Below are 121,896 nucleotides of genomic sequence, written 5' to 3' on the forward strand. Positions count from 1 at the left end.
CCTGTCTGCTGGCACATTGTCGGGACAGACACTAATTAGAACTGTAGCTCTGCCAGCTCCTTATAACTTACTATATGCTTTTTGTTCATGTTACACCCCAGGGCCAAGTTTTCCAGTGGCTTTTGAAGCACTTTGTCTGCCTGCATAGGACCTCACTCTGGCCCTTTAAGGATCCCACCTAGTTGCTTTTTTTTTTTTTTTTTTTTCAGTAAGCACCCATTGGGAGGAGGACAAATTCTTCCTTTGCCATTTGTGAGTTCTTACCCCAAGCCCCAAGTCCTCTGGAGTTTACTCCTTTACGTCAAGAGGGCAAATAAACGTTGCCCTCTTGAATCCAAGGGCTGCTGTTTTTGTGAGGATATGAAGGCTTTCCATGAGTATTCCTCTTGCTTCCTCCCACTTTCTCTAGTAGCTTCCATTTCTCTAATCACGTCCATGCCCTTCTTAACATACATCAAGACCTTCAAGGTCATATTTGCAGGGAGGGAAGTCTAGCCCCTTGGGGCAGTTAGCTGAAAAACAGGCTTCTCATCTACTTAAAGAACATGGAAATGGGAATATAAGAAAAGAGATACTCATTTTGTTGCCTAAAATGCTGAACTGAGGTCACTATAGGGTCATGGAGACAAGGCTACAGGCTGGCCCAAGGCGGCAGGTGCAAGAGACCCATTGGACAGAGATGAAGTTTGGCCCTAGTCTAACAGATTACCATTAGAACAGAGATGAAGGCAAGGTTAGGGGTACACAGTAAGACCAGTTCATTCCATAACCTCAGGGATGAACAGAGGGCCCACTCTTCACTCCAGTATCTCCTCTGTTTTCAAGTGGGTAATTGTGATGAGATGGACCAAGGGTACATGCTAAGACCGGTTTATTCTGGAACCCTAAGGACAATGGGGGATGCCTCATTCAGAATAATAGGAAAGTGAAGGAAAAACTTCCCCCCCCTTTTTCTCCTCTGTTTGCCCTTTGCAGATGGGTAATAGCATCTCCAAATTAAAGATCATGCCCCTTGGAGGCACCCCCTAAAACTGGGAAAAGTTTGATTCCCCCAAACCTTAAAACACAAAAACTAGTTTTCCTTTGTAATACTATTTGGCTTAAGAATGAACCAGGAGGAAATTGCAAAAGTCAGCCTTAGAACTCAGTACCCCTGTGTAGGAGGTCCTCAGATTAGCCTCCTCAGTCTTTTATAACTGAGAGCAGAATAAGGAGGACAAGGCTAAGAAAAAGGAGAAACACAGAGAAAGGAGGTGGGCTCAAGTACGGGCTGCTCTGCAAGCCCACCCACCCCCTCCAGGTTGCCCTAAGGGCACTCCCCTAGGTAACTGTCATTGGTGTGGGAAGCCAGGCCACTGGAAGGCAAAGTGCCCTAATGGGATAAATGGGAAAAAGCCTCTAATGGCTTGCTTCTCTGCCACAAGCTTGGCTACTGGAAATGAGACTGCCCTGACAGGCCAAAGGGCCCTTGGGACAGAATCCCAACCCCTGATAACCTTGAGCTGAAGGTGCTCTCTGCTCTAGTTGCCTTCCAAATCACACATCATCGTCAACAGGACAAAGCTGAGGGCAACTCTGCAGGTGGCAAGTAAAATTATAAATTTCCCTTTTGGGTTCAAGAGCTGCCTACTCTGTGCTAATATCTTTCTCTGAGAAACTCTCTTCCAAATCCTGTCAGGCAATGGGGGCAAATGGCACCCCCCTCTAAAAGAAAAGATTCACACCCTTTTATATTAGTTAAGTGACCAATTACTATTCTCCCACCAGTCCCTGGCAATGTCCTCTCACCTCTTTGGGGCAAAAATATACTCTCCAAAATGGGTGCTCACTCAATATTTACCCAGCCTCTGAATTCATCTTTCTCTCTGATAGCCCTATCTCTCCCTGCAAAATTACCTAATTCTTTAACCAATAACTTTAACCTGTACAGTCCTACCTCAGGGGTTTAGAAATAGCCCACATTTATTCAGAGAAGTTCTAGTGAAAATCTAACTGAACAAACTCTTGAGCAGGGGATAACTTCTGCAGTATGTAGATAACCCCCTTATCTGCTCCCCCTCCACAGGACTCACATAGCAACATGCAGTACAAACCTTAACTTTCTAACAGAAGGAAAATGACTTTTGTCTAATTCAAAGGTTATAAAGGTAAAGTGGTATTTCTGGTAAGGAAGGATATAAAGAAGAGATTTTGTAGAACAAAAAAAAATCTTGTATGGTAAATTCTCATCCTAAAGTAAAATGACTGGTGGTTTAAAAAGAGGGATGTCCAAAACAAGTAAAAAAGTCCAAGCATGTTGTAGGTGGTCTGTGTAAGTTGTTAAAAAAGATTTGTGAAAGGGAATTTATGAAAGAAATGCTATACAATTTTAAAGGTTACTATGCCTTCTAAATGCTTCACAAACTGCCACTATGGCTCTTAACTGTACAAATTCCCTGCTTTAAAGCTAGGCAAGGCCTGGGAACATACAGAGTTAGCCATGTCCCCTAGCTATGCTGAAAACAGTCAAACCTTATCTGGACTTCTGTATGTTGTCCTAGGCTCCAAACCTAGTACATAATTAAAATCACTTACTTACCAGGTTTTTCACCAAAAGTAAAAATTGCTAAGACTTAACAGTGTAACATGTACTTGAGGCTACTGGAAAAATAGTTTTACATGCAAGGTGTGTAAGGAAGGTAGAATGTGCTTTTGGGAAAAAGTTATAAGAACTCATGGGAATATGGATTTTTTTTGCCTACTAGAGGGTTAAAGGATTGTTTTAGAAGGCAGTTTATAATCAGCTATGGGAATCTAACAGGTGCTCTTAAATGCAGGTTTCTGATAACTTTGGATATTGTGACATTAGAATAGAGGAAAAAACTTTCAGGACTCTCATGGAGAGCTAAAATGTTCGTGAATATCAAGCAGAATAGGAGTTAACTACATGGACTGAACTAATAAAAGAATAAAACAATTCTCTTACTACTTTTTGCTTAAAACATGGCTAATCCTTTGTTTTTCAAAGCCTAGAAAGCTTTTCTTTTGAGCTATTTACAATTTTTAACAAATGAGTAAACAAATTTTGTCAACAAAATTTGCAGCCTATTTCTATCTTCCAGATTTCCCAGAATTTGGAAACTATTTGTGAGTATTCTTAACTTATGGTAAGATAGTAATTTGTATAAGTGCAATAAGAACCTGTTTTCTTTTGCAAGGACAAAATTGAAGCCACTGGTTATTTTACCAAGGCTTTAACTGTAATGGTGTGCTTTCCTTCAAGGAATCAAATTTGACTTATAGAGCCAATAAAAGCCCCCCTAGGAAAACACACCTTATCTACACAGTTCCTGTACAGGGTTCCTGACCTGTGGTAAGTAAAGAATACCAGTTTCTGACAGGCCCAGGAGCCCCAGGTTATCTGGGGACCTCAAGAGGAAAGGAATTTATTCAATTCATACAGGTATTTGATGGCACCAACCCATGGCTGGGCTTAAGGCTTTAAAAACGTCTTATCTGAGATTCCTTATGGAACAAAGTTCCATCAAAGCCAATTCAAAAATGAGCCTATATGGGAAATAATTATTCTTGCTGTGCTTTATGCAAATAATGAGGCTAAGTATAATAAGACTAAAGTTTATTTTGCAAACAAATCTGTCCTGTCATGATTTGTTTTTAATAAAAATGAGGACTGGAGAGAAAAATTCTATTTATTTCTTATTTCTTTTCTTTTTTCTTTTTTTTTTGAGATGGAGTCTCTCACTCTATTGCCCAGGCTGGAGTGCAGAAGCATGATCTCGACTCACTGCAACCTCCGCCACTTGGGTTCAAGCGATTCTCCCGCCATGGCCTTCTGAGTAGCTGAGATTACAGGCTCCCACCACCACACTCAGCTAATTTTTGTATTTTTAGTAGAGACAGGGTTTCACCATGTTGGCCAGGCTGGTCTCAAACTCCTGAACTCAAGTGATCTGCCCACCTTGGCCTCCCAAAGTGCTGGGATTACAGGCATGAGCCACCATGTCTGGAAAATTATGTTTCAAGAACTATGGTATACCTGATCTTAGATTCTAGTCTCATCAGCTGTTTTTGAGTTTTTCTCTGCAATTTAGACTAACCCTCATTCCTGTGAACCAGCTAGTGATCTCTGGCTGCAGCTCAGAAGAAACAAAAGGGATAGGTAATGTACAAATCTGGATAATATTCTAATTCTGGGCACACACTGGAATTGGCTAGCAACCCAATAAACCCAAGTCTTGACAAGCATGACTATGGCTACCAGTTACATGAGTATGCCGGCAGGCTTGGGATTTTTTGGAGCTGTCTTCACTTCCTTATTTCATTTTAACATTCTACTAAATCTAATAACCCAATTTGTCTATTTTATTCTTCGGGCCATCAAGCTCCAGATAATCCTCAGAAAGGGATACCATCCTCTCAATATTCAAGAGTCACCCTCTTACAGGGGACCCCTAGAAGTCCATCAAGGATACATGATGGAGATAAAATTCTGCCCCTGCCTCCCTTGGACCTGGCTGGATACTGCTTTCATCAACCCATGGAGCCACTCTCCTTCCCTGACAGCTAGCAACAGGCCAAGACCCACAGAACAACCACCACTGCCCCACTATCAGCAGGAGGGATTTATGGAAGACTGATCATCCATTTTTCCCAAAGAATTGGGGTCTTGGAATCTTGAGGGGAGAAATGCTACAGTGGGTAGCCAGTTGGTCATGGGCAGGGCAGGAGGGCGCTTGCCTAAACCCCTACAAGGAATGTCAGGTGACCATCAGGTGATGGTCAGGCAGCTGTTAACTGCCTCTCTAAAATAATAATTGGTTGCCGCCAGTGCCAGGGAAAGGCAGTCTCCCAACAGATAGAAAAAAACCTGAAACTGGTAATCAACACCTTCCCAATAAGATCTCAGGAGTTGCATGAGTGGGCTCAAGCACGTACATTAAGAGACAAAATGGCAGAGCTGAACTGGTATATGGCCTCCTAGGGACATTCAACTGGTAAGGGAAGAACGCCTCAAGTGAGCATGTGTACAACTCCAGTAAACACACCATGCATGCTCCCCTCGCAAGTGCTAGCAGGCAACTGCACATGCAGACAGCCCACCCCAAAGGAATTAGGGGAGAAATAAATGCAAGCCCTGGAAGTTTGTCAACATATAAAACCCTAAGTCAAAAGGTCAAACCACTCACTTGTCTTTCAAGTCACCTGGTTGGCCCTCTTCCAAGTGGACTTTCCTTCCTTTTGTTCTTTTTCCCTTTTAAACAAACTTTTATTCCTGTTCTAAAACTTGCATTGGTCTTTCCTATTGCCTAATGCCTCCTTGGTTGAATTCTTTCTTCTGAGGAGGCAAGAAGTGAGGTTGCTGCAGACCTGTATGGATTCGCTACTGCTAACAGAACCTCCCAAGTAATTCCACCTGAAGATTCTTTAAGGCAGTTTCTCAATGTCAGCACTATTGACACTTTGGTTGGGAAAATTCTTTGTGTATGTGGCTGTCTGTGCACTGAAGGATGTATAGCAGTATCCTTGGCCCTGACCTATTAGATGCCAGTAGCATTCTCCCAATTGTGACAATAAAAAATGTGTCCAGACATTGTCAAATATCCCCATGAGGAGAGAGGCAAAAATCACTCCAAGTTGACAATCACTGGTGTAAAGATATCAAAAGGCAGGTGATCCTTAAGCAAGGAATGGTTTTATACAGCAATAAGGGATTGTTCTATACCCATTTTTCTCAGGACCACATGGTGTTGGTCAACTAGCAGTAAGATTTGGTTTTGGTAAATGGACTGCACTATGCTGTTTTCCAGTGTTACATGCATAGCAAGGTAGTAACACTGATGTATTAACAATGACTTGTTTTGATCACTAGACCACTGTGAATAAGGTCCAATCCTCTTCCAAGGCCTTAGTCAAGATTGCTAATAGACGATAAACCTGCCCTTGTGAAAAGGGGATGGAGCAAGGCAGGCCAAAAGTTGAGGCTCCAAAGGGTCATCCTAATGGTGTGAGAGAGGAGGGTGTGAAGTTGGGTTGCTATGTCTAAATGAGTGAAGCTGTTGAATGAAAGTAGGGTGAGCCAAACTCTATTCTGAGATACATCTGAGCCAGCATCTTCAGTCTCTGGCAGGATCCTCAAATCCATTCCAACATCTAGTTTGTAGTTCTGTACAGTCTTTCATGGAAATCATCTTCAAAATGTACAAACTTTGAAGAAAATAAGAGTGAGAAAGGAGAGGAAATGGAAATGAGGAAGTGGAAAGCAAGAGTTTTACCTGCTTCACTGAAGCCTGGGCAGGCAAACAATGATGGCTATGTATCTTCCTGGTGGTGCCTACATCCCAGCTGATATGGTTTGCTCTGTGTCCCCACCCAAATCTCATCTTGTAGCTCCCATAATTCCCACATATTGTGGGAGGGACCTGGTGGGAGATAATTGAATTATGAGGGTGGGTATTTCCTGTGCTGTCCTTGTGATAGTAAGTCTCACGAGATCTGATGGCTTTAAAAATGGGAGTTTCCCTGCACAAGCTCTCTCTGCCTGCTGCCATTCATGTAAGATGTGACTTGCTTCTCCTTGTCTTCTGCCATGATTGTGAGGCTTCCCTAGCCATGTGGAACTGTAAGTCCATTAAAGCTCTTTCTTTTGTAAATTGCCAAATCTCAGGTATGTCTTTATCAGCAGCATGAAAACGGACTAATACACCAGCATTAAGTGAAGTGCCATGGTGCCCATTGCCTCTGTTTCCTCTCAGACTGGACCACACTGGGACTATCATGGGAGTGAATACTTAAAGCCCATGCAGGCGCAGGCCTTACCTCTTACCACTATAAATAGAGTAGAACAGTGGGTTCTGCCCTCTAGGATCCTTCATTCTGGCACTGATAACTCTTTCCTAGGAGTTCCTTGGAATCTCAGCCCAATTTCATTAGGTTTCTTGAAAGAGGAAAGAATAAACCCCATGTGGTTCTTTCTAGTGCAATCTAGTTAAAAAAAAAAACAAACACTTTTTAGTGCTCGCTTTGGCAGCACATATACTAAAACTGGCAAGACACAGAGATTAGTATGGCCCTTGTAATTAAAAAAAGGCTTTTTAGTGGGTTATTAAGTTATAAAGTAGATAAAGTAGATGTATCTTACTTTTATCAGACCCTGAATCTGGTCCATTATCCAAAACCTGTGCACTTCCCTTCATTTAGTACTTCCTCATTTATAGTTTTTTTCCCCTCTTAACCATTTTGTCTTAAGATTTACTGCTATTACTTGTGGCTTTAAAGAGAAAAGGCATTACCTGTGTGGTTTATACAAAGTTCATGGCTATATTGGGGGTGGGGTGGGGCAATTAATAAATCCCCACCTAGGTGATTCTATTAGGTCAGGGTTTGGTCCTAGAATCACTGAAGGTTCGTATCCCAGCTTCGCTTACAAGCAGTGTGGCCTTGAGTAAGTGAGGACTTTTTTTTTTAAGATGGAGTCGCACTCTGTCACCCAGGTTGGAGTGCAATGGCATGATCAAGGCTCACTGCAACCCCTGCCTCCTGGGTTTAACTGATTCTCCTGCCTCAGCCTCTCAAGTAGCTGGGATTACAGGCACCTGCCACCAAGCCCAGCTAGTTTTTGTATTTTCAGTAGAGACAGGGGTTTCACCATGTTGGCCAGGCTGGCCTTGAACTCCTGGCCTCGTGATCCACCTGCCTTGGCCTCCCAAAGTGAGGACTTCTTTTATGCCAATGAGGATAACAGTATCCACTTCTTTTTTTTTTTTTTTTTTTGGAGATAGAGTCTCACTATGTCTTGCCCAGGCTGACAGTGGTGCCATCTCAGTTCACTGCAGCCTCTACCTCCCAGGTTCAAGTGATTCTCCTGTCTCAGCCTCCTGAGTAGCTGGGACTACAGGTGTGTGCCACCACACCCGGCTAATTTTATATTTTTAGTAGAGACGGGGTTTCACCATGTTGGCCAGGCTAGTCTCCAACTCTTGACCTCAGGTGATCCACGTGCCTTGGCCTCCAAAAGTGCTAAGATTACAGGTGAGAGCCACTGTGCCCAGCCAGGAGTTAATGGTATCCACTTCTTGAAGTCAGGATTAAATGTGATAAAGTCTGCAAAGCACTTAGCATTGTACCTGGCACTATTATCAATAATTATGCAAATGGAGTGTCATCAGAATGCAATACTCATATTATTTCAAAGATCGGCACAATCTTCAGTCCTAAGAACCAGGATTTCAGAAGTCCGTGAGAATCACTAGGCATGGATAACAACCTTAGGAAAGGATTAAAAGGGGTGCAGAAATGGAAAGACGAGTACAACATGGAGAAAAGAGAGAAGGAAAGAGAACACAAAGAGGCACAGACAGACCTTGTCACCCCCAAACAGTAACTGAACAAGGCACTGTCCATGTTATGAGCAACAGTCTCTGCCATCAAGGGACATGTCTTTTGAGTGAGACAGTCAAATGAATAGAGCGAGATGGTTATGACAGAGAGGTTACAGGTGATTGGGAGCACTGAAGAGCAGCCAACTCAACTAAGAGTGGGGTTTAGAGTTGCAGAGTAACAAGTAACAGAATGAAGTCTTGAAGAATATCTGAGAGTTCGAAGGGTACAGAGTGTACAAAAACACGAAGTAAGAGCATGGACACAGGGACTAAAATTCTGTATGGCTGAAGGTGGAGTGTAGGGTTAAAGCATGACATCTATTTGTTATTTAAAATGTTTTAGATATTTGTTGAGGACCATCTACAGGTCAGGCAGTTTTAGGAATGGAGGATTTTTAGAAAGACACCAAAGTCCGTCTTCTCAGAATGTTCTTTTCTACAGAGGATATATGATAAACAAGTACAAGACGAAGGAAACGAATGATGGACGGAAGTTCTGTGATAGAAATACAACCATGCGCAAAGTGATAGAGGAGGGGTGGGTAGGAAACCCAATTTAGATGAGGTGGTCACTTACACTTCTTTGAGAAGGTGGTATTTCAGCTGAGTCAGAAGGGTAGATGGAGCAAGCAGTGCATAGATGGCCAGGCTGGCAGGTAGAGCATTTAAAATGGTTCAAAGGTCCTCAGGCCGGGGGTAATGAGGTAAAGCAGAGACTAGCTAATATTTGCTTCATGAATCTTTTGGTGTGGGTGCTGAGGAGCATGAACAAGGTGAAAGACTCCTCCTAAGGAGATACATTAAAGGTGACACATTTGCCTAGAGTAGCCTTCAACTTTGCAGACCAACAGTAGTGGGAGTTCAGACATATTGTTCTGCATGTTAGCCAGAACCTTCTGCTATGTTCTGAATTTGGCCTAAATTGAAGGATTCAAATATCATCTCAAACAACTTTTCCTCCTACAGACTAAGGTGAAGATTCAGGAGCTCACGGCCTCAGGGAGCAAAGCATAGTTAAGAAAATCTAGGTGATAAGCGGCAGTAACAGTGGCCCATACCAGTGACTTGCGCTCACGGAAGAGTTCTGAAGGCCTAGAATGCGTTTGAAGATGAGTTCATGAGCAGACAGAAAGGATTCCATTACAGCCGAGAAACACAAAGGTCATGTGTTTTTAGGGACCTTCAAGTGGTCGGTAAGGTTGGGGTCAGCATTAGTTTCTTTGCCTGTAAAATGGGGGCAATAAGAATTCCTCGTCACTTAACTATTCTCAACAGCAAGAAACCTTAAAGGCAGAGAAGAAAAGATAAATCGGTTTTCACAGAAAGTCCTTGTTAGTCACGAAGGATTGCAGGATCGCTGCACGGCACACTCATATGTGCAGAACTAGTCTCCAAATGGGCGGAGCAAGGTGCAGCTCCACCTGCTCCCCACTAGGTGCAGAAGAATGTCCATGGCAGGGGGTTCTCAACTTGTGACCTTGGGTCTGCGGGGGTCTAGATGGACTTCAGCTGGCGCCCGTGTCGCATGTGAGTTTCCTGGGCAGTAGTAACCCCAAAAGGGCCGCGTCGTCTACAGAAGTGCCACTACTTGGAATTCTCGTCCATGGCCACGTTCTCACTGCTGGGAGAAACAACAAGGGCAGGTCTAACACTCCTTTCTCGGATGCATGGGCGAACAGAAATATCCCTGGACTTCACCTAACGGTGGCCTAAGTACACTTCCCCCGGCTAAGGAGTCACCACACTGATATTCCCGCGACTAATGGTACTTCACAGTGCGAAGTGCCGGAGCGCATCCCGTCGCGGAGAGCATTATGGGGTTGGTAGTCCAGACTGAGGCGCTGATAGGGGGTCCTGGAAGCCAAAGAACTACATTTCCCAGCAAGGCCCGCGCAGCAGGGCACGCAGACTGTGTACGTAAGCGACCAGATTTCCGGGGGCGCCGGGGGCGGGACTTCAGCGGAGGCCGGAGCGAGGCGTCGGGATGCAGCGCCCCGGGCCCTTCAGCACCCTCTACGGGCGGGTCTTGGCCCCGCTGCCCGGGAGGGCCGGGGGCGCGGCCTCCGGCGGAGGAGGGAACAGCTGGGACCTCCCGGGTTCCCACGTGCGGCTGCCGGGGCGTGCACAGTCCGGGACCCGTGGCGGTGCTGGCAACGCAAGCACCAGCTGCGGGGACTCCAACAGCAGCTGCCCGGCCCCCTCCACGATGTCCAAGGCCGAGGAGGCCAAGAAGCTGGCGGGCCGCGCGGCTGTGGAGAACCACGTGAGGGTGAGCACCTCGGGACGTGGGGCGCGGGGCGCATGTCCTTGGCGTGATGGGCTCCTGTTGCGCGTTCTGGGTGCTGCCGGGGCGCGCCTAGCTCCTGGCAGGGCGGGGGCTGAGTGAGAGGGTAGAGGGTGTGCACTTTACCCGAGTTTAGACCCTTCTTCCCTGCTCCTTAAAGACCTTTTAGATGTGGAATCGGTTGGGGGCGAATCTTCTAATGCTTGAGCTTTCTAAAGGCTCCTTGTCCAGCTGGAACAGTTTGCAAAGTGGAGCCTGGTGCTGTCTGATGTTTGGAATGGGGGCTAGAGGCACTTGCCTTGTGGCCTCCTTATCAATAAGTGGAAAATGGTGGGCTTTGGGGCTGCGGAGAGGTTTTCATTTCTCTTTACTGACCCAGAAGCCGGCGGAGAGTTGGTTTGCTAGTGCTTTGAAATTTCAGTCGAAGGAGGTTCTGGGCTTGGTGCGCGCCGGCCCCTGAGGGTATTCTTGGAGGGAAGGGAAGTCCCGGGGCTTCAAACTTCCTTCTTTCCATAGGGCGGGGTGGATTAAGTCTGGAGGATGCTAGTTTATTTTTTAAGGCGGGGCTGCAGAGATGCTTAGCTGTTAGGTGGTGGTCCCTACTTGTTTGTTAAGTGGCAGGTGTGGTGCTGTTAGTGGAGTTTTTTTAATCCAAGTGGTTTTGCTGTCACCAATCAAGTATCTTAATTATAATAAGGAAGCCAAGTGGAGTATGTCTGCCCTGTGGTGTAGTTTCCTTGGTCTTATTGGCTTTTTATCTCTCATTTCTACTTATTAGAAAGTGGTATTAGAGTCCGTTTTTTTCTCCGATAATAGTTCGTTTACATTTGTTAATGCTTTACTCTACAAAATTATTTTGCTTAGATAATGTTGGATGAGCTTCACCACAGCCTGTTTGAGTGGGAGTGGACAATGTGGTAACCTGTGGCTCGGCCAGTTCTGTAGAAGGGACATTCCAGTGTGCCCTTCTACCCTTTGCACTGCTACCCCGTTCTGGTGTAGCTTGTTGTAAGTCTGATTGGCAAAAGGATTTTCTATGGGGATTAACAGAGATAATGTAAAATGTGTTAATTTGACCCTACCTTTGGGATTCAGTGCCTCAGTTGTAAAATTGAGACAATAAGCTGAAATTTCAAAATATCTGCATAAAGTGAATAGCTAATAGATAAATGTAATCCACATGAGAATGCAATTAGAAAAGCCCTATATCTAAGTTGTCCTGTTAATGAGTTTACATTAATATTTGGTGGCGCATCTCCCTGACCTTTGTGTTATAGTTATGTATTTGATTAAATAAAAATATGCAAGCCCTGACCTTAGGCTAGAGCCCCAAAACACTGGATTCTGACCACATCATTTCATGAAGTTAGGTGATTTTGGGGGGATCTACAGTGACCTTTTGGGGACATCTGTTAAAATCATGTATGCCCTTCAGGGTTTGGCTTAAAGGCCATTTCCTCCTTTCAGTTTTTCCTTAGCATCCTAAGGAGAGGAAGATTTCTTTTCCGTGATTCTGTAGCACTTCATGCCTCTTATGTGCTTTATGTTGTCTCTCATGTTTTGGTCATCTGTGTGTTCGTTTCTTCCAGCCCCTTAAAGGGTAAGCTCCTGGAGGGTAGTTAACCTTCATTTAGCATTGGTCACAGTGGGGCCTGCCCAGTACATGTTTGTCCAATTGTGTGTAATGTGGACACAAATATGAAAGTGTTGGGGTTATTGGAGGTTCTTTGTATAGAATCTCTGGGGAGTAGGGCTTCCTGTTCCCTAGTCCATTGGAGTTCCAATATGGTGACCACTTCCATGTCTGAGTGGATGGAAAACATGGAGTGTTCTCAGGTGAAGCCTTTGTATAGCCACCCTTGGCTCAGCTCTGTCTGTTTCTGTGGGTGTAGCCACCCAGGATGGGTCGCCATGCAGAACTAGGCTCTTCTGAACGTCTGTAGCCTCATCCGTTTGTTCTCTTTGGAGCCTGGGCTTTGTTTTTTGACTGGCTTGGTTGAGGAAGCTGATGGGCAGTGGTTCTAGTTGGTTAGCAGAAGTAGTATTTCCAAAGTTACTCCATTCAACAAGCTGAGTGAAGTTCTGATGTTGCACATACATGTGGTTTAATATTGCCCATTAGAATGGGGCCACTCCTCTAGCAGGGCCTGCTTGGCAGTCTTCTGCTGTTGGGCCACCTCATAGGCAGCCTTTATTCACCTCTGGTTGGCTTTGGCAAGGGCACTGATTCCTGGGCCAGTCATTTGATTCCAAGGCAGCAGGGATCACATAGGTGAAGAGCTTTAGGCCTGGCAGCGCCTTGCAATTCCTGGTCTCTTCCAAAAGGCAAAGAAGGAGCCTTATACAGAGCTTGTCTGATTCATCCGAATTCACCTCTGTGCCACCTGCCTGCTGGGGACTGTGAGTGACATGAATGTATGGCTAAGCTTGGTAACCAGGAGTTTGGTGATTGAATTACTGTAAAGCTAGAGTTCCTAGCTTCAGGTCATGTGTGAAGGTCAAGTTAAGTCTATCTAGTGTGATATTTTAAACACACACACACAATGTTTTTATCCATGGCTCTTGGTTCATAACACTCATAGCCCTTGCTACAGTCTTTTGTTATATTTGGGGTGCTTTAGGGCCCAAAGCAGGCCTCAGAAAACAGAATCTCCCTCTCTTACCTTCTCCTGCCCTCCTTCCACTTGCTCCTTTCTCTCCCCAATGCTTTTCTGTCTTGGAGCTGGCTGTAAAGAAATTCTGTGACCTATGTTGTCTGATTGTATGTCATAAGATCCCCATTTCAGAAGGGTTCCTGTTCCATATCCTGGAGGAAGGAATGCTGCAGGTGAAGAAGAATCTGAACAGGCAGCCCTTGCAGGGTTTCCCCAGTCAGTCTGCTGGTATTGTATCATGCGCTTTTTGTCCAGTCACATTTCTAGGCCCTTGCAATTCCTGGTCTTTTCCAAGAGCCAATCATACCTATTCGATAAAGTCTCAAAAAAAAAAAAAAAAGAAAAGAAAATTAAAAAAGGCTCAAGAGGACAGGGTTTGGAAGCTTCTGGAGAGCAGAACATGTAAAGGTCCCTAGAGGATGGTGTGCCTAGAGAGAGCATGGAAGCTCTGTGCTCCTTCTTACATGCCTTTACCTATGCATCTCTTCATCCATATCCTTCATCATAGGCTTTATAATAAACTGGTAAACATGTTTCCCTGAGTTCTGTGAGCCACTCTAGCAAGTTAATCAAACCCAAAGAGAGTGTTGTGGAAACTCCAACTTGAAGCTGTCAAGTCAGAAGTTCTGGAGGCCTGGACTTGCATTTGGTAGGAAGGAGGAGGCAATCTTGGGAGCTGAGCCCTCAACCGGTGGAACCTTATGGTATCTCCAGGTAGAGAGTGTTGAAATTGAATTGGAGGATACCCAGCTGGTGTCTGCTGCAGAGTAGATTGCTTGCTTGGGATATGGAGAGAAATCCCCATACATTTGGTCACAAAAGTCTTCTGTGTTGATGATTGTTGTGGTGTGAGAGCAGAGGAAAAAGTTTGAGTTTTTCCACACTCAGACATAGGCCTTGATAAGACATTTTCTCATTCCCTGAAGATTTTTGTATGTGAGATATTTAGCCATTTTGAATGTTTCTGTGCTGTGATATATCATTTACTTGTCTTGAAGTCCTTGCCTTTGGGGATTGTCCAGGTAGCTAAACAACTTTATTAGACACATTGCCTTCTTGAGAGCATTGGCACAGGTGGAATCCTGACCTAGTGCGAGCCCTGTTCTGACAGCCCAAGCCCCTGATGTATTCAGTGCCTTTGGAACTGTGAGCTAGTAAAAGCAGTTTCCACCAGGTCAGTAACGCAAAAGTTGTCGGATAAAGTCTTCTGTAGGTAGGAGAGGCTATAGAAGCATTTTTAGTATACATGTATGTGGTTGTGGGGACATTAGTATTTGATTTTTTTTTTTTTGGTAACTCTACTTGTTGGTCATTCTTTCTATTCTAGTTACAGATGTAGTCAAACTTTGAGAAGGACCATATCTAATGTAAGGCCTAGGGGCTGACTTTAAGTATTCCTATGGCCTTTGTCCTGTGGGGAATGAAGGATTTTAGTTGTGGCCCTGTTTGTCCTGAGGGCCCTTCAGGACTTGTCCTCTTCCTAAAAAGAAGGTTTTACTATGGGCTTTCCTTGGTCAAATAAATTAATTGTTAATCAGTTGTTGGAAATTTTAAGAAATTTGAAATAGATTGATGTTTCAGCAAATTGAACTTCCTGAAGTTGCTTATTCGATTGAAATGGCTCATCCCAGCACTTTGGGAGGCAGAGGTGAGAGGATCCCTTGAGGCCAGGAGTTCGAGACTAGCCTGGTTGACAGAGTGAGACTGTGTCTTTTAAAAGAATTAAAAAATTAGCTGGGCATGGTGGCATGTTCCTGTAGTACTAGCTATGTGGGAAGCTGAGGCAGTTGGATTGTATGAGCCCAGGAGTTTGAGGATGAGTTTGTGTGTCAGGGGCATTGATATTGTTTATATATGTTTTAAATATATATACAATATATAATATATCTTGTATATATATTTAAAACAGGTAAAATCACACATATATAAAATGAATATATGTCAAAGATTTTATTTAACTCACTAAATTAATGAGGGAACTGGAAAAGTTATTAGAACCTGTTCATAGGTGTCTTAGTCCACTTTGTGCTGCTATAATAGAATACCTGAGAATGAGTAATTTATAATGAACAGAAATGTTTTGGCTTACACTTCTGGAGGCTACGAAGTCCAGTATCAAGGTGCTGGCATCTGGTGAGAGAGACAGATGTTGAAGTGCTGTGGGTGGGCACCAATCCCACCCATGAGGGTGGAGCCCTCTGACCTAATCACCTCTTAAAGGTCCCACTTCTTAATATTGTTATAATGGCAGTTAAGTTTCAACATGAGTTTTGGTGGAGATGTTCAAAGCGTAACAGGAGAAGTCAACCATAAGCTCGTATGTAGTAAAAAAATCTTAAAATGAATTTAGAAGATCTGTTAATAATTGTATCTCACAGAACACTATTAATTTGCATTTCTATGAACAAAAATTACTTGCTTTGTTAACAGTTTTCTGCAAGTTAAAGTGTATCTCTATACAGTCGTCATATATCTTAGAGACAAAGGCACATACCTTCTTAGAGTCAGACAATACAAGCAGGTTCCAGCATCCCATTGGAAGGATATCCAGTAGTCTCTTTTGCTCATTTCAAAGTCTTAAGTTTTTCCTTACAATATTGAACTCATCTATAAAGTGGGAATAGTGAGTCTCTAGGTGATAAGTGATTGTTGTGAGATTTGGCTTTATATTAACATTTATAAGTCTTCTTGGTAGGTGCTTAATAAATGGTAGCTGCCGCTTTGGTGTTCACTTGGCTTTGCCTTGCAACGGCAGGAGATAGATGTCAGGAAGTTGCTTAGGCACTGAGCTCCATATTAGTTCCTGACTGTTAGTACCCTGACCTCATTTTGCTCTTTGTGGTCTAGTAGACTCAGCTGAGCTTTTACTCTGTCTTTGGTCTGCTTGTAGGTACCTTCTTTGTTTCTTAAGGTGGTAGGCTCAGTATTGCGATGTCTGCTTGTACTTTGTACTCAGGAAGTGCTCTGCATTTATTACAGTCCTTCCTATTGCAGATGAAGACTATTTTTCATGTTCTTAACTGAGCCTTTGCCCTCTTCCCATTTTCTCTGAGGCAGGCTCATGCAAAATGAGCACCCCTTGGCGTCACCTAGGCAGATGCTGACATGCTTTATTATTTTGAGGTTACTTGAGGCCCTCTCTTTATCTGCTGACTTTGGGAGAGCTCTAGATGGTGGGCCTGATGTGTCTTGTGGTGCTACCAACTTGAAGGTGCCTGTGGAAGACACTGAAGCCAGAAGCCTTAGCTTCCCTCCCTTACCCGGGCTCCAGGCTCTATTGTTTTTCTTAGGTGTTTTTCTAATTACCTCCCTGGGGTTGGCCAGAAATCTTTTTCTTTTCTTTCTTCTTCTTCTTCTTTCTTTCTTTCTTTCTTTCTTTTTTTTTTTTACACACTGTTGCTGGCTTGAAATGTCAGGAATCTTTTAAGTGTTTATATGCAGGCCATTTCTGTGAGGGTGATGCAAGTTGCTATTCAGTTGCAAGTAATTGCACCAATTATTTGGTAGAATGTAGGGAGGAAGTGGTGGTGTTGACAGTGTCAGAAATGAAGAGAGGAGGGCCTTGTTGAACATTTGTCCACCGTGCACTGGCTAAAGTACAGCATTGAGGTTCAGTGTTTATGTTCCTATAAAATAGGCACAGTACCTGTCTTGCACCTGTGTTGGTGAATTGCTGTTCATAATAATTTTATAGCTTTAGGAAGTGGGCTGACAGGAGTAAAATATGGTATTAATGTTCTGTTTCTTCTTCCCCCTTTTTGGCAGAATAACCAAGTGCTGGGAATTGGAAGTGGTTCTACAATTGTCCATGCTGTGCAGCGAATAGGTATGTTCTCTCACTGTCTACTGGATGCTTTGTGTGTGATGATGGGGTAGGGAGGTAGAGGAGAGGGAGGAAGTGGTGCACAGGTTTGGCATTGCCCTTTTGTCTTCAGCAGTACAGAGCTGGAAGGAGGGACTACCTGAGGTCAGTTGAGTGTTTCTGCTCTTTTGTAGAGAGAGGGAATCTTGGGCCTCGTCATCCAACTTTGAAGGACGCCCTTGCCTTTGTTTACTCTGCTCAGCTGGAGGGGAGGAGCGGACTTATCTTGAGGTCCCAATATAATTTTAATCATGTCGATGGCATCCTACCATTGAGTTCTTTGCATGATCTCAGACTTCCTCAGGCAGATAATTGAGGCCACAGTGGGTTTGCCCTGTCCATGACCCTGGAGTGGACGTGGGACTCCTGCCATTGATGGCTGGTTCCTGTAGGTGCTTATTTCACACTGGTTAGGGTGTCTCTATGCTTAGGAAAGACTCAGGAATTATCAGCCCCTATGCCTGCTCAACAGGTTTTACTGCCCTGCTCTTTGTTTGTAAGAACAAAGCCCAGAGGAGAGGCCTGCCTGAATGCTGAATTCTTCTAGGTGCCAAGGGGCAGAGCCCAGGAGGTAAAGTCCAGGAACACTTTGTTATCAAGGAGTGGTTTTAGTGCTGGTGTGATGGCTTCTGGAAGCCTTCTCATTGGCCAAATAGCAGCTTTTGTGTTATATACCTTTCAATCTTAACCAAGTATCTGGAGAGTACTTTCAGGGCACAGGAGTGACTATGGATTTTATAATAGTGGCACCCAAATCTCCCAAGATGCACTCAGTGATTAAAAAGACATGAAATTTTAATATGAGTTTTTTCCTGAAGTCTTTTTTTTTTTCTTTTTTAAAATCAAACTTTCCTGAAAGGTACAAATCCAAATTGAAAAAATAAATCTCCTTTAGCCACTCTCTGGGGCCTACAAATAAGTATATTTTTTACTAAAATGCAAAAGTAAAGTTCTGGCTTTTTCCTAGAAGAGGCAGTATAGGGGAGTTAAGACTGTGTGGCTACACAGCCTGGGATCATGTCCTAGCTGTGCTCCTTATTAGCGGTATAACTACCAAGTTATGTTACCTCTCTGAACCTCAGTTGCCTTATCTACAAAATGGGGAAAATAATTTAACTTACCTTTTGGGTTTTTAGGATTAAGAGTTCATATATACAAAGTTCTTAGAATGTTGTCAGGCACATAACAATGGCAAACACTGACACTGCTTTCTGTGGTTAGTACTTACCTCTCCATGCTTTCTTGTGTCCCTGTCTTCTGATGCGTGAAGTACAGTCACCAGCTTTCCCACCAAGGAGGGGGACACAGGATGAAAGGCAGCTGTCTTTGGGAGATAGACCTTCCCTTGTCTGTTGGATTTGAGCAAACACATATGACAAGAAAAATAAAGTAGGGAGAGTGAAAAACTGCCAATATGGCTTTTGTTTCCACAGCTGAAAGGGTGAAGCAAGAGAATCTGAACCTCGTCTGTATTCCCACTTCCTTCCAGGTATGTGCTGCTTTCCATCTGCATCGTGACAGCTTCTGCTGTATCTTCTGGTTCCCCGGGGTTGTGGACCCATGGCCTTGTCTTGTACCTCAAGGTTGTTCTAGGTCAGAGAGTCCAGGAATAGGAGAGTTTATTGATCAAGTATTCCTTCTTGGAATTGTAGTTTTAGGTGCATTTGTTTAATCACTCGGTGAATATTTCAGTGCATGTTGAGTTTAGGCACTACGGAGTATGCAGAGATGGCCAGGTAGTCTCTCTCCCCAAGGAATATTATTTCTATTTATAGGTGAAAAAAATCAGGCTAGGCCAGGTGTGGTGGCTCGTGCCTGTAATCCCAAGTACTTTGGGAGGCCAAGGTAGGCAGATCACTGGAGCCCAGGAATTCAAGACCAGCCTGGACAGTATGGTGAAAGCCTGCCTCTACAAAAAATACAAAAATTAGCTGGATGTAGTGGCTTGTACCTGTAGTTCCAACTATGTGGGAGGCTGAGGCGGGAGGATCTCCCTTGAGCCCAGGAGGTCCAGGCTGCATTGAGGTGTGATTGTGCCAGTGCACTCCAGCCTGGGCGACAGAGTGGGACTCTGTCTCAAGAAAAAAAAAATCAGGCTAAAAGGAATTAAGCAATGTGTTAGTAATGTAAGTACATCATAAAATAGTAGGAGCTGATGGAGGAAAGCAGTGGAGCCAGTTAAATATAGGGAGAGATAAGGAAAGAGAGGTTTTGGGAAGTGGAAGGGAAGACAGTTGCTCAGATGGAGCCAACTCTTATCCCTCATCTGGCCATTGCAGGGAGGAGTATGTGTATAATCTCTCATTGGATTAGTCAAGGTGATACTATGCACTGGGGTAGGAGATGAGATTTATGAGTGACTGATGCTCCTGGGACTTTATGGACTTAGACTTGGATAGCTGGGTTTCTTAGGAAACCCTCCCAATCCTGGAGGCACAGAATGCTGGCAGCCTGCAGCCAGCTCTGGTGAAGGGAAAGAGGTTAAGGTTCCCTCTAAACTAGACTGGCCTCAGCTTAACGGTAGGGAGTAAGGCAGAGATTCCAGGTAGACAGGTTAGGGAGTTGGATAGTGCATACTATTGGAGCTTCCTTCATGTTAAATCTCTCGGAGATCTTAAACAAGGTGGATGGCCACCCAGGGGACTGAAGGCAGTATCTTAAGTGTTGTATATTGCTTTTTTATTTTTATTTTTTATTGTTTTTTAATCCTGCTGTCTTGAGGAGACATTTTTAAAGCCTCAGTGGCTTGTGGTGGATTTTCTTAGTCTTTTGAAAAGCTGAGTATCTAATTTTTCCAACTGACTTGATCATCAAGTATTTTTATTTCTTAGTTAATAAATTACATTGGTGTTTATTTTTAAAGTTATATATGCACGTGGATTGAAGAAACAAATAATTCAAGTCTTTTTATTTAAAAGAAAAAAAAAAGCACAGTACCCTCACTTTCCCCGAGATGACCACTACCTAGAAAGCACACTCTTCTCACCTCCCACCCCTGACCTCCCGTATTTCTTGCTCTTTACATGGACATACTTTTAGCTCTTTTAGGTGATTGGATATTTGCTCCAGTATTTTGAAACTACATGCTTTTCTTGCTGTTTTTAAATTTTTCTCAACTAGGTTGACCCAAAAGGTTAAAATAACAGCCACTATAGATTTAAGTCAAAGTTAATTTTATTCTGAGCCAAGTTTGAGGACTATAGGCCAGGGACACAGACTCAGAGCAAACTGGGAGCGTGTCCCTTTCTGTTGTAATTCAGTAGATCAGAATTAGAGGAAAGAGTATGTTGGATAAAACAGACAATAGAAGACCACTCTTACATACGTTCTGTGGCCATAGTTCAAATTGATGAGCTAACATAATTTTAGCTGGAGTTTTATTCTTTTGGTAACATTTTTGCAGTATTTATAATATTTGTAACATAGGAATATTAGAAAGATAATCAACAATATTATGAGCAACTTAGAGGTCCACTGAGGTAAAGACAATGAAGTAAAGAAACAATTATCATAGAAAAGAATCTTGAACATAGATTTTGATAGTCTGTGACTAATTAAATTTCCTCCCTTTGTATTTGTACTTTATGATATCTTTGCATTTAGAACTGTAATTAGCTGATGATTTATAATGTCTAATTGCTTGTCCGTCTTCTGCTGGGAGTACAATTTGAGGAGGGTTGAGTTCCAATTTTCTAATTTTCGTTATAAGTATTATTTCATCATAAAAGTAACTTTCCTGTTAACCCAGTATTGTACCAAATGGTAGTATAATTTAAATCAAATGTTGTCTGGTTGCAAATAAGATCTAAAACAGCTACAGTCTCATTTATCCTCCCTTTCTAATGAAAGCATCCTTTTCCTATTGTATTAGTCCATTTTCATGCTGCTGATAAGGACATACCTGAGACTGGGCAATTTACAAAAGAATGAGGTTTAATTGGACTTACAGTTCCATGTGGCTGGGGAAGCCTCACAATCATGGCAGAAGGCAAGGAGGAACAAGTCTCGTTTTACGTGGATGGCAGCAGACAAAGAGAGAATGAGGAAGACACAAAAGCGGAAACCCCTGATAAAACCATCAGATCTCATGAGACTTACTCATTACTATGAGAACAGTATGGAGGAAACCACGCTCATGATTTAATTATCTCCAACCAGATCGCTCCCACAACACATGGGAATTATGGGAGTACAATTCAAGATGAGCTTTGGGTGGGGACACAGAGCCAAACCATATCATTCCACCCCTGGCTCCTGCCAAATCTCATGTCGTCACATTTTGAAACCAATCATGCCTTCCCAGTAGTCCCCAAAGTCTTAGCTCATTTCAGCATTAACTCAAAAGTCCACAGTCTGAAGTCTCATCTGAAACAAGGCAAGTCCCTTCTGCTTATAAGCCTATAAAATCAAAAGCAAGCTAGTTATTTCCCAGATACATTGGGGGTACAGGTATTGAGTGAATACACCCATTCCAAATGGGAGAAACTGGCCAAAACACAGGGGCTACAGGTCCCATGCAAGTCTGAAATCCAGGATGGGCAGTCAGATCTTAAAGCTCCAAAATGATCTCCCTTGTCTCCATGTCTCACATCCAGGTCATGCTGATGCTAGAGGTGGGTGCCCATGGTCTTGGGCAGCTCCCTTCCTGTGGCTTTGCAGGGCACAGCCTCCCTCCTGGCCGGCATTGAGTGTCTGCAGCTTTTCCAGGTGCATGGTGCAAGCTGTCAGTGGATCTACTATTCTGGGGTCTGGAGGACGGTAGCCCTTTTCTCACAGCTCCACTAGGCGGTGCCCCAGTAGAGACTCTGTATAGGGGCTCTAACCCCACATTTTCCATCCACACTGCCCTAGCAGAAGTTCTCCATGAGAGCCCCACCCCTGCAGCAAACTTCTGCCTGGGCATCCAGGTGTTTCCATACATCTCCTGAAACCTAGGCAGAGGTTCCCAAACCTCAGTTCTTGACTTCTGTGCTCCTGCAGGGTCAACACCACATGGAAGCTGCCAAGGCTTGGGGCTTGCACCATCTGAAGCTATGGCCCGAGCTCTACATTGGCCCCTTTCAGCCAGGGGTGGAGCGGCTAGGACGCAGGGCATCAAGTCTCTAGGCTGCACACAGCTCTGGGACCCTGGGCCTGGCCCACAAAACCACTTTTTTCTCTTAGGCCTCTGGGCCTGTGACGGGAGGGGCTTCTGTGAAGACCTCTGACATGCCCAGGTGACATTTTCCCCACTGTCTTGGGGATTAACATTTGGCTCCTCCTTACCTATTCAGATGTCTGCAGCCGGCTTGAATTTCTCCTCAGAAAAGGGGACTTTCTTTCCTATTGCATTCAGGCTGCAAATTTTTCAAACTTTTATACTCTGTTTCCCTTTTAAAACTGAATGCGTTTAACACCACCCAAGTCACCTCTCGAATGCTTTGCTGCTTAGAAATTTCTTCTGCCAGATACCTTAAATCATCTTTCTCAAGGTCAAAGTTCCACAAATCTCTAGGGCAGGGGCAAAATGCTGTCAGTCTCTTTGCTAAAACAACGAGTCACCTTTGCTTCAGTTCCCAACAAGTTTTTCATCTCCGTCTGGACCTTATTGTCCATATGGCAATCAGCATTTTGAGCAAGGCCATTCAACAAGTCTCCAGACTTTCCCACGTTTTTCTGTCTTCTGAACCTTCTGAACTGTTCCAACCTCTGCCTGTTACCCAGTTCCAAAGTCACTTTCATATTTTTGGATATCTTCTCAGCAGCGTCCCACTCTGCTGGTACCAATGTACTGTATTAGTCTGTTTTCACACAGCTGATAAAGACATACCTGAGACTGGGCAATTTATAAACGAAAGAGGTTTAACTGGACTTGCAGTTCCACGTGGCTGGGGAAGCCCACAATCATGGCAGAAGGCAGGAAGGAGCAAGTCCCATCTTACATGGATGGCAGCAAGCAGAGAATGAAGAAGATGCAAAAGCAGAAACCCCTGATAAAACCATCAGATCTCATGAGACTTATTCACTACCACGAGAAGAGTATGGAGGAAACTGCCCTTATGATTCAATTGTCTCCCACCAGGTTCCTCCCACAACACATGGCAATTATGGGAGTGCAATTCAAGATGAGATTTGGGTGGGGACACAGAGCTAAACCATATCACCTGTATACCATATATTATATTGAGCAGGGTATAGAAATTAAGGGTCATCTCTCTCACCACTCCCGTTCAACATAGTATTGGAAGTTCTGGCCGGGGCCATCAGGCAAGAGAAAGAAAGGGTATTCACACAGGAAGAGAGGAAGTCAAACTGTCTCTGTTTGCAGATGACATGATTCTGTATCTAGAAAACCCCATCATCTCAGCCCAAAAGCTCCTTAAGCTGATAAGCAACTTTAGCAAAGTCTCAGGATACAAAATCAATGTGCAAAAATCACAAGCATTCCTATACACCAACAATAGACAAGCAGAGAGCCAAATCATGAATGAACTCTCATTCACAATTGCTACAAAGATAATAAAATACCTAGGAATACAGCTAGCAAGGAAAGTGAAGGATCTCTTCAAGGAGGACTACAAACCACTGCTCAAGGAAATGAGAGGACACAAATGGGAAAACATTCCATGCCCATGGATAGGAAGAATCAATATCATGAAAATGGCCATACTGCCCAAAGTAACTTATAAATTCAATGCTGTTCCCATTAAACTACCATTGACATTCTTCACATAATTAGAAAAAACTACTCTAAAATTCAGATGGAACCAAGAAAGAGCCTGTATAGCCAAGACAGTCCTAAGCAAAAAGAACAAAGCTGGAGGCATCACGCAACTGGACTTCAAACTATAGTAACCAAAACAATAACCAAAACAGCATGGTACTGGTACAACAACAGACACACAGACCAATGGAACACAGTAGAGATCTCAGAAATAAGACTGCACATCTACAACCATCTGATCTTTGATAAACCTGATAAAAGCAATGGGGAAAGGATTCCCTATTTAATAAATGGTGCCGGGAGAACTGGCTAACCATATGCAGAAATTGAAACTGGACCTTTTCCTTACACCTTATATGAAAATTAACTCTAGATGGATTAAAGAACTTAAATGTAAAACCCTAGAAAATGAAAAACACTATAAAAACCCTAGAAGAAAATACCATTCAGGACATAGGCACGGGCAAAGATTTCATGACAAAAACATCAAAAACAATTGCAACAAAAGCCACTATTGACAAATGGGATCTAATTAAACTAAAGAGCTTCTGCACAGCAAAAGAAACTATCATCAGCATGAACATACAATCTATAGAATGGGAGAAAATTTTTGCAATCTATCCATCTGACAAAGTTCTAATATCTAGAATCTACATGGAACTTAAACAAATTTATAAGAAAAAAACAAACAGGGCTGGGTGCGGTGGCTCATGCCTGTAATCCCGGCACTTTGGGAGGCCGAGGCGGGCAGATCACGAGGTCAGGAGATCGAGACCAGCCTGGCTAACACGGTGAAACCCCGTCTCTACTAAAAATACAAAAAAATTAGCTGGGCGAGGTGGCGGGTGCCTGTAGTCCCAGCTACTCGGGAGGCTGAGGCCGGAGAATGGCATGAACCTGAGGGGCGGAGCCTGCAGTGAGCCGAGATCGCGCCCCTGCACTCCAGCCTGGGTGACAGAGCGAGACTCCGTTTCAAAAAAAAAAAAAAGAAAAAACAATCCTGTTAAAAAATGGGCAAAGGATGTGAACAGACACTTCTCAAAAGAAGACATTTATGTGGCCAGCAAACATATGAAAAAAAGCTCAACATCACTAATCATTGGAGAAATGCAAATCAAAAGCACAATGAGATACCATCTCACGCTGGTCAGAATGGCGATTATTAAAAAGTCAAGAAACAACAGATGTTGAGGAGGCTGTGGAGATAGGAATGCTTTTACATTGTTGGTAGGAATGTAAATTAGTTCAACCATTGTGGAAGATGGTGTGGTGATTCCTCAAAGACCTAGAGCCAGAAATATCGTTTGACTCAGCAATCCTATTACTGAGTATATACCCAAAAGAATATAAATCGTTCTGTTCTAAAGATACATGCACATGTATGTTCATTGCAGCACTATTCATAATATTGAAGACATGGAATCAACCCAAATGCCACCAATGATAGACTGGATAAAGAAAATATGGTACATATACACCATAGAATACTATGCAGCCATAAAAAGGAACGATATCATGTCCTTTGCAGGGACATGGATAGAGCTGGAAGCCATTATCCTCAGCAAACTAACACAGGAACGGAAAAGTAAACACTGCATGTTCTCACTTATAAGTTGGAGCTGAACAGTGAGAACGCATGGATGCAGGGAGGGGAACAACACATACTGGGGCCTGTCTGGGGGGTGTGGGGGGAGGGAGAGCATCAGGATAAATAGCTAATGCATGTGGGGCTTAATATCTAGGTGATGGATTGATAGATGCAGCAAACCGCCATGGCACACATTTACCTAGGTAACAAACCTGCACATCCTGCACATGTATCCTGAAATTTTAAATTAAATTAAGAAAAAAGAAATTAAGGGTCATATTTATATGATTTCAGGATTCCAAACATTTTGGGGACAGCACCAACTTCCTGAATTTGTTTACGATGTAGAACTGAAATTGGACTCCAAGTATTATTTAATATGGCCTTTCAATTCCCCACTGGGAAAATATGGGTATTATTAAAAAAAATCTCTATTCCTACTATCACTATGTTATATGTCTAGTTATTATCTATGTGGGGTGCTAATGCTGTAAGAGTACAGTGAATTAAGCTACATATTCTTGGTAGTAATTTTCCAGGAAGAAGAGGGTTCATATGTTTGTGCATAAATATATACCTTGTGTTTCTGCATCCAAAATGGTAGGGCACATTTTAGAGACCACTTCAGTTTCCATTTGGATTAGCATGGTCAGTAAACCTTGTTGAGTTTGGACGCATGCAATTTTCCATCACTGGGTTTTGGCATGGCTCCTTGTTAGTTGAGTAGTTGATTTACCTACTTAACAATAGTATCATTATCTTTTTGTGTAGCTTCCCAACCCATACGTTCCTTCTGAAAGAATATTTCTTTTAATCTATTTAGACTGTAAGTATTGATTTTTCTTGTGATTTTTTTTTTTTTTTTGGTCGTTGTTAAATACACTTTTAGCTTGTCCTAACATCTCAAGTCCTGCCTTTATTGGACCTAAGGTTCTTTTTGCTTTAGTTGGCGAGTGCTGTTTTATCCACCAAACATGTTGTTGCCATTGAGCGTTTATAATGGAAGTGCAATTTGAGTACCGGTTACAAACCCAATAATGTTGCGTGCTCCAAGTTAAGGTGAGAGGAGCAGCAGTTACCCCTAGATACAGTTTAGTTTGAGTACACTGTAAGGCTTCTCACATTCTCCCTGGTAACATTCCCAAGTATCCTCTGGTGGTACTCTCGTCCACCAAGTAGCTCTCATTATTTGATTTCCAGTTTCATTAGAATTGTGTAGACCAGTCACAAAAACAAGGTCCCTGACTTCTAGGACGAGATACTATGGCAAGGCACATAAGCTGCAGCTAAATGTCTTCCAGGAGTTTGTATAGTAAGTGTATAGTAAGTGATCATCTGTATTCACAGTAACATAGTGATCTATTTGTAAAGTGTTAAAAATTGCCAGACCAGGCATGGAATTGGGAAGAACTTCCTGGATATCTTTCCCTAAGTGGGGGCCTCTTGATAGTTTATTATGCCTGAAAAACTGGTGCCATGGGCTATAGGAACATTGGACTGATTCTAAGAAGTTGATGTCACGGTTCCAGTATCTTCTTGATATTGAAAAAATGTTTGTCCTACTTTCACATCAGTTAGATTAGCAATTTCCCTTAAGAGGAATGGGGATCAAACAAATGAGGGGGTGTTAGTAGAAATTCAGTCATCATGCAGGAAAATACAAACACAAAAGGTATATGCAGAAGAAATTCATTGTGAGTTCAGGCCTGGTCTGGTAATTTGGGCAATGTTATCTATCAGGTCTTGTCTGCTTCCCATCCTCAGAGGTGTCAGGAATCGTAGAGATCTTTAATTGGAGGTCTCCAGTGGACTTACAAGTTCATTTAGTTGTTGGAGCTTTCTTTAAATGAGAAATGTGAATCCAGGAGTCAACTCCTTCAAGTTTTGCTGCACAGCAATTAGTTAACAATACCTGATAGAGTCCTTTACAGTGAGGTTCAAGTGAGTCTTTTAGTTGATGTCGTTTCCAAAAAAAAGGTCCCTTGGCTAGACATTATGGTATTTAAGATCTTCTTCTCCCAGGAGTACACTGTAAAAAGAATATTAATTTATTTTGGGGAAAGAAGTTTAGTTAAGCCTTAACAATAACTGAGTATAGCACCTTTCAATAAAATTGGTTCATATAAATTGCTATCCTGTTTCATAGGTTGACTTGTAATTATCTTCTAAGTGGGTAATTGATGTTATCCAAGAGAAGTTGCTCTTGGGTTAAGCAAAACCAGTGGAAGAGCCTTTGGCCCAGTATGAAAAGCTTTTGTTAATTTTGCCAAATGGATTTTTTTTTTTTTTTTTTTTGAGAAGGAGTCCTGCTCTGTCGCCCAGGCTGGAGTGCATTGGCGTGATCTCGGCTCACTGCAAGCCCCACTGCCTCCTGGGTTTGTGCCATTCTCCTGCCTCAGCCTCCCGAATAGCTGGGACTACAGGTGCCCGCCACCACGCCTGGCTAATTTTTTGTATATTTAGTAGAGACGGGGTTTCACCATGTTGGCCAGGATGGTCTCGATCTCTTGACCTCGTGATCCACCTGCCTGGGCCTCCCAAAGTGCTGGGATTACAGGCGTGAGCCACCGCACCCAGCCAGCCAGCTGGAACTTTATTATTCGATTTATTTGTTCCACCAATCCAGAAGACTAAGGATGGTATACATAATGAAAATGTTGGAAAATGGGCCAGATTTTACAAGTTGAGTGGACTGTCTTTCTAGTAAAATGAGTTCTTCTATCACTATGTAATTTGGAAGGAATTCCCCAAGAGGGAATTATTTGCTTCAACGATATTTTCCTCCTGCGTGTGCTATGACTCTTCTACAAGGAAATGTTTCAACTCAGTGAGAGAACATGCAAATCATAACCAGTACCTATTTATAATCCTAGGCTGGAGGTAATTGGATAAAATCCACTTGCCAGATATCAAAAGGTCTGGTGGGCAAAGGAAAATGCCCTTGATATCCATGAAGAGGCTGTCCTGGATTATGTTTAGGACAAACTGCACATTTAGCATAAGTCTTATGAGCTGACTGTGGGTGACTGTTTCCAGTAATAATTGTTTTTCTTAGGCAGTCATTTTCTGAGGTCCCTAGTGAGTGAGCTGATAGAAATGTTGTAATACAGGAAATTGAAATACATTCCAAAGGCAAAACAAGTCTGTTGTTTAGTCCATACTATAATTTGCAAGTGGGGGAAAAGTGTGTCTCCTTTGTTAGCCATATCTGCTTTTCCTTCTCTGAACCCTTTTCTTGAGCCACTTGGAGTTCCTTTTCAATGGAGCTCATTTAAAAAATATATAGCCACATGTATAGTTTCATCTGATATTAGTGTTAGAGCAGCCTTTGGCTGCTGCATCAACAAAATACTTTTTCTCTGAAGGGCTGAGTTTGGAGTGTCCAAGGATCTTAATAATAGCCTCTTTTTTTTTTTTTCTGGAAATTCCTTAGTAGGGGCTCTAAGTTCTGTCTTGTCCTGGGGGTCTAAACTACTGAAGGTTCTCCCTTTGGGTCAGGATTTTCTCTAAAAGGTGCTATCAAAACTTCTGTGGGTAGAGGAGGGAGTAGGGAACATCTGATCTGGGCAAGGCAGTTCTTTTTTTTTTTTTTTTTTTTTGAGACAGGGTCTTGCTCTGTCACCCAGGCTGGAGTACAGTGGCATGATCACAGCTCACTGCAGCCTCGGCCTCCTGGGCTCAAGCGATCCTCCTGCCTCAGCCTCCTGAGTAGCTGGGACTACAGGCACATGCCACCATGCCTAGCTTTTTAAAAATTTTTTGTAGAGACGATGTCTCACTATGTTGTGCAGGCTGGTCTCGAACTCCTGGGCTCAAGTGATCCACCTACCTCAGCCTCCCAAGGTGCTGAGATGACAGATATGAGCCACTGCGCCTGGCCAAGGCAGTTCTGAAAGCAAAGAATAAGAGGGTTCTGAAGGAGCAGGCAGAGGGGAGGAGGTGAGACAGTGGAAACATGAGACAATTTTTTCAGTCAAGAAAGTTTCCAAGATCTTGTCGTTCACCTCCTGTATGGAAGCAATTTTATCATTATTTCTTTTAGAAGCTTTTAAAAACCATTGTAGTAACTATCCCGTTCTTTGTGTTTAATTTTAAAGTCACTCCTCCCAGTTGTGCACATAAATAATTCAATTTTGGGGTCTTGAATGAGCCCCATTTTGGCCAAGTTAAGCTAATTTAATTTTTAGTGATGTTGGTTCAATGAGTCAAAAAATTTATAAGATGAGATGCTATAATTTTTAGTCACAAGCCTAGATGGTATCTTGGAAGATGGTAACTCTCCTTCAATAGCTTCAACTTCAGATGTCTTGTTTTAAATGTCTCTCCTCCCTTCTCCCTTGTCTGCACCAGATTAAGAATGTGTTCAGGGTCAAAAATGTGTTGCTTATGAGCTTCCCTTCTCAGGCTTACCCCTGAGTTGGTCTGCTCTCTTACGTGTTTCAGGAGAAACTCGCCTGCTGAAGCAGTGAGGTGCCCCGAATGCTAGGTGACCAGCCTATTATGAAAGTTCCCTGGAGGAGCTATTACCACTTAAGTGTTTTTCTGTTGATGGTGAAGCCCGGAACCACTGCATGTCATGAGGAATCTTCTCTGACCTTCCACAAGATTCTTTGTCACCTAAAAATACCTGAGATTCGGGCTGGTGGGTGCAAGCACCCTTTATATTCGGAGCAATATTTATCTCTGTTGCTCTTATATAGAATGTAAAGGATTGATGCAGACAAAGGAGCTTTTGAAAAGAAAAACACTCAGCTAGTCAAAGAAACCACCACAAGGTGGTCAAGCTATAGCTTGGTTTTATACGTTTTAGGGAAACATAACACATCTATCCGTACATGTAACATGTACTTTGGATCAGTCTGGAAAGGTGGGACAACTTGAAGCTCAAGGGCAGAGTTGGGGCTTCCAGGTCATAGCTACATTCAAAGATTTTCTGACTGGCAATTGGTTGAAATAATTATTATCTAAAGACCTGGGATCAATAGAAGGCAATGTTTGGGTGAAGATAAGGGGTTATGGAGACCAAGGTTCTTATTTATGTAGATGAAGCTTTTAGGTAGCAGGTGTCAGAATAGATTGTAAATGTTTCTTACCAGACTTAGAAAGTGCCAGAGTCTTAATTAATATTCCCCTGGGTCAAGGAAAAGACCTGGAAAGGGAAGGGGATTCTTTACAGAACGTAGATTTTTTTTTTCCCTACAAGAGACAGCTTTACTGGGCTATTTCAAAATACGTCAAAGAAATACATTTTAGGGTAAAATACAGTTTCTTTCAGGACCTGCTGTCATGTGATTCTACACTAGAATCAGGATGGAATTTGGTGTCTTATTGCTACAAATAGTTAGTTTTGTTCATCTTAAGATCTGTTTTAGCTGGGAGTGGTGGCTCATGCTTGTAATCTTAATACTTTGGGAGGCTGAGGTGTGAGGATTGTTGGAGCTCAGTTTGAGACCAGCCTGGGCAACATAGTGAGACCCTATTTCTGAAAAAAGATTAAGAACAAAAATCTGTTTTAATGTTAATGCTCATCAGTTGTGCCTGAATTCTGAAGGGAAGATGGTATAATGAGGCATATCCAACTCCCCTTTCCCATCATGACCTGAACTTGATTTTCAGGTTTTCTTTGGAATGCCCCTGGCTGAGAGTAGGGGTCCATCAGTCAGTTGGGAGGCATAGAATTTTGTTTTTGGTTTACAATGTATATAGGGTAAAAAGTTAACCAGTATGCAGGTGTTTCAGGATCTGGAGAGAAATGATTGATTTTCTCCTGCATTTGTGCTTCATCTGATAGGCAAGACGGTTATAGTCAGCGCATGTTAGTGAAATGTTTGGCAAATTCCAGCCTTGCAAGTGAGAGTTCATCTTTAATTCATAGGCCTAGGTTCTTTTACCTGTGTGTTCAACCTGCAGCCATCTTGAGCTGCTTTTAAAATTCTTTCAGATTTTCTTTTTCTGACAACTTTAGGTAATTGTAATTCTAAATGGATAAATGGAAGATGAACATTTACTTATTCTTTACCTTGTCCTCACAGTTCATCATCCCTCTCCTCTCCTAATTGTCCCAGTTCAGTTACATTTTAGTTAGGTTTTACTTGGTTTTTACAGAATTGTAATTGTGCAAGAACCACACAGTGTGTTATGTATGATTACTTTTCCTTGCCTGCCCAATATTTTGTTTTCCCCAAAGTGGTGAAATCTGTTTTTTCGAGCACAGTGGGTATACCACTCCATCAATTTCATCTGCTTTGTGAAGGCTGTTTGGGTCGTCCGGGATGGTCAACTGTAAGCTGCTGTACTTGGCTGCACTCTTGGGGTCTCCCTTCACAGTCAGGAAATTTCTTTCTCTTTTCTCTTGTTTTGGGTTGCCCTTGCTGCTGCTGCTGCTGCTGCTTTATTTATTTTTTTTTTTTTTTAAGACGGTGTCTTGCTCTTGTCACCCAGGCTAGAGTGCAATGGCGTAATCTCAGCTCACTGCAACCTCCACCTCCCAGGTTCAAGCAATTCGCCTGCCTCAGCCTCCCAAGTAGCTGGGAGTACAGGTGCCCTCCACCACGCCCAGCTGATTTTTTTGTATTTTTAGTAGAGACGAGGTTTCACTATCTTGGCCATGACATTTTGGATGTCTGAATATATATATATATATAGATGTTTTTCAAGCTACGAGTAGGACTTTTTTTTTTTTTTTTTTGAGACAGTGTCTTCTCACTGTCACTGACACTGGAGTGCAGTGGTGCAATCTTGATTCACTGCAGCCTTCACCCCTTGGCCTCTAGCCATCAGCCTCCTGAGTAGCTGGAATACAAATGTGTGCCTCCACACCTGGCTAAGAAAATATCTTTATGCGACTTTTCCTCAGTCAGTCATTTGACTCTGTAGAGCACTATGTTAAATACTTTCTTAGGAATTATATAGGCATTTCTCCATTGTCTTCTGGTTTTTAATTTGCTGTTGAGGGGGTAGTACCCTTCTGATTTGTGATCCTTTGTATGAAATCTATTTTTAATTCTCTAAGGACTCACGTACCCTTTTATTATCTTGCTTTTCTCCAGCATTCCGAAAACACCATGATGTGTGTCTTGGTGTGGATCTATTTTCGTTCAGTGCGCTGCGCACTTGCTGGGACAGCTCATCATGCGTATTCACACTCTGCAATTTTGGGAGTATTTTCCCTATTATTTATTTCATTTTTCTTCCCTCTGTTTTTATTGGTTCATCTTTCTGGGACCCTTCTGTGACTTTGGTGCTTGTGGACTGTCTTATTTTGTCCCTTTGCTTCATTTTTAGCTTTGCCTTTTTCTGACCCTTTTATTGAGCTTTCTTTGTTCTTATATGTTCAGTTTCTAACAGCTCTTTTTTGTTCTCTGAAAATTTTTCTTAGTAGGATCTTGTTCTTGTTTTATGGTTATTATTTTTTTTTTTTCAATGTCTTCACTGGGGATGTTAATGATTTTTTGTTTAAGGGACTTCTTCTTGTACAAGTTTCCTCAGTTGTTTTTTCCAGTTCATGGGAGGTACACTTCACAGTAACATTCATTCCTTTTAAGTATAATTTTTAGTTTTGACAAGCACAGTCATGTAACAACCAACACAATGAAAATATTGTTGAATTGTTTGGTCTTTTAAATTATGTCTGTTCCCTATCTGCTCATTTTTTGTTTTTGTTTTGTTTTTTTGTTTGTTTATTTTTGTTTGTTTTTTTGTTTTTTTTTTTTTTTAGACAGAGTTTCACTCTGTCGCCCAGGATGGAGTGCAGTGGTGCGATCTGGGCTCACTGCAACCTTCACCTCCTGGGTTCAAGTGATTCTCTTGTCTCAACCTCCAAGTAGCTGGGATTACAGGCGCCTGCCACCATACCCAGCTAATTTTTTTGTATTTTTAGTAGAGACGGGGGGTTTCACGGTGTTGGCCAGGCTGGTCTCGAACTCCTGGCCTCAAGTGATCTGCCTGTCTTGGCCTCCGAAAGTGCTGGGATTACAGTTGTGAGCCACTGTGCCCAGCCCCTGTCTGCTCCTTTGAAGAGTGCTGGGCTACCTGATTGTCAGTCAGCTCTCAAGATGAGGATTGTCTGTCAGGCCATTACCTTGGGGAACTCCTGATGTCAGATCATTTGTCTTTCCCCTGGCTGATCAGATGTCCTAGAGAAGGCTGCCCCATTTTTTTTTGGGAGGGGTATGCATAGTTACCCATGGCCTGGCAGTCAAGTAGGTAAAGAGGACTAGAAGATGCCTGTCAGTATTCTGGATGTAAACTTGCTTTTAATTCTCTTGTTTTCAATACAATACCTGTGGTAGATGAGAGAAAGTGCCTACAATATTTTGCAGCATCTCCTGAACCTGGGCATGAACATGTGACTTGTTTGTCAGCCACCGAGTTCTGGGATAGCTGCTGTGCAGCAGTAGCTCACTGATAGGGTACGCTTGTCCTCAAATGTGCTTGGCCACTCAGTCCTAAGACCAGTGTTTGACCTTCTCTAGAGAATCAGCATGCTGTTTTGGGAGTATAGAGGGAGGATTAGAGGTATAACAAGTTTTAAATTAGCCTTTCAACCAATATTCTCTTTTTTTCACTCCTACCGTAACCACACAATAGGTTTGTCCCTTAATGCCCACACCAAGTCAATATGCAGAGACACTGGGTTGCAGCAGAGAAAGGTTTAACCATAGGGCCGCCAATCAAGGAGACAAGAGGAATCCTCAAATCCATCTCCCTGAGTAGCTGAGGGCTGGGGATTTTAAGGGTTTTGGAATGGGTTGAAGTGTGGAGATGATTGGAAAGTGCAGGGTGAAGTCAAGGGACAGGAGAGGAAGAAACAGTATTCTCATGCTGATTTTGTTCGTCTTAGATGGGAAGGGAGGCTTCAGACTGATTGATGTCAACCATTCAGCTGGAATTCAGGATCTGAAAAAATCATAAGCAATTCTTAAAAGCCTTATGATTGTAATTAATGTCAGAGATCCCATCTATAAGAACAATGGGGGATGCAATTAATTCTTAAAAGCCCATGACTCTAATGTCAGAAATTCTATCTATAGGAACAGTGAGGATACAAGTGATCAGTATCTAGAGCTACATGACTTTTGGTTACAAGGAAGTGGGCCAAAGTGCAGCCTGATTAATGCTTAATTATAACTATATTTTTGTTCAGAATTCTTGTTAACCCTGTGAGGTTGGCTTCACATCCTGGAGTTGAAAATATCACTGCTTCCTGAAACTTTTGGGAGGTTCTGTGGTATTTTAGTTACTTCTTAGCTTTCTTTAGTACTGGTCTAGGTTTTTTGTTTCTTATTCCTGCATTTACCATTGTCCATCAGTGTTCCAGCTTTTAAAATTTGTTGCTATTTTCTCCTCTTTGGTGAGGTTTATGCCTTTAAGAAAAAATCCTTTATTGTAGTTTCAGAGAGGTTTTGAGAAGGAGCTGTGAAAGGAAAATAAATCTCGTGCCCCCAAATCACTAAGCCAAGGGAAAAGTCAAGCTGGGAACTATGTCAGGCAAACCTGCCTCCCATTTTCTTTCTAACTAAGATAGCTACAAAATTAAAAACCTACATACCTCCCTCAAAATTTGCCTACAAGGAAATTCCTTGTGGACAAAAGACAGAACTCAAAGTCATCCCTCTGAGGCTCACCTGAGACAAATCCATATCTGATTGCTTCCTCTGCCCTATCGTTTATGTAAAAATGCAGATACTGAGCTAGACTAAATTGTGTATTCAGTGGATAGCCCCTCGAGGACTCAAAAGAATGCAGTCTTTTGTCTATTATCTTCTTATGACCCGGAAGACCCCTTCCCCACCTCAAGTTGTCCTGCCTTATCAGACTGAACCTAGGTACATCTGATAGATATTGATTGATGTCTCATGTCTCCCTAAAATGTATAAAAGCAAGCTGTACCCCAACCACCTTGGGGCACATGTCAGGACCTCCTGAGTCTCTGTCACAGGCACGTTCTTAACCTTGGCAAAGTAAACTTTCTAAATTGATTGCGACCTGTCTCAGATACAGGTTTACAGAGCTGAGCTAAATGCAGGTGTTCAAACTGCCATCTTTACCTGGAAGTTTGGTCCTGTGTTTTTAAGATAGCACTCCTCACCCAACTTTTATGGTGATAATTGATAACAGTGTATCCAGACTGGAAAATGCTGGCCCATTCCAGTTAACTGGGTGGAGGAGTCATTGAGAGTTCACAGGGCCTTTTAAAATTCACTTGTTCAGGTTGCTTTTTTTCCCATTCAAACGTAAACTTATTTTTGTGTTAAGTTTAGCCAGATACAGTCTCCGGAAATGGTTGAAAGGAAGTCAAAATATTTTGTGGGGGCCAAGAGAAAACTTCCCCTTTGCCCTCTGAAGATTCACTGAAAATTACTGACAAAAGGCATACAAGTGTGTTTGATCATTGTTTTATGTGGCACAAGTGCCTTCAGAATGAAGATCCAAAGATCAGAGGAAACTCTCCATTTTTATGCTTAGATTGAACAAAGTATGGACAGCCATGTAGCGATATGATTGAACAAAAAGGATATGATTTAATGCTAGTAGATACAAACTGAGTTGAGAAACCCAGCAAGACCCTCGGTTTAGATCCTTCCTGGTCTCTCTGCAGCACTCCCTCCTTCTTGGTATGGGGCAGAACCGTCTTTGGAATGGGGGTCTTATGACCTACAGTCAGACAAAATAGGTGACATAATTTCTTTATGTCCAGTTTTGGCATAGAAAGATTAGGGAGGGAGGGAGGTCAGAGTAATATTGTTAAATTTTATGAACGCCCAAAATGTGAGATAGGTCCCAGGTAATTTAGAAAGTTTATATTGCCAAAGTTGAGGACACGTGCCTGTGACACACCCCAGGAACTCCTGACGACATGTGCCCAAGGCGGTCAGAGCACAGTTTGTTTTTATACATCTTAGGGAGACATGAGACAAAAATCAACATATGCAAGATGAACATTGGTTTGGTCTGGAAAGGCGGGACAACTCGAAGCAAAGGTGGGAAGACTTGAAGCAGGGAGGGAGCTTCCAGGTCATAGGTAAATAAGAGACAAATGGTTGCATTCTTTTGAGTTTCTGATTAGCCTCTCTAAAAGAGGCAATCAGGTATGCATTTATCTCAGTGAGCAGAGGGGTGACTTTGAATAGAATGAGAGGCAAGTTTGCCCTAAGCAGTTCCCAGCTTGAGTGATTTTGGGGCCCCAAGATTTATTTTCCTTTTACATTTCCCCCCTTTCTTTTAAAAAATCTTTTGGAGAAGGCATTTTAGAAGAAAATGAGTCTCTGGCTTCAGGTTTCTTCTGATCTCTCATGGCTGGGATTGTTTATTCCTAGATAGATAGGTCCTGAGTTATTAGGAAAGTTCATTTTTAGCAGGTCGTGAAGTCTCACGTCTTATGGAGAGAAAATAGGGGGAGGAAGGGAGAAAAACAACAACAAACAAAAAAAAATCCTGGAAAATTGATATAGGCCACATGACTCTAAAGTCCATATATTAGTAGACGGGTATGAAAGTGGCTTATGTATGTAAATAGGTTGCTGTTGTTTTCTTCTAAAGTTTAAGTTGTCTAGGTTCAGTTTGCAGGGCTTTATGAAAGCACAGCTTAGTTTTTGCTGACTCCAAATTGGGAACAGTGGGGAAAAAAGAAGGAAAAAAACCCCTGAAAACATTATTTTGCAGGGTTGTAGCCAAGAAAAATTAGAATTTGGTTCAAATTGTAGAAAATAATAAAATTGAAAAACATAGGCAAGACTAGAATCTAACAACAGGTGTGCTATAGTTTTTGAAACAATTTTTCTGTAGTTTCCCATTTTTACTAAAGACAAATCATGGTAGGACTGATTTGCTTTGTTATACTTGGCCTTATTATTTGTATACAGTGCAGCAAGAATAATAATTACTTTTTTTTACGTAGGCTTTTAAATTGGCTTTGATGGAACTTTGTTCCATAGAAGGAATCTCAGGTAAGACTCCTTTTTTAAAGCCGAGCCCAGCCATTATGGATTTGTACCATCAAATACTATGAGTTGGGTGAATTCCTTTCCTCTTGAGGTTCCAAGATAAACTTGGGCCTCCTAGGCCTGTCAGAAAGTGACATTCTTTACTTACCACAGGTCAGGAACCCTGTACAGGGACTGTGTAGCCAAAGGTGTAAGGTCAGTTTTTCCAAGGGGCTTCTGTTGGCTCCATAAGTCAGTTTGATTTCTTTATGGAAGACACACGATTCAAGTTAAAGCCTTGGTAAAATAACCAGTTTCTTTAATTGTGCCACATTACAAATGAAAACAGATTCTTATTGCACTTACGCAAATAACTGTATTGTCGTAAGGCAAGAATAGTCACAAATACTTCCCAAATTTTATAGAAATCAGGTAGAGAAAAAGAAATATGCCCCAAATTTGGTTCATAAGAGTATACTTTACTAAATTGTTAAAAGCTATAAATAGCATAAAAGAAGTTTTTTTGACTCTGAAAAATAAAAGAAAGGATCAGCAACGTCTTAAGCAAAACATTAAAAAGATTACTTCAAACTTCTATTAGTTTAGTCCCTGCAGTTAATTCCTGTTCTGCTTGATATTCATGACTGTTTCAGCTCTCTGAGTCCTGAAAGTTTTTCCTTTATTCTGATGTTACAATCTCCAAAGTTATGAGAAACTTGTATTCAAGAGCACCTGTTAAGAGTTTTATAGCTGATTATAAAGCCACCTTCTAAAGAGGACCAAACAAGACAACAATTGTTATGGATGACAAAAAGTTTTAGGGCAGCCATAGTCAAGACACAGTTGACAAGGAAATTTGTTACCTCTGTAGCACATAGTAATTTAACATAACGATTATAATTATTACCGATAACATACATTAAGTCATATCAGAATTATAGGAGTTTCCCATAATTTTGGAACACATACCAATAACATTTATACAAATACAGCCCAGAGAAAAGCAAACACCATTTTATATTTGACAATGCTTCCTGTATAATTTTTATACCAAATAAGCCAAATTATGTCATTGTTTTAGATTTTAGGGAACCTAGTATCTTAAAGGATTAATTAGGTCAGAAAAAGACATAATTTATAATTTGATTTTGGAAATATTGTCAAATATCAAAGGTTTAAAACACTTGATATCACAAAAGAGGATCACAGGTCATTGTAAAATAAGTCATTCATTTAACCAAAGGGATAACCTAAGGATTTAAAAAAAAAAAAGTCAAAAACCTTGATTTTTTGAGAGAGGAGACTTAATTTTCCGAACAATAAGCCCTAATAAAAACATGAAGCTAATTAAATTTGTTTTCCAAAATTTATAAACAATTTATAAAATTTTAATCTTGAACATGAGATATAACTTCCATAAGCCTTTTATAGACTTTATAACCTTTATTAAGGAGTCGGTTAATGCCTCAAGATAACCTTGTTAATCTGACACAGGTGCCCATATGCTGTCTTGCATCATTGTGCTTTTGACATTAATGATTGATTTATAGTGAAACTGAACTTATTTTATCTCTCAAAATTGGCTCTTACAGTCTCACACACCCACCTCTTCCACGATAGTCCCTTGGCCTTGAGGAGTTGAATAGCTTTAATTTCTGGCCTGTGTCTCAGGAATGCAATTTATTTTGATTGGCATCTTCTGTGGGGCCTGATGATGAGGCTTTAATTGCTGTCAGTATTTAAGATTTCACAGGACTTGGTATCCTTTTCAGACCCAAGAGTCAAAGCCCTGTAACTTAATGTTACAAGAACTTTAAAAGCACATATGAAAAGATACGTGGATGTAACAACCTTAATTAAAAAAAAAATTTAGTCTCAGTTTTTTTTCCTAAGCAAACCAAAACTTAATGCCATAGGAGTTATTTCCATGAAACGTAAAATCTGTTAGGCCAGTTACCAAAAGGCAAAAGGAAAGACCTTCTGCAGTGTACAGAATATTATGTTGGAGGAAAACGTTTCCTTTAGACCTTTAAGAAATTATGGTGAGCATCAGGCCACAACAAATAGAACTTGAGGGGAAAAACACTTATATGAGCTGAAAATGAGCTGGAGAACATTATTACTTTGCTCCTTTTAAAAGGGGAGAGAAAACTGAAAATGGTGAGATGTAATAAATGTCGAACTTCTAAAACAAAATTTAAAAAAAAATTTAAATTATTTTAAAATACATTATTAAATATATTTTAAATATATATTATTAAATATATAGGAATATATTTAATAGTTATGAGATACCATCTCACACTGGTTAGAATGGCTATCATTAAAAAAGTCAGGAAACAACAGATATACTGGAGAGGATGTGGAGAAATAGGAATGCTTTTACACTGTTGGTGAGTGTAAATTAGTTCAACAATTGTGGAAGACAGTGTGGCAATTCCTCAAAGATCTAGAACCAGAAATACCATTTGACCCAGCAATCCCATTACTGGGTATATACCCAAAGGATTATAAATCATTGTACTATAAAGACACATGCACACCTATGTTTATTGCAGCACTAGTCACAATAGCAAAGACTTGGAACCAACCCAAATGCCCATCAATAATAGACTGGATAAAGAAAATGTGGCACATATACACCATGGAATACTATGCAGCCATAAAAAAGGATGAGTTCATGTCCTTTGCAGGGATGTGGATGAAGCTGGAAACCGTCATTCTTAGCAAACTAACACAAGGACAGAAAACCAAACACTGCATGTTCTCACTCATAAGTGGGAGTTGAACAATGACAACACATGGACACAAGGAGGGGAACATCACACACTGGGGCCTGTCGGGGTGAGGGGCTAGGGGAGGAATAGCATTAGGAGAAATACCTATTGTAGGTGATGGGTGGATGGGTACAGCAAACCACCATGGCATGTATATACCTATGTAACAAACCTGCATGTTCTGCACATGTATTCCAGAACTTAAAGTATAATTTAAAAAATAAATTTAATAATTATACTTTAATATTTATAAACATATTTATTATATTAATATAATCATATTTATTAATATAATTAGTATAATTTATATAATACAACATATTAGTATATTGTTTTATTACGGTACTTAATATATGTTAATATAAAATATAATAGATATATTTTAGATATATATTATACACACACACACACACACGCACACCTGTTTATTGCAGCACTATTCACAATAGCAAAGACTTGGAACCAGCCCAAATGCCCATCAATAATAGACTGGATAAAGAAAATGTGGCGCATATACACCGTGGAATGCAGCCATAAAAAAGGATGAGTTGATATATATTATATAATTATGTATTAAAACATTATATATTAATAACAAATATATCTTTAAATACATATATTTATTTAAAAACATAATTAAAATCTCTAATAATTTATTAAGAGTAGATCCCTTAAGAAATCAATCCTGGGGGTGGAGCCAAGATGGCCGAATAGGAACAGCTCCAGTCTACAGCTCCCAGCCTGAGTGACACAGAAGACGGGTGATTTCTGCATTTCTGTTTGAGGTACCGGTTTCATCTCACTAGGGAGTGCCAAATAGTGGGTGCAGGACAGTTGGTGAAGCACACTGTGCACGAGCCGAAGCAGGGCGAGGCATTGCTTCACTCGGGAAGCGCAAGGGGTCAGGGAGTTCCCTTTCCTAGTCAAAGAAAGGGGTAACAGACGGCACCTGGAAAATCGGGTCAGTCCCACCCTAATACTGCGCTTTTCCAACGGGCCTGGAAAACGGCACACTAGGAGATTGTGTCCCGCACCTGGCTCGGAGGGTCCTATGCCCACGGAGTCTCGCTGATTGCTAGCACAACAGTCTGAGATCAAACTGCAAGGCGGCAGCGAGGCTGGGGGAGGGGTGCCCGGCATTGCCCAGGCTTGCTTAGGTAAACAAAGCAGCCAGGAAGCTCGAACTGGGTGGAGCCCACCACAGCTCAAGGAGGCCTGCCTGCCTCTGTAGGCTCCACCTCTGGGGGCAGGGCACAGACAAACAAAATTTCAGCAGGAACCTCTGCAGACTTAAATGTCCCTGTCTGACTGACAGCTTTGAAGAGAGTAGTGGTTCTCCCAGCACGCAGCTGGAGATCTGAGAACGGACAGACTGCCTCCTAAAGTGGGTCCCTCACCCCTGAGCAGCCTAACTGGGAGGCACCCCCCAGTAGGGACAGACTGACACCTCACTCGGCCGGGTACTCCTCTGAGACAAAACTTCCAGAGGAACTATCAGACAGCTGAATTTGTGGTCTCACGAAAATCCGCTGTTCTGCAGCCACCGCTGCTGACACCCAGCCAAACAGGGTCTGGAGTGGACCTCTAGTAAACTCCAACAGACCTGCAGCTGAGGGTCCTGTCTGGTAGAAGGAAAACTAACAAACAGAAAGGACATCCACACCAAAAACCCATCTGTACATCACCATCATCAAAGACAAAAAGTAGATAAAACCACAAAGATGGGGAAAAAACAGAGCAGAAAAACTGGAAACTCTAAAAAGCAGAGCACCTCTCCTCCTCCAAAGGAACGCAGTTCCTCACCAGCGACGGAACAAAGCTGGACAGAGGATGACTTTGAGGAGTTGAGAGAAGAAGGCTTCAGACGATCAAACTACTCCGAGCTACGGGAGGAAATTCAAAACAATAGCAAAGAAGTTAAAAACTTTGAAAAAAAAATTAGACAAATGGATAACTAGAATAACCAATGGAGAGAAGGGCTTAAAGGAGCTGATGGAGCTGAAAGCCAAGTATCAAGAACTACGTGAAGATTGCAGAAGCCTCGGTAGCAGATGTGATCAACTGGAAGAAAGGGTATCGCTGATGCAAGATGAAATGAATGAAATGAAGCAAGAAGGGAAGTTTAGAGAAAAAAGAATAAAAAGAAATGAACAAAGCCTCCAAGAAATTTGGGACTATATGAAAAGACCAAACCTACGTCTGATTGGTGTACCTGAAAATGACGGGGAGAATGGAACCAAGTTGGAAAACACTCTGCAAGATATTATCCAGGAGAACTTCCCCAATCTAGCAAGGCAGGCCAACATTCAGATTCAGGAAATACAGAGAACGCCACAAAGATACTCCTCGAGAAGAGCAACTCCAAGACCCATAATTGTCAGATTCACCGAAGTTGAAATGAAGGAAAAAATGGTAAGGGCAGCCAGAGAGAAAGGTCGGGTTACCCACAAAGGGAAGCCCATCAGACTAACAGCTGATATCTCAGCAGAAACTCTACAAGCCAGAAGAGAGTGAGGGCCGATATTCAACATTCTTAAAGAAAATAATTTTCAACCCAGAATTTCATATCCAGCCAAACTAAGCTTCATAAGTGAAGGAGAAATAAAATCCTTTACAGACAAGCAAACGCTGAGTGATTTTGTCACCACCAGGCCTGCCCTAAAAGAGCTCCTGAAGGAAGCACTAAACATGGAAAGGAACAACCGGTACCAGCCACTGCAAAAACATGCCAAATTGTAAAGACCATCGAGGCTAGGAAGAAACTGCATCAACTAACGAGCAAAATAACCAACTAACATCATAATGACAGGATCAGATTCACACATAACAATATTAACGTTAAATGTAAATGGGCTAAATGCTCCAATTAAAAGACACAGACTGGCAAACTGGATAAGGAGTCAGGACCCATCAGTGTGCTGTATTCAGGAAACCCATCTCACGTGCAGAGACACACATAGACTCAAAATAAAGGGATGGAGGAAGATCTATCAAGCAAATGGAAAACAAAAAAAGGCAGGAGTTGCAATCCTAGTCTCTGATAAAATAGACTTTAAACCAACAAAGATCAAAAGAGACAAAGAAGGCCATTACATAATGGTAAAGTGATCAATTCAACAAGAAGAGCTAACTATCCTAAATATATATGCACCCAACACAGGAGCACCCAGATTCATAAAGCAAGTCCTGAGGGACCTACAAAGGGACTTAAACTCCCACACAATAATAATGGGAGATTTTAACACCCCACTGTCAACATTAGACAGATCAACGAGACAGAAAGTTAACAAGGATATCCAGGAATTGAACTCAGCTCTACACAAAGTGGACCTAATAGACATCTACAGAACTCTCCACCCCAAATCAACAGAATATACATTTTGTTCAGCACCACACCACACCTATTCCAAAATTGACCACATAGTTGGAAGTAAAGCTCTCCTCAGCAAATGTAAAAGAACAGAAATTATAACAAACTGTCTCTCAGACCACAGTGCAATCAAACTAGAACTCAGGATTAAGAAACTCACTCAAAACTGCTCAACTACATGGAAACTGAACAACCTGCTCCTGAATGACTACTGGGTACATAATGAAATGAAGGCAGAAATAAAGATGTTCTTTGAAACCAACGAGAACAAAAACACCACATAACCAGAATCTCTGGGACACATTCAAAGCAGTGTGTAGAGGGAAATTTATAGCACTGAATGCCCACAAGAGAAAGCAGGAAAGATGCAAAATTGAGACCCTAACATCACAATTAAAAGAACTAGAAAAGCAAGAGCAAACACATTCAAAAGCCAGCAGAAGGCTAGAAATAACTAAAATCAGAGCAGAACTGAAGGAAATAGAGACACAAAAAACCCTTCAAAAAATTAATGAATCCAGGAGCTGGTTTTTTGAAAAGATCAACAAAATTGATAGACTGCTAGCAAGACTAATAAAGAAGAAAAGAGAGAAGAATCCAATAAATGCAATAAAAAATGAAAAAGGGGATATCACCAACAATCCCACAGAAATACAATCTACCATGAGAGAATACTACAAACACCTCTATGCAAATAAACTAGAAAATCTAGAAGAAATGGATAAATTCCTCGACACATACACCCTCCCAAGACTAAACCAGGAAGAAGTTGAATCTCTGAATAGACCAATAACAGGTTCTGAAATTGTGGCAATAATCAATAGCTTACCAACCAAAAAGAGTCCAGGACCTGATGGATTCACAGCCGAATTCTACCAGAGGTACAAGGAGGAACTGGTACCATTCCTTCTGAAACTTTTCCAATCGATAGAAAAAGAGGGAATCCTCCCTAACACATTTTATGAGGCCAGCGTCGTCCTGATACCAAAGCCTGGCAGAGACATAACCAAAAAAGAGAATTTCAGACCAATATCCTTGATGAACATTGATGCAAAAATCCTCAATAAAATACTGGCAAACCGAATCCAGCAGCACATCAAAAAGCTTATCCACCATGATCAAGTGGGCTTCATCCCTGGGATGCAAAGCTGGTTCAACATACGCAAATCAATAAATGTAATCCAGCATATAAACAGAACCAAAGACAAAAACCACATGATTATCTCAATAGATGCAGAAAAGGCCTTTGACAAAATTCAACAACCCTTCATGCTAAAAACTCTCAATAAATTAGGTATTGATGGGACGTATCTCAAAATAATAAGAGCTATCTATGACAAACCCACAGCCAATATCATACTGAATGGGCAAAAACTGGAAGCATTCCCTTTGAAAACTGGCACAAGACAGGGATGCCCTCTCTCACCACTCCTATTCAACATCGTGTTGGAAGTTCTGGCCAGAGCAATCAGGCAGGAGAAGGAAATAAAGGGTATTCAATTAGGAAAAGAGGAAGTCAAATTGTCCCTGTTTGCAGATGACATGATTGTATATCTAAAAAACCCCATCATCTCAGCCCAAAATCTTAAGCTGAGTAGCAACTTCAGCAAAGTCTCAGGATACAAAATCAATGTACAAAAATCACAAGCATTCTTGTACACCAATCACAGACAGAGAGCCAAATCATGAGCGAACTCCCATTCACAATTGCTTCAAAGAGAATAAAATACCTAGGAATCCAACTTACAAGGGATGTGAAGGACCTCTTCAAGGAGAACTACAAACCGCTGCTCAATGAAATAAAAGAGGATACAAACAAATGGAAGAACATTCCATGCTCATATCGTGAAAATGGCCATACTGCCCAAGGTAATTTATAGATTCAATGCCATCCCCAGCAAGCTACCAATGACTTTCTTCACAGAATTGGAAAAAACTACTTTAAAGTTCATATGGAACCAAAAAAGAGCCCGCATCGCCAAGTCAATCCTAAACCAAAAGAACAAAGCTGGAGGCATCACGCTACCTGACTTCAAACTATACTACAAGGCTACAGTAACTAAACAGCATGGTACTGGTACCACAACAGAGACATAGATCAATGGAACAGAACAGAGCCCTCAGAAATGATGCCGCATATCTACAACTATCTGATCTTTGACAAACCTGACAAAAACAAGAAATGAAGAAAGGATTCCCTATTTAATAAATGGTGCTGGGGAAACTGGCTAGCCATTTGTAGAAAGCTGAAACTGGATCCCTTCCTTCCACCTTATACAAAAATTAATTCAAGATGGATTAAAGACTTAAATGTTAGACCTAAAACCATTAAAATCCTACAAGAAAACCTAGGCGATACCATTCAGGACATAGGTGTGGGCAAGGACTTCATGTCTAAAACACCAAAAGCAATGGCAACAAAAGCCAAAATTGACAAATGGGATCTAATTAAACTAAAGAGCTTCTGCACAGCAAAAGAAACTACCATCAGAGTGAACAGGCAACCTACAGAATGGAGAAAATTTTTGCAACCTACTCATCTGATAAAGGGCTAATATCCAGAATCTACAATGAACTCAAACAAATTTACAAGAAACAAACAGCCCCATCAAAAAGTGGGTGAAGGACATGAACAGACACTTCTCAAAAGAAGACATTTATGCAGCCAAAAAACATGAAAAAATGCTCATCATCACTGGCCATCAGAGAAATGCAAATCAAAACCACAGTGAGATACCATCTCACACCAGTTAGAATGGCCATCATTAAAAAGTCAGGAAACAACAGGTGCTGGAGAGGATGTGGAGAAATAGGAACACTTTTACTCTGTTGGTGGGACTGTAAACTAGTTCAACCATTGTGGAAGTCAGTGTGGCGATTCCCCAGGGATCTAGAAGTAGAAATACCATTTGACCCAGCCATCCCATTACTGGGTATATACCCAAAGGACTACAAATCATGCTGCTATAAAGACACATGCACACGTATGTTTATTGCGGCACTATTCACAATAGCAAAGAGTTGGAACCAACCCAAATGTCCAACAACGATAGACTGGATGAAGAAAATGTGGCACATATACATCATGGAATACTATGCAGCCATAAAAAATGATGAGTTCATGTCCTTTGTAGGGACATGGATGAAACTGGAAAACATCATTCTCAGTAAACTATCACAAGGACAAAAAACCAAACACCGCATGTTCTCACTCATAGGTGGGAATTGAACAATGAGAACTCATGGACCCAGGAAGGGGAACATCACACTCCGGGGACTGTTGTGGGGTGGGGGGAGGGGGGAGGGAGAGCATTAGGAGATATACCTAATGCTAAATGATGAGTTAATGGGTGCAGCAAAACAACATGGCACATGGATACATATGTAACAAACCTGCACATTGTGCACATGTACCCTAAAACCTAAAGTATAATAATAAAAAATAAAAAAATTAAAAAAAAAAAGAAATCAATTCCTTACTGTTCTAATAAATTCTTTGGTATATAAATGGTTTTTTTAAATATGAAAACCAATCTCCAGAAAGACCATTATAATTTCCATTTTATTATAGACAGCTTGATCATATAAAAGTTTTTTTTTTTTTAATCTTTTTATTGTGCCTTAGACTCTTCATGACATGCTTGGACTTTCTGGTTTGTCCTGAACATACCTCTTTCTTAAACAACCAGTCATTTTATTCTAGGTCCAAATTAACCATACAAGATTTTTTCTCATGTAAAATTATTTCTCTTTAAGCTTTTTCACCAAAAAAACCTGTTATTTTTATAGCTTTCTTTATATCTCTCTTATTTTGTGGTTCCTTTTACCTTGTTTTATACATAACCTTTAAAAAAGCTTTGAACCAAACAAAAATTGTTCACCTTTTTAAGGACACTTGTTTTTGAAGGAATATTTTCCTATAATATATTTTTATTGGAAAATACCCAAATAATGAAATATCTATAATTTAAGTTTAGATTCTAAATTATGACAAGTTTGTCTACAAGTATTTATCCCATTACATTTATTCATTTTAATTGTTTATCTAGATTATGAAAAGTTTGATAGTCATTATTTAAAGTTATGAAACTTCCCATTGCAAAATTCTGAGACAGTGAAGAAGATAGGACCTAACTGACTCCATCTTGCTTCTAACCTTTACACTGTCCTTGTTCATTCCTGGTCTTTGGGAGGAACTTAGTTTGTAGTTTAGCTTTGAAACAAAGACATAACAGTCCTTTGTCTCATTTGCCATTATACATGCCATGGTCAAATCCTCTCACAGTACAAGGTAATCTCTGGTACCCCGACAGCCAAAGAGGTCAGGTCACGCAATACAGGAAAACAGAGCTTTAGACCTAAGAAGAATCTGCCCATGACTCTTGAAACTCCACAAAGAAAACAGAACACCCCAACTGCAGTGAGTGGCACCTTTGTTCTGAATTCTTTAAAGAGTTTCAAGTCATTATAAACTTCTAGACTTTTTTTGGTACTGCAGATGGCAAAGGGGGAAGGAGGAGGTATAGGGTGGAAGAGAAGTAAATGAAAGAACATTTGTTTGTTTTTTTAAGACAGGAAGCAAACATAGAAACCAAGTGCATAGTTTTGTTTTTTTTTTTTCCCCTCTTTTGCAGCTGTGAGGAATTTTAGCCAAATTAGAAAGGGTTTGTTACCCATAATTTGGAATTCTTACTTGGATTTGATCAAGTCAGGTACAGTTGGTCAAATCTGTTGGGAGAAAGGCTGCAAAAAACAACAGCAATAAAAACCCTGACAATATGATCACCGGGTGCTCTAATGGTAAGGAGAAATTAAGACCAACTAGTTGTTAAACTTTAGACAAGACAAAACCCCAATTCAGCTACTTACCTAGGGATGGGTCTCAGGCTAAAGACTGCTTTCTACCACTCTAGAAGTAGGAGGAAAAAAAACAAAAAAACTTGAATTCATATTCCCTGTTGGGAGTGAGCTCAAACTCCATAAAGGAGTTACCTGCCTTCCATCGTCATGGAAACAGGAAATCTTGCCTTCCTTGTTGGAAGCAAGTAAAACTCCAAAAAAAAAAAAAAAAGGTGGGGGGAATTGTACAGCAAAATAAACTTTAGATTTTGACCAGATTTGGGGAGATCAGGGATTCTCTGGAGGGCGTACTCCCAGACCTCAGCAAATTGTCCTGTTGGTTTGAGCCATAAAATTAGCTCATGCTGGTACCAAGCACTGATAGATTTGTCAAAGGTGTCAGGAGTACCTCTGCTTAGAATCCCTCTGTGGTTACCAAAATGTCAACCCTGAAAATCTGTGACAGGTTTCAGGTAATTTAGAAAGTTTATTTTGCGAAAGTTGAGGACACGTGCCTGTGATACACCTCAGGAGGTCCTGACAACATGTGCCCAAGGTGGTCAGAGCACAGTTTGGTTTTGTACATTTTAGGGAGACATGAGGTGTTAATCAATATATGCAAGATGAACATTGGTTTGGTCTGGAAAGGTGGGACAACTCAAGCAAAGGCGGGAAGACTTGAAGCTGGAAGGGGGCTTCCAGGTCATAAGTATATAAGAGACAAATGGTTGCATTCTTTTGAGCATCTGATTAGCCTTTCCAAAGGAGGCAATCAGATACGCATTTATCACAGTGAGCAGAGGGGTGACTTTGAATAGAATGGGAGACAGGTTTGCCCTAAGCAGTTCCCACCTTGAGTGATTTTGGGGCCTCAAGATTTATTTTCCTTTCACAGTTTTATGTCTGGCTTTGGGGAAAAAGGAAAAGGAAAGTGGTTGTTATTTGTGACCTGCCTTGGGGAGGAGGGATTCTAGTTTCTATGGCTGTTCTCGGGAGCATGAGGGACCAGAGTCAGGAGGGTAGGATAATTGAAAGAAACTTTTGCTTCTGAATATGTTTCTTTTTTTTTTCTTTCTTCTGTTTTGTTTTGTTTTGTTTTTTTGAGACAGAATCTCACTCTGTCACCCAGGCTGGAGTGCAGTGGTGTGATCTCGGCTCACTTCAACATCCGCCTCCCAGGTTCAAGTGATTCTCATGCCTCAGCCTCCCTAGTAGATGGGATTACAAGCATGTGGCACCACACCTGGCTAATTTTTTTGTATTTTTACTAGAGATGGGGTTTCACCATGTTGGCAAGGCTGGTCTCAAACTCCCGACTTCAGGTGATCTGCCAACCTTGGCCTCCCAAAGTGCTGGGATTACAGGAGTGAACCACCATGCCTGGCAGCTCCTGAGGATGTTTCTGAGGCTTTTATTCTGGGGTATCCTGAGCCCTAACAGTTTCATGCCCTACTTTTTAAACAAGTAAACCTGTAGGGATTTAAATGATTTTGGTGGATTTGCTCTTTAAAATTAAAGGCCTTTAATTTTAAAGATAGAAGGTAAAGAAGAAGGTAAAGCACTTGAAAGCCAGATCTGGTTTAAACCAAAAACAGCATTTATTGCTCACTCTGCCTTTGGTTCTACCTTGATTAGGTAGTAGAAGGGAAAATGTTTACGCTTCTACTATGTAAGCACCATAAAACCTGAAAACCACATTTTGTGAAATAATAAAACTACATTTTCAGGTTTTATTGTAAAATTAAGGGAAAACAGAAGTACCAGTAGCCTGCCAAGTGCCACTGTCCCTAATCACGAGACATTTACAGGTGCCAGCTGTGGGGTTTGCTTCTTGCCTTTCTTCAGAATCACAAGCTAATCATTAGCTTTCCTGCTCCTTGCACTTTCCAGAGCTCTGGCCAGAAGAGGCAGGCAGGGGTGTTTACTCTACACACTCCGGAGACTCTTTTGCTTCTCTGTTAGAAGCTTCTAGTGTCTAGCAGATGCAGATCTCAGTGGAGCACCAGAGGCTGCATAAGCTCACTGAGCCAGTAGTGGGTCAAAACCCTCATGCTGTTTGTTGAACTCCATGCATCAGTTTGCCAAGGCTGCCATAACAAGGTTCCACAGACTGAATAGCTTAAAAAAAAAAAAACAGAAATGTATCGTCTCAGAGTTCTGGAGGCTAGAAGTCCGAGATGAAGGTGTTGGCAGAATTGGTTCTCTGAGACTATGGAGAATCTGTCCTGTGCCTTCGTCCTAACTCTCTCGGTGGGTTGCTGATATCCTTTGGTGTTCCTTGGCCTGTAGGCCTATTCCCCTGATCTCTGCCTGCATGTTCACATGTTGTTCTCCCTGTGGGCCTATTTGTTTCTGTGTCAAAATTTCCGCTTTTAATAGGGACGTCAGTCATATTGATGTAGAGCTTACTCTAGTGGCCTCATTTGAATTTGATTACCTCTCTAAAGACACTGTCTCCATAAAACGTCACATTCTGAAGTACTGAGGCCTAGAACTCCAACAGATCTTTTTTGGGGGGAACACAATTCAACCTAACATTCAGGAAGGATGAGGCTCACACCGTTTGTAATCAGGACTTCTCTGTAGTGCTCCTGGACCACTCCTGCGGGGAGGTAAGTCACAGGTGGGGAGAAGGGAGAGTTGGAGAACTTGCTGATGGGAACAGGCTTGAAGTGTTCTCTCCTAGTGGGATCCTGAAGTCATTGTACAGGGGCCCAGACTTCAGTTGACCATTTTAACAAACCGGCAGAATTCCTGAGCCTTGTGTTGTGAATTGGGGCACAGAACTGTTTTAAGGGAGTACAGATGCTCCACTTGTGTTGTTGTTTATTGTCTGTTGGGGAAGACGGGAGAGTCTCAGGGCTTGCAGAAGTTGAGGGTGGAGTATGGGGGTATCCAGGGGAATCACAGTGGGCCTCCCAGCTGCAGAAACAGACAGTGCTCACCGACCAGGCCCTTCTCATGTGCCAGGCTTTGGTCAGGTACTGGGGTGGGCGGCTGGTGGTTGTGGTGAGGAGGCATAGCTCAGTTGGTTGTAGTGATCATTTAAGGCAAGCTTGTCCAACTCATGGCCCAAGATGGCTTTGAATGTGGTCCAACACAAATTCATAAACTTTCTTAAAACATTGAGTTTTTTTTTTTTTTTAAGCTCACCAGCTATTGGTAGTGTTAGTGTATTTTATGTGTGGCCCAAGACAATTCTTCTTCCAGTGTGACCCAGGGAAACCAAAAGGCTGGACACCCCTGATTTAAGGTATATACATTTATATAAGAATATAGAGGCCCTTGTGCATGGAGAGTGTGTGTTACTATCTTCAGTGTCTGGTGTGGTGCCTGGCACTCCACAAATGTTCAAAGAATTAATGCTACATTCACGTATGCAATATTTTATAAGTATATGGTAGAGAAGAAGGAGAGAGAATGTGCCTTTTAGGGGAAGGAGAGCCAACTCCTTGTCCAGGACATGACAGCTATTTTTAAAATGTCCTTATCAGTTAGCAGTGTGTTTTTTTGTTTGTTTGTTTTTGAGACGGAGTCTTGCTCTCTCGCCCAGGCTGGAGTGCAGTGACATTATCTCGGCTCACTGCCACCCTCCACCTCCTGGTCTCAGGTGATCCTCCTGCCTCAGCCTCCTGGGTAGCTAGGGTTACAGGTACCATGACGCCTAGCTAATTTTTGTATTTTTAGTAGAGATGGGGTTTCACCATGCTGGTCAGACTGGTCTTGAACTCCTGGCCTCAAGTGATCCACCCACCTTGGCTTCCCAAAGTGCTGGCATTACGGGCATGAGCCACTGCGCATGGCTGTTTGCGATGTGTTAATGATTGGTTTAATACCCCGGTGTGTGTGTGTGTGTGTGTGTGTGTGAGAGAGAGAGAGAGAGAGAGAGAGGAGCATGCCAGTCTGCAGCCTTACCCCTGCCCTCCCTCTGCAGCGTTCTTTATAAACTAATCTCAGAAGTGTCGTATCATCACCTCCGCTTTGTGCCATGGTCACTCACACAGACCACCTCTGGGATAATGGGAAGGGATGATCCAAATGGATGAATATCAGGAGGTGAGGATTATTGGGGCCCTCTCCGAGGCCACTTTCCAATGTTTTTATAGTCTCAGATCTGAAGTTAGGATGGTTTCTCTAATACTACTTTTACTTTTTTAAACTTTAAAGTTCAGGGGTACGTGTGCAGGTTTGTTATGTAGGTAAACCCATGTCATGGGGGTTTGCTGTACAGATTATTTTGTCATCCAGGTGTTAAGCCTAGTACCCATTAGTTATTTTCCCTGATCCTCTCCTTCCTCCCACCCTCCACCCTCTATCCTTCAGTTAGCCCCAGTGTGTATTGTTGCCTTCTGTTAGCTCCCACTTACAAGTGAGAACATGTGGTATTTGGTTTTCTGTTCCTGTGCTAGTTTGCTAAGGATAATGGCCTCTGGCTCCATCTATGTTCCTGAAAAGGACATGATCTCTCTCTCTCTTTTTGTTTTTAACGGCTGCATAGTTCTAATAGTACTTTTGGAGAAATCTAAGAATTAAGAAATAATCTAGCAATACTATTTTTGCTGTTTTCCTTTTCAGCATATATTTCTCTTTAATAAGTACAAAATCATAAGTTTTTTTTTGAACTTGCTTATTCAGCCAGCATTTTATTTTAGCTTTTTATTATGGAAAATTTCAAAGTTTAGAAAGGAGAGAGAACAATAAAATGAACTTCCATGTACTCAGCATCCAGTTTCAATAATTATCAGTTCACAGCCAATCTTGTTTCATCCATACCTAAATATCCCCCTGACTCTTGTTATTTAGAAACAAATTCCTTCCAGGCATAATATCATTTCATTGTGTATATTTCATATGTCTCTCTGAAAAATGGGGAGTCTTTTAAACATCACAACAATACTAAAAGCAATAATTTCTAATAACATCAATAATTTTTAATAACATCAAATCTGGGGTTCAAAGTTTTTTTATTGTCTTATCCTTTAAAAATATATTTTTTAGTTTGTTTGAATCAGGATCTAACATTACAATTTTCAAGATCTTTATGTTTTAGCCGTAGAGTCTTAGGATTCTAGATTAGAAGGTTGGCCTCAGTCATTTCATCTGTCCCTATCTTTTTGTAGATGAGAAAAATTGCCAAGGGTCACAGGGCTGGCTCATTTAAGATTAGAACCTGGACCTTCTGATTCTTAATCTCAGGTGCTTTTTGTTTTTAGCAGAAAATGTTGTGAAGGCTTGTCTTTACAAAAAAGTGTTCCATCCTTTGGTTTCTGTGCATTATAAGCAATGACATCAACATAAACCCACATCGCTGGGACTTGGGCATTCAAACATGAAGGTTTGAGGTATCTTTATTCCAACTATGAATCCTGCTCAGAGCCATGTGATGGCTGTTACCACTGTTCTCCCCTTTTGTCACCTTTTAAGAAGGTTAGCTCTGAAGCATGACTATAAAGTCAGTGATGCTGACTTTTTCACAAACATCCTAAATCTCTCCCAGTCGAGTGTGTTAAATTTGCTGACTTCCTCACTTAGTCTTTCTGGATTCTGGCATTTTTAAGTGTATATATTCTTTTCCTCATATTTACTTAACAGTGTGGGCTGGAAACTACTCCATGTCCATTCATAGTGATCTTCCTCAGTCTGTTTTTATACCATTGGATTGTTTTAAAAGCTTTTCTAATAAGTTGTGGATTTGGTTTTGTGTTAGGAATTTTTTTTTTTTTTTTTTTTTTTGAGACAGAGTCTCACTGTCGCCCAGGCTGGAGTGCAATGGCACGATCTCGGCCCACTGCAGGCTCCGCCCCACGGGGTTCACGCCGTTCTCCTGCCTCAGCCTCCCGAGTAGCTGGGACTACAGGTGCCCGCCACCTCGCCTGGCTAATTTTTTGTATTTTTAGTAGATACGGGGTTTCACTGTGTTAGCCAGGATGGTCTCGATCTCCTGACCTCGTGATCCGCCCGCCTCGGCCTCCCAAGGTGCTGAGATTACAGGCGTGAGCCACCGCGCCCGGCCTATGTTAGGAATTTTTTGTCGCACTTGTTTTGCCGGAAGCTTTAGGATGCCATGGCATTCTCTTTCATCACAAGTCACTGATGAGGAGCTCTTAGTTTCACATTGGAACAGGGTCTTTGCTGTGCTGTTTGCCTTTTTCCAGCTCCCAGGTTGAATCAGCAGTTAGTTTTGCCATTCATGGGGCTAGATCTCCTACCTCTTGGTGGGCCATGCTGGGCTTTGGGAGAGAGCCTGGGCAGGACTTGGGACACTTAAATCCAGAAGAATTCTGAGAATCTTTGCCATGAACTCAAGTAAATGATTGTGGTTGCTCTTCCCTGTCCTCCGCAGGCCCGCCAGCTCATCCTGCAGTATGGCTTGACCCTCAGTGATCTGGATCGACACCCAGAGGTAAGATCGCCACTCAGAGGCAGACCACTGAGTATTTCTGTCCGCTTTTTTATGGCTGTCACTTGTTCGTGGGCTCCAGATATCTTGTCAAATCTAGGGAAGATGTCAGTTAGTTGCACCAAGTTTTCTCCTGGGACCTTGAGTATTAATTTTGGCTGAGGTCACAAGTGCTGAGGTGGTTCCTTTCAACCACATTCCTTGCGGTTTAACCCCGAGGGCTCAGTGTGAATGTAGTGAAGAGAAGTAGGCAAGCCCAGGGCTGCATCCAGGGCTTCCTGAGGTCTTTGTGCAGAGGTATAAGAGTGAGCCAGCTCATGGAGCTTGCCACTAAGTGGAAATAAGGAAGAATCATCTGAGGCAGCCACGGACATTTGAAAACATTAAAACTAACTTTTGTGGTAAAGACTAACACAGGGGCAGTCCAGAGGAGACGGACGTTGGTGAGGGTGAGCAGCATCACACACCCTAGCTGGCATTTTCTGAGCCATTATTATGTACCAGCTTTTGTGCTGAGTGCTGTACCTGTATTAAACTGTTTCATCTCCAATATTCTTGAAGATAGGATACCATAATTTTCCCATTTTATAGATGTGAAAAAGGCACAGAGAGGGTAAGTCATATGGCTAATGCCACAGTTTTTAAGTGGCAGAATCAGAATTTGAACTCAGGCACATCTCTTGTAGACTAATGCTAGTTTGAGTTTTTTGGGAAGAGGTAAAGTTTGAATTGGGCCGTAAAGGCCAGGTGGCAAGGGCAGGAGAGAACACTCCAGAGAGTGGTAGATGGGAACCACAGGAACAGCTCCATGTGGACAAATGGACACTGCTCGGACTGGCTGGGGTGATAGGACAGAGTGAGTGGACTGCGTTGGTGCATAGTGGGCAGAGGGAAAGCAAAGCTGGATAGGAAAAGTGGGATGGTTTTATGGCACCTGGAAAACCAGGCAGGGGGTTGAGACTTGATGGTGATCTAGTAGCCCATGTTTCTGTCATACACATGGGCCTCACGGGGGTTAGTAAGAACTGTGGGAAGGACTTGGGGATTTCCGTGGGCAGAGCCAGGGGCACAGGCTGATCATGTGTTCAGCAGCTGTGAAGAGAGTGGTTTGGGCTGAAGGTGGGCCTGGAGCCCAGACAGAAAAGGTTGCCACTTTCCATACCCCTGAGAATTGCCACAGTGCAGCCTGGCTCTGGGGTTAATGCAGGCCTGGGGAGAGCAGTGCTGGCTGTAACTTCAGACAAAGGCTAGAATCTGTAAAAGGCTGGAAGCAAGCATGACCCATATGGAACTGTATTTTTTATACCTGTGCCATGCCAGCCATGCCAAGCAACTTAATCACTGCATCATGAATAGAATTTGTACCCTGCATACTGCTTGCTGTCTTTAAAAACATACTTGGGGTTCCTACATTGTCCACGCAGAGTACCCTGAGTGATGAGAAATGTGTAACTTTCTTGATTTTGATTTTTGAAAGCTAGATGAACCAATTTGCCCCTCAACCGCTTTGGGGGCTTGTGGTGGAGCTTCCTAATAGAGGGAGTGGGCAAGCCTAGACAAGTGGGTTCTTAGTGGCAATGCCCCAGATAATTTCCAGTTCGGGAACACATCAACTTTCTTATGTATCTCTTCATTTGATCTTCATGTCCACTTGAAATTGCCTGTGAGATTGCTCACAGTTAGTACAGAGACTTCTGAATCAGTTTTTTTTTTTTTTTTTTGCATTTTTCCCACCCCCAATGGAATTTAGTAGCACAGATATTACTGTATTGACCCTTTGGTGGGACAAAACTCATTGTAATGTCTAAGATTTTTTATTCCACCACCAAAAACTAATTTTTGCCTCTTGGGGGAGGTGATAGCACCCACACTGAGAATGCATGCTCTAAATAACGCCAGCTTGTCCACAGAGAAGCCCATCAATGAGAAAAGAGAACATAGTCTTGTGGGTAAGAACTGCACCCCGGTTAGAGTCCCAAGTCCTATGCTGTTTCCCTTTGATCCTAGTGGAGCAGCTTAACCTCTTGTAGCTCAATTTCTTGATTTGTTAAATGGGAGTACTAGAATTAGCTAATAGGGCTGCTGAGTATCTGATGAGCTATTGCATGCTCAGGCAATTAGCAGAGGCTCCCCTCGAGTGGTTTTTGTATATTTACCTTTCCCCCGATACAGATTGACCTTGCCATCGATGGTGCTGATGAAGTAGATGCTGATCTCAATCTCATCAAGGGCGGCGGGTGAGTGTTATGGGGGCTTCTGTGCTAAAGAGTGTCTGCCAGTTAATCCTTAGCAAAGGAAGATGGATACAGAGTAAACAAATTGCCACTGTGACATATGCAAGTTTGTCTTTCTCCTAGGATATTGATAGCATATGGCCTTAGACCCAGCTCAGCATTTCTGGTCATTAGCAGCAATTTAGTGACAAGGAACCCGGGCCTCTTTAGTGAGATCATTCATCGTAATGGATTCTCTGTGAATTTGTGTTTTTTGTTGATTCAGACTTTAAAAACTGAAGGCCAAATCAAAATAATACTGGGCTAGATTGTTAGGTCTGTGGGTACCAGTGTGTGACTTTTGCTTTAAAGCCGTGCTTACCTCTGCGAGCAGTTAGGGATATTATTTGTTCCTTTGGAAAACATTAATTGGGTATTTCTTAAGTGCTGATTTGGGGAGTGGTGGGAATGGTGAGTTGAAAAAGGTGAAATCCTGTTCTGCTGGTTCTTATAATCAAGCAGACTATTGAGTGATGCAGCATTTGTTTAAAATCACACTTTACTGTTTATTAGATTTTCTTATGTGTTACTTAATCCTGTCAACTGCAGATGTGAGATAGTTTAGCTGCTAAACCCTAGAGGTAGATCTGGACCCAGATCTGCTGGTTCAGTGCCCTGGGCTCTCTCCACTTCATCACCCTCATTGGCAAATAGTCGACTTGGCAGGTTGTTCAAAGCGTGCCCTCCTCAGCTTCTAGACCCAACCATTCATGCCATGTCCAGATGACGTCCCCCTGAACACAGTGCTCCCTCTCAGATGCATTTGGATGGAATTATGCCTGGCCTGAATGGGAACCTTGTCTGCTTTCTAGGTTTCTCCCAGACACAGGGTAATGTTTCTAGAGTCCATTTACTAGGAGCAGCATGATGGGACTGGGAATGTCCCTTTAAAAATTAAAAGTTATTTCTCTTTAAGTGCCAGGATTGAGTGGATTTGGGATTCCTGTATTTGACCTTAGTTCCCAAACTGAGATTTTTGTCTTACTCCTGTGTTCCTTTGCTTCCTTCCTATCTGCAGAGGCTGCCTGACCCAGGAGAAGATTGTGGCTGGCTATGCTAGTCGCTTCATCGTGATCGCTGATTTCAGGTACAGTTTCTGGTGTCTGAACTGCCAACTGAGGAGGTAGATTGGACCCCCAAGCCTCATCCCCATTTTTGTGAAAGAGGAAATGGAGAGCTGCAGGGACTCTCTGACCTTCTGAGACTGATGGCTAGGACTTAGTACAGTGTCTAGGAGACCTTATGTTCTGCTTCTAGGCTGAAGGTAGATGTTGCTAATCACAGCAGTTGTCTGCAGCCGTGATCTCTAGCATTGTTTCATGTGTTCAGTGGAACGGGGAAACAGCTTGTCACCCTATTAGCAGAGCATGCTCTCATGTGTCATGTCACTCACTGTATCCTCACAGGGAGCCTCAGAGGAGGCAGGATGTGCCCTGCCCACGGGCAGTGACTCAGCATGCCCTGCTTCTTCTCGGGTCAGGGTTTGCCGCAGGTGACTGGTGTCATTGATAGTCTTTGACCAGGCTCTCAGATGCTCCTTCAAGGAATCTAGTCAAAAGCACTCGTGCTGAGCATGTTAATTTCAAATATGTATATGTGTATATTTACTTGTGAAATATAGCCACAGGACGAGCATAAATATTAAACACCTGCATACCCACAAGCCCGCAGTATCAGATTTTAACATTTTTTGTCATATTTATTTCAAATAGCTCTTTTCCTATATAGTGAAACAGGTAATTCGTTTGAAGCCCCATGTGTATATTGCCCCTGATCACTTTCCTTGCCTTCCCACCATCTAATTAACCCCATTCCTGAATTTGGTGTTTGCCTGTACTGTTGAGCTTATTTACTTTTATTGTACTTTTTGACTCCTTCTTTCCAGGAAAGATTCGAAGAATCTGGGGGATCAGTGGCACAAGGGAATCCCCATCGAGGTCATCCCAATGGCCTATGTCCCAGTGAGCCGAGCTGTGAGCCAGAAGTTTGGGGGCGTGGTTGAACTTCGAATGGCTGTCAACAAGGCTGTGAGTGGCCTGGTTGGGCCAGGGGTGTGCTGGGTGCACTCATGTTTTCAGTGTGGTGTGCTCCCTTCTGTTCCAGTTAGGTCCTGTGTGCCTCCACCAGGCAATTGGCTTTTGTTTATTTTTAATTGATGTATTTGTTTATTTTCAGAGAGTTGGCCTGTTAGTTTCTGCATTCAAACTTGTGTACACAAGACTACACTTAATACAGTGTATCTCCTTTGTACAGATAGGGGAATGATTCTTTCCCTGTGCCTCAGGTTCTGACATCCCACAGGTGATCTGACCTTTGTGCCTGAGGCCTGGAACACCGTGATTGGCAGCTGTGAAACACTGGCTTTGGGAACCCGTTTGGAGCAGAAAGTTTTTTAGGTTCCATGGTGTAACTTCTTTTCTCCCTCTTCTTTCCTCTCATTCTGTGGTTAAATGTGACAAGAAGTAGAATTTCTTGGGGTATGTGAACTCTTCCCCAGGAATACACTCCAGATGGTCCAAATTTTTCGTGTTTCTCTTTAGCTTCTAAAGTGGATTGCGCAGAACTTTTCCCTCTTTTTTATACTTAAATAAACAAATAAGCAAAGACAGCAATCCAGAAGCTAACCACAGTTACATATGTAACTACATAAACATTTTGGAGGATATCAAAAAGATCTGTCACCCTACCCTGATACATTTTTATTTTGATATATTTTGTCCCCAGTGTTTCTGTGACTTTTAAAAACAAACTGTAGTTCTATTCCTAGTGGTTGTACAGTGCTCTGACTGACGTTCAGATTGTTGGCGCATGAAAGAAATGCAGCACGAAATTGAGAAGTCGTTCAACCTTGACCCTGTCAGAGTTCTTATTTGAAAGCCACATTGCTGCTAGTGTTCTTATTGTCTTTTGGACTCTGTTTCTTGCCCTTTTTCTTATTAGCCAAGTAGTAACTTAAGGAAGCAGATAAGAACAATGAATTTTGGACTAACTTAAGGAAGTAAGAACAATGAACCAGAAATCAGATAGGAATGTGGTGATAATTGTGACGTGTTCACATAGTCATAGTGGGAGCTCATGTGAGTAAAAATAGCTTGATACATTTGTTGAGAGGCTTGTATTCTCTCTCTCTCTCTCTCTCAAAAAAAAAAAAAAAAAAAGACTCCAATCTAAGTCTTTCTGATTTCAAAGCTCCTGCTTATTACCACTTCACAGCACACCTTCTGGAAAGCATAAAGTGGGAGCAGGTTAAAATGCATACTTGTCTTTGGTTATCCCCTCTACTTTCCTGTCCTTCTCTGCCTACATGTATTTGCATACTTGGTCACTGTGGAAAATTATCTTCTAGGGTCCTGTGGTGACAGATAATGGGAATTTTATCTTGGACTGGAAGTTTGACCGGGTACACAAATGGAGTGAAGTGAACACAGCTATCAAAATGATCCCAGGTAACATGAGTGGCGTTCACCAGGCATATACACACCCATGCCCTTCATAACTGGCCCCTACATCTGGCCACAGAAGGCACAATGGACATGGGCTTCGTAAGGCTTGGTTGGAAGGAAGAATTCCCTTTATACCATGTTTGGGTTTTTAACTTCACCTCCTTTGCCGTATTCCCTTCCCCCAACAATTGTTGTTTACCTAGCAGCTTTGTTGCTTGCGCATTTCACAGCCTGTTTGAGTTGGGATAGTCCTGAAGCTGATGGAAGTTCAGAGGGGACTTGCCTTGAAATAAGGCCATCATCCCTGGGTAGAAACTTTCCTTCCGGGAGCTAGACTGCAGCCTTTTTTTGTGGGCTGTCTTCTTAAGCAGGGGGGGAAATGACTCAGTTAATGCACATTCATTGGATGCATGCCAAAGGCAAGATGTTGTGCTGTGTGTTACAGGGGATACTTCGATCTGGAGGACTTGTAATCTGTCCTCAAGTAGAATTGATGTAAACCTGGGGAAATCTGTGTGTATGTGTAGAAGCCATGCCTACAAATAAGATAGAATGTGCCCAATTCTACTAGAGGAATACCAAGAGTCTAGAGTGCACAAAAAGTTTCTTTTTGGGAGAATGTGAGGATGTTCTATGCTGTAGAGGTGGTTTTTCATCTATGCCTTGGCATAACATAAGTTAAACACGGTGCTAAGTGTCTAAAAATGTTTCCTTTGATTCCCACTCTGATGAGGTAGTTGCAGAGGAGGGCACTGGCTGAGAAAGGTTAAGCCATTTGCCCAAAGACAGCACCAAGATGGACACCCTAAGTTGTCTGCCACTAGACCCTGAATGTTTAATGCTTACTTGCTGAAGCACCAGGCGAGGAGAGGCTGTGTGAAATGAACATTTAGAGCCTTGGGGAGCCTCTAATGCAGCTGTACCAGGGAATGATGGAATAAGAGCCAGGATGGGGCCCTGCATGAAGGATGGGTGGGCAGTGTAGAGATGAGTAATGAGGCTGGAGTCCTGGTCCAGGCTAGAGGAGGTGTCAAGGGCTCATACAGGGGGATTAAAAGGAGGAGGCAGTCTTGAGAGGTATCAGCTTCTTAGGATATTGCGAGACTAAGAGGCTAACGGAATATTCCCTATCACGGAGTATTCTTGGGCCAGAACTGGCTGACAGGACCTTTCAGGCCAGTTTAATGGAGCAGAGTATTCTGGATAAGGATCCTAACCCAGCTGTGCTCTGGCGTGTTACCTTTTAGCAGTTAGTTAACATCTCTGTGCCTGAGTTTCTTCCTATATAGAAGGGGCTAGTTAATTTTAGTACCTACCTTATAAGGTTGTTGGGTGGATTAAATGAGTTAAAACAGTGCCCATTGCAGAAGGGAAAGTGTTTGTTGAATGAATAAATCCCTTGAAAGAAAGGTACTATTGTTACTATTAATTAAATATACTAAGATTCTAAGATATACCTGTGCTAGTTGGGATTTAAAATAGTGTGAATATAAGCTGTGTAATGAAAAGCTAGTTCTTCCAGTTCTACTTTATTCATTTATTTTTTGAGATAGGGTCTCGCTCTGTCACCCAGAATGGAGTGTAGTGGTGTGATCAAGGCTTACTGCAGCATTGACCTCCTGGGCTCAAACAATTCTCCCGTTTCAGCGTCCCCAGTAGGTGGGACTACAGACGCACAACCCCAAGACCGGCTAAGTTTTGAATTTTTTATAGAAACGGGGTTTCACGATGTTGTCCAGGCTGGTCTTGAACTGGGCTCAGTGTCTCCCTTGGCCTCCCAAAGTGCCAGGATCACAGGTGTGAGCTGCTGTGCCTGGCCCCAATTCTACTTTAGTTTGTTATTTTATTTTAGTTTTTTATTGACAGTCTTTTACCATGTTAAGTCAAAAAGATGAGTTGGCTTATACTCATTTTCTTGGTTAGTGTTCTCTCTTTAATGGAAGAACTAAACAGCCAAGAAGGTAGGAGGAAGAGAAGATTTGCAAATCACTGTTAGTAAAATGGGAGAACTTGCCCTTGGTGATAATGCAAACAAACCCAGGGCCCCAGGAGGAAAGGGCTCACCAATGTGGGTGCTATATAGGTGAATTTCTTGCAGTGCCCACTAGGTGTCACTCTTGCTCCTGGTTAGACCTTTCTTGGCTTCCTAAGATTCTGAAATGTCCTTTGTAAGGAAATTTCCCTCATACGTGATTCTTCAAAAAAAAGTATGTAGAAGCTGCATCCTAAAGACGTTCAGAGTTTTGTTAGGAACTTAAAGTGAGGAAAATGATAAAAGAGGCCAACTATTAAATCATATAATGCGATATCTACAGGACAATCAGAGTGGTTTGCTGTATCTTTTCTCATTTTTTCTTTTCCTGATTGAGTCCATTAGATTGACGGCTGGACCAGTATCAGGAGAACAGAAGTAGGGCGAGTTTCCCTGTTTATCTGTTACCATGTGCATTCGTACACAGTATGTGAGGACGCTTAGAGAACAACTCCCTTTGATGTTTTGTTGTGTTCCACCCAGAGCAGAGTGACTGAATTGAAGGGCCAGGGCTACTGGAGTTCTTTCCCCTAGGTTCACATTTAGCATCCTCTGCTCTTTCCACTATATTTTATTGGGGAGTTGGGGGAGGTCAGTCACACCCAGCATCTCAGTAATTTAAAGAGAAGTTGCTCTAAAGTCTTACCTTAGACTGCTGCCCATTCATCTCTGCTCTTTCTTTAAAGCCTTTTCTGAACCTGATTTAACTGTTTTTTGGATAAGTGGAAGTTTTCTCCTTATATTGCAGACATTTTGAAAACGGGTCTTGAGTGGCTACTTTGCTCATCTTTGGAAGGATCCAGTTGCATAGGCACAGTTTGGTGTCACGGACCTTTATTTGTGTTCAGCAACTCTTTGCTCTGCCTGTTGGCTTTTCGTCACTCGATCACTATTCCATTTCATTTGTTTATTGGGAGCTGTCTTTGGGAGTTTTTTTTTTAATTTTTAAAATTATTTCAGTAGTTTTTGGGAAACAGGTGATGTTTGGCTACATGGATAAGTTCTTTAGTGGTGATTTCTGAGATTTTGTTGCACCCATTACCCAAGCAGCGTACACTGTACGCAATGCGTAGTCTTTTCTCCCTCATCCCACTCCCACCCTTTCCCCTGAGTCCCCAGAGTCCGTTGTATTATTCTTACACCTTTGCATCCTCATAGCTTAGCTCCCAGTTATAAGTGAGAACATACGATGTTTGGGTTTCCATCTCTGAGTTACTTCACTTAGAATTATGGTCTCCAACTCCATCCAGGTTGCTGTGAATGCCATTATTTCATTCCTTTTTATGGCTGAGTAGTATTCCATGGTGTGTGTGTGTATGTGTATATATATATCACATTTTCTTTATCCACTCGTTGGTTGATAGGCATTTAGGCTGGTTCCATATTGTTGAAATTGCAAGTTGTGCTGCTATCAATATGTGTGTACAAATGTCCTTTTCATATAATGACTTCTTTTCCTCTGGGTAGATACCCAGTAGTGGTTTTGCTGGATAAATGGTAGTTCTACTTTTTAGTTTTTTAAGGAATCTTCACACTGTTTTCCACAGTGGTTGTACTAGTTTACATTCCCACCAGCAGTGCGAAAGTATTCCCTTTTCACTGCATCCATGCCAACATCTATTATTTTTTGATTCTTGCAGGAGTAAGGTGGTATTGCATTGTGGTTTTGATTTACATTTCCCTGATCATTAGTGATGTTGAGCATTTTTTCGTATGTTTGTTGGCCATTTGTATATCTTCTTTTGAGAACTGTCTATTCACGTCCTTGGCCCACTTTTTGATGGGATTTTTTTCTTGCTAATTTGAGTTCCTTATATATTCTAGATATTAGTCCTTTTTCAGATATATAGATTGTGGAGATTTTCTCCCACTCTATGGGTTGTCTGTTTACTCTGCTGACTGTTCCTTTTGTTGTGCAGAAGTTCCCTGTTTAAGTTCCACCTAGTTATCTTTGTTTTTGTTCCATTTGCTTTTGGGTTGTTCGTCATGAAATCTTTGCCTAAGCCAGTGTCTAGAAGGGATTTTTCAATGTTGTCCTCTAGAGTTTTTATAGTTTCAAGTCTTCAATTTAAGTCTTTGATCCATCGTGATTTGATTTTTTGTATAAGAGATGAGAATCCAGTTTCATTCTTCTACATGTGGCTTGCCAGTTATCCCAGCACCATTTGTTGAATAGGGTGTCCTTTCCCCCTTGATGTTTTTGTTTGCTTTGTTGAAGATCAGTTGGCTGTAAGTATTTGGCTTTATTTCTGGCTTCTCTATTCTATTCCATTGGTCTATATGCCTGTTTTTATACCAGTACCATGCTGTTTGGTGACTATGACCTTATAGTGTAGTTTGAAGTCAAGTAATGTGATGCCTCCAGATTTGTTCTTTTTGCTTCGTCTTGCTTTGGCTATGTGGGCTCTTTGTTTTTCCATATGAATTTTAGGATTTTTTTTCTAGTTCTGTGAAGAATGATGGCGGTATTTTGATGGGAATGACATTGCATTTGTAGAATGCTTTTGGCAGTATATGGTCATTTTCACAATATTGATTCTACCCATCCATGAGCATGGGATGTGTCCCATTTGTGTTGTCTGTGGTTTTTTTCAGCAGTATTTTATAGTTTTTATAGTTTTCAGCAGTATTTTGTAGTTTCAGCAGTATTTTGTAGTTTTCCTTGTAGAGATCTTTCACCTCCTTGGTTGGGTATACTCCTAAGTATTTTATTTTTTTTGCAGTTGTCATAAAAGGGGTTGAGTTCTTGATTTGATTCTCTACATGGTTGCTGTTGGTGTATAGCAGTGCCACTGATTTGTGCACATTGATTTTGTATCCTGAAACTACTGAATTCATTTATCAGATCTGAGAGCTTTTTGGATGAATCCTGAGGGTTTTCTAGGTATATGATCATATTATTAGTGAACAGCAACTGTTTGACTTCCTCTTTACTGATTTGGATGCCCTTTCTTTGTCTTGTCTGATTGCTCTGGCTAGGACTTCAGTAGTATGTTGGATAGAAGTGGTGAAACTGGGTATCCTTGTCTTCTTCCAGTTCTCAGGGGGAATGCTTTCAACTTTTCCCCTTTCAGTCCAATATTGGCTGTAGGTTTGTCATAGGTGGCTTTTATTACCTTTAGGTGTGTCCCTTCTATGTTGATTTTGCTGAGGGTTTTAATAATAAAGGGATGCTGGATTTTGATAGATGCTTTTTCTACATCTATTGAGTTGATCATATGATTTTTGTTTTAAATTGTTTATGTGGTATATCACATTTGTTGACTTGCATATGTTAAACCATCCCTGCATCCCTGGTATGAAACCCACTCGATCATGGTGTATTATCTTTTTGATATGCTGTTGGATTTGGCTAGCTAGTATTTTGTTGAGGATTTTTGCATCAATGTTCATCAGGGATATTGGTCTGTAGTTTTCTTTTTTTGTTATGATCTTTCCTGGTTTTGGTATTAGAGTAATACTGGCTTCATAGAATGATTTAGAGAGGATTCCCTTTTTTTTCCCATCTGTTGGAATAGTTTCAGTAGGATTGCTACCAATTCTTTGAATGTCTGATAGAATTCAGTTGTGAATCCATTTGGTTCTGGACTTTTTTTTTGGCAGTTTTTTTAATTACTGTTTCAGTGTTGCTGCTTGTTATTGATCTGTTCATAGTTTCTGTTTCTTCTTGCTTTAATCTAAGAGGCTTGTATATTTCCAGATTTTCTAGTTCATGCACATACAGGTGTTCATAGCAGCCTTGAATGATCTTTTGTATTTCTGTGGTATTGGTTGCAATATCTCCCATTTCATTTGTAATTGAGCTTATTTGGATCTTCTCTCTTCTTTTCTTGGTTAATCTCACTAATGGTCTATCGATTTTATCTTTTCAAAGAACCAGGTTTTTGTTGCATTTATCTTTTTTGTATTTTTGTTTCAATTTCATTTAGTTCTGCTCTTATCTTAGTTATTTCTTTTCTTCTGTTGGGTTTGAGTGTGGTTTGTTCTTGTTTCTCTAGTTCCTTGAAGTGTAACCTCAGATTATCTGTACTCTTTCAGAGTTTTTGGTTTAGGCATTTAAGGCTATGAGCTTTCCTCTTAGCACTGCTTTTGCTGTATCCCAGAGGTTTTGATAGGTTGTATCACTATTATTATTCAGTTCAAATAATTTTTAAATTTCCATCTTGATTTCGTTGTTGACCCGGAGATCATTCAGGAGCAGATTATTTAATTTCCATGTATTTGTATAGTTTTGAGGGTTCCTTTTGGAGTTGATTTCCAATTTTATTCCACTGTGATCTGCGAGAATACTTGATATAATTTAGATTTTTTAAAATTTATTGAGATTTGTTTTGTAGCCTGTCATGTTGGAAAATGTTCCAGGCTGAGGAAAAGAATATATATTCTGTACTTGTTAGGTGGAAAGTTCTATAGGTATCTGTTAAGTCCATTTGCTCCAGGGTATAGTTTAATTCCGTTGTTTCTTTGTTGACTTTCTGTCTTGGTGACCTGTCTAGTGCTGTCAGTGGAGTACTGAAGTCGCCCACTATTATTGTATTGCCATCTATCTCATTTCTTAGGTCTAGTAGTAACAGTTTTATAAATTTGCGAGCTTTAGTGTTAGGTGCATATATATTTAGAATTGTGATATTTTCCTGTTGGACTAATCCTTGTATCATTATATAATGTTCCTCTTTGTCTTTTCTAACTTGTTGCTTTGAAGTCTGTTTTGTCTCATAGAAGAATAGCTACTCCTGCTTGCTTTTGGTTTCTATTTGTGTGGAATATCTTTTCCCACCCCTTTACAGTAAGTTTATGTGAATCCTTATGTGTTAGGTGAGTCTCTTGAAGACAACAGATACATGGTTGGTGGATTTTTATGCATTCTGCCATTGTGTATCTTTTTATTTTTTTGAGACGGAGTTTCACTCTTGTTGCCCAGGCTGGAGTGCAATGGCATGTTCTTGGCTCACTGCAACCTTCGCCTCTCAGGTTCAAGCGATTCTCCTGCCTCACCCTCCCGAGTAGCTGGGATTACAGGCGCCCACCGCCATGCCTGGCTAATTTTTTGTATTTTTAGTACAGATGGGGTTTCACCATATTGGCCAGGCTGGTCTCAAACTCCTGACCTCAGGTGATCTGCCTGCCTTGGCCTCCCACCGAGCCTGGCCCATTGTGTACCTTTTAAGTAGAGCATTTAGGCAGTTTACATTCCGTGTTAATATTGGGATATGAGGTATTGTTTTATTCATCATGGTAGTTGTCTCCTGGATACCTTGTTTTTTTGCACTGTGATATTGTTTCATAGGTCCTGTGAAATTTATGCTTTAAGGAGGTTCTATTCAGGCATATTGTGAGTTTTGTATCAAGATTTAGAACTCACTTTAGCATTTCTTGTAGGACTGGCTTGGTAGTGGCGAATTCTCTCAGCATTTGTTTGTCTGAAAATGTATCTCTTCTTCATTTATGAAGCTTTGTTTTGCTGGATACAAAATTCTTGGCTGATAATTAATTTGTTTAAGGAGGCTAAAGATAAGACCCCAATCCCTTCTGGCTTGTAGGGCTTCTGCTGAGAAATCTGCTGTTAATTTAATAGGCTTTCTTTTATAGGTTACCTAATGCTTTTGCCTGGCAGCTTTCAAGATTCTTTCCTTTGTCTTACTTTAGATGACCTGATGACTATATGCCTAGGTGGTAATCTTTTTGCAATGAATTTCCTGAGTGTTCTTCAAGCTTTGTTATTTGGATGTCTAGATTTCCAGCAACACCAGGAAAGTTTTCCTCAATTATTCCCTGAAGTAAACTTTCCAAACTTTTTGATTTCTCTCCTCTCCTTCCTCAGGAACATCAGTTATTCTCATGTTTGGCTGTTTAACATAATCCCAACTTTCTTGGAAGCTTTGTTCATTTTTTTGATTCCTTTTTTCTTTGTCTTTCTTGGATTAGGTTAATTTGAAAGCCTTGTCTTCGAGCTCTGAAGTTCTTTTTTTCTACTCGTTCTAGTCTGTTGTTGAAATTTCCCAGTGTATTTTGCATATCTCAAATGTGTCTTTCATTTCCAGAAGTTTGATTGTCTTTTCTTTATGATATCTGTTTCTCTGGAGTCCTTTTAAATTTTCTTTAAGTTGGTTTTCACCTTTCTCTGGTACCTCCTTGAGTAGCTTAATAATCAACCTTCTGAATTCTTTATCTGGCAATTCAGAGATTTCTTCTTGGTTTGGATCCGTTGCTGGAGAGCTAGTGTGATCTTTTGGAGGTGCTGTAGAACCCCGTTTTGTCGTATTACCAGAATTTGCTTTCTAGTTCCTTCTCATTTGAGTAGACTGTTTCATTGGAAAGATCTGGAACCCAAGGGCTGCTGTTCAGATTCTTTTGTCCAATAGGGTGATCCCTTGATGGGGTGTTCTTCACCTTCCCCTAAGGATGAGGATTCTTGAGAGCTGGAGTGCAGTGGTTATGCCCTTCTGGGGGTAGCCACCCACTGGGGCTACCGGGCTCCAGGCTGGTATTGGGGAATGTCTGCAGAAAGTCCTGTGATGTGATCTGTCTTTAGGTCCCCGAGCTGTGGATACCAGCACCTGCTTTGGTGGAGGTGGCAGGAGAGTGAACTTGACTCTGTGGGAGTCCCTGGTTGTATTTTTGTTTAGTGCACTGGTTTTCTTGAATGCTGGTTTATGCTAGCAGTGAAGTTGCCACGTGGACAGACTCAGGATCTCTGGTTAGCCAGGATGTTGCAGGCGGTGGAATTAGCTGTTGTTTTCCTCTTTTTGGAGCAGGGTTGTTCTGTTACGAGATTCTTTAGTGGCTTGAGTTGGTTGGCCTTCAGCCAGGAGGTGGTGCTTTCAAGAAAGCATCAGCTGCGGTAGTATAGGGGGGATACAAGCTTGTCTACGTTGGCCAGGATAAGTATTTTGGTTTCTTAGTTAATGGGCAAGGCCATAGAGCTCCCAAGAGTTTATGTCTTTTGTCTTTGGCTACCAAGGCGGGTAGAGAAAAACCATCAGGTTAGGGCAGAGTTAGGTGGATCTGAGTCAGACTTTACTTGGGCAGGGCGTGCTGTGGCCACTGTGGGGGGTGGGGGGGTGGTTCTCAGGTCAATGGAGTTATGTTCCCAGGGGGATTATGGCTGCCTCTTCTGCGTCATACAGGCTGCCAGGGAAGTAGGAGAAAGCTGGCAGTGATAGACCCCCACCCAGCTGCCACACAGCCAGCAAGGCCAGTTTCACTCCCGCCATGCCCCATCATGGTGAGCAGGGCTGACATCTTGCCCCAGGCTACAGGCCTCCCTACTGAGAAAGCAGGCAGGCCTCTCAGGCCTCACCCCTCCCTGCCTGCCTGCCTGCACCTTTGGCTGTGGGTTCTTCATTTGTATCTGCACTTCCCATTTGTCCCCCACCACATTCTGCTCAGGAAAATTTGTGCTCAGTTGAAATTATTACGAAGTTCAGCTAGAAGCTTCCTTCATCCTGTGGCCCCTCCCCAGTTCTGCTGGCTGCCTTTTCTTCCCCAAGGACCCCTGTGAGATAAAGCCAGGGATGGCTTCCTTGGACTCAAGCTGGGGACTGGGAGTGTCTACAGGGCTCTTTCTGCTGCTGCTTCTACTTTTATAGTTTGCTCAGCTCTCTAAATCCATTTCAGCTCTAGGTAAGGTTAAATCCGTCTCCTGTGATCTGGATTTTTCAGGTTCCCCAGTGGGGATGTATGTTCAGAGGCAAACTTTTCCCCCTCTCACACTTTGGGAACTCACAGTTTTTTGGCTGTCTTAACGGAGTTTGCAGTGGCAAGCCACTTCTTTCAAAGGGTCTGTGAATTCTTTTGGTTTTCCTGGTATGTTCCTGTGGTGGTTCTTGGAGCAAAAGTTCACAATGTGCGTCTCCACACACTGTTCTGTCTGTGCAAGTGGGTGCTGCATATTAATCCTGTCTTCTATTGCCGTTTTCCTGCAAGTTTTCATTGTATTTATCCTTTTGAATTTGTGTAGTTTAAAATTATGAGTTAAACAGTGGCAAATCCTCTTTGCCACTTTTCCAACCAACTAGTTACCCTATCTGGAGGCAGCCAGTGTTACCAAAATTGTGTGGCCTTTGAGATGGACTTTCATAAACACACAAATTGAAACTCCTCCCGCCTCACCCCTTTTTACGCTAGCGGTAGCCTGCTTTATACATGTTCTGTTTCCTGCCTTGCCTGTCTTGGAGATTATTACACATTGGCTTATAAAAGAGCTTCTTTGTTTCTTTTTTTTCTGAATACCTGCATGTATTCCACTTTACCTATGTAACATTATTACTTAACTGGATCACTGCTAGTGGTCATTTATGTTTGCAGATTTTTGCTAGCAGGGAATCACTAGATGAAAGGATTAATGTGTCTGTGATTTTTGTTAGATGGTACCAAATTGCCGTCTGTAGCTTGTATTCACTTAGCCTTCTACCAGCAGTGTGTGTAGGTATCTGTTTCCCTGCATACCTGGTCCATTATACCTTTTCTCTTACAGTTAAAGTGTTATGTCATTGAAGTATGTGTGCGTATATGTAAATATTCTTGGTAAAGATTGTGTGTAGTTGTTAATTTTCACTGCTGAATCATATTCCATCATCTGTATGTGTGTGAAAAAAGTTTATATCTATTCTACTCTTTTAGTTTTTTCTCTTTCTTTCTTTTTTTGGAGGCAGGATCTTGCTCTGTCACCCAGGCTGGAGTACAGTGGCATAATCATGGCTCACTGCAACCTCTGTTCCTGGGCTCAGGCGATCCTCCCACCTCAGCCTCCCGAGTAGCTGGGACTACAGGCATGTGCCAGCATGCTTGTCTACTTTTTGTATTTTTTGTAGAGCTGCCATCTCTGTGTTATGTTTTCCAGGCTGGTCTCGAACTCCTGGGCTCCATCAGCTCCATCTGGAGCTCCATTGAACTCCTGGGCTTCATTCCCAAAGTGCTGGGATTATAGGCATGAGCCACCATACCCAGCCTCTGTTCTACTCGTGATGGACATTTGGGTATTATCAGTTTTTAGCTAATAGGAAAAGTGCCGCTATCAACATCTTACACATGTCTTTTGATGACCATATATATGCCTAACAGTGGCATATCTAGGAGTAGAATTGCTGAGTGGTTAGGTGTGAATCCGTCAGCTTTGGAAGATGAACATTTCCAAAGTGCTTTTGCCAGCTCAGCTTTTACCATCAATGTGTATGAATGTCTTTGCATCCCAGCAAAATTTCATTACACTCACTCCAGTGTGTGTGTAGTGATATCTTGTAATAGTAATTTGTATTTCCTTTCAGTGAATGAATTTGAGCATCTTTTAAAATGTTTATTGGCCATTTTGGATAGCTTCTCTTGTGAGGTACTTCTTCAAGTCTTTTGCCCATTTTTCTATGGGGATTCTGTCTTTTTCTTGATGATTTATAAATTGTTTATATTTTTGATATGAGTCATTTGTCAGGTATATGTGAAGGGTGACAGGCTAGTCAGAGACGACACCGGTGGCAGCCAAGAGATCTTTATTGGAGAGGTAGAGGTCAGGTCACGCGGGGGAGAGAGAGAAGAGGAGAGAGAGGAGAAGAGAAGAGAGAGAGCTGCTGGTGTGCTGGGTTTTATATCCCTTGGGCCTACGTGGGGTGGGCCCAAGGGAAGGCGGGAGATGCTTCTTTCTGATTGGCCCTCCTTTGGCGGGTTCAGACAGTGCCCGGTCAAGGAGGGGAGAAGAACCCGGAACCGGCGCCATTAAGGTACCCCTGTTACCTAACAATATGCTTTGTAAATATCTCCTCCCATTCCGAGGAAATCTTTCAATGTTGGTGGTGTGATTGAAAATAACTGGTAGTGGGGCTCCTTGGTTGGAGTAGTCATGGAGGGTCTCTAGAGGATGACTTGCCATCTGGTATGTCTGAAGGACAGAGCCGAGCCAGCCCCTTGAAGTGCTTGACAATGACTGGCTCAGGCAGAGGGAACAGCATGAACAAAGGCCTCAGGGCAGGACAAAGCTTAGCATGTTTGGGTACAGAAAGAAGGCCAAAGTGGGAGGGGAGAAAGAGGTGGCAAGAAGAAATGAAGATAATCAGAATCTCTTTTCATTGCTCTGTGGGAGAGAAAGGCCTTAGATTTGTCATTCGTCCAATGCTGTGTATGACAGTTGCTTCCAGTGACCCTGCAGTCTTTGAGTCTCTTTTTGCTTTGGGAGGCCGAAACAATGTTTCTTTCTGTCCTTTGTCCTGCAGGTGTGGTGGACACAGGCCTATTCATTAACATGGCTGAGAGAGTCTACTTTGGGATGCAGGATGGCTCAGTGAACATGAGGGAGAAGCCTTTCTGTTGACCCTGCAAGGAGCAGAGTGTGTTCACCTTGAGTCTCCAGCCCACAGCCAAGGTGGACGTACCTCTCCAGGAGCCTTTGCCTTAATGTATCTCTGCCAGGGTGGACAACTTGTGGCGGGGGGTGGGGGAAAGAGTGGGAGGGGAAGTTAAATCCAGTCTTATGAAGTATCGTTATTAAATGTCTTTTTAAAAAGAGAAATATAAACATATATTTTTACTATTAAAATATTCAGTTTTTTAAATGAAGTAGAACTTGAGTTCATGTTTTATATGAAATATTTACCAAAAAAAAAAAAAGAGGTGAACTGTATTTAAAACCTTTGACTTGAGTCTGCTGGTAAAGCTTCTGAATATTGAGTTTGCTGAGAAATAAAAATCAAAATTTCTTTAGGCTGGTAAAGTGAGGGGCCCACCAGCAGTGATCTCCTGATGCCTTACTGGAAACTTTGTTTACTTGTCTGCTACCCTCTGTTTTGTTTTTAGTTTTTATTGTGAGCACACATAATACCTAGTTACATCTTAAGATCAGGTTTATAAAACTGTGGAGTGGAGCGGTATGGTATGGAATGACTTGGAATGTAAGCTGTCAGGGAGAAAATGTGGTTACACTTTTGCTAAGATCTGGGGGTTTCTTCATATTCCTGCTGTTGGAAGCAGTTGACCAGAAATGCTTGCCAGTACTGCCAAAGCACTGCTGTGAAATGTGAAGTACTTTGTTTTTTTATTTTTAATGATTTTCTTTTTGTTATTAATATTTTTCTCTGTTCCTTTGTTATTACTTGCATGGTTTGGCGTCAGAAGTCCTTACCTCTTTATATTGTTTGCAGGTTTAAATAAAACAGTGTGGTGCCATTTTGACTCTTTTGTCTTTATTGTAGAATTTAAATTTAAATGGCCACAGAAGGAAAGCCAAGATGGAAGAGGAATCAGTTTTGCCCACCCAGCGTACATCAGATCTGTGATAAGGGGTGGAATTCACTCAAGAAATCTTGAACCAAAGAATAGGTAAATACTTTCATTATTTCTGGGAGCGCTGTCTTCCAGATATGTCAGTTATCTAAGGAAATATGCCATAGCCCTTTGTCAGGCAAGGTATTAATTTTCTTCATGCATGAAGGGTAACACAGATGAACAAAAGTCACAAATTATCTCCACATTTTATATTAGTCAACCCTTCTTTAGTCATGGATGCTGATATGCAGCAAAACAGGTAACCTGAATTTCCTCATTAGCACCCCCAACTCTGTAATCTGCAGACAATCTGCTTAATAAACAGTCAGCTCTCCAGAAAAGAGCCTCATAACAGGGAAAGGAAAGGCCTGACCAGCTCAGTGAGCATTCTAGAAAGGCTCAAAGGAATCCATCCTGCTATTAAAGGGTCTTGATGCTGAGAACCCTGATTTCCCCTTGCTAACTTTGCACAATACTTGGAACAGTCATTTCCCTCATTTTACTCTCTATTTTGATGCTTGGATAATAATGATCAGACATGTTGGCATCTAAATTCTTGCTAAATCAAGTTGTAGAATAAAAGTTAATCAGGAGAGAAGGCATTAAAGATGCTTATTTCTTTCAGAATTCCCTCTCCACTCTCAAGGTGCTCTTTAAAAATAGTTGCCTCACATATTGTTAGGAAGCCTATTGTTAGGAATACTCTATTTTCTTTTAATTTGGGTTATAGTTTTTGCACAAAACGGGCACTACATCTTAGCTGAGATCTTGATAGAACTAATTTTTGACATAATCCTTTAAAGCTCTTGTGGCATGGATTAAATTTAGGAATAAAGATAAACAACAAAGTTAAGCTGAATTTCTGAAAAACACCTGCATGCACCACATCACATGTAAATGTTCTGTGGGTTTCACAGGCATTCGCACCTGTGATGGATCTGTAGTTCTTTGAATGTCGATGTTAGGGTTTTCTTCTCTTGAAAACAAAACACCTGCTATGCTTTAGGCACACGTACAGCAAGGTACATTTTGACTAAAGATTCTTCATTAAAGCTCATTAAATGCGATCTTTCTGGGGAGTTAGATGGAATAAATTAGATGGAAAAAACAATTTTTTTCCTGTGACCCACATGCCAGTACATGTGATTAATGATGAATCTGAGGGGCAAGGGTGAACTGCAAGTTTGGTTTTTGGGAAATAGTTATAACGAAGGTAAGCGGTCACACTTCTGGAACGTATCAAAGGAGGAAAATCACTCTGATTTGAATAAAATCTATTCAGTTTGGTTTCAGCTACAATCTCTCATTAAGTTTTTATATTCTTCATTAATCAGACTGTTTGAGCTCCCATCATGGGCCAATTTGGGAGAGGATGGGACACAGATGAGTAAGATCCTCCTGTGCTCCAGAGGCTTCCAGCCTGGTGAGCCTGACAGGCACCTTGACAGAGGAATGATATAGTGGAGGAACACAGTGGGCAGGTGGGCAAGAGGTGAGTCATGGGCGGGAAAAGTGGCTGACAGGTGACTCTGGCAACAGCTTCCTACGTGGAGTCTTTGCTGGCTTTGACTCCATTAAAGTGCTTCTAATTACAGTTAAATAAGCTGTCAGTTTACAGTGGAGAAGGAGGCCTGAATAGGATAAGTCACTTGTCACAGACAGAGCTAGTTAGTGACTGAGCCAGCCCTGGAACCCCTGGTCTTCAGGTTGGGGGTTTTGTAGTATCTGGGAGGATACTCTTATGTTGTTCTCAAGAAGTGCCAGAGATGGCATGTTGCGACTTTTTATGGGAAAATTCTAATGGAGACAGGCAAGCTCCACAAAAAAGCTAAGTTTGGAGTAATCGTTCCAAGAAGCTACCTTTTATTTCAGGGACTGGGCTTTGCTTTGATATACTATTTTTATTGAACTATTATAAGTAGTTTCAAATTTTATCCTAAAGTGGCAAGGAGGGGAAACAAGGAGCTATCATATTTGAACCTGAATGTGTGCCAGGCACTATTTGGGTTTTTGCCCTGTTAGCTTATGGCATCTTTATGGTGTTTGTTCTTATAATTTGCTGAGTGAGAAACAGAGGCTTAGTTTAAGTAACTTGTTCAGGTCACCCACTGGAAAGCGGACCAGACTTCTCTGGCTCTAGGCCTTGTTCCTACTCCAAGGTGGTTATAGGGCTTTGAATAGTTTGTGTTCCTTAATTGTGTCCATAAGTTGTAACTTGCGTGACAAGTAATTTGTTAAAGTACTGGAGTTAGTGAATGGTTAGGTTGTGTGTGTAGGCTCATGGTTAATCCTATAATAATCCATTTCTGTCTTCTGATGCGCTTTCTTTGGTAGGAGGAAGGAGGAGAACATTGCATATAGCCTCGGGTGGGCCACAGGAAAGTGCCCTTTGTAGAAGTCATCTTTATTTGTCACCCTGGAATGGAACTTGACAACCATTGATTTCTCTCTCTTGTTGTCTGTTTCCTTTTTTCCTCCTTTCTACCTATGATTTAGGCATAGTGGCTACCAGAGGCATTGCTAGCCTGTGAAGGGGCATTTATGGCTGAGGACTGTTAATTCCTTTTAGCCAAAGACCATTCAGGAACACACACACGCAGTTGAACAAAGTTGGATTTATTTACCCATTGAATAAGGGAAATCACACGCCATGGGAAGCTGCAGTTATCTCAGCATTAGGACTTAGAGGGTTTAGGACCAAGGAAGCAGAGCTTAGCTCTGGATTGGATACCTTCAGTAGGCAGGGCTACTTCTATAACTGGATATCGTTAACAATTCTTACCTAGAAAGTAAGAAGAATGGAGTGAACCTAAAGCTACCATTGGTAAAGAAGGGGCAGTTACTCATTAATGATGTTGGGCAATTTTTGTGATGTGGACAATATGTTTTGTCTGTGTGATTATAGTCTTGGTTTTGTCTTCATCATGGTCACGGAGTGGCCTTGTCTGTTGTTGATACTGGTGAAATTGTGTTCCACATGAGAACATCATAGCCTGGCTGTGGGTACCAGGCCAGCTTAGAGCAACACTGAGGCCTGACTGATAGAGCCAGGCCAGCTCCCAGCCATCTGGGGCAACATCTCTGTCTCTGAAGATACGACAGAAGCCCCTAGGATCCAGAGGGCCTGAGCATTCTATAATCAACTCTTCCACCCTTTGACTAGCTGATACTGAGTTTGTCAGTTCCTTTGACTAACTGATATTGAGCAGTTGTGTGTACCTGGGACTGGGGTGCAGGAGTCAGGTCCCAGATACCCCAAGATGTCACTCCAGCCCTCAGACTTCACTGGTGCCATGACAACCATTTCTTGTGTCTTGCTTCTCAGATGCCTGACTTTGCTCACTTCCTATCGCACCTGGTAGCTGAAGCTGCCAGATTTAGGATTGCATCAGCCTTCACTCTCCACTAACACAGTAATCAGATGAGCTGAGGTTTTAAACATAGGTTCAATGCCTTTGCTTTTTTAGTAACCGGGTTGTATTGCAGGGCAGCAAAACACTCCAATATAGCCTAGTATTCAAATGTGCCCAAGTTGGCCTCAGCAAATAAACATCTGTAATGGTGTTTTGAGAGGAATGGAAGTGTGACAGATCACGTGGGCAGTGCAGTGGAGGCAGAATCCAAAGAGGGAAGGAAAAGACTTCCCAGGAAAGGAAAGCCTGGTGTCTGCAGACAATGCATTACGTAGACAGATGAGTAAAATCAGTGCCGAAGCCCCATTCTATTATGTCTAATCACTGAGAACCATCTGCTCAGCAGCAAGGTGGGAGAGGAAGCAGCTCAGAACTGAAGTCCTGGCCGGTTGCATCTCTGTCAGCCTCAATGCAGTGGCAATAATATCTGTGAATGCTCTGTGATGACAGAGCAAATACATTTTGAGAGTTCTCAGGTTTGGGGGTTTTCCAGCTTGAGTTTCAAATAGGAGAATGGCGTGCATCCTCATTTATTTCAGAAGCTGTTCTTAGTGGAGGGTGAGACCAGTTTCCAGTCACCGATGAGTTCTGAAGGTTCCAGGGCTTGGTTCTCTGGGCTTAGCCGCATCTGGCCCATGTTCCTCTGTGCCACTTATGCTGCCGCCGGTTTCTTTGTGAACCCATGAGAAGCACTCACGAGGCAAGAGCCCACAAGGAGCTGGACCCAGAGCAGCACAGGTGTGAACAGAAACAGCACTGCCTGAGAGAAATGCCAGCCACATAATCTTAAATGTTCTGGTCTCCACACTGGAAAAGTTAAGAGAAACAGATAAAATTAAGTTTAGTAAAATATTTTATTTAACACACAATATCTAAAATGTTACTATTTTAACACATGAGGAATATTTCATATTTTTTTCTTGTGCGAAGTCTTCAAAATGCCATGTGTACTTAACTTTGGCACATCTCATTTTGAACTGACGACTTTCCAGGTGCTCCATGGTCACTCGTGGTGAGTGGCTACTGCATCGGAGAGCATGGAGCTAGAATTCAAGGGGTACACACATAGCCCCTGTTCTGGCTTATTTAAGGCTCTGACTTCTTGGAGCAAGTCTGGAGTTCTATGGAACTTAGGCTATAGCCTTAAGATGTTTCTAGAACCCAGAGAGAGTTGAGTCTAGTGGAAAGCTACCCCAGGGAGGTCCACTCAGTACCCTCAGTTTGAACTGAAACCTTCATCTGTGCTTCCAGAAGATGAGCCCTTCATTAGGCACCAGGTCACTTAGTACTGGTTGATGGATTGCCTGCTTTGCTTTCCCCAACTGATCCCCAGTCTATCTATGACCAGACCCTGAAAGGCAGGGACCAGACCATGTCACCTCCTCTAGGAAGCCACCCTTGACTACCAAGCCCCCAGCACACCTCCCTTAGGGTCACTCTCCACTTTCATTGTCTCTCTTTGTCTCTTCCCTGCCTCCTGTTGGAACTCTGAGCTCCTGCAGGCAGGACTGTGCCCTGAGGTCTCTGTCTCTGGAGTAAAGCACGGAGCCTGGCATAAAGCAAGTGCTTGGTACATGTCACTGACTCACTTGAGAAAGGAGGAGGGGACTGCTGGACACACCACTCACTAGCTGCTCACAGCCTCAGCTTCCTGGGACAGATGCCCATGAAGGTGGCACCGCCTGCTACCTTCTGGGCCTTCCATTGTGGCCCAGCCACAGACTGGCATTCCTGCCAGGAGCCTGAACCAAATGGTGACAGACAGGTATTTGTTTCATCCTCACCTATTTCCTGCTCCATCACCTCCCAGGCCCCAGAAATTCTCCCAGTAGGGTAGGGAGCAACCTGCCCTCAGGATTCCCCGGGAAGGCTTTTCCCACCACCCTGCCTCCTCCCTGACCCCACCGGCACCCCTTGTCATCCTGAGATGCCCCACTGCCCTGGTACATAGGACACACTACTAAAATATGTGCTGTCAGAGAGGACGGTGCTCAAATTAATTCACATCCCCCTCCATGCCTCCCCCAACATCACTGGGGCAGAGAGAGAGTCCAGATGGGCAGTGCTGGGGAGAGGTTGGTGGGGGGCATCTGTGAATAGTGCCGAGGTGAAAAAGCAAAGCTCAAAGAATCCAGCCTTCTTTGAAAGAGGTCTGAAGACTGGAGTCCCAGACCCATGATATTTGGCCCCTCTGGATGGGGATCCCACTGAGGCTGTACTCTGGGATCCCGCTGGTATCTTCTAGGGACAGTTTGTGGCCAGGGGACAGGAAGTGGTGCCACAGGGAGCTAGTGCTGTGGAACGTGGTATAAGGGCTGGCCCTGTCCAATGGGGTGGGGCCTGTGTGGGGCCTGAGCAGCCATCCATTCTGGCTGAGATGGGGGACCCTGACCAGGTGGTGACTGAGGGAGAGGCTGGTCTCTTCAGGAGGCAAAGAGGGCCCAAGGCTAGGAGCTGGCTGGCAGGGATGGACAAGGCAGGGGAGGGGCTGGAAAGAGATGAGGCGGCAAAGGCCAGGGTCCTCGAGCTCCTCCGCACTAGGGCCCTTTGCCCTGAGTGTTGCCAATCTGGACAACACTCTAGGAGCCTCTCCTGACTCCCACAGATCTGCCCTGCCCAGGGGAAGGTTCTCTGGGGAGAAAGCTCCTGGGAATGGCGGAGAGAGCCAGCACTTCTACTGGCAAGGCTCCTTGTCTGGGGCTCACCCTGGGTCCAGTGGGTCAGACTGCCCGGGGCCTCTCTGTTAGGCTCCATGCCAGCAGCCGGTGGCTCCTTCAGGGCAGCCGTCAATGCTGTGGACCCCTCCGGGTGGGCTGGCCTTCTGACAGTGTGCTTGGTTGTTTGTCTTGGCCGAGTTGAGAGAGGTCACTGGTTCAGGGACGGCTGCTCATGGTCCTGCTGGACGGCCAGGGAAAGACCAGGGCTGGAAGTTCAGACAGGGGCCGGAGTGGCCAGGGATGCGGGGCCAGGCCAGGTGGTTCCCAGCGTCTCTTTGCTGTGTGGTGTGGGCTCCCTCGGTGGCTGATTCCTTACTAGGTTCTGGCAGGGGAGGACTTGGAGGGAGGCTGGGATGTTAGGAGAGAAGTGGGGGCTTCCTGCTTTCTTTTCCAAGTCTTGCCATTGTCTCTCCAGAATCAGCAGCAGCAGCTGGAGATGAGGGTCCCAGTGCCCTTTCTTTAGGGTGAACACTGTCTCCCAGCACCCCCACACTGTTCTGAGCGCTGGCAAGGCAGAGACAGCTTCATCTATATATTTGAGCATCAGCATCGCTGCCCCTCTGTCCCTGATTCTGGGGGTGGGTGGCAGCTACTGTGAGTGCTTATTATTCTCTGGATTGTTCAGTGGCCCCTTTCTGTTCATCCAGCCTTCCAACAACTGTGTCAACAAGTCCTTGTATTGAATGCCCTCCACATGAAGCATCTATCATGGTTTCTGTTTCTTACTGGACCGTGACAGGCACGGCGCCTTTACAGATTTCCTTGGCTGTTCTCCACCGCCCTCATTATGCATCAGGCTCCATAGGCAGAGGCCATGTCTGTCTTGTTTATTTTTGTATTGCCAGTGCTTGGCAGAGAGAGAGTAGGTGCTCAGCTTGAATGAATACTTGGGATTTAATTTTTTGAAATGTTTTCTAGAGATAAGATCTCACTTTATTGCCTAGGTTGGCCTTAAATGCCTAGCCTCAAGCAATCCTCCCATCCAAAGTGCTGGGATTACAGGTGTGAGCCATTATGGCTTCAGTTCTTAATGCTGGTTGATAATCTGCTAAATCGAGTCACAGTCCATGAATGAGTCTCACTCACAGTTTGCCAGTCCCAGGGCTGGGGGAACTGATGGAGCCTTGGCTAACATGGCGACACCCCATCTCTACTAAAAATACAAAAAAATTAGATGTGTGGGGTGGTGGGCACCTGTAATCACAGCTACTTGAGAGGGTGAAGCAGGAGAACTGCTTGAACACAGGAGGCAGAAGTTGCAGTGAGCTGAGATCATGCCATTGCACTCCAGCCCAGGCGGCAAGAGCAAAACTCAGTGTCAAAAAAAAAGAAAAAAAAAATGCTCAAGTGACACACAGAAAGTGATATGGTTTGGTTGTGTCCCCACCCAGATCTCATCTTGAATTGTAACTGCCACAATTCTCACATGTCATGAGAGGAACCCAGTGGAAGGTGATTGAATTATGGGGGCAGATCTTTCCTGCACTGTTCTTGTGATAGTGAATGCATCTCACGAGATCTGATGGTTTTAAAAGTGGGAGTTTTCCCTGTACAAGCTCTCTTCTCTTGTCTGCTGCCATGTGAGATGTGCCTTTCCCCTTCTGCCATGACTGTGAGGTCTCCCCAGCCACGTGGAACTGTAAGTCCAATAAACCTTTCTTTTGTAAATTGCCCTGTCTCGGGTATGTCTTTATCAGCAGCAGGAGAACAAACTAATACAGGAAGACAGGAAAAAGAAAAGAGAGGAACAAAAAAGAAAACGAAGAGAAAAAAAAATAAAGCAGTGGACTACAGGCTTGAGGCTCCTCTCCAGTGTCTGCCCACTTCTGAATGCTCTGCAGTGCCTTCAGGTAGTTGTTTTTTATTTTGCCCAGAGTTTACAGTTGCTATCTCTGGGTGGGTTGGTCCAAGAGGAGCTGACTCAGCCATTACTGGAAGTGGTGTCTTATTAGTTAGTTTTAGCAACAATGCTTTTTATTCATAACCAGGTTTAGATTTATTAAAGAAGCACTCTTCCATAAACGGCATGCATATCTGTGCAACTATTAAATATATTCCATAACTTTCAATTTGGAAATTTGACATAAATTTGTTTCATGAAGTACATTTCATTATTCTGATATATTATTCAAAATAAAATTACATTCTTTTTTATGTTCTTATATATGACAACAAGGAGAGGTACAGGAAAAAATATCAAACCAGGTAGCGTGATGCCTCCAGCTTTGTTCTTTTTGCTTAGGATAATCTTGCTATGCAGGCTCTATGTACGAAAAAGAAAGCAATTTAGCTCTTCTTTGTCATGGAGGACACCTACTGACTCATTTGTGGCAGTGATTTTGTGCAAAATGTATTACAGAAGTGAGGGAGGATCACTATCATAACATAAGTTCATTTATCCCAAGTTCAGATGAAATAAAGGCACTTTCTTCATGCTGGGTGTTAGCAGTATACTCAGCATGAGCAAAACCAAGCCCACGTCAACTCCTCCAAACCTGGTCCTCTTCCGATATTCCCCATCCTACTGAATGTTGCCACCATCCATCCAGATGTGGAAGTCAGACTTGGTGTCATGCTTATACCCCCCTCCCCCTCCCCACTCCATATCCAATCCATCACCAAATTTTTTTGATTTTTACTCCCAAATATCTTTATCCACATCTCTCATCTTCACCTCCACTTCTCTAAGTTATCACCACCTTTCATCCACTCTTCGAAAGTACTTACTGTGTTCTTTCTATGTATAATATCATTTTGATAACTTCCCTTACATTAACTCATTTAATCTCACATTGACCATTATCAGCTCAAGCAGCACTGCCTTCTCAGGAAGGAGCTTTGACTGCTGATTTGAGAATTCTTTTCTATTGTAAGCATCTAGTGCTATAAATGTCCCTGTAAGCAATGCTTTAGCTAACATCCCACAAATTATGATGTTGCATTTTCGTTTTTTGTTCAGTTCAAAATATTTTTTAATTTCCCTTCAAATTTCCTTTTAACCCTTCAGTTATTTAGAAGTAGTTTTTAAATTTCCAAGTATTTAAGTGTTTTTCCATTTATTTTTCTATTACTGATTTCTAATTTAATTCCATGTAATCAAGGACTATATATTGTATGATTCCAATTCTTTTAAATGTATCTAGGTTTGTTTTCTGACCCAAGACGGGCTATCTTGGTGACTATTCCATATGTACTTAAGAGAATGTATATTTTACTATTTTGAGGTGAAGTGCTATGTGAATATCAATCTAATCTAGTTTGTTAATATGTTATACAGTTCTCTTACATCCTTACTAATTTTCTGTCTGCTTGTCTTATATTACTGAGAGAGAAGTGTTAAACTCTCCAACTATAATGGAGGCCCCAACTACAATTGTGGGTTTGTGGGTTTCTCTTTTCAGTTCTAACCATTTTAATTCCATATATGTTAAATTTCAGATGTTAGGTATGTGCCCACTTAGAATTCTTGTGTCTTCTTTTTAAAAATTTTTTTTTTATTGTGCTTTAAATTCTGGGATACATGTGCAGAATGTGCAGGTTTGTTACACAGGTATACACGTGCCGGGTGGTTTGCTGCACCCATCCACCCGTCATCTACATTAGGTATTTCTACTGATCCTATCCCTCTGCTAACCCCCACCCCCCTGTCCCCTGATAGGCCCAGTTTGTGATGTTCCCCTCCCTGTGTCCAGGTGTTCTCATTGTTCAGCTCCCACTTATGAGTGAGAACATGTGGTGTTTGGTTTTCTGTTTTTGTGTTAGTTTTCTGAGAATGATGGTTTCCAGCTTCATCCATGTCCCTGCAAAGGACATGAACTCATCCTTTTTTATGGCTGCATAGTATTCCATGGTGTATATGTGCCACATTTTCTTTATCCAGTCTATCATTGATGAATATTTGGGTTGGTTCCAAGTCTTTGCTGTTATGAATAGTGCCACAATAAACATATGTATGCATGTGTTATAGTAGAATGATTTATAATCCTTTGGGTATATACCTGGTAATGGGATTGCTGGGTCAAATGGTATTTCCATTCGATCCTTGAGGAATAGCCACACTGTCTTCCACAATGGTTGAACTAATTTACACTCCCACCAACAGTGTAAAAGCATTCCTATTTCTCCACATCCTCACCAGCATCTATTGTTTCCTGACTTTTTAATGATCACCATTCTAACTGGCATGAGATGGTATCTCATTGTGGTTTTGATTTGTATTTCTCTAATGATCAGTGATGATGAACTTTTTTTTCATATATTTGTTAGCTGCATAAATGTCTTCTTTTGAGAAGTGTCTGTTCATATCCTTCACCCACTTTTTGATGGGGTTGTTTTTTTCTTGAAAAGTTGTTTAAGTTCTTTGTAGATTCTGGATATTAGCCCTTTGTCAGATGGATAGACTGTAAAAATTTTCTCCCATTCTGTAGGTTGCCTGTTCACTTTGATGATAGTTTCTTTTACTGTGCAGAAGCTCTTTAGTTTAATTAGGTCCCATTTGTCAATTTTGGCTTTTGTTGTCATTGCTTTTGGTGTTTTAGACATAAAGTCTTTGCCCATGCCTATGTCCTGAATGGTATTGCCTAGGTTTTCTTCTAGGATTTTTATGGTTTTAGGTCTTACGTTTAAGTCTTTAATCCATCTTGGGTTAATTTTTGTATAAGGTGTAAGGAAGGGGTTCAGTTTCATTTTTCTGCATATGGCTAGCCAGTTTTCCCAACACCATTTATTAAATAGGTAATCTTTTCCCCATTGATTGTTTTTTGTCAGGTTTGTCAAAGATCAGATGGTTGTAGATGTGTGGTGTTACTTCTGAGGCCTCTGTTCTGTTCCATTGGTCTATATATCTGTTTTGGTACCAGTACCATGCTGTTTTGATTACTGTAACCGTGTAGTATAGTTTGAAGTCAGGTAGCGTGATGCCTCCAGCTTTGTTCTTTTAATATATGTGCTTAATTTACATTTAATGAAATTCTTCACATGGTTGCAATTATTCACATGGCATGAAGTCAGGCAGTCAGTGTGTCAGTGGCTTCACCCCAGGAAACCACCCCTCAGCCCCATGCGCATGGCTGCAGAGTGCCCAGTGCCATGGTCTGTGCTCCAGGCAAGGGTGGAGTAGTAGTGGACTCTTAAGCCAGGTTGGCAGTACACTCAGCGACCCGGAGGCCATCCCAGGGGAACCCTGCTAGCTGCCACCTGCATGTCTCCCTTGGGCTGCAGTGGCCAGGCAACCACTATCTGCCCACCCCTTGCCCCAACCAGCGGACTCTGGCGCCAGACACTGCCACCGCTGTCAGCCAGGCCCTGCAGAGGCAGGAAAGCTGAACTGGCTGCTGATCCCCTTCTGGTTGGCCAGCAGTACCCGCGACTGTGGCCCCTGGACTCCTAGTGCGGGCTAAGGTGGAGTGGACCCTTGGGCTTGGCCACGGCACAATGGGCCACCTGGAGACCATCCAAAAGAGAAGACCTACCAGCCCGTGCCCTAGGTGCAGCTGCCACCTGCACGTCAGGCACCAGCAGCAATGGCCAGACCATCCCTGATTCTCCATGCCCTCCCCATCCCCACCCCAACAGCAAGGACTCCTTGACAGGACGCTTAGGTAGTGGCCGTCGGGAAGTCGGCTGGGCAGGTGCATAAGGATAAAGATAGACTCTCAGCCCCATCCCGATGGCCACGATGTGCTCATCCCCTGGCGGCTCCTCAGCCCTATCCTAGTGGCCACGGAGTGGCATGCAGGCAGCAGCCATGGGAACCTCGATTGCCCCTCTTCACACGTGCCGATCACACGACTTGGGCGACAGGGTGGTGAAGTCAGGCTGTGGCCCCAGCGGCGCCACGAGGCCAAGAATCGGCGCTCAGCCTCATCCCCGTGGCTGCAGAGTGCCAAGCGCCAGGTCCTGCGCTCTGGGCGCGGGTCAGGAGCAGCTGGCAAGGGCGGCGCAGCCTGTGGGGCCCTTGGGCGCGGCCTGCCGCAGCTCCGGGAAGCCACGTCAGCCCACGGGCGCTGCAGCTGCCACCAACACATGGAGCAGGGGTCGCCGAGGATTGGGAATCCCCGACCAGGACTGCGCCTTCAGCCGCGCGGACCCCGGGGCCAGCCCAGCAGCGGCAAGTCAGGCAGTCTGCGGCAGGAGCGCCCGGGCATGGGCTTTGGCCCGGGGTGCAGGAGGCGCGCACCCTCCGGCCGGATGGATGGGCGGCGCACTCAGGGCCCAGGAGGCCATCCCAGGAGAGCCCCGCCAGCCCCCGCCGGAGCCCGAGCTGCAGCTGCCACTTGCAAGTGGTGCGGTGGCAACCCCGGATGCCGTGCTCCCGCCTCGCGCCCATCAGCGCGGACCCCGGGGGCGACGCAGTGGCGAAGTCGGGCTGTGGGCCCAGCGGCGGCACCAGGGGGAGAAGCACCACTCAACCCCATCCCTGGGCTGCAGAGGGCCCAGCGCGGGGGGCTCCACGCGTCGGGAGCCGGTGGAAGAGGAGAATAGCTCGCGGCGACTCATACAAGCCCTGGGGCAGGGTGCGCCTCGCGCTCCAGGGAGCCACACCAGCCCGCGGCGCCTCCGCAGCAACCACCGCCTGCACGTGGCGCGGCAAGAGAGCCGTTAGGGCGGTTTCTCCGCCTGGGGCCTGTTGGGCGGGGCCGGCCAAGGTGCACGTGCTCGCTGGTCCTAACGGTTCTGTTGGGCGTTTCTGCTGAGAGGCGGGAGGCGCTGAGAGTCTGTGCGAAGGCCCGTGGACAGACTGCGTTGCTTGTTGTTGCGCTTCGGAGGCGGAGATCCCCGAAGGCGAGCTGAAATAGGGCTGGAGCGTTCCCAGGCTACAATTTGCAGCGACAATTGTGGAAGACTACGAGCCGGAGAGGTGGCCCGCCGTCAGGGAGCGCTTGTGCTGGGATGGCTTCTCATTTCCCCAATACCACATTAAATCGTCTCACCTGAGGACGATCCACAGAGCTGTCTTCTATGGTAATCTGGAGAAACTGGAGTACCTTCTGCTCACGTATCATGATGCCAATGAGAGACAAGAAGGAAAGGTAATGGGGGCCGGGAGCCGGGGCTGCGGGAGGAGGCCTGTGGATGTGGAGAAGTACCCCCTTCCAGGCTGAGGGCTGCGGGGCGGATGGTCCCAGGCTCGGGGTATGGACGGGGCTAGGGGGTGCCTGGCTGGGGTGGGAGTGAGTGGAGCGGGGCCTGGGGAGTTGGGGTATATGGGGTGGCGGGGTGTGGAGTGAGTTGGGGGATGGGAGTGGGGAGTAGGGGGTGCATAGGGTGGGGGTGTGAATGGGCTGAGGTGGATGGAATGAAGGCTTGGAGGGTAGGGGCGTGGACGGTGTGGGATGGGGAAATGGGGTGAGAGTTCAATGGGATAGAGGACTGGAGGTGGGGGTGAGGTGTGGGGTGAGTGGGGTGGGGGAAAGGGGTGCAGAGGTGAGGGGGGCAAGTCCTGTCACCAAAGGAGCTGGACTTCCTTTCCTGGCAGGCTCAGCCACACCTGGGATGTGGAAACCTTGGCGGGGGCGAGCACCCAGGCCATTTTCACGAGCAGCAAAACAAAAACAAAACTTCAGCTGGTTTCCAATCACTCACCATGCTTCTTCTTTATAAATCATTTTAAAGTGATTTCACTAATAAAATTCAGCATGTACAGCGTTTTATTTTTAATGTACACATTTTAAAGCATAATGTTACATACATTATGGAAAGGTGCATAATGAGAGAAATCATTTCCATAATATATCAACTTCCTGACTAAAAATTTTTTGGATAAAAATCCAATATTTATTTGATATCAATGGACACCTATGTCAATGTGGTTTTCACTGAGGGACCTTAGAGGGAAACTTTGAAGTGGGAAGATGGTCTGTGTTCTTGAATAGAAAGACACATTTTTCTAAAGTTCTGAGCTCTTTCTATGTTTACAAATTTTACATAATCCAAATAAAGTTATCAAAGTGTTAACATTTTTGAATCACTCATGCTGTCTTTTACTATTGTGATGACATTAAGAAAACTTTTGAAATGTAGTCAAAAAAGACTTGCCTTTCTAGATATGAAAATGTGCTGTTAATTTCCACAAGTTATTTACTAACAGCCGAAACAACAAATCAGTGAATGGAACAGGTTAGAAAATCCAGGAACACACCAATATGTGTAAGAATTTATTAGGCTGGTGCAAAAGCAATTGCAGTTTTTGCCGCAATTACAAGTAATGACGACAACCGCAATTGCTTTTGCACCAATCTAATAGAATTGGATAATGGTGACATTTCATATTAGTAGGAAAAGATGAATTACTCATAAATGAAGTGCCTGCTAACTATTTGGAGAAATCTGGCTAGATTTTTATGTCACAGAAATAAGTTCGTTATGGAATGTAGATTAAAAATTTTAAATGCACAAAATAAGAAAGATAACAGAAAAAAACACAAATGCCTACTTATATTGATACATGTTTATATTCCTACAAATATCACAAGCACACATTCTGAAGGTCGATTTAGCAAAATAAAAAAACATCCAGTTTATAAGAAAAAATTAACAAAAGACAATATGTGTATATACATATTAGATAAAAAAGTGATTTTCATTTTACAGAGAAATTCTTCAAATAAACAAGAACTGTCATTTAAAATAGAGCAAAGCATTTTTTTTCAGATATTCAAGCAACCTATGCACATGGGAAATAATATTTAGTATTGGGAGGAGAAGGTATTTAAGTTAAAAAAGGAATGAAATACTGTTTTCTATCCACAAGTTTGTGAGGGTAAAGAGTAGCAGTACATATACTGCTGTTTAAAGTTTACGTTTCTGATGACTTTTCAAATAGACACTTTGTTGGTAGGTATCACACTTTAAAAATGTATGTGCCCTTCACCCATCAATTCCATTATACTAAAATATCTCTAGGAAATAGAGATACATGCAGTTTGTTTTTCTCAGCACTGCTTAAAATAGCAATGTATTTGGAAAACTCCTTATAATGGATTTTATATATTTTATAAATTTATCAATAAATTTCAGTGCATCCATAGGATGGGACAATATGGGACCTTTGCAGATGTCAGTAGATACAGATGTATGTTGAGGTGTGAAGATGTACTCTGAAAAAAAGTTGGTTTGATTATACATACACACAAACAGTCTATGGTGTTTGTAAGCCAAATATGTGTACAAAATATAACATTTCTTCTTTTCTGGCAGGTGTATTGTGACATTTTTTCTTATTTGTGATGTATAAATGATCAGTATGTTTAAAACTTCTAGTAAATGTTTTTTATTAATGAAATTATCCTTGGGAAAAGAAGAAATATAAATCTTGCAAAGAAAAGCATAATTCTCACTTCCTATTTTATTTTATTATTTATTTATTTATTTGTTTGTTTATTTTTGAGATGGAGTCTCGCCCTGTCGCCCAGCCTGGAGTGCAGTGGCATGATCTCAGCTCACTGCAATCTGCCTCTCAGGTTCAAGTGATTCTCCCACCTCAGCCTCCTGAGTAGCTGGGATTACAGGTGTGCGCCACCATGCCCAGCTAATTTTTGTATATTTTAGTAAAGATGGGGTTTCACCATGTTGGCCAGGCTGGTCTCAAACCCCTGACCTCAGGTGATCCCCCCGCCTCGGCCTCCCAAAGTTCTGGGATTACAGGTGTGAGCCACTGTGCCTGGCCTTATTTTTATTTTTTTGTTTATTGGTATCTTCTGTGAAGTTTTAGCCTCTTCAGAGGCAGAGGGAATATTTTTATTTGTGCTTGATTATTTTATTATGCATAGATTTTAGTATATAAATAGGTTTTTATTATAGTTTTATTACATATATGCAAACAATTTTAAATTAATTAGTTTATCAGTGTCCTCATGAAAATGAAAACGAGCAAATATAAGTGATTATCACTATTCCAAAAGCACTGCTTTAATTTATAGTTTTTTTCATAATAAACTCCCCAACTGTATGTATGCATTCTTTCAATCCAGTTATTCATCAAGCATAACCTGAATACCTATTATGTAGCAGACACATTCCACCATCTCTCAGGACTCTTCCACCCTTAACAACTTCATGTTTACCTGCCTAGCCTGAGCAAGATGAGATTTAAAATGGAAGCATTAGGACTGAATCCCAATTGGATCTTTTATTCCTTTTTTTTTTTTTTTTAAACAAAAGCAATTCTGAAGTTAGAAAATAGTAAAGGAAACTTTAACTGCCATTTCAAAAACTTATGACAGTCTCAAATACTACTATTAATCATTGCAAATACCTAATTTACATAACATTCTGTAAGTATTGAAAAAAATGAGCCATACCTATTCATTGAATCCTGAGTTTTCTTTGGATTTTTTTTTTTTGAAAATTGAAGTAAGAATTACTTTGTTTTAAAAATTTGTTGTTTTATTTTTGCCTTCTTTTTCCGCAGTACTTTATTTATGTGCCAACTATATGAGTAGAACTGCCTCTTCTATGTACTGTATCCCACTTAACGTAAGGCATCATAGATTGGGTGATGCCCCATTACTTTATATATCAATAAGATAATGTTTAAAATGTTGTCAGTTATGATTGTAATAAATAATGAATTGTAAACAGTATTTCAGTGTCAGGAGATGTTAATATATAAGAGAATAGTAGCTTATATAAGAGAATAGTGAGAAAATGAGCATCTGAGAATGACTGAAATACAATGATACATCTAATGTTTAATAGATACCTCAGTGTAGATATGCTTGTATCATTTTACTTAATTAAAATGTCTTTGTAAGTAGTAATATCTAAAAATTATTGAGCTGTTATTTGTGTTAGAAAGCGTTCTAAATGCTGTACATAGATTCTTATATAAGCATCACAGCAGTGTTCTGCGGGATAGCTACTATTATATATTTGATTGATAAGGAAATTGAAGCAAAGAAAGGCTAAATAACAGCTAAGTGACAGAGCTTACAGTAAATTTTAAGCCCCAATTAAACTGAATCCAAAAGCCAAGCTTTTTCTATTAAATAACCTGCTCTTTCACTAATGTGGTGAGTAATAAGCGCTAACAAATGTTGTACTTTCTTCACAAGAAAATTACGTATTTGTTTTGAAGACAGAGAAATAACATGCTAATTAATGCTTACAGTTACATGTTTTAAAAAGTCCTGTCACTCTCACAGGACTGCCCTACATTTGGCCTGTGCCACTGGCCAACCGAAAATGGTATTTCTCCTGGTGTCTGGAAGATGTGAGCTTAACCTCTGCGACCGTGAAGGCAGGACGCCTCTGATCAAGGTATATAGTAGCTGACTCTTTGAGCATGAGATGGATTTGGTTTAAGTACATAGGATAAAATGAATTTATCTCATTGGAATACCACTATATAACTAGTTGGTAAATCCTATGGAGTGTTGATTTTGATTTTTCAGTATTTGCATGTTTCTCAGTCTAATACTGACAGGCTGTGCAACTGAGGCAGGAGGCTTGTGCAACTGAGGCAGGAGGCTTGTGCAACCATTCTGCTGCAAAATGGCGCTGATCCAAATATTATGGATGTCTTTGGAAGGACTGCTCTACACTATGCTGTGTATAATGAAGATACATCCATGATAGAAAAACTTCTTTTATATGGTACAAATATTGAAGAATGCAGCAAGGTATAGGTCAACCAACGTTATTTTCAAACTATCTGAAATGCATTTATTTTAACATTGACACATGTAAGGGTCAATTTTTCATATTTGGAAGCTCAAACATTCCTTCAATGAAAATATTTTGAAATGCCTTAACTGTCTAAGATTTTACTTTAAATATTGGAACTTTTAAAGAAGCATTATAGGGTACAGCTTTTTTTCATGCACTTACGGTAAATAATTATGAAAACAAATGAATTACAATGAATTTATAATTCATGACAACTGAATTTGGGAAAGGTAATAGTTAAGTGTTTTCCCACTAAATTACTTTTTTTCTAATCAGTGTGAAGTGACACAGGAAAGTAAAATTGGCCCTTATAAATAGGCTTTATTTTAAATTTCAAAGAAAATTAAAGCATTTCACAATAAATGTACATCTTGTTGCTTTTGACAAGTATTGTATGTGAAGGTGATTTCATTTGAAAGTGATTCCTCTGTGGAAAGGCTTAAGAGGGAAAATGAAGAAAAGGAGAGCAATCAGAAATGCACAAGCTAATTTGGAAATAAGGTAATGAGGGAAAATACTGTGGAGAGGGTTTTTGTGTGTTTTGTTGTTTGTTTTCAATTTATATGTTTAGACAAAGATCGCTTCAGTTTTGGGGATAATTATTCTTACTTTGGGAAAGAGTTTGTGAGTTGTAAAATTGCCTAGGGATCAATTTTGGGAGGACTCTGAGGAAACCAGGTTGGCAGTGAATAGTGGTGATGAAGTGGCACACACTTCAGCAGAGAGAACACACAATTAATGGACATTATTCAATTCTGGCAGAAACAGCCACTTAGATAAGCATCTAAACTCTACTCTCAAGTCCAGAATGTCTTGATGGGCATGTGGGAGACAAGGAGCTTATAAATAGTGAATTCAAATTGGATTTTGAGTTTACTAGTCTCTTCTCTACCCCTACCCAGGAAAAGTAAATGAAGTTTTCAGTGAATGGCTCTATCTTTTGCTCTTTCCTCTTTTTGGCCAAATCCCAAATGATAAAGGGAATTTGCCACGTGGGTGAGAGATGAGACTGAAGCGATTATCAACTGTGCTGGTTCGCAGTTAGAACTGTGCATGACAGTAACCTGGGGAAATTACAAGCAAATCTCTAAGTCTAGGATAGCCCCTGAAGATTTTAATACAGTAAATCTAATATTTACTATTAAATATTACTGGACATGTATGTTTTAAAATATTTCCTTGACGCTGGGCGTGGTGGTGCCTCTAGCCAGAGCGACAGAATAAGACACTGTCTCCAACAACAACAACAATAAAAAATTTCTTGAGACACTGATAAGCTGCTGGTTAAGAACCACTGAATAAATAAGTGTAATATAAATTCCCATATCTCAAACACGTAAAAAATCTCTAGAAGAGTTGGATGATAGATGCTGCTTCCTTTAAATTTCTCCTTTCCAATAATATTAGCCTGACCTTTATCTGTCTCTACCTCTGTGGTTGGGAAGTTAAAAGGACTATTATTTGCAGTATCTATCATCATAAGAATAACACCTTTTCCTTGCCACCGTCACTTATTTGCTGCCATTCATAGGGTCATTAGAAATTTGCTATTGTGGACTCTTAATAAGTAGAGACTGACTCTTTCAGGACTTTGAGTCTCTTTGTTATCATTCTGGTGATTAGGTCAATACATCATTATTAAAAGCGGGGCTCTCTCAATTACAATAGGAAAAAATTCTAAACCATTTTTTAAAGCTGAAGCTCTATTGCGGACTGCCTCAGTATGTCAGTTAAGTACATAGAACTATGGCATAATCAGGATAGCAGTTTTAAACACTGAAAACCATGAAGTTAGTAAGAATACAGAGAATACATATAGGTCATTATTAGAGCTTTAATTGATAAGCCATTGCATTTTTATTTCTGATTTATATTTTACGTAAAATAAAAGAAATTAGGTTACAATATAGAAACTAGAATAATAATTTAATATTATTTTAATAATTTAGTTGCAGCTGTCCTATGAACTAATTACCCATTTGGTGAACAATGTGGGAAAATTAAACAAATTATAAATGAATGAATGTTGTAAAAGTGCTCAAAGTGGGTATTATGACTCTTAGTAACAATTTTTATTGCATTCTTGGGCCTATTTTGGAAAAAAAAATCTGAAACTAAAGAAAGGAAGTATTTTACATGAAAATACTTGTTTTATATACAATCGCTTGGAGACATATCCATAGCAAATATAAAAATACAAGGTCTGTAGTCTAAATGTGTCCCATAGATGTGTTTAGTTTGCCTCTATAAATGGTCTCAACATGGAAGGTTTAGGAGACTCGTGCACAGATCTGGATTCCAGGCTTCTCTTCAAGAATCCAATCTGGTGTCCCTTGAGCCTATCTCAAGTTTAGGATGCTATGCAGAGGTTGCCCCTTTCTATGAGGCATGTGGTCTCCATTTTGCTACTGTGCCTACCTAGGTACTTCACTTCCTCAGGTCATCTCCCTTGCCTCTGTAGGGATGACTTTACAAGCCCTGTTTTATAATATATTTTAGTAAATATTTCAAGGTTTTCAAGACATTTTATATTTATTTAAATTTAGAGTCTATATTTTATATAAATCCCTTGGTAATCGGGTTGAACTTTTGAATTTAGATGGTGGTATTTTATAAACTATTTTTCTTTATATATACCATAAATAATCATCTTCCCATTAGAATGCATGTAAGCTTTTTAAGGTGAATCGTGGTATAGTTGCATAGGTCATGCATATTGCAGGCAACGTTATATTTTTCTCTTCAGCATTGCCTCCTAAAAATGCAAGTAATTGGCCGGGCGCCGTGGCTCACACATGTAATCCTAGCACTTTGAGAGGCCGAGGCTGGTGGATCACGAGGTCAGGAGATTGAGAACATCCTGGCTAACACAGTGAAACCCCCTCTCTACTACAAATACAAAAAATTAGCCGGGTGTGGTGGCACACGCCTGTAGTCCCAGCTACTCGGGAGGCTGAGGCAGAAGAATTGCTCGTGCTTGAATCCGGGAGGCAGAGGTTGCAGTGAGCCGAGATGGCACCACTGCACTCCAGCCTGGGCGACAGAGTGAGACTCCATCTCAAATAAATAAATAAATAAATAAATAAATAAAAGATGCAAATAATTTAGTGGCTTTCATTATGCTATAAATAATTCATATAGGTCATTATTAGAGCTTTAATTGATAAGCCATTGTATTTTTATTTCTGATTTATATTTTACCTAAAATGTAAAAAGTAAGAATTAATATGGAAACTAGAATACAAATAAATTTTTAAAGGAGTTATGTACCAGGGTCCTAAGATTATAATTACATAAATATTTGCATCAGGGTCCTAAGATTGTAATTGAGAATAACATTTCATACAGAGCTTTCTGACAGCTAAGATAAAAATATTACTAGAGAGAACTCATGGACTATTTAATAATAAGCAGTGAAAGTTCATTTGAAGCCTATCTCTATTAATTCAGAGCCCGGCCCTCCGAATTAAAAAGAGATAGGCTTCAAATGAACTGTCAATCGTGTCAGAATCTCAGATGACAAAGCTCCTGGGATCAGGAGCACCTGACATTGTCATCTGAGATTCTGACACCATTGATAGAAGAGAATGAGGCAAGTGTGTATCACCCAGAGGAAACCTCCACCTTTACTGGTAAGCTCTCACAACTGTATCCCTGAAACTCTCATTTCTCAAATGTTAATGTTCTCCAAAATAAGTATTTACAAATAGGGATTAGGTGAAGTTCAAAAGATTTCTCAAATACTGGACACATAATGCACAGTTTTGTAACATTTTTCAAACATGGGTGATCATGGAGTCTTTCTTTTGGGGTATAATGTTCAACTTCTGGTTAAGTAAATATCCTTTGGAATATATTAACAGTTTAAGAAACATTGCTCTATAGATAATAATTTAGATCATTAATAAAAATACCTGAGACATTTATTACTGTGTCTTAGAGTTTGGGGACATAGAGAAAAAAATACAGCTCTTTTCCTCAAGAAGCTCTTGGTTCAGGTGGGAAACAATAAAATCCTTGAAACATGCCATGCTAAATGCTGTGACAGAAGCAAAGATTTTTGGAACTGGGAAATGTTTGAAGTGAGTTTTGGAGATGACCAGAGTTCTTGTGGTGAGGCAGAGGAGGTTGTTTCCAGGGGAAGGAGCAGAACATAGAAAAGCACCGAGGAGTGAAAAGAAAGGGACTACCTCTTATGTCCTTTCAATTGTATATATTTAAGCTCACAGGATCTTACATAAGGTTTTCAGTTCAGTTGATAAATATGTAATTTTGTGATTATAAATTGTTGCTGTTGTTTTACAGTATAAATATCCACCACTGTTACTCGCCGTGAGTAAAAGAAAACTGAAAATGGTGGAAGTTTTATTGAAGAAAAATGCAAATATAAATGCAATTGATTATCTTAGCAGGTACAGACCTTAGTTCTTATTGTGTTGTTTTTAAACCTGAGTGTCATTTTAGAGTGGTAGCGGTCACTCATTCACAAATATTGTATTAATAAGAAGACTAACTTTTAATCATTGGGATATAGTGAGAAATATCAACACAGATTATCACTTAGGTAGAAAAACAATTATTTGGACGGAGTAACATAAAGAACAGTGTATAGCAGGATTCGTCTCTCTCTATAGACATTATACACATAAAAGGCTTCTATATATAGAAAGCTCTGTATATTGATAGATGTTTGTTATTTGTAATATGATGTGGTGTTATTTATAATGTAATAATGTGATGCTTTTGATTGTATGATCTTATGTTAGCTAAAGGGGTTTCATGTTAATTTTTCATTTCTACTGTGTCTTGATGTTGTTTTTAATTGATATGGGGAGAGGGAGAAAAGATAGCTTTAAATGGATAAAACTTTACTTTAATGAAGACAAGCTTTAGGTTCGCACAGGACTGGGTTTAATCCCTAGCTTTCCCACTTGCTAGATGTGTGACCTTGGTAACATTACTTATCACCAAGTATGTTTTCTTCTGTGAAAAGGAGGGTAATAATATATCCTTCAAGGGTGGTTGTGTGTAAGTAACATTATATATATATAATGTTAGAATGTCCAGCTAACAGAGCAAGGTGCTGATGTTTTGGAAACAGTGGCTGAGCATATAAGTATGTGCTTATATATATATATATAGACACACACACATATGTGTGTGTATATAATATATATTATATATGTACACACATTGTAATGTGTAAGTATATAATGTAACATCATATATATTATATATAATATATACAATATGTATTTTATAGATAATATATAATATACTATATATTATATATTTTATAGATAATATATTTTATAGATAATATATAATATACAATATATATTTTATATATATATGATGTTACTTATACACAACCACCCTTGAAGGATATATTATTGTCCTCCATATATAGTGTTTATTTAAATGCCTAGCACGTGCTTATCAGCATCATTAACTGAAGCTACACCTACTACTATTAGCATTCCTATTAATATTATTGTTTTAAGCCTGCAGATAGCTCTTATCTGACCCTTTAGCTGATTTTGCATTATAATATATAGTATCAGACTAGGGAAGAAATGAATAATTTTTCACTGAAATTTGCCTACTGTAGATAGGTGGCCTGAGCATAGTTTCTTGCCCATCAAAGGACTTTAAGTTAGCAACTTTATGTCACACCACAGTGGGACAAGAGGCTTCCTTTTTGTTCCTTGCTTTTAACCTTTGTGGTAACTTGCAAAGATAAACCCTTGAGCACCGAAGATGCTTGTTTCTTAGTACACGTAATTGGGTTAATTCTACATGGACAGGCAACATATTAAGTTGATAAAGTATATAAACTTAGCTTTTAAAATGTCATTAAAGTTTTTAATTACCTCTCTGTTATTTTAGATCAGCCCTCATACTTGCTGTTACTCTTGGAGAAAAAGATATAGTCATTCTTCTGCAGCACAATATTGATGTGTTTTCTCGAGATGCGTATGGAAAGACTGCAGAAGATTATGCCATTGAGGCTGAGAATAGAGTGTAAGTCTTTACATAAAAAGGCTAGTGAACACTAAATTGAAGTTTAAAATAATTGTAACAATTGCATCTTATATATCAGGTGAGATTTCATAGTTTGGTTCAAGTAGCTTTCAAGTGACAAATTTTCAAGTTTTTAAGTTTTCGAGAGTTGTGCAACTTTGTCAGCCAGAAATCAAGCAAAAGGCTAGATAAGTAGCAGTAGGTGCAGGATTCTTGATATTGGAACTTTTAGGACTTTTCTCCTTAGGGATTCCAATGTTGTACATTTTATTTCAAGTATAACCCCTATGCATAGGATAAAGTAGTTTCACATCTTTGATTTTTCTAATTAGTTATTTGGGTCTCAAAATGTCCAGTTTATCAAAAAATCTTGTGCTGTGTACTGGGGACCATCTACTATAGCCTGATCATTGAATTTTTCAAGAACCTAAGGGGTTCCCTAAGTCCAAGGAAGACAATCAGTGTCTACAAGTCAGAAGGAGAAGGGGAAAGGACATTCTAATCATTGCTTTGTTTTCATTGATTCTGTTGCTGCTTTCTTGCCATTGAAAGTACTCTTGCAGTCTGGTAATGATTAACCTTTGCCACCAGGATGCCCTTTCTGTTTGAGATCCCTCAATCTTCATGTTGATCCATAAAAAGGCTTCAAAGTTACAACTATTTTTTTTAGTTCACTTACACATACTTATATGCTCAGCCATTGTTTGCAAAACAGCAGAACCTTGCTCTGTTAGCTGGATATTCTAACTTTATCAACATACATACTGAGCAAATTGACACTTTCACTCACACTCAAAACCTGATGTAAAGCCCACATTTTAACCTGGGCTTCTAGACCTTCATGGTGAGTTATTTTTTGAGTCCCTTTTTTTTTTCTCTTCAAAGCAAATATTAGTTGGGATGGTTCTAAACTGTCAGAGATATTCAAATAATGTAGAAAGAGATGACAGTTTTTTTCTTTATTGCTACCAGATCTGTACCCTGAGACTTTTTAAATAAACAGTGTAAGAGCTTTTCTCAGGTAATGGAAGCTTCTATGCCATCCTTCCTTAGAGTAGGAGGCATCAACTTGCGGTTGGCCCCTCAAGTGATCTGTTTTCTATAATAATGAAGATCTCCCAAGCTGCTTGCATCACTATCTCAAGTTTGTAAAATATTTTCGGATTCTACCTCACAGGAAGCCATTCATCGGAATTATCTAAGTCTCAAGTTGGTTAGTAAGATTTAACAGAGCTAACCCTCATCCATGACTTATCAGCATTTATAGGTAAAAGTAAGGCTTTGTGCTTGCTTTGGCAGCACAAATACTAAAATTGGAACAATATGGAGAAAATTAGCATGGTGAAGCATTTCATATTTTGCAGTCACGGGAAGGTCATTTGACTGTTTGCTGGCTAGCTAAGTCATAGTTTGAATCGAAACAAAATGAGTGGCCCCTTATATTAGAATTGTGATTTTTCACTAGAAAAATATTTGTGTAAGGTGATCTATAAACTGAGAATGGAGATAAGTAACACATGGGGTGTTGTGTAAATATTTTGTTAGTATGTATCTTGGAAATGAGAAAATGTCAACTTTCATCTACTTCATGGAACTTAAAAAAAAATGAAAGTAGGGTTCTGTCTTCCGTGTCAATTGGAGATAACATCACTGATGGAGATTAGCCATCATTCTAGCAAACATCTGCTGGTTCGTTAGAGTCTGTAGAGAAGTAACAGTGGTAGCCCAAGCCAGATCTTGACATCTGTTAGTTTTCTGCCCTTGGAATTGATGAGCTCAATAATAGTGAACAGTCGTGTTACGTATTTTAATGAAATAATTTATTCCTAAATTTATTTATGAATTATGAAATAGTTGAGATGCCCTGAATTATAAGCCACAAATAGAACAATAAGCAGAATTAGGACTTAACATTTTTCTTAAACTGAAGCATTTGAATATTAGAACCTATGAAAAAATACACATTGGGTTTGATTTGGGATTTCAAAATAGTTTCAGCAATGAAGTTCAAGAACAAATTCCACTGCTTTCCTATTTCTCTGTGAATGTTAAAAATGCTACTGCATTAAACCTATATAACAACCTAGTGAAAGAAGGCAGTAAAATCTAGAAGAAGACATTGTGCCTAAGAGAAGCAACTTGTTTAAGAGCAAATACCTGTTGGCTGTAGAGCCAGGAAGGTGACTTTCCATTATGTCAAGCTGATGTGAGATAGTTTGCTGAGCTATACTGCCTTCACTTCATGAGTACTTCACCTGTTTTTATTATTTAATTAGAAAGGTACTAAGAAGTTTGTAGAGCTTACAGAAGAGAAGTGTATAGGATAATTAACATCCTGATATTGTTCAAGATACTCTAATAATTTAGTATATTTGGTAAATGTTTTTGATAATAGTATTAAAATATTAATTTCATTTATTTTTATGCATAGCATTTTCGAATTAATTTCTGAATACAAAAGAAAGAAATATGAAGAGCTTTCTATAAATAGCAATCCAGGTAAGATTTCTGATAGTGAATTACTCTTGATGGTACTACCATAGATAAAAAAGAATAAAGATGTTTTGATTACAAAAAAGCAGTTTAAAAAAATCACTGTTTAAATTGCACACATTTAAAAAATACTTAGTAGTCTAGATTTTATAATTATTTAAAAAGTTAATTGTAGGTAATTTATAATCTCAGTATTGTTTGAAAAAAATTATTAATTATGGTTCCTAATATTCTAGATTATCTTTTTGTGTAAAGAAGAAAACAAATTTTTAAGTTATTATGTTGTATGTTTTTTTATAGTCACATAATAATGAATTAGACTTTTTATATAATTAGAACTTCTATTTAATTTGTAAAATAAATTCTTTGCAATTAGTAAATGAATCAATAATTACAGTTGACCCTTGAACAACATGGGATTTAGTGCTGCCAATCCCATGCTGTTGAAAATACATATTTGGTATGTTACATATATTATATATTGTATTCTGAGTACAAGAAAGTAAGCTAGAGAAAGGAAGCTTTTGCGGTAGTTAAAGCTGTAGTTTCCTTGTAGTTCGGTGCTTGAACTACTATCAATCTAGTGTAAGGTGTTCACCCATCCGTGGTAAAATAAAGCAAATTTACTCCATTTACTCATTTTAAAATGTTGGTCTTTTTCTTGCCCTTATGCCTTCTTCATTTGTTTTACTTAATTTTTTATTTATAAAAAAACAATAATAGTTGATAGGAACTTTTTTTCATGTGAAAACCATCAGTGAAGAGGCCATGTTGATCTAGGAAATATAAACATATTTATTTGGTGGCAGTAGAAATATAAAACAGAAGCAGAAAAGAGGTACAGTTAATATGATTTAGTGAACGTTTGTAAAACATTAGTGGGGAGAGAGAAATCTTGGATCATTCATAGGTTTCCAGGTTGTGTACTGGCCTTTATACTGCACACGAGAAAGGAGTAGGACGTGTTCACTGAATGGAGAAGTACAGCTGGTCAACAGGGAAGAAAAACTTCCCTTCCCTCCAAATCTGAGGTTGGAGATGCAGACGTAGAATGATGTTATTATAATTATTAGGCAAAGTCATCGATCTCAATGAGCTGTCCATGATGCAGACGTAGAATGAGAAGCTATCCTGTGACAAAACCCTGGGAATGTCAACATTCCCTCCCGCCCCCAGGAAAAAAAGAGTTGGTAAAGGAGAATGAGCAGTGGCTAGAGGAAGGTAGGAGAGGAGTCAGAGGAAGTGATGTGGCAAAAATAAAAAATGTGAGAATTTTAAGGAGGGAGTATCAATTCTAACAAGTAAGATTACTGAAAAGCCAATTAGATTTAACTGTTAAAAGCTCTTTGGCGGTACCCTTTTCAAAAGAACCATTTTTGAGATGTAATGTGGGCTATTGATGTGATTGCTATGTCTGGTGTCCAAATATGGAGGAACAAATCTACCAAGATCCTGCGTAACTCTTTTGTAACTGCAGAAGCTACGTGCACAGGGTCAGGGAAAATGGTCTTGACTTCTGAGTACATGTGCCCACACTTTTACAGATTGTCAAAACCTAAGGGTAATGTGTGAGAAAAACTGTGGTCTTCTTATCTGCTCCTTGTGGAAATACTTAGTTTGTACTGAAATCCCTGATAAGTTCTTCTGGATTCATTCTGAAACAAAAGTCTGGCAGCAGTAACTGGAACCAGCTTGTCCAAAGCACATACATCCCGACTCCCTCCAACATGGAATCATAACACAGCCGCATTTCGAGAGTTTCAAGTTTCAATCAGAAGTAGTCTACAGACGTGTGCATGTGTCTTTATAGCAGCATGATTTATAATCCTTTGGGTATATACCCAGTAATGGGATGGCTGGGTCAAATGGTATTTCTAGTTCTAGATCCCTGAGGCATCGCCACACTGACTTCCACAATGGTTGAACTAGTTTACAGTCCCACCAACAGTGTAAAAGTGTTCCTATTTCTCCACATCCTCTCCAGCACCTGTTGTTTCCTGACTTTTTAATGATGGCCATTCTAACTGGTGTGAAATGGTATCTCATTGTGGTTTTGATTTGCATTTCTCTGATGGCCAGTATGATGAGCATTTTTGCATGTGTTTTTTGGCTGCATAAATGTCTTCTTTTGAGAAGTGTCTGTTCATATCCTTTGCCCACTTTTTGATGGGGTTGTTTGTTTTTTTCTTGTAAATTTGTTTGAGTTCATTGTAGATTCTGGATATTAGCCCTTTGTCAGATGAGTAGGTTGCAAAAATTTTCTCCCATTCTGTAGGTTGTCATATTATTAAAGCCGTAAAGATAAAATGAGAGTTGATACTCAATGAAACTGATGTGAGTGAATAAAACTATGAAACAGTGTGTCTGTGGGAGAGAGGAGGACATGGGGCTGCTATTGTGAAGAAGGAATTTGTACAAGTTAGTCCATTTTCTGTAACTTTTATATTCTAATAAAGGAAAACCATATCTTCATATTTATAAAAATGAGATTTTACTGGTTCGATCACAGGGGTGGTGAGAATAATGAAGAACAAAATGTGGAAGGCAAAGAATGAAGACCAGATAGTGAGATTAGATTTATCAACAAAAAAGAGTGCAAGTGGGGTGGGATGGTGTAAATAAAGATAGCAGCTGGCTAGGTGTTTGGGGATTTCTGATGAGGAAACCTGAGAAAACTCACTTTATGTGGACCTGGTATATTCACACTCGAACAGAATATTGGATTATTGTTGCTTCAGAGCTTACTGGAAGCAGAAGGTGGAAGAATGAGAGTAAACCACAGGGACTCAATTCTTCTTTCTGTAGGGGTCACACATCAACAATAGGATAGGTGCTTCATGTTAGCAAAATGCGATGCACTGCATGTCAAACTGACTGTGGAAGCAAAACAATCAAGAAATATATTTCTTAAGTATTATTTATTTATTTTTTAATTTTATTATTATTATACTTTAAGTTTTAGGGTACATGTGCACAACATGCAGGTTTGTTAAAATGTAACTGTCAATAATCATGGCAAATATTTTGATATATAAAAGGTGATTAACATGAAAAAAGCCTCTGATGTTTCAAATATTTTGGTTAGATTTGTTTTATGGGAATCTAATTACACATTAGGTATTTGGAGTGTAATGTATACATTTTTTGCATAAGTGAATGAAGAGATGGCAGGAGGGCTAAAGTTGAGAATCCAGGAAATGGAAAAACACCAGAAGCCTGCATGACTGTGGACAACATGAGTATTTTTGTTAACTATGCTTCTGTATGTAGATATCTGAACTAATGAACTGAGAATACATCCTGCAAGCAGAAGTGAATGATACATTTTAATGAAATTGATAGTTTTTAAGTTAGAGGACAAAATGAAAGACAGGAGAACTATTGTAGTATTTTAGTATAAATGATTCTTGGGTGATTTCTTTAGGGTACACCATAGTGTTCTACCATGGGCTTTGACATTTATCCTTCTGGGGTCCTATTTGGTCCTCTTGTTTAACATCACGTTTTTTGGCTTCAGTTAAGAGGATCACATGGGTAGAGGTACTTTTCTGTGTTAGTTGTAGTCATGTGAAACCTAATCTCTCTCTTGAAATCTGGATTACATGTTTTATGAAACCTATATTGTGATTTCCATGTGTATATTCCTGTCATGTCTGTATGCTAACGAAAACAAGAGCAAAAGCAACCCAGAGCCTAATAGGTAACAGTTTCAAGACCAAGCATGAAGATTTCAGCTGGATACAAACACTACATAGTGGATGGTGGGCTGTGTCATATTTACATGTACTTAATTATGTGTCCCTTTTGCTTTGTAGAATCTTCTGAGCGACCTCCTTTATGCACGATAAACAAATGTATTTTCATCTTTAATTAACAAAATGCTTTGTGACATATACATGATATATTAATCATTATGTTGTAAAACTCATTCAGCTTACCCTGAAAGAAGCAGATCCCAGTTCAAAAGTAGCCATAAGAAGGAAGGGTTCACCACCTCCAGGAAAAGGTAAATTTGCCAATACAAATTTCTTCTGGAAAGAAGGATATGAATATATTGGAAATGTTCATAGTCTTCTGATTCTTACTTCTTTTACCCCAATGAGATAGAAGGATTTGATCTAAATGATGCTGATGCTGTTGTTAGTGTCTATGCTTATAAAATGATATTTAGAAGAATAAGGAAAAGAAATTTTTAAAATGTGAGCTCTAGCTCAGATGCTTTTCCTTTTAGGTTGTGATAAAGATCCCAATGTGGAATTTGTATGCATGTTAGGGGTTCAAGGAGGTGAATTTTGAAACTATAAATATTTTTCAGTGCTTCAATTTCTGGTTGCAATACTGTCCTTTACCTAGAGAAAAGCTATACCTGCTGACATTACAATTGTGTTAGAACTTCAACTTCTTTATGTCAGTGTTGTCACACTAAGAACCTTTGAATCTTCACTCAATCACATGCTCTGATTACCAGCTTGAATTTCTGCATGTGTATGTGTGTGTGTGCTTTTGTTTGTGAGTTTGGGTGTGTGTGAACACCTCTGATTCTGGAAAACGAATAAAGTCATTAATCATTTTTTGGTGACTCTTTGGAAGATACAGGGTTTTAAAGCAATGATTCTGAGCTGTTTTAGCCTTAGAATCTTTTATACTACTACAATTCATTGCCTACAGGTAACCAACAACCTGAATTAAAGTTGGTTTGTTTGTTTTGTATTATACTTTAAGTTCTGGGATACATGTGAAGAACATGCAGGTTTCTTACATAGGTATACATGTGCCATGGTGGTTTACTGTACCCATCAACCCATCAGCTACATTAGGTATTTCTACTAATGCTGTCCCTCCCCTAGGACCCCACCCCCCTGACAGGCCCTGGTGTGTGATGTTCCCCTCCCTGTGTCCGTGTGTTCTCATTGTTCAACTCCCACTTACGAGTGAGAAAATGTGGCGTTTGATTTTCTTTTCCTGTGTTAGTTTGCTGAGAATCATGGTTTCAGGCTTCATCCATGTCTTTGCAAAGGACATGAACTCATCCTTTTTATGGCTGCATAGTATTCCATGATGTGTATATGCCACATTTTCTTTATCCAGTCTATCACTGATGGGCATTTGGGTTGGTTCCAAGTCTTGGCTATTGTGAATAGTGCTGCAATAGACATACATGTGCATGTGTCTTTATAGTAGAATGATTTTTAATCTTTGGGGTATGTACTCAGTAATGGGATTGCTGGGTCAAATGATATTTCTGGTTCTAGATCCTTGAAGAATCACCACACTGTCTTCCACAATGGTTGAAATAATTGACACTCCCACCAACAATATAAAAGCATTCCTATTTCTCCACATTCTCTCCAGCATCTGTTGTTTCCTGACTTTTTAATGATTGCCATTCTAACTGGCATGAGATGGTATCTCATTGTGGTTTTGATTTGCATTTCTTTAATGATCAGTGATTATGAGCCTTTTTTTCATATGTTTACTGGCTGAATAAATGTCTTCTTTTGAACATATCCTTCACCCACTTTTTGATGAGGTTGTTTGTTCTTTTCTCGTAAATGTGTTTAAGTTCCTTTTAGATTCCGGATGTTAGCCTTCTGTCAGATGGAGAGATTGCAAACATCTTCTACCATTCTGTAGGTTGCCTGTTCACTCTGATCATAGTATTGGAAGTTCTGGCCAGGGCAATCAGACAAGACAAAAAAATAAAGGGTATTCAAATAGGAAGAAAGGAAGTCAAATTGTCTGTGCAGATGACATGACTGTATATTTAGGAAACCAAATAATCTCAGCCCCAAATCTCCTTTGGCTGATAAGCAACATAGCAAAGTCTCAGGATACAAATTCAGTGTGCAAAAATCACAAGCATTCCTATACACCGATAAAAGACAAACAGCCAAATCATGAGTGAACGCCCATTCACAATAGCTACAAGAGAATAAAATACCTAGGAATACAACTCACAAGGGATGGGAAGGACCCCTTCAAGGATAACTACAAACCACTGCTCAAGGATATAAGAGAGGACACAAACAAATGGAAAAACATTCCATGCTCATGGATAGGAAGAATCAATATCATGAAAATGGCCATACTGCCCAAAGTAATTTATAGGTTCAGTGCTATAGACTACCATTGACTTTCTTCACAGAATTAGAAAAAACTACTGGAAATTTCACATGGAACCAAAAAAGAGCCCATATAGCCAAGACAATCCTAAGCAAAAAGAACAGAGCTGGAGGCATCATGCTACCTGGCTTCAAACTATGCTACAAGGCTATAGTAATGAAAACAGCATGGTACGGGTACCAAAACAGGGATATAGACCAATGGAACAGAACAGAGGCCTCAGAAGTAACACCATACATCTACAACCATATGATCTTTGACAAACCTGACAAAAAACAATCACTGGGGAAAAGATTACCTATTTAATAAATGGTGTTGGGAGAACTGGCTAGCCTTATGCAGGAAAATGAAACTGGACCCCTTCCTTACACCTCATACAAAAATTAACTCAAGATAAATTAAAGACTTAAATGTTTAAGTAAGACCTAAAACCATAATAACCCTAGAAGAAAACCTATGCAATACCATTCAGGACATTGGCATGGGCAAAGACTTCATGACTAAAACACCAAAAGCAATGGCAACAAAAGCCAAAATTGACAAATGGGATCTAATTAAACTAAGGAACTTGTGCAGTTTTATTTGGGAGTGTGCATGAGGTACCTCTGAGTTTTAAAAATGAAGAAAGTAAGTAGTCATGCTTTCCTGACTCTTTGGTAGACACAGCCTTTTAAAACGGTGATTCTGAGCTGTTACGGTTTTGGGTTTTCTATAATATTAAAGCTTACTGCCGACATGTAACCAAGAGCTTGAATTAATTTAAAAGAAAAAAAGAAATCACCCAAATGCACATTAAAAACCTCTTACAACATAAGTGCACATTCATAGATAACATGTAGAACTTGATTTTGTGTGTTACAAACTTGTAGAAAAGTTCAGGCAGTGCACTTAATGTATGCAACTTGGTCTTTGTAAAATCAGTGATATATATTTCAGATCTATCCACATTGACCCAGTGAGGTATTTCTTGATTTATTGTATGATCTCATGATATGCCATGTGATGACTACAGCATATTATGCTCTCTTCATGCTGATACCATATGGACTTAAATATGATGACATACCAACATGGATATGCTTATGTGGTTGCTTTTATTGATTTGTACTATATTAGGAATGAAACAGAAGTATTGGAAATCCTAGCAAGCATAGCTGTATTTCTCCCATGGCTGTGTTGATGGCAACTGTTTCCCCCTTAAAGCATGTCTTTTTGACATGTCCTGACTCTGAGAAAATCCAATGTGTGCTTTTCAGATAATAACAGTAAGGAGAGGAAATGGCCAATCAAAGTGTTACTTGTCCTCTCGGCTCCCCTTCGTGAATGTTAAACTCTAAACTACTCAGATCACAATTTAGAACCCCTTTGTTGATCCCTATAGAGTGTTCCCGGATGTCAAATGACAAATAGGCCTTTGATGAAGAAACACCCTGTAAAGCCATATTGCTCTGGTTTTTGTGTGTGAGTGTGTGTGTGTGTGTGTGTATTTTTTTCTCTCCTGAAAACTGTAAATAGAGGAATTTTCATTACAAATGAAAATGTTTCTGTTCCATATTTATTTCCAGTCTAATATACTTTGCTCTTCTTGGATCTAGTAAGGATCTCAGCTTGACTTACTTATACCTGCAAAAAATTATGTCAATGCTTCATTTTTCATGTCAATTACTGACATATTTTCAAGTCTTCACAAGTTATTTCTGAAGATTTTGGTGCATCAAGGAGAGACTGTCATTGTAGTTAAAGAAGTTTTTAAATAGGTTATATTCAATAAAATTTCAGAGCTTGTTTCTCTGGAAAGCATAGACATAGTGGTGTTATGGGTAGTTAAATTTAAAATAGCTCCACAAAGTGTTGTGTACGTAAAAGTGTTCATATCCTGGAAAATTCTAATCTACTGCTCAGTACTGTCTCCTGGAGAGGAAAATAGGTAAGATAGGCTGCTGAGCCTATGATAATAACTCATAATATGAGGTGAAAGCATAGAGACAAAATGAGAGACGATAGATACTCAAACTGATGTGAGTGAAGAACAGCTGTGAAACAGTATCTATGGGAGAGAGGAGGCCATGGGGCTGCTTTTGTGAAGAAGGAATTTGTACACATTAGTCAAGTGTCTGACACATTTAACATTTTAATAAAGCAAAACCTTATATTCACATGTGTCAGAATGGGATTGTACAGATGTCACAATACAGTGGTGGTGAAAATAATGAAGAAACGAATGTGGAGGTCAAAGAATCAAGTCCACCAATATGGATATTAGATTTATGAACGAAAAAGTGTGTATGTCAAATTGGGCAGGTGTAAACAAAGAAAGCAGCTAGCTAGGTAATTTGGAGGTTTCTAATGAGGAGACTTGTGGGAAGTCACTTAATGGAAAGCAGAAGTTGGAAGGATGAGGGTGACCCACAGGGTCTCATTTCTCCTCCCTAGAAGTTTTGCACATCAATGATACATGCTTCGTTCACATCAGTTAGCATATTGGGATACAGCTTAATCGAAAAAGTGTTTTTTTGTTTTTTGGTTTTTTTTTAAAGCTGTGTTTGCTGAGGTAGTTATTTCGTAAAAGAACCTGAGAGACCCCTATGGTATATCATATGAAACTAGATTTAGAAAAAAGGAATCAAAGAATGCATTTTTAGAGTACTAAACAGATAACTGCCAATAATCATGACAATCATGACACACACACACACACACACACACACACACATATATATATGCATTATGTCATATTGGTTGGGTATTTATAAGAAAAGAAGTCTGTAGTGATTTAGAAACTTTGTTCTTTTAGCTTAGGATTGACTTGGCGATGCGGGCTGTGAAGAAAGTCATTGGTAGCTTGATGGGGATGGCATTGAATCTATAAATTACCTTGGGCAGTATGGCCATTTTCACGATATTGATTCTTCCAACCCATGAGCATGGAATGTTCTTCCATTTGTTTGTATCCTCTTTTATTTCATTGAGCAGTGGTTTGTAGTTCTCCTTGAAGAGGTCCTTCACATCCCTTGTAAGTTGGATTCCTAGGTATTTTATTGTCTTTGAAGCAATTGTGAATGGGAGTTCACTCATGATTTGGCTCTCTGTTTGTCTGTGATTGGTGTACAAGAATGCTTGTGATTTTTGTACATTGATTTTGTATCCTGAGACTTTGCTGAAGTTGCTAATCAGCTTAAGGAGATTTTGGGCTGAGACGATGGGGTTTTCTAGATATACAATCATGTCATCTGCAAACAGGGACAATTTGACTTCCTCTTTTCCTAATTGAATACCCTTTATTTCCTTCTCCTGCCTGATTGCCCTGGCCAGAACTTCCAGCACTATGTTGAATAGGAGTGGTGAGAGAGGGCATCCCTGTCTTGTGCCAGTTTTCAAAGGGAATGCTTCCAGTTTTTGCCCATTCAGTATGATATTGGCTGTGGGCTTGTCATAGATAGCTCTTATTATTTTAAGGTACGTCCCATCAATACCTAATTTATTGAGAGTTTTTAGCGTGAAGCGTTGTTGAATTTTGTGAAAGGCCTTTTCTGCATCTATTGAGATAATCATGTGGTTTTTGTCTTTGGTTCTGTTTATATGCTGGATTACATTTATTGATTTGCGTATGTTGAACCAGCCTTGCATCCCAGGGATGAAGCCCACTTGATCATGGTGGATAAGCTTTTTGATGTGCTGCTGGATTCGGTTTGCCAGTATTTTATTGAGGATTTTTGCATCAATGTTCGTCAAGGATATTGGTCTGAAATTCTCTTTTTTGGTTATGTCTCTGCCAGGCTTTGGTATCAGGACGCTGCTGGCCTCATAAAATGTGTTAGGGAGGATTCCTTCTTTTTCTATCGATTGGAATAGTTTCAGAAGGAATGGTACCACCTGACTTCAAACTATACTACAAGGCTACAGTAACCAAAACAGCGTGGTACTGGTACCACAACAGAGACATAGGTCAATGGAACAGAACAGAGCCCTCAGAAATAATGCCGCATATCTACAACTATCTGATCTTTGACAAACCTGACAAAAACAAGAAATGGGGAAAGGATTCCCTATTTAATAAATGCTGCTGGGAAAACTGGCTAGCCATGTGTAGAAAGCTGAAACTGGATCCCTTCCTTACACCTTATACAAAAATTAATTCAAGATGGATTAAAGACTTAAATGTTAGACCTAAAACCATTAAAATCCTACAAGAAAACCTAGGCAATCCCATTCAGGACATAGGCATGGGCAAGGACTTCATGTCTAAAACACCAAAAGCAATGGCAACAAAAGCCAAAATTGACAAATGGGATCTAATTAAACTAAAGAGCTTCTGCACAGCAAAAGAAACTACCATCACAGTGAACAGACAACCTACAGAATGGGAGAAAATTTTCGCAACCTACTCATCTGACAAAGGGCTAATATCCAGAATCTACAATGAACTCAAACAAATTTACAAGAAAAAAACAAACAACCCCATCAAAAAGTGGGTGAAGGACATGAACAGACACTTCTCAGAAGAAGACATTTATGCAGCCAAAAAACATATGAAAAAATGCTCATCATCACTGGCCATCAGAGAAATGCAAATCAAAACCACAGTGAGATACCATCTCACACCAGTTAGAATGGCCATCATTAAAAAGTCAGGAAACAACTGGTGCTGGAGAGGATGTGGAGAAATAGGAACACTTTTACACTGTTGGTGGGACTGTAAACTAGTTCAACCATTGTGGAAGTCAGTGTGGCGATGCCTCAGGGATCTAGAACTAGAAATACCATTTGACCCAGCCATCCCATTACTGGGTATATACCCAAAGGACTACAAATCATGCTGCTATAAAGACACATGCACATGTATGTTTACTGCGGCACTATTCACAATAGCAAAGAGTTGGAACCAACCCAAATGTCCAACAACGATAGACTGGATTAAGAAAATGTGGCACATATACACCATGGAATACCATGCAGCCATAAAAAATGATGAGTTCATGTCCTTTGTGGGGACACGGATGAAGCTGGAAACCATCATTCTCAGTAAACTATCGCAAGGATGAAAAACCAAACACCACATGTTCTCACTCATAGGTGGGAATTGAACAATGAGAACTCATGGACCCAGGAAGGGGAACATCACACTCCGGGGACTGTTGTGAGGTGGGGGGAGGGGGGAGGGACAGCATTAGGAGATATACCTAATGCTAAATGACGAGTTAATGGGTGCAGCAAAACAACATGGCACATGGATGCATATGTAACAAACCTGCACGTTGTGCACATGTACCCTAAAACCTAAAGTATAATAATAATTAAAAGAAACTTTGTTTAGTTTATTTTCATAGGAATCTGATTACACATTATTTCATTGACGTGTATGTTTTTGCAAAAGTGGACGAAGAGACAGTGAGAAGGCCGAACTGCTGAATCCAGGAAATGTAAAAACCTCAGGAGTCTTCATGAGTATAAAGAAAATGATTTTTTAAATTATGACTCTAAGATTAAGTGAACTCACTTCAGATGCATTTAGAATATTTGCGTAAAGGATGATTTGATTTTTGGCTGCTCCAGGAACTACTGGAAGCAGGAAAGAGTGATAGAATTGGGATAAACCACAGTGACTCATTACTCCTCTTTGTTACTATTGGGCACCAGAGCTATATGTTTTGTTGATATTAGTTATTCAAATGAGATAAACATGAATATACATACATTGGCTTTGTTTTTCAAGCAGCTAACTATTGGATAAAATAGCAATTTAATAAAAATTCTCTAGAGAATAACATGATACTTCAACCAGACTATTTTAGAAGTGAAAATAATGTTGAATTCTTTACTTGACTCCCAAATGGTTATTTTCAATGAATATTGGAGTGATTTCCAGATGTAAAAGCTTATTTGTATCTAATGCTTGTAGCAACTTTATTTTGTATGTCAAATTTGGTAATTTGTTATACTTTTTGATGAAGCTATATTATACCTTGTTGCCATGAGTGGATGAAGAAACTTTCAGAAGGCTAAACTAGAAGATACAAGAGATGTAGGCATATTACTACACCATATGGGTGTGAGAAATAATGAATATTACATACTAGAATTCACCAAACATATATCCAAGCTGATTAAGTTAGGACACTTCCACTGAAGAGATATGAAGTGTACATTCAACTAAAGTGTCATTATATTTGTGTACCTTCTCACTGATCGATCAAGTTAAAGAGCATGATGAATGTTTGCAGTAAAATGTTCTAAATCATTCTGATATCTTGCATGAAAGACATGCAGGTGCATGTATCACCTGCTTTGACGTTGATTCCCAGGTATATGAGTTGGACTCTGATTTTAGATCACATTTGTCCTCATCACTCAGCATATCCACACTGATATTGACATGGTTTTATTTTAGTTTTAGACGTATGGAGCAAGTCATATCACATTTGATATTGTCAGTGTATATTTCTTGAAGCCTGTATTCCTATTTTCTTCAGTGTATTTCCTTCATGTTTAGTCCCAAGAAACAAAGTATAAAATATCAAAGCCTACAGTAATACAGGCAGGAGGATATAACTTGATGCTAACATGCTATCCATGCATTAATGTATGGATAACATTTATCATATGTACATATGCGTGATTATGTATCCCTTTTGCTTTTCAGTGTCTTCTCAGAAATAACCAGCTGAGAAGGTAAAGTCTCATTTATATGTTGAACTATTAACTATATAGTCTATGAAACCTACTTTATGTATTGATTATTTTGTTTCAAATCCCATTCAGGCTACCAGTGACGAGAAAGATTCTGTTTCGAATATAGCCACAGAAATGAAGGAGGAACCAATATTTGGGACGGGTAATTTTGCAAAACACATCTAATGTCATGTTCAATCAAGATAGAAGAGAACTTCCCTTCCCCAAATAAATCAGTGGGGAGTTCGTCTAAGCTGCATGTTCTGATTCAGTACGCCTGAGATTCTTCATTTGTAGTGAGTTCTCAGGTGACCCTGATGCTGCTGGTCCTTGGCCATGATCTGAGTAGTAAGATTATAGACTTCCCCACATTGAAATTGGGAAGAAGAACCATTGCAGAGCAGTTCAACACATACCAGGCTAAGGGAAAAGCATAATTTTGCTTTAATTTTACAGCATGTTTCCATCAAGAGGGGAAAGAGAATGAGATGAAGTAATAGAAATTGTAGGCATCATATTGTATTGTTATAAACAGAGGGAAAAGTGATCCTAATTACTCCATAAATACTGTAGAATGAGAACTAAGAAGACCACTGATGTAGCAATTATTTTCCTCAAGGAAGAGGGATTGTGAGGCAGGAAGGAGGAAAAAGAAGAAGGTATTTATGTAATTTTGGGGTTTCTGCTGAGGAAACCTGAGTGAACTCATTTCAGATGCATTTGGAATATTTGCATAAAAGAAGATTTGATTTTGGCTGCTCCAAGAACTACTGGAAGCAGGAAACAATGCTAGAACTGGGATAAACCACAGTGACTCATTACTCCTCTTTGTTACTATTAGGCATCAGAGATACATGTTTTGTTGACTTTAGTTATAAACATGAGATAAACTTGCATATGAATACACTGGCTTCCTTGTTCAGGGAGCTAACTCTTGGATAAAATAGCTATTGAATGAAACTTCTTTAGAGAATAACATGATACTCCCAACAAGACTATTTTAGAAACAAAAATGTTGAATTCTAATTAACTCCTAAAGTGGTCATTTTCAATGAATATTGGAGTGATTTCTGAATGTAAAACTTATTAATATCTAATGCTTGCAGCAGTTTTACTTTGTAGAAGTATGTTAACATTGGTAATTGGTGGCCCACAACAGAGAATTATCTCAATATCTCAGCAAAGAATTATGTCAATAAAGCCACAATTGAGAAGCACTGTGCTAGATTCAAATCTCTTTTTTATTTTTATTTATTTTTATTTTTTATTTTTTTTTTTATTATTATACTTTAAGTTTTAGGGTACATGTGCACAATGTGCAGGTTTGTTACATATGTATCCGTGTGCCATGTTGGTGTGCTGCACCCATTAACTCGTCATTTAGCATTAGGTATATCTCCTAATGCTGTCCCTCCCCCCTCCCCCCACCTCACAACAGTCCCCGGAGTGTGATGTTCCCCTTCCTGGGTCCATGAGTTCTCATTGTTCAATTCCCACCTAGGAGTGAGAACATGCGGTGTTTGGTTTTTCGTCCTTGCGATAGTTTACTGAGAATGATGGTTTCCAGCTTCATCCGTGTCCCCACAAAGGACATGAACTCATCATTTTTCATGGCTGCATAGTATTCCATGGTGTATATGTGCCACATTTTCTTAATCCAGTCTATCGTTGTTGGACATTTGGGTTGGTTCCAACTCTTTGCTATTGTGAATAGTGCTGCAATAAACATACGTGTGCATGTGTCTTTATAGCAGCATGATTTGTAGTCCTTTGGGTATATACCCAGTAATGGGATGGCTGGGTCAAATGGTATTTCTAGTTCTAGATCCCTGAGGAATCGCCACACTGACTTCCACAATGGTTGAACTAGTTTACAGTCCCACCAACAGTGTAAAAGTGTTCCTATTTCTCCACATCCTCTCCAGCACCAGTTGTTTCCTGACTTTTTAATGATGGCCATTCTAAGTGATGTGAGATGGTATCTCACTGTGGTTTTGATTTGCATTTCTCTGATGGCCAGTGAGGATGAGCATTTTTGCATGTGTTTTTTGGCTGCATAAATGTCTTCTTTTGAGAAGTGTCTGTTCCTGTCCTTTGTCCACCTTTTGATGGGGTTGTATTGTTTTTTTCTTGTAAATTTGTTTGAGTTCATTGTAGATTCTGGATAATAGCTCTTTATCAGATGAGTAGGTTGCAAAAATTTTCTCCCATTCTGTAGGTTGCCTGTTCACTCTGATGGTAGTTTCTTTTGCTGTGCAGAAGCTCTTTAGTTTAATTAGATCCCATTTGTCAATTTTGGCTTTTGTTGCCATTGCTTTTGGTGTTTTAGACATGAAGTCCTTGCCCATGCCTATGTCCTGAATGGTATTGCCTAGGTTTTCTTCTAGGGTTTTTATGGTTTTAGGTCTAACATTTAAGTCTTTAATCCATCTTGAATTAATTTTTATATAAGGTGTAAGGAAGGGATCCAGTTTCAGCTTTCTACATATGGCTAGCCAGTTTTCCCAGCACCATTTATTAAATAGGGAATCCTTTCCCCATTTCTTGTTTTTGTCAGGTTTGTCAAAGATCAGATAGTTGTAGATATGCGGCATTATTTCGGAGGGCTCTGTTCTGTTCCATTGATCTATGTCTCTGTTGTGGTACCAGTACCATGCTGTTTTGGTTACTGTAGCCTTGTAGTATAGTTTGAAGTCAGGTAGCGTGGTGCCTCCAGCTTTGTTCTTTTGGCTTAGGATTGACTTGGCGATGCGGGCTCTTTTTTGGTTCCAAATGAACTTTAAAGTAGTTTTTTCCAATTCTGTGAAGAAAGTCATTGGTAGCTTGATGGGGATGGCATTGAATCTATAAATTACCTTGGGCAGTATGGCCATTTTCACGATATTGATTCTTCCAACCCATGAGCATGCAACGTTCTTCCATTTGTTTGTGTCCTCTTTTATTTCGTTGAGCAGTGGTTTGTAGTTCTCCTTGAAGAGGTCCTTCACATCCCTTGTGAGTTGGATTCCTAGGTATTTTATTCTCTTTGAAGCAATTGTGAATGGGAGTTCACTCATGATTTGGCTCTCTGTTTGTCTGTTATTGGTGTACAAGAATGCTTGTGATTTTTGCACATTGATTTTGTATCCTGAGACTTTGCTGAAGTTGCTGATCAGCTTAAGGAGATTTTGGGCTGAGACGATGGGGTTTTCTAGATATACAATCATGTCATCTGCAAACAGGGATAATTTGACTTCCTCTTTTCCTAATTGAATACCCTTTATTTCTTTCTCCTGCCTGATTGCCCTGGCCAGAACTTCCAACACTATGTTGAGTAGGAGTGGTGAGAGAGGGCATCCCTGTCTTGTGCCAGTTTTCAAAGAGAATGCTTCTAGTTTTTGCCCATTCAGTATGATATTGGCTGTGGGTTTGTCATAAATAGCTCTTATTATTTTCAGATACGTCCCATCAGAGATATAGACCAATGGAACAAAACAGAGCCCTCAGAAATAATACCACACATCTACATCCATCTGATCTTTGACAAACCTGACAAAAACAAGAAATGGGGAAAGGATTCCCTATTTAATAAATGGTGCTGGGAAAACTGGCTAGCCATATGTAGGAAGCTGAAACTGGATCCCTTCCTGACACCCTATACAAAAATTAATTCAAGATGGATTAAAGACTTAAATGTTAGACCTAAAACCATTAAAATCTGGCCCTAACTGGGAAGCCCAGGCACAGGGTCACCAGAGCTTGCTTTTGGGCCCTGCCCTTTGGCTGGATTTCTGAGGCACACAGGCTTGTCATGGTGGGGCCTCACATAGGGTGCTGACAGCAGTTCCGGGGCCGGGGTTGGGGCTCAGACCCTTGGGGGGTGGGAAGAAGGAACTCACCGCTGCCCCAGGCCACTGTAGGTGGAGGAGCTGGTAGGGCAGGCATAGCTCCCAGGGCAGAGGGGGGCACCCCCGTCTGAGGCCCACCATAGGAGCCAGGCCTACAAGGGACCTCAGCCACAGCACCTGAAGAGACAGGGCCAGGGATGCGGGAGAGCAGGCCACAATGTGGGCATGGTTTTGAGGACACCCCAAGTCCCCTCTTCATCCATCAATGGCACTTGGAAGCCAGGAGAGGTCCAGAGCTGGAGGAGAACTCAGGAGGGTCCCCAGGCTCCCCAGGTGGGGCCTGGACAGGGAAGACAGCAGTAGGGTGAGGCCTCTGAGGTGGTGGGGAACAGTGTGGGAGCCAGGAAGGAGTGGGGAGCTTGCAGGTCAGGGGAGATCTCGTGTGGTCAGGGAGGGTGACTCGTGTGGGTGGTAGTGTCATGAACAGAGATCAATGGCAGGAAGTTCCCGTGTCCTTGTGCAGCCAGCAGCCGGGGCGGGGAAGGAGGATGCATTTCATGAGGTGGAGGTGGGAGCTCTGATGAGGACGCACAGGGCAGTGGCACTGAGGCCACAGCTCACCTGAGGGCAGCCAACAGGAGGGTGCTTTCGGTTGTGCCTTGAGGTGTGGCAGGTACTGGACACTTTGTACTGGGCATGCTATTTCTAGTTAAACCTCTGGCCGGCCTCCTCCTTGACCCAGACAGGGAGGAAGAGGTGGCTTGAAGGCACCTTGGTCTGGGGACATCCAGGTGCTGTGGATGCCACCAGAGACTGGGTGTGCCTTGTGGGGGCTGGTCAGGTGTGACTGTGCCACATCTGTGGCCTGAGCTCAATCAGGGCTTCCTGCAGAGCTCAGGCCTGAGCCTCAGGAATGAGGGGAGGGATGGGAAGGGGCTGGGGTCATCCTGCAGCCTCACCTGCTGGGCACTCAGATCCGGCTGGGCAGGGGATGGCAAACACATTTGCATGACCCTGAAGCTCAGGGTCTGGGCAGTGGTAGCCAGGAGGGCAGAGCTCACAGTCTTCCTGTGCTGATGCCCCTGGCTCTGACCTAAAGGTGTCAGGTGGGCAGAGAAAGGCACCCTGGTCACCTAGACACCAGTGGCCCGGAGGACATGGGTGGTCTTCAAAGGAAGAGAGACCTGGGGGCAAAAGCATCAGGCTAAGAAGGGTTGCCCGAGGGGCTCCTGACAGCCTCTTCCCTCTCCTCCCCAAGGCCCCCACATCCAACCTGCAGACAGGCTCTTACTTGGCCATGGCCAGTGGTACCCGGCGGGGCAGGGGAGGCACTCCGCCTGACTATGGCCTCCTTCTGCTGCCAGGTAGGTATGCTCAGGGCAGGCCTGGGGTGCTCCTGAGTGGGTCTCACTTCCTCCAGGGCAGTAGTGGCCGGGGCAGGCCTGAATGGCCGGGGTGCCTGCAGAGCAAGGGCTGCCCTCACTTTTCTCCCCAGATGCAGCTTCCCCAGGCCTCCCTCAGGAAGCAGCACATTCCGGGCTGTGACACAGGTCCCACTGTCCCCTGCCTCACCTGCTTTGCACCAGCACCCAGGGGGGCAAGGCCCACAGTCTTCTTTCTGCTTGGCTCCAGGGTCAGCCACCAGTGTGTGAGGTGGACAAGGAATGGGCTCTCCACTGACCTCAGGGCAGTAAAATCCTAGAGAACGAAGGGGTCATGCTGGCACCTGTGAAGGCAGGCAGGGGACAGTGCCAGGACTGTGGGGGACCCTGTCCAGGGGCAGCCTGGGGTTGTGCTGTCCAGGAGTTGAGAGGGTTGAGCATTCGTCCCAGCGCACTTGCTTTGTATGTTTGTCAAATCAGCCACCATCTGAATTGCATAGGGAACAGATTCATGTTACATGCACATACGTGTGCACACACATGTTAAATGTAGGACGACTGGGGTGACCTGTTTTTAGTCTGTCAGTGACAATTAAAGAACTCCATGCGCAGGTGGTCCTGTGCTTCTTTCACACCCACAGGCGAGATGTGAGGGTGGTTACCTGGCGGACACTGCTCCGTGCACAGCTATCTCTGGGGACGCAGCATCTGGGGCTGCCTGGAACCTGACGTTCCCACTTCAGAGGTCCCAGGTGGGCAGAAGTAACCAGCAGGACATTTTCCCAACACCCGTCCACCTTTAATTGTCCAGGAGAGGGAGTAGAGTGAGAAGCCAGGAAGGAGGGGCCCATCTGAGCCCTGGAGCCTGGGCCCTGGGCTGGGGGGAGCCCAACCCAGGTTTCAGTTTTCTCTGTGCCCACAGGGAGATGTGCTTTTGCCTGTGCCCCAAGAGAACTTTGAATGGGCCCTGAGATAAGAAAAGAACTTGTATCTGAGGAATGTCCTTTCAAATGATCAGGCCCAGAGAGGCATTAAAATGAGACAGCATTAAAATGAGACAGCATGTTGTGGGGTGGGGGGAGGGGGGAGGGACAGCATTAGGAGATATACCTGATGCTAAATGACGAGTTAATGGGTGCAGCACACCAACATGGCACATGGATACATATGTAACAAACCTGCACATTGTGCACATGTACCCTAAAACCTAAAGTATAATAATAAAACAAAAGAAAAAAAATGAGACAGCAATCCCATCCAAATCCCTGTTTGAGATGTGTATTCATCTCTTGAAACTGCTTGCTATTGCCACAAGCAGCTGTAAATTAACCTACTAAAGCCTTGCCAGACACTATAACCCCTGCTCTATAGCTTAACAACATCTAGCCAATCACTAATGTTTTTTTCTGTAAACCAGTGAGAATTCCTGACAAACAACTTTGTACCAGCCCTCTCCCAACATCCCCCTTTTTGCCTTTAAACGCCTGCTTGTTACAAAGGCCAATAGAGCTCAGATCCAAGGCTACTTGGGTCTGAGTCTTCTGGGCAGCTGTCCTCACTTTGGCTCAAGTAAACTCTTTAAATTATATTTTGTGGCTCAGCCCCTTCCCTTAGATGGACAGCCTGGATATACGACAGAGACAAGGCGAGGTGCCCGCAGCACAGCGGTGCGGGAGGCTGATCCCTGGCCCAGGCCCAGCATGAGGCTCACAGCGCCCACTGTGTGCTTCCACCAGCAAGCAGTAGCTTCCCGCACGTCTTTCCACCTTGGAGTATATGGAGCTCAGTGGACCAGGAGCAGGACTCAGGGCTGCCAACAACAGACAAACCTCTCCTCGAGAGCTCAGTGGCCTTGCTAGACTTGCAGTAAAAATGGGGACAGAGGGCACTGGCAGATGTTGCGCCTGCTTCCTGCATTGTTCCTGGGATGTCTGGGGCCTGCCGAGTCCCCAAGGGCTTAGTCCTAGGCTCCAAGGTAACCTCAGTCTGATCTCCAGCTCACAGCAGGAGCGAGCAGGCTAGACCTAGGGATGAACTTCCTGAGCCAAGGGAGACCAGCCTCCAGACAGAGCCTGAGGAATCCTCTGCTATCACCTTCTAAGCAGAGAAAAAAATCTGCTTCGCAGCAGGTTCACTTCTGCATGAAATATCAAGCAACTGTTCTGTGGATGAGCCAGACACCATCTCTGGAGTTGCAGGTGTTTGCCTTCAGCAAGTGCTGGGGACTATCCTAGACCAGAGACCCCTGTAATGTGGCTCCCTCTGGGTGTGGGCCCAGGGTCACTTTGAGAGTCAGGGACCACCCCACCCCCATCCAGTCCTAGAAGCTGTCTGTCTTTGACCCAGATCCAGAGTTCTCCAGTGACTTCTATTCATCCATGAGAATGTCCCCACCGTCCGGATGTGGAAGCCAGGCCACACCGAGTGGACATAGGATGTTCAGGCGGAATTTGGGTGCCCTCAGACCTAATGTCTGATCATCCTGTTTAAAGGTACCATTTATTGTTTCTCCCAGACCAACTGATTACAAGTGCTTTTCATATGGAAGAAAATTTGGAAGCAGGAGAAGGAAGAACTGTCCATCTTTCTCCTGAATGTGCATGCAGCACACCGGTGTCCCCTGGAGGCAGAGAATTTTGCTTGCAAGGAGCTTCCCCAAGTTAAGGCAAGAATTGAGCAGAAGTTTTCCACCTTATACTGATCCTCCCTCAGTTTGAATGCATTTTGCTTTAATTTTTTTTTTAAATCCAGTCCTGTGCTAATTGTTCTATCTCTCCTTTACCTGAGAGTCAGGTTTTCTCTCCCCACTCAGGCCTGGGTGGCTAGGCAGGGCTGTGGTCTCACCCCCAGGTCCCCACACCTGAACTAGGGCAGCCAGCCTGCTCTCCCACCCACAGTGCAAGGCCACAGGTCAGGACAAGCAGAGCAGGCTGGGGGCTGTGAGCCACTGCAGTCTGACCCGGTGGCAGGAGGTGAATGGCTCTGGGCAGTGACTGACCTGCAGTAGCTACCCGGGGGACAGACGGAACAGTCACTCTCTTCCCGGAGGCCTGATACATCCTGGAGAGTGAAGGTCCCTGGAGGACCTGGAGAAGGGGGGACATTGAGTGAAGATGGACACCAGGGGCTCAAGTCACATCAGTGCATGTGGACTGGCGACCTCCACCCGTGGTCTGACCCACGATGGACCCCCACTGTCCCCAGCATCTCGCTGCCCCAGGAGGTGCTGGGGTTTTGTGCTGCTTTCTCAGGGCCAATGATATGAATGAAATCACTGCCAGGCAACTTCGGTCTCTCCCCATGGGATGACTGTCCTTTACAAAGTGGACGAGGACAAAACCGTGCTTATCACAGAGGGGTAACCCTAGTGGAGAATTTTCTTTCCTTTTTTTTTTTTTGAGACCGAGTCTCACTCGTCACCAGGCTGGAGTGCAGTGGCGCGATCTTGGCTCACTGCAACCTCCTAGTGGAGGATTTTCAAACAGCAGCAAAGCTGCTTTGGGGTGAGGAGCGCTGCATCTAGCCAGAGGCTCAGTAAGACGCTTACTGTGCACTGGACCCCTGCGGGCTCGCTGGGACTGGGTGGAGCCTTGCCGGTAGGACCTCAAGTAAGTGGGTCTCACTTGGGAGCTGCCTTTAGCCCTACTCCCTCCTCCTTTGGGCCTGCCCTGGGACCTGGAGGGAGGGATGTGCCTGTGCCACGCCCTGCTCCTCCCACCACCCCGCCTGCCTGTCACATCTGTGGCTCTGTTCCTTGGGAGCAGGGCTTTGACAGCCTCAGCATTGTCTCGGTGCATGTGGCTG

At 41.6% G+C, this 121,896-nt stretch overlaps 2 protein-coding genes and 1 long non-coding RNA gene across 3 annotated transcripts; 2 read left to right on the plus strand and 1 right to left on the minus strand.

The window, feature by feature from the left end:
- The first annotated feature begins 10,327 nt into the window (after positions 1-10,327).
- On the plus strand, positions 10,328-73,678 carry RPIA (ribose 5-phosphate isomerase A). The gene is made up of 9 exons (XM_003268792.3): positions 10,328-10,647; positions 17,082-17,142; positions 18,612-18,667; positions 54,723-54,782; positions 56,952-57,016; positions 58,071-58,139; positions 58,938-59,079; positions 60,399-60,498; positions 72,730-73,678. The coding sequence occupies exons 1-9, from the start codon at positions 10,363-10,365 to the stop codon at positions 72,825-72,827; spliced, it is 936 nt and encodes a 311-aa protein (XP_003268840.2). The 5' UTR covers positions 10,328-10,362; the 3' UTR covers positions 72,828-73,678.
- Positions 67,301-67,720, minus strand: LOC115838297. Its single transcript, XR_004033296.1, has 2 exons — positions 67,688-67,720; positions 67,301-67,406 (listed from the first exon to the last, which is right to left on the minus strand). It is a non-coding gene; the product is annotated as an uncharacterized LOC115838297 (long non-coding RNA).
- A 70-nt stretch (positions 73,679-73,748) lies between the features above and the next one.
- LOC100601910 (ankyrin repeat domain-containing protein 36B-like) lies at positions 73,749-113,362 on the plus strand. Its single transcript, XM_030827487.1, has 10 exons — positions 73,749-73,831; positions 91,052-91,166; positions 91,319-91,528; positions 95,880-95,986; positions 97,464-97,598; positions 100,030-100,097; positions 103,907-103,935; positions 104,025-104,097; positions 112,855-112,883; positions 112,974-113,362. The coding sequence occupies exons 3-9, from the start codon at positions 91,421-91,423 to the stop codon at positions 112,869-112,871; spliced, it is 537 nt and encodes a 178-aa protein (XP_030683347.1). The 5' UTR covers positions 73,749-73,831; positions 91,052-91,166; positions 91,319-91,420; the 3' UTR covers positions 112,872-112,883; positions 112,974-113,362.
- Positions 113,363-121,896: the final 8,534 nt, after the last annotated feature.

This window comes from Nomascus leucogenys, chromosome 14, assembly GCF_006542625.1.
Source record: "Nomascus leucogenys isolate Asia chromosome 14, Asia_NLE_v1, whole genome shotgun sequence".
Classification (NCBI taxonomy): Eukaryota; Metazoa; Chordata; class Mammalia; order Primates; family Hylobatidae; genus Nomascus; species Nomascus leucogenys.

Bases quoted from the DNA above. Each gene is read 5' to 3' on its own strand.
- LOC100601910 (XM_030827487.1), top strand. From the start codon at position 91,421: ATGGATGTCTTTGGAAGGACTGCTCTACACTATGCTGTGTATAATGAA. The intron at 91,529-95,879 runs GTATAGGTCAAC...GTTGTTTTACAG, and splicing joins ATATTGAAGAATGCAGCAAG to TATAAATATCCACCACTGTT. The intron at 103,936-104,024 runs ATAAACAAATGT...AAACTCATTCAG, and splicing joins AGCGACCTCCTTTATGCACG to CTTACCCTGAAAGAAGCAGA.
- RPIA (XM_003268792.3), top strand. From the start codon at position 10,363: ATGCAGCGCCCCGGGCCCTTCAGCACCCTCTACGGGCGGGTCTTGGCC. The intron at 54,783-56,951 runs GTAAGATCGCCA...CCCCCGATACAG, and splicing joins ATCTGGATCGACACCCAGAG to ATTGACCTTGCCATCGATGG. The intron at 58,140-58,937 runs GTACAGTTTCTG...CCTTCTTTCCAG, and splicing joins ATCGTGATCGCTGATTTCAG to GAAAGATTCGAAGAATCTGG.